We start from the raw sequence: 137,047 nt of genomic DNA, 5'->3' as shown, positions 1-137,047 counted from the left end.
GTCATTGTCCTTACCAGACAAAAATGGGGTTACCCAAGTTAGACTGCAGTTCTGTTTTCTCTGCTATCCCATCTTCAAGTGAGATAGAGGGAAGAGCAAAGCCTTCCAACTGTAAACTGTGGATCAGCTTTGCAGAGCTGCACAGAGTCATGGCAGTGAGACACAAAACTTTAAGTTTCATCACATTTTTTTCAGGAGTAAGCTCTGGAACAGACTCTTCTTGTGGTTACAGCACAGTAACACAGTGTACTGTCCCACAGATAATCTAAGCCATGCTGTCTGCTTGTGAGCCAAGGATCTTAATAAGTTCTGTGAAAATGCTGTGGTAAATTCCTTGCAAAGTGTTTCTTAATCATCCTCTACATAAATACACTTTGAGCCTTCTGTGGACACATCCATGTGATATGTCTAATATGTGGCTTTATGAGTCACCTCTTGCCCTGGAAGATGTGGCATGAACAGTAAATAACCATTGGTCAATTGAAATAAGTAATACCTTGAATAGTGATGGCACAGCAAAGAAAAGTGAGCCAGAGAGTATTACTGAGAGATAAAGAGTTGGTGGGAAGTTTTCCACTTGTGATGGTGCATTAGCTTTTGTTTGTTCTTTTAACCTTCCATTTTTTCCTCTTTTTTTTTTTCTTTTTCTTTTCTAGTTAAATCTATAGGAATGTATTAATTATATTTGCAGGTTCGTTTTTCTGGATCAAATAGCAAAAGTGTTTGTCCTCTCTTGAATGTGAGACAGAAGTGAAGACAAGCAAAGTTTTCCTTATGAGAGGATACAAACACGTAGATAAAAACAAATTAAATGCCGATACATTTTTCAAGGAACTCTTCAAAAATGAATTTTACTCTCACACAAATAACCAAAGAAACTCCATACTCAACTGCACGTCTAGAAAACACTTTTTATATACAGATACCATCACCCACATAACACAGATTTTGGAAACCCAGACCCTTCTAAGTTCTTTATTGAAATTAGGCGGGTGGGTAACTGCTGGAAAAAAATGACCCATGAGTTTAAGCAACCTGCTCGAAGTGTCCTTTACATCCTTCCAAATCCAGCTCTTTCTCCTCCTTACACTGAAATAAAGAAAAAACATCGTATACCTACTCCTTCTTCTGGAAGGTGGGAGGTGGACTTGAAATAAAACACTGAGTATGTAAACAGGGCACAATCTGGTAAAGTCGGTGTCTTGAAAACTAAACACTATTCCCCACATAACCATTTTGAGCTATTTTTACTATGTGTACTTGCAAGTCATGAATAGAAAAAAACCTTCATTTTTGTAGAGGAAGAACATGTTGCATTAGCACTAGGCCGGGGGAAAAGGAAGAGAACTGCTGGTTAGGCTGGCTGAGCTTGTTTTGGGATTGCGCTCAGCGGTTCTTCATGAAACTGTTTATAGGTATAAATGCTCTGCAAAATCAGCATGTCACTGCTCTATCAAATACTGTATTTGGCTGCCAGAATGGAAACAGGACCTGCCTGTTTGATTTTTGTGGTTGAGAGGGTCAAGGGGGAAATCAGTTTTAGAATATTATTTTTCCTTCTTTCCTAACTCAAGCATAGATTTCACAGGAAGGACTGACAGTTAGAGATCCCATATATATCCCACATACACTCTTACAGCCATTCATCTTAGGGAACCTGTGCACCTTCCTTGTGTTTTTAAGAAAAAACAAACACCCATATGCTTCCATTAACTAATTTCCATGGCTTAGTATATGAAAAACAACAGTGCAGAATGCCAATTTCACCGCTTCTACTCCAGCTCTTTGTTTCTATGTAGCACTCTGTGTGAAAAGCATCAGATGTACTTAGAAAACATGTTTTTCAGAACAGCAGTGCCTGAAAGGTAGACCACAATGTCATCATTACTAATGGGACATAAAACATAGTTCTCAGGCCTGAAAAGAGGAGAGGAAGCTAATTCTTGTGGTTGAGATGTCATTATGTCACTGAATCATAGAATCTTTCAAGTTGGAAAGGACTTTTAAAGTTTAACTAGTCCAACTCCTCTGCAATGCAGAGACACCTACAGCTAGACCAGGTTGCTCAGAGCCTTGTCCAGCCTGACTTGGAGAGTCTCCTGGGACAGGAGAAGTTTCTCTGCATGGCGTATATCTTTGCCAGAGATTAGTCAGGTCTGTTCTCAGGTCTCCAGAAATGTAGAAAGAAACACTATATAGCTTTACAAGAGTTGCAACATCGTGAAAATAAATGTAGGTATTAGGTACTTTTAGTATGTGTTATTACAAGACAAATATCTATCTCCCACACATTTCAGTGAGAAAGGAAACAATTACATGAATTGTGTCCACATATTTGACTCTACTGAGTTTTTTGCAGATGTCATAGTGAAGCAAAGATAGAAGAAAATTTGGCTGCCTATAACTATAGGGACTAAATGACTTCAGAGACCAGTGTAAATGCAATTGATTGTATATATCGATGTGGGCACACTGAACAAAATAAAATTGGATCCTGGGAGAAAGCCTGTTTCAGCTGTGGAAAAATTAGTTATCGGGAGCATTTCTGGATTAAAGACATTATTTTTCCTGTTAGGAATAATACATGTAAAATAGGCATGAATTGAGCTTAATCTGGATAAACTAAAATTTACCATGAGAAAAAATGCATACTATAAATTCTGTATAATTCTAAGTTATTATTAACTTATTTAATTTAGAAGAAGCTATGAGAAAGTTTTTAAATAGGCATTACAATTGCTTCATGGTTGTTTAATTAAAAAAAAAAAAAAAGTATCTGTATTTATGTATAGTTTGTAATAGATATACCTACATTTACTTTCTCAAGTTGTCTTTTTTTATTATTATTTTTCATTTGTTTTGTTCTTCATCTTTAAAACATTCCTCTGTGTATCTGAAAAGAGAATTTGTGAATGAACCTCATAACATTATACTTGCACTCTGCAAGTGTTGAATACTTCTATTCTTTCCAAGGTTTCTCAGGCTAACATTGAAAATCTATACCTTGTGCTTTAGAGTTGCAGCTGTTTTGTCTAATTTTTTTTATCACACTGTGTACAAAGAAAGCATATACATTTTTTGTTTATAAATCTGGTTCTGGAAAGTGTTCCCAAGGATATCACTGTCACACCACAACTCTGGGAGGATAATAAAGGATCCTACCAAAAGTGTTTTTTTGTTTGCCAAGTTCTAACGTTGCCTCAAAAGCTGCATGTTTCCCTCCATGTGTTTCTACATGGAGAGAAATGAGCAGACACTTAAAGAACAATTCTGTTGCTGTGAGCAACCTGTTCTAGAGGGAGGTTCCTGCCTATGTCGGGGGGTTGGAACTAGATGATCTTACAGGTCCCTTCCAACTCAAACCATGATTCTGTGACTGCATGATTCTGTGCTTCAGTAGAGCTTAATTCACACAGGCATGTCATGAAAGATATACAGATCTCTTGTCAAAGCATCATTTCCTTAGGCAAGAAAGGAGGTTGAGAGGCACTAATCTTTTTCTTTAACCAACATAAAGTGGGTATTTCACTATTCAGTACGCACTCTGCCTCAACTCTCCTTTAGTCCAGTCATGTTTATCGGCATCAGTTCAGCTGGAGGTGATCTCATAATACTTATTTCCCAGAGGAGATTTGTTACCTCAAGTGAAGTGCATTAATGAGAATGGGCACATGTGAACACTCTGACCTATACCAAATAAGCTTTCTAAGAAATTTACAGGACCTTGGGGCTTAACATGCACAGAGAGTCAATTAAGGCCTGTGCTAGAGACAATAATCTCATCTGGACCTGAGATGAAGAGTCAATATGGAATCTCAAGCAAACAAGGTGCATGAAAAATGTCTGTTCTCCCTTTTTGTCCGCACTCAGAGTGGTGTCTTCCTTGTGTGGGAAGCAGAGTGCTCCTGGAGCATCATGCATTTCAGAACGCATACCATTATCACTCCACAGACCCTTGTTTGAGGTATCCTGAGATTTTCATCCTGGTTGGTCTGGTTTTGTGTGCGTCCTTCTGGTCTACATGCTGCTGAGCCTCCTCCACAAGGGAGTTCTGGGGTGGTTCTGCAGCTCTCTCTGGACAACATGTAGTTCTGTGTGGAGCCAGCACTGTTTCAGCAAGGTTTATTAGTTCTGGATCCACTCCATGTGAAAGCAGACACACAATTTTAAAACCATATATAACACTGAACAGAAGAAAGTAGCACTGCTACGGTGCTGAATCTTCAGTAAACGGCCCTCCTGCACCCAGCCTTCCTCTTTTTCTCTGGCAGAAATCCACAGCTTGACATCAGTGATTGACACAGCAAAGGGCTGACTGAATGTTTCACATGATCTTTTTACATATAGCTGATTACAGAATTACAGGAGTAAAGAAACTGAATTCCAGAAAGCTATCCAGAATAGAGCTATCCAAGTGAATACGATTGTTTCTGGAGTCAATCAAGTAACTGGATAAAGCTCTTAATCATCTGATATCTCCCTGCACTGCTGTCTTCACAGCCAAGCAGAAAGTGGTGTGAGTTAAGCTGGCTTGGACTTTTGTCAAAAAATCAGAGGGAAGGAGGCAGATTCTGTAACTCTGACAAAGAGTACAGGAGGTGAGCCTAGGTCTCCTGTAACCCACTGGGTGCCCTATCCTAATAAACTGTTGCCTTGAATAGTGAGTTACCTTGCATTGCTTATTCTCTGGCTTGCTAGGTATGTGTTTTCAGAAGACCTTCAACTGGAGATGTGGTGGACGCTCAGTCTCAGGCAAAGCCATAATTCTACTAAAAGCTTTTTTTTTTTTTTTTTTTTTTTGCTTGGGTTGCATTACTGTCAGGTATTTAAACATATTTGAGCACTGGTTGTTCTAGATGCACACTCATTATGTACTTACCTGACTTGTGTTGGCTTCTGGGATTGGGAAAAGGATAATCTCATCTGTCTTCCTTGTATAAACACAGATCATTTGGGATTAATACAAGAAAATGATTGAATCTGAAATATTTTTAGAGAGAAATACCCTTTCTTCCTCAGCTATAACAGCAGTTCTTTGTTCCCATGCCTACCCAACATGGCCTACTTCATACAGGACAGTTTCTTGTACAGAATCTGCCTGCAACCTTACTTAAAAAAACAATTCTAGGTATTGATGAATTCCTTCTCTCCCTTCAAAGATACACCAGTGTTTGTTCAAATTATTTTTGTTTGGTTTGTTCCTTTAAAATATGTTTTCAGTGTCAATTACTTCCACGTTTTTAAGGATCTTTCATAAAGATTCACTGTCCAATTTCTCATGAACAAGTGATTGCCAGAGATTTAAGTGGCAAGATATATTCTTATGCTGAAAACACACACTGTGGAAAGGGTGCTCCGAAAGTAATGCCTCCTGTTTTATGATGTCCCACAGTGTCAGAGATCAAGGTTGGTGGAGTGACAGTAGAGACTGACCCTACCCACCAATATTCCATGACATTTTGTTGCTGCCTGAGAGATGGCAGCAGAGGTGCAGTCTGAGAGAATGGTGTCTGGCATGGAAGTGCAGATGAAGCAAAGGTGTGCCATTGAATTCCTCCACGTGGAACAAAAAGTAATGTGTCTTTTGGGTTGGGAAAGGGATGATTCTTCTGCATTTCCTGTAACCCAGATAAACCATCAACCATCTGACCACTCCATTGCAGCACTGTCCACGCAGAAGGATCCAGTTTCCAGAATCAGACTGAAGAAAAAGACAGCCTTTTTCTTCCAATACAATATCTACAGTTCTCATAGCAGTTTGAAGACCATGGAATATGTTGCTCGCCTTGGCTGGGGAGTCCTGCCACACCTACTCTATAGTCCAGATTTGGCACCTTCTAATTTCATCAGTTTGGGTTGATGAAAGATGCATCGCATGGCAACATTTTCACAGCAACAGCATTGTCGTTGTCATAGCAGCTGTGAAACAGTGGGTCACCTCTGATGGTGCAGATTGTTAACAGAGTGACATGCAGATTCTTGTTCATTGCTGGCAAAAATGTATAGCTAATGATGGTGACTATATTGAAAAACAGTGTTTTATAGCTGAGAATTTCCTCTATCGAAGAGTGTTATTTTGCTCTTAGTATATGTTGTGGTTTCCATGGAAATAAACCGGAGGCATTAATTTCTGTGCAACCTGTGTATCATCCAGGTTTCCTAACATGTCAGTCAAGAGCATCATCCTGTTTTCGTTTTAACAGTCTACTTTCATGGAAAGGCTTAGGACATGCGCGCTGGTGCCAAGCAATTCACTTGATGTTGCCTGCACAACGCCATACAGCTTGTAAGTTCTGAACACTTTGATTATGAGTCCCTGGCATAACACCAGTGCCACAGGTGGTGCATGAGTCTAGTCAGTCTTCTGTGCTCTTATATTTATTTCTCTTTACTGGGGGGCTTGAAGCATTGGAAAGATAAAAGCACAAACCACTAAAAAGACAATTGCAAGATGAAGGTGAAGAGAAAGTTCTCTAAATGCTTTTTTTTTTTTTTTTTTTTTTCTGTCTGAGCATTGTTTAGACTTAGAGCTGTCATAAATAAGTGTTTCTCTTATTGAATAGCTTTTTCAAAGCTCAGTGGAAGTTTTGTTTGTAGTGTTCAGTGATGTAAGCAAGTAAAGACTTTCTCTGCTTAATTCACCTGCATTTAGAGAAGACCTTACTGGAACAGCCACACATATGTAATAAGTAATATTTCGGCAATGATTTGCTGTGATTCAACTGAACACATCGTACTATAATCAAATACTTTGAAGAATCTAATTAAATGATTACAAGTCACATGCTGACAAAGATTAACCCACCCAGTGATTGTAAATTTTCATTGTTGTTGCGTATTGTAACAGATGTTAACATACCCTGATAAAAGCAGAATTGTATTTCCTTCCTGGTTACTCCAGGATCCTGTCTCAATATCCCATTGTAGTGACAGTTCACATTTGCAGTTCACATTTCAGGTACTATGTACCAATAACCACATATTGTATCTAGTGTTGTAGGGTCAGCTTTAAAGAAACATCCTTAGAAATAGTCTTCTCTTAAAGTCTTAGGTATGTATTTTCCATCTCAGAAGAAACCAGAAAAAATATAATGAAGAACTTTTAGAAAATAATATTTGCCAAAACAGGGCACCATTCATCTCTCTCAGAACAGCTCTTCTGCCGTCAGGGAAACAGCACTACAGCATCTGATAGTGAGGAGAAACAGTTCATCAGAGAGAAAACAGAGGCCCCCCCCACCCCCCCTTTCAAGCCCCTGCACTACTGCCCACATGGCATCCTCAATCTTACCGGTCTTTGAAGCCCTCCTCACAGAAGCAAAGCATTAACCATCAGCTGGCTACGCTGCATTTCTGGAGATATCACAGGACTGTTTGGGACCATGTAGCTGGAAGAATGCTGCATAGTGCATTTTACATGTGTGGCAAACACACATTTGCATAGCTTCTCTGCCTGACTCGGCCCACCTTCTGTGAGATAGCCCCTGCAAGGACTCTGAGTCCTTGAGGAAGGAAGGTGATAATGCATGATTCTTCCTCATGGGGTCTGGCAGAAATTGCCCTCGATGGATGTGTGGGGGCACACATATGAGAAATGACTTACTCTGGCCCTTGCCCTGCTGGCACGTGGCTGGGATGCTCATTCCCAGGCTGCCACAGCACTCCTTGTCTGGACGCAGTCCCATTCTGCTCCAACACAGGGTGCTACAGCTCCTGTTTGCACAGGTTACTCCTCCTCAGATCAAGAATGTGCTGGAGCAAACTGACTTTCCCACCAACGATTGAAGCTCTTAGTCACCAACTGAAACAAAAGGAAAGGCAGCAAACTGACATTTTAAGAGAAAACAGCAGGATAATCTTCGGATCAGAGAAATGGTCTTTCTTTCTTTCTTTTTTTCTTTTTTCTTTTTTTTTTTCTTTTTCTTTTTCTTTTCTTTTCTTTTCTTTTCTTTTCTTTTCTTTTCTTTTCTTTTCTTTTCTTTTCTTTTCTTTTCTTTTCTTTTCTTTTCTTTTCTTTTCTTTTCTTTTCTTTTCTTTTCTTTTCTTTTCTTTTCTTTTCTTTTCTTTTCTTTTCTTTTCTTTTCTTTTCTTTTCTTTTCTTTTCTTTTCTTTTCTTTTTCCCTGCACTTCAATTTGCTGTTGCTGCCTCAACCCTGCTCTTCCCTAGCCTTAAGAAAGAAGGCACTATTAAATTCAGCTTGATAAATAACAACAGAACTAGGACTAGCAGTTGGCTACCTCCTCTGTATTAGCCCTAGGAAAGAATGACTAGAGACTGGATGTCTTCCAAAATCTGGGAGATACTAGCTTATACCTGTTGCATGCACAGGTATACAGCACAGTCTGTTCAACTCTACTGTTTTCTGCGCTGTAAAATACCATACAATGGGCATTTAACTCATTATGGATTAAATTCAGTCCTTTTAAGATCTGCCTTTAACTTACAGAAACAAGCATGTTCAATTAAATTCAAAAAAGGTGTTATGATGTTAGAAGTGCTCCTAGCAGTTCCAGTTGTCCCTTCGTCTTGAAGGTTGCCCAAGCTTTAGCCAAAAAGTCACATCCATGACCCCTACATTTGCTTACTTCTTCCCATCTTTGAATATAATGCTCCATGCAAGCTGCTGCACATGAAGCATGTGTCTGCTTCTTCCTGTGCAAAGCTCAAATCTCTCCTTTCCAACAGTGATTGAGAGCTGCCATCAGAATGCCTTCTGCTTCTTTCAAGCTGACTTGTAGTTTATGCTCACATGTACTCACTCAGTTTAGGCTTAGTTCAGGCAGAAGTGTATCACAGGAAGGCTTACTAAATATGAAATCCAGTCTACGAGGTGAGAGCTGCCTACTTAGAGAGCAGTAGCAGGATTCATTTATGAAACTGTCCCTCCAAGTTTTCATCTACGGTGGGAGTCTGAGGGAGAATAAATCCTTAAACCAAAGAACAGGTACACCAGCTATTCACAGCAAGGCTTAAAAACTATTTGAGGTCCTCAGGGGAGAGCACAAAGAGACTTAAGAAGAATTTAGAATGTAAACACAAATAAGAAAGGTAGCTGAGAAAAAACTTTCTCAACTGAAGGCTGAAGTTTAACAAACAGGTGTCTCACCAGATAAATACACAGAAATGTGCAAGAGAATCCATTTTCAGCTATGCTAAATGCAGATGATCATGATCCAAATACCCCAAAAGAATGTATACAGGAAGGGGGTACAGCAAAAATCATGAGACTGTTATATTAGTTTACCCAAATCTGTATTTGTTCTGTTGGTGAAAGCAATGCTCAGCTGTATAAGAAATGATTTAAAACCATGTGTTTTGATAAATGTTTTCTGTATTTCACCATAAATTCACAAAGCCAAAGCTCTAAAATAAGGATATATACATATGTTTCTTTATGAGGCGCTTCAGGTCAAGAGCAGGACATTGTGTATTTTATGAAGAAGTTATAAAAAGAAAGCATTTGGTAGAAAAAATATAATTGACTGGCAGAAAGGTGAGAAAACAGTGTAACATAGAGCTTTTTGAATAATTTAAAGAATTCATTTATTTATTTAAAATTAGAAGGTAAAATGACACAGCTGTACCACAGAGAAATACAGGAAGTATATTATTTGATCCAGGGAAAATTTATTCTATAGAGCTGTGTGGCAAGTGAGTATGTATGAGTGCCATACAGCCTCTGTCAAAGCTGTGGCTGTGACCCTGAAGCCGGATCTGAGCAGGTCACCTATATTTCAGAGAGTCTCAGTAGGGTCAAACGCTGCTTGTTCAGAAGGCCCCAGCAAAACCAGTGCATGCCTGCTGTAGGTGTACAAGTCTGATTGCAGATTGCAAGGGCAGTAGTAGTGCTGAGGCTTCTCTCCAGAGAAAGAAGATGTGCCAATTCTGTAATGTGTGCTATCTATTCACTACATCTTGCAAAAGGTTATTACCCTGCCCTGCACTGTTTTGAAAGGGTTTCTGCAGGAAGACAAATCACAAAGACAGCACTCAAGCACCTTCTCCATGCTTTACATGCTGCTTTGTAGCATCTGTTATTACATGCCTGTGCTTTCCATGAAAACAATTTAACCAGTTATTCTGGAGTTTGGGCTTTTACAGCTGAAATAAACCAACAAACCTACTATTGGTTTTAGAAGTCACAATTTAAGAACAGATTTAAGCCATGAGAAAAAAATAACACACACTGCTTCTGCACCAAGTATTTATCACACTCTGAGAACTGCTTGGACAGCACCGTAAGAATAAGATTGTTCCACTTGACAGGCTCTCTAGAGCCTTAGTGAAATCCAAGACAGGCTACTGGTCAATTCTTACGCCCTTCCCCATCCAAAGAATGGAAATTCCACACAGGAGGAGTTAAAAACACCAGATTAAAATATATCAAAAAAGGGTAAAAGTGGGGATAGGTATCTAGGATGCTGGTTATGTGAAAACTGCAGGATGCCAAAGCCCTTCTCAGGAAAGACTTGGTGTAGCATCTTTCCTGAAGTATCTCCCACAGGGGCACAACAGGCTCTGCTATCACCATGAGGAGGGTACAACCTATCTCTCATGGACTCCCCATGGAGATGTAAGCTATAACTTTACTATTTTGTAGAAATTGAAAGGTGTATTTGATGAAATGCAATGTGGCTTGGGTTCAACTGCCTCTTAAGCTGCTATGACTCTAGAACCATAAGGCTGGAGGACTCATGTCGGTTTTTCACCTCCCAACTCCTACTTTTCAATCAGGCTGGTGTACAGGAAAAAATACAGAAGTCAGTTTATAAATAATGTATGATAAACTATGAAAAATAAGGTTTAGGTGGAGTTCACTGACATTAGCTCCATTTCATAATTTCTTATAATTCCTAAATGCTCACACAAGCAGAGCATGCAACAGATACATCAGTGAAATAACTCTTCTACTTGCTTTCACTGAGATGCTCTGTAGTGACAAACTTGCCCTTCCAAGAGTTGATACACCCAAGTGCCAGGAGTACCTTGCAGAAAAGAGATAGCAAACCACAGCCGTATGATGGAAGGCAAAATCATTTAAGAGCTCCAGGAAGGGGAATGACCTCAAGCAATTCTAGTTCACATAAACAAAATGCTTATATTCTCCCTTCTCCTCCCTAAGTGAATCAGGCTCCTTAGAGTCTAATGCTATCCCATGCAGTATAGCTAATGAAAACTCATAAAATTTAGGCTGCCATCTTGACTGTGACATAGATTTTTGCTCCATTATGACTTTGGGCATGTCCAGTGTTTTCTATTTCTTTTCTGCCACAGTTGTAGGTTTTCAGGACACATTCTTACAACAACATTGCATAACTTCTTCATAATTTCGCCCTGATTTTAGCACTAAGCTACACTTTAAAAAAAAAAAAAAAAACATAACTTTTTCTGCCAAAGTACAATTTTTTGCCTTCTTTCATGATTTAGCAATTTTCTGCCTTTCTTTCCTAAAAATCACTTGGGAAAAAAAACCAACCACCTGTTGAATCATAGGAGTAGTTTAAGATACTCAGAACAATTTATCTGCTTTGTCAGACAACAATTAATAATATTGATGATAAACATGATTTTTTATTAGATAAGCTCTCCAGAATACCGAATGCATTTTTAACACTAGGAAAATCACTTTATGGCCAGTAGAGGGCATCTGACTTCAAGACTTGGGGTTGTGGCTGTGGTCTCACACCATCTTGAATTAGAAAAGAAAACCATTCTACATTACTCAAAATTCATACCATTAGCCGTTATTTCTGTGCTGTAACAGATGTTTAAGCCTTTGAGTCAAAGTTCCCACTGAAGTCAGTGAAGGCCAATAAAATGACAATGAAACAAAGAGTTGTTGATTTATCCTTTCCAGAATTATCCACTTCTTACATTTTAGCATCAAGACAAGCAACAGTTTTCTCAGCCAGCATTCAAGAAGAAGGAGCAGGCAATACCGAACACCTATAGACTTTGAAGTTACAGGGTTTGTTGTCTGGGCTGATTCAGTTATTCCTTTTTTATTTTCACAGATGTTTCTTAAAATCTTTATATTGGTGAACATACAGGGCATAATTCTGATCTCAAATCTTGAGATGGGAGAAATTCATAATCTTGTACAAGGCTGTTATTGCTCTAAATCATAATGGTAATTAGTAACAAGCAGAAGACCCCAAACCTGTGAACATTGTACTCTGTGGTATTAACTGTGTGAAGAAGAAAAATGCAGCCTGCAGACAGTGTGCGCTCTTGAGAGCTTAATTCAAAGCAACCAGAAGGTACAGAGCAGAGGACATGCTATTCTTGACCTGAAGGAAAGGATGTGTGGACAAACTACAGAACTGGTTAAAATAGCTAATTAACAGAAATGCTGGAGCTGCCAGCACTTCATGATTTTTGATTACACTTTGACTTTCCTGAATGTTTAACATGTTGTTAGAAAACATCAAAACTCTCAGTGTTGATATTTTTATGGAAAAAATATATATATATTTGAAATGCCAATAGGTATCTGGATGTTCCAACCAGTTTGAAACATTGGTTTGAGTCCCATTGAGTCTGAATATTTCTGATTGTTTTTGAAATTTCAGCATACTCCTTTCCCACTATGAACTATGAATTTGAATTCTCCCAGATAAAACTGTTAGCAGTAAAGCAAAGAAATCTGTTTCCACTTCTCTTCATTACATTTTCTTGAAGTTTTTACAAACATTTATGTCTCAATTGTCACTGACCTCAGAAAAGCCTCTAATTTTGTACCATTCAAAGAAGAAATTCCGGCCTTGAATACAGCTAGAAGTGGCACTGTCATGCATGAGTAGAACAGATTCAGGTCCTCAGCAGCTCAAGCAGTGACAGTAAAACACAGCTTAAGCCAAGGAGAGACTCAAGAGAACAAGAGAGGGATTAGAAAGTTGTTTGTAACACAAAAGCGTAGTATTAGATTTCTTGCCAAGGTTTGTTTTCCAAATGGATTTAGAGAAAGGTGGTAACATTTGTAGGTGATATCTGAAAGAAAGTAGAGAAGGTATGATTTCAGCATTTTGTAAAAGTTCACACTTTTCTCTAGAAGTTCTCATATATGCACACATCTGCCTGTGAATGACAATAGAAATTAGATGTTAGACACGTGCTAACAGTGGAAGACAGGATAACAATACACTAGTCTACTAAAGAAGTTGACATTGTGGTTTCAGCATGACACAGAGAAGCCCCTAAAACTACAAAGCAAGTTTAGTGCAGCTGGGTAGATGGAACCAGCAATTGAAATAATTCAACATTATTTGTTGAATTATATTATTGTATAATGCTGAATTATTGTATAATTCAACTGTTCAACATGCAATATTACAAATGTGGAAACTCAGCCACAGGAGTTCATGACATCAGCATCCGCTAAGCTCTCCCTCACATAGTATTTTCAACTGCAACTGGTATGCCTTCCTGGGAAGAAAGTACTGGTTCAGTCATCAGTGGCCAGGGAATGAGGTGGAGTGACTTGGAAAAGCTTGAGTCTACAGTCTGCCTTTTCCAAGAAGATAAAATAGGGCCTGCTCCTGCCATTGATGCTGTTACAGCACACTTCCTCCCCAGAGCTGCATCATATGAAAACATTTGGTCCAGAAACTAATGATGTATCTTTGAATAACAGGAATGTCTACTCATAAGCAGATCAAAATGGAGTGTAACTTGCTGGGTTAGTCAGGATAAGTGAGATTCGTAAAGTACTTACTAAATAATTATATATTACTACTAATTTCCATGGATGCTGGGCAATAAACAGATTCCCTTTATGTACCACAGCACTGCCTCACCCTTTGGCCATCACTTTCATTAACATATGCAGCATGTGGGAATGCCCGGAAATTGTGGCTGAATTATATCCAGGCTGAGGAGGGTGATGAAAATCCTTAATCATCCATTTTACTTCTTTTAATGCATGGGTATGCTATGGAAAACCTACCACAAAACTACCAGAGGTATCAGCTGCATCTTCACATGCCTTAGTGGTTTTAATACCACAGTGAGGCATCAGTGCAACACTGTCATGCACCTCTATGATGGTAAATGCCTAAAATCCTAAAGTCCAAGATTTACAGCACTACATGTAGTAATTGTACAAAGGACTCTCCACTCTAAAATGACCATTATGCAGAAAAAGCACCATGTGGAAGAACTAGAAACAATACAAACACAGATAAAAGTCTCATAAAAGGTTTTAAATAGCAGAAAAAAAAAAAAAAAACCAAACACACTACCCTATGAATTCCTTATTGAAAAAGAGATAAATAAGAATAGATATGATAAAGGCATGGAAATTGTGTTACGGAAAAAGATCTCACCATCCAGATGCAGAAATTTTTCACACATATTTTATGGGAGCCTTAAATTAGACAAGTTTCTCAATACATTTCAAGTATCACCTCATTAGACCTAAAAGTCTCATTTTCATTTAATTTGATAGTGGACAATATCTCCTTAAAACACATTACTTTTGTGTGATGTTACAAAATTCGTGTCCATCTTCCTAAAAATACCCATTCAGTTCTGGAGGAGATATACTCACTTTCCCTCTGGATGAAGACCTGAAGTGCTGCAATTCTGTGCCACTACTGTATCAGTGGAGTGTGTAAATACCAGCGATGCTACAATTAGCACACCATCTGGAAAAAATGGCATCCACTGACATTCACTGACACTTGCTGAATGTTTATGGAGATCAAGCAGTGGATGGGAGCACAGTGAGGTAGTGCGTGGTGCGTTTTAGCAATGCATAGCTAGTGGTAGTGCTTATGTGGAAGAACAGTGTTTTGAGAATTTGCTCTAACAGATAGAGTTACCATACTCTTTGTAGCTGTTTCAATTTAAATGTAAATAAATAGGAGACATTATTTTTGAAGCAACTCATATTTGTTCTTTATGTTCAAAACTGGTAGAAGCAGAACCAGCCTCTCAAAAGCCCTAAGAGGTTTACCTCCTCAATCATGAAGCCTCCTGCTTCTTACTCGGTGAGTCAATGAATTTCAGCTGATGTCATCTGTCCAGCTGCCAATAAAGTATTACTGAAGTATTTAGTTGGAATCAGAGTGAAAATCCAAGCTGCAGTGAAGTTGAGGAAGAATCAATGTGTTAGCAATTGCATTCCACTTCTCTTCACCTAGGAAAACTATACTTAGATGCATTACATGGACTAAACAGGTGATTGGAAAGACTGTGGATGTTGCACAGCAATTTTGGAAGAGAAATGATGCATTCTCTCTTTCCATTGGGGAGTGCAATGTCTCCCTCAGGGAAGGGATACAGGCATGTGGTGGAGCCCTCTTCAAGGGAGGAGGGACCATGAAGCAAATGAATTAAAGTTTCCCAAATATACTGAGTGGTTGGTATACCCATCTCCAAATACTTGCAATTATGGTCATTCAATTCTACTACTATTTAAAGGAGAAAAGCAAAACACCAATCACATTCAGAACTATTTTTTTATGCTTTGACTACGGACATGACACTTTTTCAGAGCTTTTCCAGGCTTGCCTGTGGTGAAGCTAAACAGGCATGTAAGTTCTTCTGTAAGTAATTTCAGTCAATCTGGGAGCTCTGCAAATGTGAAAGGGGGGATAGGGAGTATTTTTACCATTTTCAGGACACACTGCAATTTTCAGCTTTGCTTAATGTATTTGATTCCATTGATTTATCTTTTCATTCCCTCCTAATAATTCAGCTACACATTACAGAATATTTATGTGTCTGTGCATTAATTTTTAATACTTAATGTAAATTCCCAACAGCTATGACTCAATCAAGGCTGTGTGCCTTGCAGTATAACCCATTTAACACGCAATAAATGCACAATTCTCTTAAAAAGCTGTGTTAATGATCATTCCAGTGTTCTGTTTTCTGCTGCTATTCTGCAGCTTCTAAAACATGACATTCTTGATACTCATGACTCAGAATTTTGTTCTGGGCAATAAATTATATGTATATATGTTTATATACGAGCTATAAGATTCAGTGAATTGATTCATCATTCAGTTCATGTGTCTACAAAGCCAGCTGCACAAGTTAATGAAAACTGAGTGGAATGATAAGATGCTTGCAAAAAGTCACTTTTTCTCCTTCTTGGCTGCACCTACAAAATTTGTGCAACTTTGCCATAAGCACACACATTTATCATTAAGAAATGTTGCAGCAAGACAAGTTTCCATCACAAACCATACTAACCAAACGGAACCAGTTTCTAGAAGTGTGGCTTTCCTGAGGACTTCGGTTACTTTCACTCCTAACTCAGAGGTAATGAGGCCAGTAGTCTCACAGAAGACATCCATGTACCAATGAAGATTAAAATGCAGGAAGCCTGTCAAAAGTTTACCATCTGGTTTGGCCTGGTTCTATGACTAGCGTGGTAGGGGAACCCATGGACCCATGCCCCGGGAAAAGGAAAAGGGGGAAAAGGGAAAGGGTAAGGAGATGGGCCTAAAAACAGAACAGCAGCAACAAGTCTGAGGAGAAACTAATTAATTTACTAAATAACAGAATGCAAGATAACACACTATAATAAAATATAATACTATTAAAATTGAAGATGATAAATCAAAATTGAATGAGAGAGTGTGTCCAAAAATCAAAGGCCTTACTGTAATGCTGAGGCGAGACGTCAAGCCGGGCCAAGCAGAAGAGAAAAGAGAGGGCATCTCGTGATATGTGAATAGTTTTATCTTTCCCTCTGAACGAAAAATGGAAACAGAGCAATGCAAAGTCCTTTGGGGTATGTGGTATGTAGTTCTTCTCTTCTGCGAACCAGGGTGCCTAGAACCATCCATGATCCATGGAACTGGAGTATTAATTCTTTAACTTCCAGTACACTACATGATATGATACATGTTATGATGTGGAATACCAATAACCAAAAATCATAAAACCACGACAAAGCCTGGCAACAGATTTTCAACCACAAGTTTAGAAAATTCAAACCTTTTTCACATCTCCACATGAAAAATTAAGTAATTAAAGTCATCATAGTGAAAAAACTGCTCAGAGAATCATAGAATCATAGAATGGCTTGGGTTTGATGGGACCCTAAGGATCATTAGATTCCAACCCTCCAGCCACAGGCAGGACCGCCAACTTGCAGATCTGGTACTAGATCAGTCTGCCCAGTGCCCCATCCAACCTGGTCTTGAACACCTCCAGGAACAGAGCGTCCACAGCCCCTCTATGCAGCCTGTTTTCCAACACCTCACCACTCTCTCTGTAAAGAACTTCCCCCTCACATCCAATGTAAGCCTTCCTTCCTTGAGCTTAAAACCATTCTCCCTTGTCCTATCACTGTCTACACTTGTAAATAGTTAATCCCCTTCCTGTTTATAATCCCCTTTTAAATACTGGAAGGCTGCAATGAGGTCTTCCTCACAGCCTTGTCTTCTCCAGGCCAAGCAAGCCCAGCTCCCTCAACCTGCCTTCATAGGGAGGTGCTCCAGACCTCTGATCATCTTCATGGCCCTCCTCTGGACTTTATCCAGCAGCTCCACATATTTTCTGTACTGGGGGCTCCAGACCTGGATGCAGTACTCCAGATGGGGCCTCACAAGGGCAGAGGAGAGAAGGACAATCACCTTCCTCTCCCTGCTGGCCACCCCTCTTCTGATGGCCCAGAATACCACTGGCCTTCTGAGCTGCAAGAGCACAGTGCTGGCTCCTGTTCCGTTTTTCATCCACCATGATCTCCAGGTCCTTCTCCACAGGGCTGCTCTTAAGTAGTTCTTCTCTCAGTCTGTACACATATCTGGGGTTCCTCCAACTGAAGTGCAAATCCTTGCACTATGCAAAGTTGTACTTCATTAGATTCCCATGTGCCCACCTTTTGAGTTTCTTGAGGTCCCTCTGGATGGCATCCCTTCCTTCTAATGCGTCAACACACACTCAGTTTGGTGTTATCAGCAATTTTGATGGGGATGCACTCAAGCCTGTCATTGATGTCACTGATGAAGATATTGAAGAGCACTGGTCCCAAGAGAGACCCCTGGGGGCATTGCTCATCACTGGCCTCCACCTGGACATAATACCATTGACCACACCCCTCTGTCTACAACCTTCCAACCAATTCTTTATCCACCGAATAGTCTGCCCCTCAAATCCATGTCTCTCCAGTGTAGGGATAAGGATGTGGTGGGGAACCATGTCAAAGGCCTTGCACAAATCCAGGTAGATGACATTAGTTGCCTTCCCTCTGTCCACTGAAGTTATCATTCCATCACAGAAGGCCATCAGATTGGTCAGTTACGACTTTTCCTTTGTAAAGCCATTCTTGCTGTCTCAAATAACCTGCTCAGACCTTATCTGCCTTCACATGTCTTCTACGAGGATCTGTTTCATGATCTTCCTAGGCAGAATGGAAGCTCATCGGCCTATAGTTCCCGGGTCCTCCTTCATCTCTTGGACATGAGAGTGGCATTTCCTTTTTTCCTGTCTCTGGTGACTTTGCCTGACAACCACATTTTTTTAAATACGCTCTTCTGTTTTCCCCTCTGCTTTTAATTTCCCATAACAAATATTAAAAAAAGAAAAAAGAAAAAAAAAAAGAATATCCCAAGTTATATCTATAGCTCCCAGTGGACCATGGGGCAATTATATCTTTTCCAGTGGGAATCACTTTATCTTTACAACCCCAAGCAAGATACCATGCTGCTCTTCTTTGAAAGCAGGGCTGAGGAGCTGAAGTTGCAAACTGAGGACTAACGTCACTCTGCTGCAGCATACAATTATGACATTTTTTAGCCAGATGTGGCTTTAGTGTTCAGCCAAACACTATGTCCTATGTCCATTTCAGAAATTAGACAGTGGTTACTACACTATTGTTTTCTACACAATAAATGCTAAAAAGCAAAGCAAAACCTAAAGATATTATACAACATATCAGTGATGATAGAAGACTTAGAATTTTGGATTGCAAAAGCAAAAAGTCCTTACTTGTATGCCTTGGTCAGTTTTAGAAACAAATTGAAAAGTTCTTATGTATACTTCACAGTGTAACCTTAATTGGAAAAAACGAAATTTTGAACAAATTACATCCCCTATATATTTGCAGTTGGAAATCAGTGATTTACCCTAGCTAAAATACTGGCTCACTATATCTTTCCATGCTTCCAAGCCATTTGTTAACTTTGCACACATTTAGAAGAATAGTTCAAACATGGCACAGCCTGCATTCGTGGATAATGCAAAGACTTGACATTGCTGGAATTTCAGAAAAATCTACTAACTCACTTTTCTCGTTACAGTCTCTCCAGGAACTAACACATGTAGAGCAATTTTAAAGTTGTAACACATTCTTAGGTAATCCTGTTGTATTATTTGGCTTAGTATCAGAAGTATTTTTAATCTCAAGAGTCTGTTTTGGACATTTGGAGTCAAAGACAGAGTTTTATTTTTTGAATTTATTTTTAACTGCTGGACTTCTGCTCTTGTCCTTTTCTAAGCCGTAGTGAGGCTCCTTTACCACATGCTATATTTAAAGAGTAGGACTGAAAAAAGTAGAATGTCTGAAGGAAAATTATAGACTGGTTGCTCACCACATCAGAGATGTTGAGGGTTAATTCTTATATTCAGTAGAGACGTGTCTCATGAATTTAAAAAAAAAGAAAAAACAGGAAAAAAAAACAAAACAAAAAAACAAATGAAATAACCAGAAGGACAGAAACACGTTGCAATCAATAATAATTTCCTTTAGCACAAATTTAAATTCTCACCTAAAAACTTAGTCAAACATCAGTCTTTTCTTGTGTCGGAGTTGTTTAGATGCATGATTAAAAAAGAAACAGGTTTAGATGTGCAGAATATGCTTCAGGGCACAGAATTGTCGGACAGATATGTGGGATGGATCTTCAGGGACTGAAATGAAAAATAGTAATAAGAATAGCAAGAAATCAAAAACCAATACCACTTCACTGCTTGCCTAAGCAATGCTGGAGAGGGGAAGAATCCATGCTTGGTTTCACTGAGCTGATGTGAGTTGTATTGCTCTTAAGGACATTTGTTACAGCCTCTGAAAACCTTTCAGTCTTTCGTGGCTTTTTTTTTGTTTTGGTTTGGTTTTCCCAAGGTAGGGAAGTGCCATTTCCCCAACCTAAATACTGAGACAGAGAGGAGACAAAACCTGCCTAGGGAGAACTAATCTTCCTTCTTCTTCTATTACCTGACATTTCCCAGTGCTTTCCTGTTCATTATATTTCTGCATCTCTTTTCCAGCAGAGAACGCCTGCACAGGAAAACAAGCACTTGCCATCTCAATTATCAGTTTTAAAAACACTCTGAGTTGCAAGTTTTATTACTGAAACACATAAAAATCCAACTCATTCTGACCTCTCATTGTCTGTGTCTGAGAGAAAAGAATGCGTCTATAAAAAACATTCTCTAGCTCTTTTTACACCATACCATCTTATTCTGCAGGAAGTCATACTCAGTCTTCACAATTTTGCTTTCTAAATATGGTCTAGACTTCAGTAAGAACAGTAGCAGTATGTGCTAAAATTAAGCACATGCTTAAACGTTTGGAACCACCACAAAGCATTTTTTTTGGTAAAAATTATCTATGGAAGAACGGTTATTGAGAAAGAGACAGAAATGTAGTGAAGATGGGGATAAATGAATGCACAGCCAATAAAGGAATGAGGTTCAAAAGAGCAAGAATTTATGTATCAGAGGAAAAGAGCTGATAGTATACGTGCATCCTGATGATGGCAAAGCTACATGAAAACAGTTATCAACCACCAATAATCTTGTGATGAATTGACTATTTTTCAATAAATAATAATGAAGCAAAACCTGAATCCCCAGTCAAGCAACACAAAGAAGCTACGTTTTTGTCAGTGTTGTTTTTCCTGGGCTTTGAGCACATCCTTGAGAGTGATGAGAGTAAATTGACAGTGACAATCTTCATTCGGTTGCCATCAGTATTGAAATAAGCTTGCTACCCAAAATTTAATGTGAATTATTTATTGGCTACCCCAGACATTCATCTTTTGGAAATTAATAACAGGATATGAAACTTGGTGCTTTGCTTGCTATGTCAGCCTTTGCTTTAATTTTGCAGTTTGCTGCAGTCAGAATCATCATCATACCTATTTCCTGCAAGATGGCAAGAGAATGATTACTGCTCCTTCTTATTTTATATCTGTAGTGTGTGAGAACACATTCTGGTACAAAGGTTTAGGTTAGAATGAGAAAACTATGATCCCTCATGGGTGTTCACTGCAGGTACGGAATATCCAGGGCATGCTCTTGTGCTTTGACAGCTACTTCTATTTTTAATGAAATAAAAATGTAAGTTATAAGGCCAGTAAGGAGAGTATGAAACAAAAATTCATCTAATCATAAATTTATACTTTCCATAAACAAATTTTTAGATTGATATGTTGAGATCATTGTTTTTTTTTTTACTTTTACTCTTTCTTCAAACAGGAAGATGTTCATGTTTGAGTTAATTATCTTCAAAACTTTGTTTACTTGTTCAATTGAAATCACAAGAGCTGAAATTCTTCTCCTATATTCAAACAGAAAGAACATCCACAGAGGAGTTAAGATCGACAAATACAAGGTAGGTTTATTAAAGTCCCCCCAAATTTTATGAAACTAGGGCTTTGCAGAATACGTGCTGCAATTATATAGTTTCTTGGACTCAAGTCAAGACTTCCATGCCTTGGAATGGAAACCCTTAGGACTCTGAGCAATTCAGCTGCACTGCCCAAGTCCATATGCTGCAGGAGCACGAGGCAGCAGTCTCCTGCTTCAGTGGTTCAACTAGGGCAAAGGACTCCTTCAAGCAGAGGCTGGAAAGACCCAGAAGCCCTGGAAGTGAATTTCTGTGCTCTGACGATGGGCTGCCTGAGGGGTGAGAGACTTGGAGACTCTTGTCCTTACCTGACTTTTCCCTACCATGGCTACAGCACAGTGTCAAGAACATGCACTGTAGTTGGTGCCAAGTTCTGGGAGAGAGCCCCTTCCTGCCTCACTGTGGCTTCACTGCATAACAGAGAGAACAGGCATGTAAGTGCTGAGCACCCAGTATTGCCTGCAGACCCCTCAGCACTGTCCTGACCTCCCTGCATATCAGTGCAGTCGCCCTTGGGGTGCAGAGACTTCGAGTTTGGAGTGCGTGTTTACAGAGCAGACTTCCAAACTTGAGCTGCAGCCAGTAACAGAGACTGTCTTTTGCCTTGGAGCTGCCTGAGGAATTTCTGAACACTCACCTCTTAATCTTTTTAACAGGAGCTTGTGATGCAAGAGCTGAGTTCTTCATGTACCAAAGCAGTGAAATTATAGGGTTAGTATCATATTTGAAGCTATGGTGACTTACTTGTGCTTCTACAGTACTTTCCACACTTTAGTTGTAGTATACATGTTAAGAGACAAAACATAATGTAAGGGCTATAACATCTCCATTGAACAGATACAGAAATACTGGCTGAATAATTGCATAATTTTACAAAGTCTCACCAGCACAGCAGTGCCACAGAAATAAAATATCATAAAGCCCTTTCACTAACACAATAAATTCTACAGTAACGCACTGCTATTGAACTGCAGGGATCAGAACTACAGTTGATCAAACAAGAAAAACAAATTAGTTCTTTTTTTAATTATTATTATTTTGCCCCCTCTCCCATTCTATTCTCCCCCACTCCATTCTCGTTCTCCACTCCCCCTACAAACCAACACGGTTTGAAACAAAGTGATCATTTTCATTGCATTTAAAATTCTTCACTGGGAAAAACAAGTATGGCCATAGCTGAGCTCCTGTTATGAAATATCTGGATTTCAGTTAATACATACCATTTGATTAGGAAAAGGATCCAAGAAGAAAACTGTAAAAACAGAAATGAATGACTTCTAAAGTTTTTCCAGTTAAAATGGTAAGAAAATCGTAAGAAAGAAGCACAAGAAAGCACTGGTTTGATATCTTAGAAACTTCAGACTTCACAGCTATTTTCATGACTATGAAATAAAAGATGTCTGCTGCTCATAGATGGCTTTTTTTTTTCTTTTTTCTTTTTTTATCTTAGGCTGTCTTTGTCTTGGTTCCTGAAATTAGCACGACAGTATTTTTATTTTTATTACCTTTCTGGTGGTGAAATTTCTCACAAAACTCATAAAATCCTCCCTGTCACTTCAAAAGAAAAAAAAAAAAGAATTCAGATAACTTTTTATGGATCAGATGTAGAAAGGAATATTTTAGGATATGTCATTCTTTAAAATCTTTAACATACTCATACAGAATCTGGGTCTTAATTCTAAAGGTTCATAGATGGTTTTACTTTAGAAGGTCTTAGAGTAACTTCAGTGAAAATTTTGTCATGGAACATCTAATAGTAACTTCTCAGAATTACTTTGGTAGAAGACAAGCCACTTGGATGCCCATAAGTGCTTTTGAGTTACTGTCCTCAGATTCTGCTGCTCTCCTGCTATAGCAGATGATGAACAATGGTTAGCAGTCTGGGTGAAGTAACTCCTCAAGTACGCGCCAGAAAAGGTCCACGGTATATGGCACACAGTTTCTGTTCCTTCTTGGGATTAATTAAGTGTTAAGACATAGTAGAAGAGTTGCCTTTCAGGTACTTGTCAAATTGTCATGGGGTTATCTAGCTCAATCTGTGCCTGGGACAGGGGGCAGCAGGCCTGAAGGACCACCAGCCCAAAAAAGAAAGGAAAGGGAAAAGAGGGAGGGTAGGGAGATGGCAGCTGGGCCCAAAGACACAACAGCAGCAGTGATCTAAGGAGGAAAGTTAATTTTACTAAATGTCATATCAGGATGCAAGATAGCACAATATAATACAATATAATTGGAATTGAGGCTAATAAATCAAATAAAATGAGAGAGTTCGCAAAACCGAAAGCCTTACTCTGAACTAAAGGCACGTGGCTGGGGAGCACACCTACACGCTGCCAGGTAGCAAGGGAGAGAGCGTCCTGTGACTTCCTCCCACGACGTAACTTCCCCTCTGAACACCAAGTGCTCTGGGTGTGTAGTTCTTCTCTTCTAAGAACCAGGTATCCAGAAAGTTGTCAGTCCACAGAACTGGAGTATTAACTTCTTATTTCCTCAAGCATTACATGATGTTCTGATGTGAAATGCCAATAACAAACTCATAAGGGGTGACATTCCACCCCTTATTCCATGTCACTACATCATGCTTAATATATATACATATATACAAAAAAACGGCATCTTTACCCCTAGGAACTGAATTTCCTGGGCACGTCCTTTCACTTTGCTTTGCTTAATAGTGAAACCAGCTTGCAAAAGAATTTGGATTACTCACTTTCCGTTTTTGAAAACAATTTCTGCTGTAGCACACAACAATGTCACTGATGTACTGAAGGTGCTCAGGAGCACTGCCCTGTTCCGGTGTTCCCTGTTTCCACTGTGGAAAGTGGTTAGGCTGTTGTTTTCCCCTAGGGCAAACAGTTCTAGGAATACTGAACACCCCTCCAGGTGAAAGCAAACTGCGGCCTGCATTCTGTGGCCAAAGGAATGGAAAAGAAGACATTACAATGTCAGTGGTAGCACTCGGACCACTTGGCTGCTTTTGACTTCAGTTCATACTGGAGTTCTAACATGTCCAGCACAGCAGCACTCAGTGGAGGTGTGACTTCATTCAGGCCATGGTAATCTACCATCAGCCTCCCTCTCAACTACTTTTACGCACTGGCCATATGGGGCTATTAAAGGCTTAGTGAATTTTGCTTATCACTCCCTGACTCTCTAGCTGACAAATAAACTTATGAATAGGGAGCAAGGAATCTCTTTTCGTGCAGTACTGTCATCTGTGCACCATTTTTGTGGCAATTGGTACCTGTTGCTCTTTTACTTGTAACAGCCCCACAACAGATTGATTTTCTGACAGGCCAGGAAAAACACACAGCTGCTTAATGTTGTCTGTGTCTACAGCAGCTATTCCAAAGTCCCACTGATAGCCCTTGGGATCCCTGAAATGCCCCCTTCTAGGTAATCGATACCAAATATACATAGAGCCCCTGGGGCAGTCACAATAGGATGCTTTTGCCAATCTTTACTAGTGAGGCTTATTTCAGCCTCCAACACAGTCAATTCTTGAGACCCCCCAGTCACTCCAGAAATATGAATTGATTCTGTCCCTTCATGACTTGAGGGCATCTGAGTGCATTGTGCACTGGTGTCCACCAGTGCCTTATATTCCTGTGGTTTTGATGTGCCAGGCCATTGAATCCACGCAGTTCAATAAACTATTATCTCTTCCCCCCTCCTGAGTGAGGGCAGGGCCCCTCTATTCATTACCTGTAGTAACTGAATCAACTGCACTGGTGATTGATCTGTTTTGTAGTTCTCTCACCCATGCTCCATGTAGTACAGGAGTGGTTTGATCATGCCACTTCTTCAAGTCTTCTACATGATCACATAGGTAACGCCACAGGGCAATACACGATGTAGTCTTATATTGTTATTTGCTTGAGCAGGAAGGTATTTCCTTTTAATAGCTGAGATTTTTGATGATACAGGTGAGAGGAGGGTTCATCACCTTTAATTAGTTTGATCAGCTTCTTCAGGAGACTCCTTTGATCATTCCAATCTTCAACAGGTGTTTCTGGTATGACTACAGGTTCATCATGATTCTAAGATTTTTCCTAAACCTCTCCATATTCCTTGCCAGTCAACATTCTCTGGTTTTGGAGAAGACTTCTTCTACATAATGTGAATGGAGAGAAATACATTCAGAGAGACTGACAACACGAACATAAGCATGATCACTAACTCAGCATTCCAGAAACGCATAAAGAACCAAGAAGAGAGCCCAGAAACTGGTTTGAACATCGTTTTGTTTGTAAAATTAGCTATTCCATCTGGGATGTAATTGTCAATAATCAAATCATACAACATTGCATATAGGTACCAGGCAGGTGTCTCCATCAGTGCCCTTACTTGGTTATACATGTACACAACTCCACAACAGAAAATGATTAACTTAATAAGAAACAAAAAAGTTCAAAAAAACATAATGGCCTTTAATCCTTAATACAGTGTTCCTAACATGAAGAACAGATTCATAGCTGGCAGTTGCTAAAAAGGATAAAACCACACAATCATATTTGTCTTTGCCAAAACATATTTTTCACTGAATCTAAAACTTCCTTTCAGAACTGTAGGGATAAACATTCATTCAAGCAATGGAGGTTGCAATCTAGATGGTCTGCCGCCCCTTGGACTGTCTCTTCCAATCATATTTAAAGAAAATGGAAAACACCATTGTCAGAGTAAGTCAGAAAAAAAAATAACCCCAGAAAAGTTACAATGAAATCAATGATTTGACTTTTAGTGTCTAAATTTAAAGTCCTACAGGGAATATGAACTTAAATCTCACCAAAAGATATTTCCTATTAAGCTTCCAAGTCACTTCCATATTTAAAAACTACCTTACATTTGAATAAGAAGTTTCCCATTTCTGTGGAAAATATGATTAACTCACTGTTTAACACACCAAACAGTAAGTATAATATAGTACAATGTTTAGGAGTCTAATGTATAATCTAGTACTTCATTCCTACGAAGTCTGTGCACATCATTTTTGCTTATGAGAGATTACTGCTTACATTCTGACTCAAGTTGCTCTTTAGATGATGCTGCGTTTGCTGCAACAGAGGATCTGCCTGTTTTTATAATCATTTATTTCACTTCACAATTAATGCTTATTACTACCTCAGAAGAGGTGCCATAATTTTACTGTGTAAACTCAAATTGCCTGTAGATCAACTAATTTGCCATAACATATAATTGCAACACAATTTTCAGCATCAAGTAGTGATTGATTTCCCATGGGTACAAGCATTGCAGATCACTAGATGGTGCTGTTCCTGGGTCAGAATTAAACTGAATTAAATCAGTTGAACTAGTAGCAAAGCTGCACAAAGTATTTCACTGCAACCTCAGGATAAATACAAGATAAGAACATAAAGCCTCTCTCTCTCTCTCTCTCTCTCTCTCTCTCTCTTGTGTAGATGGCTTTCACATAGCGGCACTCTTGTTAACAAATAAGCATAATTTATATGATCTATACATTTCCCAGCTATAAACAGAGCCACTTAGATCTGCACTTCTAACTAATTGTGAGTTCGTTTTAAGATTATCTTCCATTACTCCTTCATTTCAGGTAAATATGCATACTAGAAGCTCAGAGAGGTGAATGCATACAGATATTTGTAACTGAGGCCACATAGAGCTAATGTGATGAAAACAAAAATAATAATGCATCTAGGCATAAAGATACAGAAAATTTGGTGATATTTAGAATTGCCTTTCCTTTTCTCTCATCTAGGGAGAAGATTTAATTAAATTTTCATTTTCTGACCAAGTTTAACTTAAGGTTTCATATTTATATATACTAGGACAATATTTATCTATTCTTTTCATAAACCCGAACATTTCTAATGGGAAAGGGGCATGGCTGTTTTCTGAATAGGGAGCTATGCTACTACATGTACACTACATAGCATAGGAGCACAGAATCTGCAACGGAGGACAGGGGAGAAGAAAATTTGGCATCCCTCCACAAGCAGATCCATGATGGCCACATACTGATTTGAAGCTTACCTGGCTTTAAAAAAACCAGTAGCGAGGCAACAGCTAAGAGAGAATAGGACAGATTTTGAGACATGATCCTACAGCACACTGGATTCTGGTATTATCATGGGTAGAATAAACTCAAATGTCTGCTCCCTACCAAAGATAAATGTTCTTTGAGCTGTTCAGTTGGACCCCACTCTTCTCAATCCCAATTGGCAAAACCTCATCTTTCCATGTTGCTTTGTACTTTTTATGAATGTGCAGCAACAAAAAGCATTCTTTTAGCATCATACTAGTGCCTAATATTTCTCACCCTTTCCAAAGTTTCACCTAAGTCATAGGAGAGGAGCACCACCACAAGCAAATATAAAGTGGTCATTTTTTCCAAGATTGGCTCTGATACAGCCTAAAATAGAATGGCATGGTTTGGAAGGGACTTCAAAGATCATCTGCTTCCAACCCCCCTGCCATGGGCAGGGTTGCTTACCACTAGATCAGACTGCTCAGGAATCCATCAAGCCTGGCCTTGAACAGCTCCAGGGATGGGGCATCCACAGCTTCCCTGGACAGTCTGCTCCAGAATATACATGACAACATGCAGGTACAGATGAATTAAAGCCAAAGCAAAATTAACTTGTGGCCTGATGGCCAACGTAAACTGGAACAATGCTATTCTGTATATCCGTAAGTGTAGTCGATATTGTCTCAAGAAAAGCAAAATAAAATCAATAGACATCTTACAGCAATAATGTACAGCTTAAGTTCTCAAGCACAGCTTCCATTGTGTCTGTCATGCACTTACAGGCAGGGACATTCCCTGTGTGAAGAATGTTGTACAACAGAGCTGCTATTGGAGGTAAACACAAATGTGTTTGCTAGCATAAGAAGTTAACATTTTCAGTGTTATTACTTCTCAACATGAATGAAAGGACTAAAGATCAAAGGATATACTGGAAATGTGTTCCAGAACTCAACATCTTTCACAACATCTGAAAGATCCAATTATGGATCAGAAGTTTATTTCCTAACATATTACTGGATTCTAGGGTAAAATATGGGCCTGCCCATTTTTGCTGCTTCCCTGGACAACATGCTTAGTCACAGAAAATGGAAGGAAATATATCCACTGCATCATCTAACATATCCTACTTTCCCCAGGGAAGAGCTGTCTAAGGCAACTTTAGCACCTCTCTTGTACAATTTTCTTCACCAAAGGCTGGATCAAGGCATGAGGACAACAATAAACAGATAGCTGACCCATTGATCAGCTCCTGGAGTCATCTGACCATCTTTCAACTTAAAATTTTTAGTGGAATTATAAACAAAATTTCCTGCCTACACTGGTGAGAAAAAAAAAAAATGGTTTGACAGTGATATGAGGTGAGGAAGTAATGAATTCAACCTGAAACTTCATCATGAAATTCCTAATCCATCTTATTACGCATTCTCTGCCCCACATCTCAAATGAAGCATGGCCAGAGTGTTAGGACAATGGTTGGCACTATGCATCAGTTTGCTTTGTTTTTGTCCCTGTGATCTTGTTCTCCAGATTGCCTACCCATATATGCCTTTCCATCACTTTGAAGTTTCCTTGATTTTGAGATGCTGTGAGAACTTTAACTTGCAATGATATTTAACAAAAACAAAAAAGCCATACTTGAATCCCTAGGGAGAGATCAGCTGTAGAAATCAGTCTAATTGCACTAATTTAACCTCTACAGAGCATCTGGGCAATGGATTTAAATCAAGAGCATTGAGATACTGGCTTATTATAATACTGATTTTGTGAAACAGACAGAAAAGGCAGAATGGCTTTTGTTGGAGCTTTTGTAAATTACGCCCTCTGGATCCTCCTGTTTTCCATATTAAGTGATTTGGCTGGCTTCTTACCAAATCAGTGTTTATTTGCAGTAATCTAATATAATGTTAATTGCTTATTCATTGAAATCTAGTTGGCATTTTCCCCCCTGTAGGGATTTGGCAAGGCAGCACCCGCACGTCGCTCCATCTTCAGTCGTCTGTTTTTAATATGCCAGCTGCTTTCCTATCAGCCAATTCCCACCCACTCTGCATTCTTGCCTTTCTTTGCTCTCCCTCTCATTTTTTTAATTTAGGGATAATTGTGTAGTTGGGTAAGCTCAGAGGGCAATATATTGCCACATCCAAAGAAAAGGCAACAAGGGTGGTAGTTTTCGTTTATTGCCTATTCTAGAAGTGGCATAAAACAGCACACTACATAAAGCTAGCATGTTGTAGGGGAGGAAAGATATGGAGAAATATATGGCAAAATCTTCCATTGTTTGAACAAAGTATTTTGCAGAAAAAGAGCAGTGGAACTACCTGGGCCAGAACTGTTTGTATAAAAACTGTTTATAAAGTTACCTTAATTACAGTTGGACACATCTTACAGGAGATACATTAGAAAATGTTTAAAAACTTCATTTCTCAACACTTTGAATTCTTGAAAAGTAATGATGAAAAGCAATATATGTAAATATTACTATTAAGAACAATTTGCTTAGCACTTCACAGAACTAAGAAGCAAGGACTAGGATAAAGCCCAGTCCTGGTAGAACTTGATGAGCAGCAGTGCAATGCTAAAGCTATCAAGAGATCATGGAATGAACCCCTACCCTCAGTACACTGTGGGGAGTCGGTGACACAAAAACAAATTATCTGATTTCACAGAATCCCTACATTTTCTGTTAAGGACTGAAACAATCAGTAAGATGCTCCATCCTAAACAGTGTCAATTGTAGTCCCTCGAATACTGCAGTTCAGATGGAAAAGTGTGTCACTTTACTTTTTCTCAATCTTTTTAAGCTCTTGACAATGAATTTTCATTTGAGTAGAAGAAATTGATCTTCTTCTTAGAAGAATACTTCTTACCGCTTTCAGATTAGTCCACAGATTTATGAAGAAGAACAATCTAAATGAGGCGAAATGAAAATCCTTGGGAGAAGATTCATGAAACTAGTACTTGCAGATGAGGTTCCAAAAAATGATGATAACTGAAAGCTGAAGAAAAGATGGAGTTTCCTTTTATGGAATTCAGCACTTGCCTCTAAAAATCATGCCCTGAACTACTCAAAACTCATTATCTACTTCTGAAGATTTTGTCTTTTGTGAATTGCAGTGTATTTAAATATCCTTGAGTTAATTTCATTACTTAATTGAGACAATGTTTTCTGCATTAAAAACTTTACAATAAGAGATAGTAATTAGAAAAAAAGAATGCAAAACACCTTGTTCACATTTCCCTTCAGATTGAGCACTGATGATGACCATTTTATTTAGTTTCACAGCTCCAAAGAAACTGAGAACTGAAACTTTCAAATCTGCAAAATTTATTCTGAAAATCTCAGAAAATATCACAGATTAAAACTAAAAATACAAACATAAATTGATTTTAAAAGGGAATTTTGAAATGGAAAAGAGGTGATAATTACACCATATTTATCACTGGTAAAGACTCTACTGGAATCTCATGTATAGTTCTGGGTTCCACAATTTGAAAGGGATGTAAAGACACTTGAATGCGTGCAGAGGAGAATAACAAAGCTGGTAAAAGGGCTGGAAGGCATGTAACTATGTAGCTGAAGTAGCAGTAGATGAGGGCATTGTGTCTGTTAAGCCCGAGGAAAAGCAGATTGAGAAGGAAACTCATTGCTCTCTGTAACTGCCTGAGGAAGGTAAGTGGAGAGGAAGATGCTAATCTTCTCTCCCTGGTATCTAGTATCCAGTGACATGTGGCAGTGGCTTAAAGCTGAGTCAGAGAAGGTTCAGAGTAGATGCTGGAAAAGAATTCCTTACCAAGGGAGTAGTAAGATACTGGAACACAATTCCAAGAGGAGTGATTGATGCCCTGTGCCTGTGATTAAGAGGCATTCATTTGTATAATGCTTTTAATGATACACTTTTACTTTGGGCTACACCCAAGGTAGTTTGGCAGTTGGATTCAATGATCTGTCTAGATTCCTCCCAGGAAAAACTGTTCTGTTCTAGCTATTTACTCTGACAATCCTTCCTTCTTTCCACACACAACACTGCTGACTTCTTATTCCAGTGGAAGAGAAATAGGACTGAAAGGAGAGTCTTAAGCTCTCTCTAACTTCAGTTACAACTGCTGGCCCATTCAGAAACCATGTTGCTCATGCAGAGACATTTCCCAAAGATTACACAAGGATTACTTCCTGATGAATACTAAAGTATTGTGGTCACAAAGAATCTCAGAGGTTCGCAACTGTTTCAAACCCCAGCAATATAGTACTACCAAGAATAGAGTTAAGTTTCTTCTGGATGTGTCGAGTTTGTTTGTTTTTACATCTGTTCTAATTGTTCAGGTTTACCTGTTTAGCTCTCCAATGTTTCTTTGCATCAGTAGTAAGAATTAATCATTTTAACCCATTTTTGTTTTTTATTTAGAAGTCAGGCCAAATGGGAATTAGCCGAGCCTTTTGCATTTGTACAACAACAAACACAGTGGGATCCACACATATAACTATATGAAAGGTATCTGTAATTGGCCATGAAGGCTTTCAGAGCAGGCTCACTTTTCAGACTGGACGTTCTCATGCAACTTACGAATGCTGTATTTTTCCATTACTTCACTTAGTGTGCTGCAACTTAGCAATTAGTTTACAGCAGTCTATCTTTGTTCTCAGAAAGAAACTGTTCTCTTCAAAGTGTTGTTCTTGCCTGTGGCATGTGACAACAAGAAAACAGTACATGTAATAACCCTCTGGTAAACATCTTTCTCATGATAATTCCAAGATTATGCTGAAAAAAAGGAAAAGATAAATTAATATTGCACCTTCAAACATCTGAACTGATTAAATTCACAATGATTTTGATTTTAAATGTTAACTTAAACAGAGAGACTTGGATAAATGAGTATTTTCCAGCATTCTGAACTCTAACATCACCTCATCTATTTTAATTTCTACACAGTAGAGATCTTTTTCCCTATCAGTATAATATGAAGGGGCAGTGCATAAAATGTCCCAGGTTGGGCTAGCCTAAAGGAGAACATAAACCTATATCCCTCAGTGCAATGGATTGGACTGTAGCTTCAAAGAGAAAATGCTTCCCCTGAAGGGATAGAACAAAATTGGAGTTGGGTGAGGCTCAAAGGAATTGAAAGCTCACAAGCTATTGCTTATGTTTGGATTTGGAATTGAAACTGCTGCAGTTGCTCAGATCCTCACCACAGACTGTGAATGGCACCAGCTACAGAAAGAATGGCCTTTAGGAAAGAAGCCTAAAACAGGGAATCAAATTTTTGCAGAAATTTATGTGTGTGGTAATATGATTGTAATCTATTTACATTTAATTTGTTATTTATTTTTCTAATTAAAAAAAATCTCTTTCTTTACTTTTCATTTGTCCTCTTGAATTATCTTTTAGCTTCTTCTCATCATTCCCACACATCCCATTTTTTTTTTTTTTTTTAAATTTCACTTTAAATCAATTCCTACTTGGGAGGTCTCAGATCTCTGAAAGAATGGGAGGCTGCCCTAAGTCTTGAGTACTCCTTCTCTTCCAGGAACAGACTAGTGAGAGCAGAAGTTAAAAATTGTGTTTTCCATTATTGTTACACAGTCCCCTAAAGACATTACTCAAGCAGTGCAAGGCAGAAACAACAGGGGACAAGTTGTCTTCTGGCAAGAAAATCAGTCTCACTTATCTGACCCAATCTGGACATTTTTTCTGCATAGTGGTGGTCAGAGAATGTTTGAATTACAAGTGGTTTGTGAGCTCAAGTCCTGCATACCTGTCTGGACTACTTCTCTAAAAGTTGGTTATTAATTACTTCCCCCCTACTGCTCCACATCCCTCAAAAATGCGAAGATTCTCAGAGAGTATTCCATTTTCCCAACTGGAAAAATTTCTCCCTTTTTAACCTGAAATAATCTGTTCACTCAATGAAATGTAGGAAATCCTGTTCTTTCACTGCTGACTGAATAGAAACTGAAACACCATGCTACTAACCAGATGCATTTATCTTAGAAGCTGAATTAAACAAATATTTTCAAGAAATCTAGTAGTACAGATAAACCTAGCTGGGACAGCACATTCATTCCATGCCTCTTATAAGGTCATTTTTTGATTAACTATTCTAAAATTCAAGCAGCCCTTTGGAACAAGCCCTGCAGCCATGGCAATGCAAACAAGAACAGTACCTCTGAAAGGTTAACACAGTGTTAGCTGAACCCAAGCATTGAGTATATTCAGAGTTTACTGGTCTGTGTGTGCCACAGCTGAAACCAGTGGATATCTGTCCTGAACCCAATTAAAAAATTAGTAGCAAACACAGCAAAACATTTATGTTAGATCGTGGGGTAAGTGAACAGAAACTGTGAAACTTCATACACGTGAATACAACAACTGTAACTGAACACTGATTAACCTCTGTAAGAACAGCTTGTTTACATGGCATGTAAATGAAAAGAAATGTTTTCAAGCTCAGCCTGTTGCCAGCCTTGTTGCCTTTTTCACCTTCAATAGTCACCGAATAGGTATTGCAAAGTGTGGTTACATACTCAACTTAGGAATATTGTTAATACCACCAGTGTGAGCGCTCAGTGTACCTCAGTGCAGGCAAACTAATGAAAGCACTGTATAACCTCACAGTCAGGCATTTGGTCTCAGGGAGATGTAGCCTCTAGCTGTCAGGTGGTTACCTGCATTAATACAACCTTTCCCAAAGCTAACTTCATATCTGTGCCTGGGAAGATCATGGAGGAGATCCACCACATCTTTATCTCTAAATTCAATAATTATGGATTTGAAGACTGGATTGTTTGATGGATAAAGAGGTGGTTGGGTGTTTGCAGCCAGAGAGTTGTGATCAACAGCTCTACATCCAGGTGGGGGGCAATCACACATGGGGGTCCCTCCAGGAACCAGTGCTCTTCAACATCTTTATCAATGACATAGATAGAGTCATTGATTGTACCCTTACCAAGTTTGCTAATGACATCAAGCTGAGCCATGCAATTGACACATTAATAAAATGAAAGGATGTCATCCAGAGGGACCTGGAAGGCTTGAAAAATGAGCCCACTTAAACCTAATGAGTATCAACAACGCCAAGCACAAGGTGTTGCACTTAGGTCAGGACAAGCTGAGATAGGCATATGGTCTGGGAGAAGGGCTCAGAACTGCCCTGTGGAGAAGGACTTGGGGATTACTGGTGAAAAAGTATCAAGGAAAAAGGAGGTCTGCTTTCCATATGCTGCATGACTGTGTGGTAGGCTTTCTATCCTGAGCAGTGCACGAGGGCAGGACTACTGCAGGGATGTGGCATGCTCAGTCATCTAGTACACATAACACAAGAACTGCTGCCAATTTCAGGGAGCAGTGGCACTAGGGACAGCTGGGCTTCCAAGACTTTAAGTGGGAAAAGAAAAAAATAAATACCTGAAGTGTTAAATTTACTCTAGAGGATAAAATTCAAGCTTTTCTTGGAGAATCCTGTTGCTGAATGAACTCCTCCTTGGTCAACTAAAATAGTTCAGGAATGCATTGCTTTCTCAGTCTGAGTGGGCAGGAAATGCTAGTAATGTATGGATGTCCAATGACATTTCAAAAAATGGGCACTGACTTTTCAGGAATGCGCCTGTTGCCTGTTGAGCAATGATCCCTTCTGGCATGCCAGGACTAGCACTGTACTCTCTGTTATAAGAAGAGTGGTGTTTTCCTGCTTATTTTTAGGCCTTTGAGACTCAGAATAGACACCAAGCCTGGTGAGCTGTCTCACGGCAGTGGGGCTGGACTCTGCTGCACGGGGGGAGTCCAGGAGCTTTCCAGCCTCACAGGATGTGCGCCTAAGGGCCGTTTCTGTCAGCCGTGCAGACATTCTCTTCCAGTTTCTGCGGAAAAAAACGAGCTGTGTACTGTTGGCCACCAAAATATAGTATCTTGGGGAGTTTTCTTTTTAAAGGAAACAACATCAGAGTCACAAACGGGTCACTGTAGTGTTTGTAAAAAGAGACATTCTTGTGTTCTATGTGAATGGCAGTATCTGGCATTTCAAGTATTAAAGTATCAAGTCTGATAATATATTTCAGTGAACTGAGGAAATGTCAGTTCAGTCTGCATGCCCTGCATGTCTGGGGAGTTTGTTTGGAATAGTAGCTTGACACGAGAAGAGAATGAGGGCAAGAAAGAGAAATAGTGAGGATGTTGGGTAGTCTTCTGTGCAGAAACATCATATCTCTGGGTATTGATGTACTCCAGTGTTGTTTTTTTTAAAGCACCTTGAGGATGTGCGCTCCAGCCACATGCTTGATTTCCTTCTAAGAATGTATTCTTATCTTGTGGTAATTTCACCCTGACAGACAGCTGAACTAGCCCATACCACTCCCTCTCCCCCCTCCTCAAGGAACAGTGGGATAAAATATGATGGAAAAGGGCTCAAAGGTTGAGATAAGAACAGGGATCACTCACCAATCACTGTCACTGGCAAAACAGACTCACCATAGAGAGATAAATGTAATGCACTACTAACAGATCAGAGCAGTGAGAACTAAAAGCAAAGTAAACCCACCTCTCCACCTGCACTCTCCTGTGTTTTCAGGGGAACAGGTAATGGGAGCTGTAGTCAGTCCATAATACTTTGCCTCTGGCACTCTTCCATGGTCCCTCTCTGACTTCTGCTCTATGTGAGACCTTCTCATGGATGCTGTTCTTCCCCACAGACCCTGCATGGGTTTTCCATGTGCTGCAGCTCTCTTAGCACTGTGTCTCACTCCAATTTATACGAGGGAGAGGAGGTTCTTTGATATATGTATTCCCAGCATGAGATTAAGAAACAATGGTTCAAATGTTGGTCCTAAGAAACAACGGTTTAAATGTTGGTCCTAGTACAAATCCTAGTTGTTTAGGGAGATGGGAAAGGGGAGATGGGCGATAGAAAAGATAGGAAATAGAAGCAAGGAGTCTCTGTAGGAAGCAAAAGGGAGATAGTCACCACCATGGGTCCAGTGTGGTTGGTAGTTCAGTCATTGGTCTTCAGTGGTGGGTCCAGGCATTGTTGTTCTGTTGACAATGACGGTCACCATGGCAATAACGACAACGCTTTCCAATGGCAGTACAAACTTATAAGTCCAAAGTGGTTGACTCAGATCTTTTTGGAATGACAGCTTCTGGCTTTTGGACCTCAGGAGGAACTTCTTTTGTTCTCATCTTCCAGGCTTTGTCAGCAGATAAGAGGGAGCATGGAGGCGCCAACTTGTATCTTGCCTTCACAGGATACAGTGGTATCATCCCCCTATCTCCCATAGCAAGCTGGAATTATTTGGTTACAGGCCAGATCTTCTGTCAGTAACCAGTCCTGAGCACTCTCTTCCAAAGGCAAACAGTTCCAAAGAAATGCTTTCAAATATAAAATAGTCCACACAGTGATCTTGATTGCCATACAGCAACACCCACCTCTCATCTCCTAGATAAGTCAGAGTCTTATCACAAGAAGTGTCTCAGAGAGCAAGCTTTGAACCCAAATATGGGATTCATACACACTGCCACAAGACAGCTCTGTACCACAGGGCCCACCCTTCAGGCACTGCTCCACGCAGGTCCCCATGGGCAACATCTCCCTCCACACTCCAACCCCACCATAATCTCCTCCCTTGGGCTGCAGCTCTGGCCTGGGGCTGCTCTGTGGGGGTACCCATGGGCTATGCCTCCTCCAGGCCCCATCTGCTGCTGCACCACAGCATTCTTTATGGTGCTCATGGGCTGCAGGGGACAGCCTGCTCCTCCATGGGCTGCAGGGAGCTTCTGCTCCGTGCATGGAGCACCTACCATCCTCCTCCCACGTGAACCTCGGTGCCTGCAGGGCTGCTTTGCTTCCATTTCTCACCCCTCTCTCCCAGCTGCTGTTGTGCAGCAGTTTCTGTATCTATCTGCTCTTCCAGAGCACAGACATCATCACTCATGGCCCAGCTCAGGCAGTGGCGGGCCCCTGTTGGAGCAGCAGGATCTGTTCAGCTCTAACATCGGGCACTGCTGGGCTCTGTGAGCAAAAGTCATCCCTGAAGTCTCCCATCCACAAAACCTCATCATGTAAACTTAATACAGAACACATGCTGATTCCAGCATAAGGTTACTTACAGAGATTTTAAACTCTGTTTAATGCCACCAAGAAGATTCTTCTCTTTGCCGAACTCCTAGGCAAGGGAAATCAACAGCTTGACAGTTTCACTAGAATTCACCTATCTGAACTGGGAACAGCCCCTCAAGGATTTGAAAACTACTGTTGCTTACGAAGATGGATTTATCAGCTTGTATGGATAGAAGGTGGAATAAGATTCAGCTTTGATGCACAGCGGAGCCATTCTGCTCCTTCAAGGTCCTTTGCATGTGACTGCTCCCAAAGCAGTAGGCACACAGCCACACAGTTACAGAGATTAAGTCTTAAAGAATTTCTCCATGTTCTTACTCTATTACTAGAACAAAAAGAGAAACTGCATTTATAAGCAAAACTAAGAATAAATCTTTGCACAAAGCTTATTAAAGCCATATATTCATTTATTACCTTTTGGAGATCACCTATTTTCAGGTTTAATATTACTAGTAAGACTGCTAGTATTCTAGTTTAGGGTTATTAAGGATTTTCAAATACTTAATTTAGCTTGAGTTATATTTAAGATTTAAAGAATAAAAGCAATACACAGTATGAACAAACTATTCAAATTTTGAATAGTTTGAACAAATATTCAAATTTTGCCATCAATTCACATGGGATTAGTTTTTACATACATTTGTTGTAGACCTGAACACTCTAAATTTTAGTGGTGTGTTCTTTCTGAACCTCCTCCTTTCTGTTTCCAAATACCCCCCAAGCACACTAAATTAATTCAAACTTATTCAAAAGTCAGAGGACCAAAATCAACCCAAGATATATCCCCGGAGGTATTCAAGGCCAGGCTGGACGAGGCTGTAGTGGTTGGTGACCCTGCACATAGCAGGGGGGATGAAACTACATGATCATCGTGGTCCTGTTCAACCCAGGCCATTCTATGATTCTGATATGATTCTATGATATATACTATGTCCTGCTCCACTGTAAGGTTTTTAATGTCCTGAAGAAGTGGAAGCTGCCATAGAAAATTCTGCCATCCTATGAATTTTCCACAGAACATTCTAACAAATAATTACATATGTCTTTAATGTGTTGAAATTGTAGAGCAGAGAATTTATTTGCCACCAAATTTCCCAAAGAATGATGCACTGTGAGCAGGGATTGATTACAGGGAAAGATACGTGGCCCACTGAGAAAATAGCTTTTAGCCATGGATGATGGCTGCAGAGCTATTTTTTGACACATGAAATAGCAAGAGTGTTTTATGGTACTGCAATGTATATGCTGGATGCTTTCATATTTATTGCATGATTTGTTTGCCACAGAGGAAAAAGAAAGACATTTTTGCGGTCTTTAAGTAGTGCTTTTCTATTGCCATTAAAGAAAAAATCAGTAGATTCTTAAGAATTTGAGGGGATACTAACAGCTCAAATCCCAATTACATAGGACAAAACCACACACACAAAACAAACAAAAAAACTACTTTTACTGGGGTGTTCTAACTCTGCTACAGTAATTGGATGTGGAACCAATTTCTAACAGCTTCCTCTTTTTTAGAATAAGTTTGAATTCATTTGGTGTCCAAAAGCAGAGTTAAACAATAGTGCTTCTGAACAACAGTATTACAGTTTATTTCAGGAAATGCTACTTTTCTTAAAACTCCATACGTATGAGATTATATGGGGCACTAAAGGACATGCTGTTTTAGTAATGTGACTTGGTAGGTCAAATTTGTAGTTGGACTTGGTAATCTTGAAGGTCTTTTACAACCTAGATGATTGTATGATTCTTTATTGTAACTCTAGAGCTTTGAGGCGTAGCAATTACAGAATCATAAAATCATAGAATATCCCAAGCTGTAAGGGGTGGATGCGCAAAGATTTCTAAGTCCATCTCCCAGACTTTGCCTAGTAAAATAATTCTAAGATTTTTCTAGTTGTCTCAAAACTTGATTTACCGCTCAAAGCATACTCAACAGAAGGAAACTGAAATAAGATTAATAAGTTATAGTCAAGTCAGAAGCAACCTATTTCTTCTATCTGCTGTGTATTTTGTCTTTTTTCGGTAATAACATTGCAAGTTTAAAAGTTTCAGTTCCTTTACTATGTTGAAGAGCCTCCATTTTGCCTGATTCAATTATGATGAAATAACTGAAAACCTTGCCTTTGTTAGAATAAAAACAACGTCTGTTGAAAATTCCAAATTCAAGACTAAAAAGCTAGAAACTTAGCTAAGGTACATCCTTAGATACTTCATAGAGATGTCCTAAATACCACATGAAGGTGAATTTTCTCACTCTGAACTCCATCCTTCCTGCAACTACGCAGAATACAAATGTAGGTGATGCAGTTCCCCCATGCTTTGTGAACTGTGCAGATAGACCTTCTCAGGTCAAGCTCAGCAGAAAGCAAGAAAGAGGAAATAAATACTTTATGTCACATAGGCAGTATAGCAGTGAACAGTGACCTAGCCTGAAACTGAAACCTTCACAGACAGACTTAGAAGTGCTAAGGAACCAACTGGGAAACTCCAAAGTCAGCTTGTAAGAAACGTAAAAAAGCACCGTATTGGGCTACGTGGTTTCCAGTGAGTTATTTTACATCATTCTGCAGAGAAGGACCTGCATGTCCTGGTGGCCAAGAAGGCCAGTAGTACCCTGGGGTGCATTAAAAATGAGTGTGGCCAACAGGTCAAGGGAGGTGATCCTCCCACTCTACTCTATCCTACTGAGACTGCATCTGGGGGACTATGTCCAGTTTTGAGATCCCCCATTCAAGAAAGACATGGAACTTCCAGAGAGAGTCCAGAAGAGGGCCGCAAAGATGATTAGGGGCTTGGAGCATCTTCCCTCTCAGGAAAGGCTGAGAGACATGGGACTGTTCAGCCTGGAGAAGAGAAGACAGAGAAGGGATCTTAACAATGCTTATAAATATCTAAAGGGTGAGAGTAAATTGGATGGGTCCTGGCTTTTTTTCCAGTTGTGTCTGGTGACAAAATAAGGGGTAACGGGAACAACATGGGAGTACAGTAAGTTCCATCTGAACCTACAGAAAAAAAATAACTTTGAGAGTGACAGAGCCCTGGAACAAAACTGCTCAGATAGGTTGTGGAGTCTCTACCTCTGGAGATATTCAAAATCTGCCTGGACACTTTCCTATGCAATTTACTACAGAGAATCTGCTTTGGCAAGGGTTGGACTAGATGATCTTCAGAGGTCCCTTCCAACACCTAGAATTCTGTGATCTTGTCTGTCTCTTACAGTGTTTCTGAACTGTGGTGACTGTATTTTCATATTGGTGTAATGGAACAAGAGTTTCAACTTATTAAGTCATCTCAAATTGTCAGCCTAAAGACAAATGCACTAACTGGAGTAGTGGGTAGCTTATCCTTCTTCTTGGGTATCTTAGCTGCATGGTTAACTTTCATTGTTCAGAGAATGGATATCTTAACTCCTAGTGAGAAAGAGGCTTCTAAAGCAACAGTTTTAACTTCTGTGAGTTTATCACAGGTGTCTGCAGATTTGTTTGTTCTCTCTTGGGCCTCAGCTACTGGCTTAAGCCACACTACAAAAAAATTTCCATTTCAAAGTAGATGTAGCCCCCAGGAATGATACAAATTACCACTGCCACAAAGTCTCTGCAGGTAGCAATGAGGAGCTAATGAGATCCTAATGAGGAGCTCTTGTTCCCAGTCTCTCCAGTGCTGACTATATTTTAAACAACAAGGTTTGCATTCACTTTTGAAGCTTCACTTTTTTTTGTTATCATGGATTATCACAAGTCTTCTGCCTGGGATTTCATGAGTTTACCACGCAGTGCTGAAAGTTCAGGCCTAGTGGTTAGAGAACTGTGACCTCAGGCTACATCATCTAACATGACTATGAATTTTTGAAAGGCAGACACATTTATTTATATACTTTTTCTGAACTGATTATTCATTCAGCCTTTATCCACCAATCTGCATAGTTGGAAAGAATGTACAGAAGAACCCAATGAAAATGCAAACTACATGTCAACAGAGCCTTAAGCTCTTAATTACATCAAATAACTGAAGATTTCTTGGTCTTCTGTACTCTTCATGAGTAAATCTCAAAGTATTTCATTAGGGAGTTAAAAACAAGTTACTGAGGGCATTGTCCAAATGCGTCTTGGGCACTAACAGGCATGAGGCATCAAATGCCCTTCTAGGAATCCTGTCCCGGTAAATACAATTTTTCTAATGTCCAAGCTGTCCCTTCCCTGCTATAGCTTTGTGCTGTCCCCATGCATCCTATCATATGTGTCTGAGGAGAAGAGATAGGCACCTTCCTCTGCACTTCCTCTTCTCAGGAAGCTACAGAGAGCAATAAGGTAACCTCTTGGCCTCCTCTTCTCTAGACTGGACAAATGGAGTATCCTCTGCCTCTCCTAACAGAATGTGCCTTCCAGCCTTTTTACCTGCTTTGTGACCCTCCTCTGGACACTTTGCAGGACCTTTTGATATTCTGGAGACCAGAACTGCATACAATATTCAGTGTGATGCCACATTCTCCTAAACGTTCATTCTAAATGTAGCAGGAGAATCTCCTTTTTTGATTGTCTGGTTATGCTGTGCTTAATGCACTCTGAAATGCGATTTGCCCTCATGCCTGCCAGGGCACACTATTCACGTCAGCTAAGAAGACAAATTGGTTATAGCTCTCTGCATGTGAAAATTGTTAGGTATTCCTTAGAAGAGGAAACATCTTTTATGGATCTGCTCATGAAATGCTGAGATATTTTCTGGACAATTTGCTAAGAGGAACTATAATGTTTGCCTCCTCTAAATCAATTTTTTGTACAGAAATCATGAGAATAACTTAGAATTCTATGAATCTGGATGATTTTATGATCTTAGACACAATGTCAAAGAAGGGTTTATTATACTGAATTAGAGTTCTGGGCATTGCATATGTATTCCTATCTTAGATTCACCATGTACTACCTATGTTACCTTCAGTGATTAATTTGGCACCCTCTTGCTTTCACTCTCTTGCTGTTCTGCTTATGTGCGAAAGGTCCCTATGATCATGACTGTCTCATCCAGCCATGTAGAACCTATATCTCAAGTGGGACTTGGAGACTTTAGGAGACTTGTAAAATGAAATCTCCTGTATTGCAGGCAATCACAGATGAGGCACCTTGAGAATTCACAGTATGTATTTTTCTGTACAATAGTGGAAAATGATAAAAAACAAGACAGAGCATGAGAGCAAAGTTAGCATTTTCGCACAGATTTTGACATGTTAATGCACACATTGCTTTTAACTTTCAGAGATTTTTCTACATACAGTTTTTCCCTCCTTGTTGATAAACAAATTAGAAGGGCTGAAGAGTATTCAGAAATGTTCTTCCAGTGTACCCATTCAGTTATAGCAGCATGATCTCATTCTGAAGGCCAGAGGGTCCTGTATAGTCTGTGGTAAAATAAGGGATTATTTTTGGCTTGTCAATTCTCAGCATTTCAAGAGAAGTATCAACTCTTCAAGGATGGATGTGTCTTTCCATTGCCACTTCTTATGCTGATTGTAGCCACTAGCAGATGGAATTGGTTACAGGGGCTGCCTTTTCTTCTTAACCCGTCTCACATGGCTTCTTTGGAGAGGTGAAACCTGCAGTTCCTTCCAGCAATAGCTACTACTACTAGAGACAGATTGAAAACTGCTTTTTTAAAACCTGTCCTTACTTTTAATCAAAGACAGGGACATTCACAAGGCCAAGGACAAAGCTTTTACCAGGACCTTCTGACAGAGCTAAGAAAAAATATTCCTGAACTATACATTTAAATAAACTTTGGAATACCACAAGTCAGCTTTCCCCATGATGGAAAGTGAACGTGCCAATTTCTGAAAGAATCTGTGGGAGCACTCTGAATCTTCTGAAAATGTTCAGCTGGAAAAAACATTGAGCTTGAAACACGTGACTGAAAGCTCACCAGTGAAGGCACCCCTAACTTCACTTAGATCTTTCACTAGAATTTTGTAATTCATGTGACAGCTGCTTTTGCACAGTAGGAACAAGGAAGAACAACAGAATTCTGCTGATTTTCTCAACCTCATTGAAATTGATTATCACTTGGCAAATTGAAGGTTTTTTGTGCCAAGAATTTATGCCAAGTAGATGGCTTAAGCTGCCTCTAGAGTGAGTCTAGCATTATGAAATAAAACCTGAATTACATTTTCAGTTGCACAAATGCAGCCCAAAATGTTACTGGCAGTTATACTTGTCCAAGAGAAAAAAGAAACGACAAAAGAACATACATGTCTTTTAATGGCATACTGATGGATAGTAGTTTTTGGAAAGCCCTGGTTTAAGGCTTTACCTTTAAGAGTTTATTACAGTTTGAAAGACAGGGACAATGTAGATCTTCTTAAGAGAACCTCACAACCAGATGTTGACTAGTGGATTTGTTTCAGAGATAAGTTTTAAAGGGGCAGAAACAATGAAAAGAAGATGGAAATGTGAGTCTTATCAATTTCCAGTAGGTTTTTTAATTACTATTTTAAAGTTTTTGTTTGCTTTGCTAAGGTTTTTTAGACAGAGATAGAAAATCACTACCTAACTCTACCTCTCACAGTTTAGAAGCATTGGTCATGGCACAATGTGTTTAATGATAATATTATTGAGATCTGTCCCATTGTTTTGATTGAACTGAATATGTGGAATACATACAGGTCACTTTCTACACAGTTAATGAATCATAAATCTGAGATGATGTACATTACCTTATGGTTTGCTTTAACTTAATTATACAAAAAAATATACTATAGTCCATTTTCCCAGAAAGCTTGAAAACTAATGATTTGTCTCAACAGCGTATCTTGAAAGTCTTTCCTCAACTATAACAAACATGGAAAAAGTAACAGGCATTTGTAATTCTCTTGGTGCACAGGGACAGGATGCTCCTTTTATAATGAGACCTCTGCAAGCTTCTATGGACAGTTATCCTCTTCACTACTTCCTGGAAATACAGTAACATTAATGGTGCTGGTTCTTCTTTTTGGAAGAACTGGTGGCCAAAAGGGACAGAATTAAACTTTGAATCAAATATCTCCTGTTCACGGCACTTTTTGCATGAATTCACATGAATTTCGTTAGAATTGTTAGAAACAGGGTCTCCCACTGATTTTTTTCTGGTTCTTGATGTACCTGAATGAAACCCTAAATGCAAAACAAAAAAACCCGAGCAATCAAACAAACACTCAACATAAATAAACAAATCAAACCAAACCAAAACTCAGACAGAACCAAATAAATCAGAAAATAAGCTAGTACATGTGTGATGCAAATTAAGAAACTGTTTGAATCACAGAATCACAGAATCACAGAAACACCAAGGTTGGAAAAGACCTACAAGATCATCCAGTCCAACCATCCACCTATCACCAATAGTTCTCCCTCAACACAAAATCCAAACATTCCTTGAAGACCTCCAGGGTTGGTGACTCCACCACCGCCCTGGGCAGCCCATTCCAGTGCCTGACCACTCTTTCAGAGAAGCAGTATTTCCTAACATCCAGCTTGAATCCCCCCTGGCGCAGCTTGAAGCCGTTCCCTCTAGTCCTATCACCAGTTACATGAGAGAAGAGGCCAATCCCTAGCTCAGTACAACCTCCCTTCAGGTAGTTAAATAAACAGAGAGCAATAATGTCTCCCCTGAGCCTCCTCTTCTCCAGACTGAACAATCCCAGCTCCTTCAGCTGCTCCTCATAAGGCCTGTGCTCCAGACCCCTCACCAGCTTTGTCGCCCTTCTTTGAACCCACTTCAGGACCTCAATGTCTTTCTTGCAGGCCCAAAACTGGACAAATACTTGAGGTGAGGTCTCACCGGAGCTGAGTACAGAGGGACAATCACTTCCCTGTTCCTGCTGGCAACACCGTTTCTGATGAAAGCCAGGACGCCATTGGCCGTCTTCACCACCTGGGCACACTGCTGGCTCACGTTCAGCGAGCATCAATCCCAAGGTCCATTTCCTCTATACAGTCTTCCAGCCACTCCGCCCAAGCCTGTAGCGTTGCCTGGGATTGTTGTGGCCAAAGTGCAGGACCCAGCATTTTGCCCTGTTGAACCTCATCCCATTGGCTTCGGCCCAGCCATCCAGCCCGTCCAGATCCCTCTGTAGGGCCTCGCTTCCCCCAGGCAGATCGAAACTTCCAGCCAACTGGTGTCATCTGCAAACTTACGGAGGGTGCACTCTATGCCGTCATCCAGGTCATCAATAAAGATATTGAACAGGACAGGCCCCAGCACCGTCCCCTGGGGAACACCACTTCTGGCTGGTCACCAGCTGGATTTAGCTCCATTCACCACCATTCTCTGGACCCAGCCTTTCAGCCAGTTCCTTATCCAGCCAAGAGCATACCTGTCCAAGCCAAGGGCTACCAGCTTTTGCAGGAGAATACTGTGGGAGACAGTGTCAAAGGCTTTGTAGTCTAGGTAGACTACATCAATAGCCTTTCCTTTTGAAAATTAGGGTCTCAAGATTTCATTTGATAGTTGCTTGTTGCTGGTCTTCTGCATGAACAAAACGCTTTTTCTCAAGGTCAGAAAGCCTATCGTTGACAAAATACAAAAAGAGAATGGAATTCCTGAATTCCTTCAGTGAATGTACGGGATGTATTTTTTAAGTTGGTTTTCATTTATGTGGAGGTAGAAAAGTAGATGTTGTATACTTTGACTTCTGCAAGGTATCTGACACTATTTCCCATTAAATCCCTGTTATGAAACTTAGAAAGTGTGGGATAGATGAGTCGTTGATGAGGTGGATTGAGGACTGACTGGCAGAGCTCAGATGGTTGTCATCATAAGTACAGACTCTGGTTGGAGGCCTGTAGCTAGTGGTGTTCCCCAGGGATCAGTGCTGGGTCCGGTCTTCTTCAGCATCTTCATCAGTGACTTGTCTGAAGGGATAGAGTCTACTCCCAGAATGTTTGCTGATGATACAAAGTTCAACGTGGCTGACACATTGGAAGAATGTGCTGCCATTCAGCAAGACCTGGACAGATTGGAGAGTTGGGCAGGAAGGAACCTGATGAGGTTTAACAAAAGCAAATGTACAGTCTTGCACCTGGGGAGCAATTAACACATGTATCAGAACAGGTTAGGGAGAGGACCTCTGCAGAGTAGGCCTTGGGTAGTTCTGGTGGGCAAAAGCTTGGCCATGAGCCAGCGGTGTCCCTTTGTGGCCTGGGATGCCATGGGGTGCCATGGGGTACATTAAAATGAGCATGGCCAGCAGGTCAAGGGAGGTGATCCTCCCCTGGCGAAGCCACATACCAGAATTCTGTGTCCAGCTCTGGGCTTTCCAGTTCAAAAAATACAAGGATCTTCCAGGAGTCGAGTAGAGGGCCACAAAGATGATGAGGAGCCCGTAGCACCTCCTGCATGAGAAAAGGCTGAGTAACCTGTGTCTGTTCAACCTGGGGAAAAGAAGACTGAGCGGGGATCTGATACACGTTTATAAATATCTAAAGGGAAGTGGGAAGCAAATGGAAAAGGCCAGGCTTTCTTGGTGGTGCAAGGACAAGGAGAAATGATCTAAAATTGGAACATAGGAAGTTCCATACAAACATGCAAAAGAACTTCTTTATGGTAAGGATGATGGAGCACTGGAACTGGCTGCCCAGAGATGCTGTGGGGTCTCCTGTGGAGATATTCAAGTCAGGTCTGGACACATACCTATGCGACCTATCGTAGGGAACCTCCTTTAGCATGGAGTTGGACTTGATGATCTCTTGAGGTCCATTCCAACCCTTGTGATTCTGTGACTCTGTGATTCTGTGAAGATTTTAATGTGCTGAGGGATGCAGACCTGGGACTAGCTACAGAATAGTGCAGGGAGGGAGAGGACAGAAGAAGGGAACTATTTCTCAGAAGGCTTTATATAGAGCATTAAAATCCAGCTGTCTGCAGGAACTCGAGAACGGACTTGCTGGTTCTGGCCAGTCCTGCCACTTCTGTGTTTTTAATGTTTTCCAGATTATTTATGAGCATGCTGTTTCACTACTGCAAATACGTGCATTTTGTAAAACATACCAGGGCAGAACAAGGAAGCCACTGGTTTCAGTAACACACTATGATCTTCAGATCCTGCTGAGTTTGCCAATTTTTCTAAGGAAAACCAGTCCTACAGAATCTAGCCAGCTGCCCAGCAGATTTCACATAAACGTCTGAAGAAGACATTTACTTTCACACCACACCAAGTCTTTCATCCCTATTGTATATCTCCATATTTGAATTTTCAATTTTTTTTTTCATGATTTTCTAATGAGATGTAAAGATAAGTAATCCATAATACACATTGGTGGAAACTGACAATAACTAACAGCTTCACAAAGTGGGTAAACAGTCTCTCCTTCATTAACTTTGAGTTCAACGACAAAGAGTGGAATGGACAAAAATTAAACACTGGCCTGCCCATAAAAGTATAATTAAAAAATCATCAAAATCTCTTATTAGAGATATATTTTTTTAATACTTATATGTGTGACAGACTTTGACTATTTGCGGCTAGAGGTTCTCCACATCAGCAAGCTAAAATTTGGTGGATACCAAGAAAAACTTGTTATTGAACACTAATTCATGAATAAACAAATAATAGTAACCTAGTTTATAAGTAGGTCATCTGAAAACATGAAAATCTGTCCCAACCCAGGGACATGAAAAGTCAAAGAACCAGAGTTTATATATGTTCAGTAACATAAAAATATCTTTCATTATTTGTTTCTACTAATTTTGCAGATTTAGAAGGATCCTCCAAGATATCAGTATTAACAGTTAACTTGATTTTAATGTCTATATGAGATACAGTGAAGACAAGAAACAAAGATAGTCCCTCTGGCTCTGCCTTCAGCCTGCAGGAGGGCCTGTTAGACGCTGACTACGTAAGATGCTGACTGCCTGCCTCTCTATGTAGAGAAGGACCCGCAAACCCGCAGCGGGCCAGGTGGGCCAGGTGAATCTAATGAGGTTCAACACAGCAAAGTGCAAGGTTCTGCACTTGGGCTGGAAGAATCCCAAGCGTCCATACAGACTGGAAGGAGCAGTCCTTGAGAGCAGCCCTGCAGAGGAGGACCTGGGAGACCTGATGGATGAAAAGCTTAACATGAGCCAGCAGTGTGCTCTTGCAGCTCGGAAAGCAAATGATATCCTGGGCTCCATCAGAAAAGGGGTGGCTAGCAGGGACAGGAAGGTGATTGTCCCTCTCTTCTCTGCCCTTGTGAGGCCCCATCTGGAGTACTGTGTCCAGGTCTGGACCCCCCAGTACAAGAAAGACAGAGAACTCTTGAAGAGGGTCCAGAGAAGGGCCACAAAGATGATCAGTGCAGGTAGGATCCCCTACGAAAGCAGGCTTAGGGAGCTGGGTTTGTTCAGCCTGGAGAAAAGAAGCCTGTGGGGTGACCTCATTGCAGCCTTTCACTACCTAAAGGGAGCCTATAAACAGGAGGGGAATCAACTCTTTGAAAGGGTAGGTAATGGCAGGACAAGGGGAAATGGGATGTCAGGGGGAAAGTTCTTTTACTATGAGAGTGGTGAGGTGCTGGAACAGGCTGCCCAGAGAGGTTGTGGATGCCTCGTCCCTGGAGGTGTTCAAGGCCAGACTGGATGAGGCCCTGGGCAGCCTGGTCTAGTATTAAATGGGGAGGTCAGTGGTCCTGCCTGTGGCGCGGGGGGGTTGGAGATTCATGATCCAATCCTGGCCATTCTGTGATTCTGTGATATATTCAGCCTTGCAGTAACCTTTTAATTACAGCTAAAGTTCTTGCTAGGAGAAAGAGCTAAATAACTTCTGCAGGCTTATTTAGTTTACTTGTCTTTTCCCATACTGAAATATTTTTGCCGCTCCTGCAAACGATCACGTTAAAATCAAAATGGCAGCCACCATTTCAGGGCAAACCCCGAGCGGATCAGCCTCATAGCAGAACCCTTACGACGAAAGACCGTACTTAGACGGTCCTAATCGCTGCAAACAAGCCGCTTCTAAGAAGCTCCGAGAAGCTCTAAGAAGCTGATAGAGAGCGAGGCAGCGCCTCCCAGCCCCCGACAGCACGGCTGACGCGTGTGGGAGGACAGGAGTGTCGGCTGCAGTTTTAAAAGTGCATTTCAGGGCAAACCCGCAGCGGATCACCCTGGTAGCAGGGTTTTACAAAGGACCGTTTCTGAAGGTCCAAATCGCAGCAAAAAAGCGCATCTAAGAAGTTCCAAGAAGCTCTAAGAAGCTGAGGAAGAGCAAGACAGCGCTCTCCCTCCCGGCAGCTCGGCGGGCAGGCAGAGTGAGTAGGCAGGCAGGCAAAGTTAGGCACCTTGGTACATAGGAGGAGGCTTAACACAGCACTTAGCACATAGCTTATGAAGTCACTTAGGTCGCTGTTCTGTCGACTCACCGTGGTCCCCACCGTGGCAAGCTGCTGCTAAAAGGGACGTGGAGACTCTGAAAGTATGAATGTGTGCCGCGGTTCATGTCTCAGGCTGAAGAGAATGCCTGGCCCTGTCACTGCTACAGGAGGGCAGCTGGGGTACCACCTGTGTGTGGTGTGAGCAGGTGGACGATCTGCTCAGCCTGATGGTAGAGCTAGAGGAAGTAGAAAGGCTGAGGAGCATCCGGGCTTATGGGAAGGGGATTGACTGGTGGAGCCGCACTCTGCCGTCGCTGTAGGAAGGGGGTGGGGGAGATGCTCCTCAGGCAGTGGGGGATCATCTGCCCTTTCATAGTCAGGTGGGAAAGGGTGACCTGAGAGACAGCGAGGGACGGAAGCCAGTGTTTGTTGGGGGCAACAAGCAGACTGCCCCTCAGCCTGTCCCACCTTCCCAGCTGCCCTTACGTAACAGGTATGAGGCTCTGGAGCTGGAGAGACTGGGGGATGTGGATGTCAGTGAAAGTCAGTTCTTACAGGAGAGATTGCCCAAGGCTAGTCAGTCTGCTCCCTGTTGTGCTACAACATCGGTCAGGAAAAAAGAAGGGCTATCATCATAGGAGGCTCCCTTCTGAGGGGAACCGAGGGCCCGATATGCCGCTCAGTCCCGTCCCATAGCTGGAGCCCAGCTGAGAGATGTTGCTAGGAATATCCATTGCCTGGTTAAGCCATTACCATTATCCGTTCCTAGTTTTCTACACTGGAAATGAAAGGCAAAAGAATTCCTCGAATGTCAAAAGGGACTTCAGGGCTCTGGGAAGACTGCTGAAGGGATCAGGAGCGCAAGTTGTGTTCTCCTCTGTCTTCAGTTGGTGACTGGGATCCGCACAAAAGGAGGAGGACAGACATGCTGGTGAACGGTCTTGTGCTATGGTTTGGGATGCAGCCTTCAGAAAGGGGGAATGCTGACAGCAGACAGGAGGCGACTGACTAGAAGGGTTACAGATATTCTTGGGAGCAAGCTGGCTGGGCTGGTTAGCAGGACTTTAAACTAGATATGATGGGGGCGGGGGGTGTACTGGGTGACAGAGAAGCATGTGGGAATGTTGCTGCCTTGGAAGGCGGTAGTGGAAAACCTCAAACTTGTCCTGGATGTATTAGGGACAGCTCCTCCGAGAAGGCAGCGAGGCCAGTAGCTAAGCTGAAATGCCTCTATACCAATGTGTGCAGTATGGGAAATAAACAGAAGGAGCTAGAAAGCGTGGTGCAATTGGGAAAGTATGACCTAATTGCTATCACGGAAACATAGTGGGATGAATCCCATGCTTGGAATACCCTGATTGAGGACTACAGACTTTTCAGAAGAGAGGGATAAGGTAGGAGGGGTGGGGGAGTTGCTCTTTATGTTAGAAAGTGGATAGATTGTAAAAAGTGGTGTCTGAGGAAACGCATGATTAGGTGGAGGGCTTGTGGGTTAAAATCAAGAATTGGTCCTATAATATCTTCAGCAGTACATTTATACATCAGGCTCAGACTTTCACTTGCCTCGTCTGTTTTTTTAAAACGGTCTTGAGAAGGAAGAAAAAAAAAAAGTAAAATTAATAATTTACGTGATGTCTCAATTGCTGAGTTAAAATTTTTTAACTAGTTTATTTTTGGAAACATAACAGCTTCTGCCTTCTTTAATTTCAGCTACTTCTGATAAACTGCAGGGAAGTGCCTTCTTGGGATGCAATGTTACCAATTATCTGAAAGTATATTGTCATCTAATCAGAAATAAGGGCACAGGATTGTATCTTCTGTGTGAAACTCATTATTTACATTTTTATGATTCAGTAGTGAATGCCTAGGAACTCACAAGCCTGTGAGCTAAACAGCTGCTGAGCTGACGGCGAGTGTTTGTCTTCCTCCTCTGTCCTACTGTGCCTGTCTCTGGCCACACAAAAGCAAAAGCATGAAAGCCTGGGCAGCATGGCTGCTCTTGGGCCAACTTCCAAAGCTTTCTGGGTAAACATGCCCACGCGTCCCTCCTGCTGGGTGAATTTGGTCTATGCCATTTCAACCCCAGGGCCCTGAGCTAGCCACGCCCGGGCGGGGCAATGAGTCACAATTGGACCCCTTTGTGACCTGTCCCTGTGACACCCAGAGATAGCTGGACCTGACCTGGAGAACCTGCAGTGTCCGGCAGGACAGTGAGGTGACAGGGCAGCAGTGTGCGGGTCTGGCAAGGAGCCCCCGAGCGCAGCCCACATCGTTTCCTCAACCCCTGGCAGCCCCGTGTCTGCCCATTCCCCACCATCAGCCCTCATCCCACAGGATGGAGGAGAGACCCCCCAGCCGCCCGAGGGTGGCCTGGGCAGAGAGTGGGGCTCCCGAGGAGAGGCCTCCACCGGAGCCCTACGAGGTGACCGAGGTGCAGTCGCTGCATGGCGGTGAGTGAGGGTCCCCAGCAGGGTGGGCTGGGGTAGCAAGCGCCCTGTGTTCAGGCAGCCATGGGCAGACTGTGCCAGGCAAGCAGGCACAAGCCTGGAGAGGGCAGAGCTCCCTCCTCTGTTTGTGACTGTCTTCGATCCCTCTACAGCACTGCTCACTCTGCTTCTTCGTTAGATGCTGACAGCCTGTCTCTCTATGGAGAGGAGGAGAATGAAGAGACAGAGGAGAAGGAAGCCATAGATATCATAGAACACTTCCTCAGGAGTACAGAAAAGGTAACATCTCAGCTGTGCCTGCATCTCTGGATGGTCCCTGTGGCTCTGCCTTCAGGCTGCAGGAGGGCCACTGGCTGGACAGAGCTGCTGCCCTCCAGGCATCCCACACTGCTCCACACCCTGTAATGCTCCGGGGCTGCCGGACACAGCTCTCCCAGCTCACGCTCTCTCCTTGTCTCTCTGTGGTGGCCAGGAGGAGATGCTCAAGATGATGTTTCTGGAGAGCATCTGCAGCATCTGCAGAATCAGCAAAAAGAAGGGCTTGTGTGAGAGCCTGGCTATTTTCTGCCGTGAGAAGAACTTGGCAGAGAAAGTCAAGGTGAGGGGACAACATAAGGGGTTGTGGGAGAGGGCAGAGCTGTCCAGGGACTGGCAGCCTGTGAGGCAGGGGTGGGCAGGGGACTATGAGTGCTGCTGAGATCTCAGCAGTGGGATGCAGGGTGCCTTTGCATTCTGGTGCTGGGCTGGAGGCACTGGGGCTCCTCCGGCACTTGCTGACCGGCCGCCAAGTCTGCTGGTGCTGGGTGCTGGTGACTGCTAGGTCTCATCCTGGTTGTACTCTACAGGAGCTGCTGGAAAATGAGCCCACGGACCAGCTGTGCACAGCAGTGCGGTACCAAGCCATGCTTGCAATCGCCGCCTTGAGGTACCAGCCCAGCCCTGGTTTTTCCCACACATCCCCAGGGCACAGTCCTGCTGGCTCTGATCTTAGCTGGGAAGCATCCCCACGTGGGCAGGGTAGCCCTCAGCTCTGCCCTGCTATGGGCTTCAGCAGAGGTTGGAGGAAGCCGTGAAGCTCCCTGCACAGTCTTGGCTCTTGTCCCAAAGCAGGAGGCATCAGGACTGTCCTCCAGCCCAGGCCAGTCCCGTGGAGGAGGTGCCTCTCAGCAGGGCTCCACATCCCTTCTAGGGAGCCTTGCCCAGGGGGGGACCAACATCAAAGCGCTGCTCCCAACATCAAGGTCTCTCTATTTCCAGTGAAATGCAGGCAATTTCGGAGGAAGAAATAATACCTCTTTCACACGTGTGCTTCAAAGCCATCTTCTGCCTTCCTCCAAAAGAGGACCTGAACATCTGCCTTTACAATCATGTACGTACTGGGTGATCTACTGTAGTGCCCGTGCCTCTGGATTTTTCACGTGCAGAGATTACTAAAGATCCTTGCAGTCAGGGTCTTGGCCTCGCTTCCCCCACTGTTTCTCTCCCACTCTTGCCGCGGGCCTGGCAACATGCAGCATTCACAGCCTGGTCTGCACACAGCAGCTTTGCTGCCATGGGGCCTCTCTCAGGCTGTGCGTCAATCTGCGGATGTCCTTCCTTGGTAGTCAAAGGGACTCACAGCAGTTTCCTCGCGGTGAGAGGGCCCTTGGAAAGACTTTCACAACCTGCTGCTCTCTTTACAGACCGTGTGTGCTATGGAGAAAATGCTGCAGGTTCTGCTGGTCAACCATCGTACCTCCAATGGAGAGGAGCTGCAGAACATCTTGGAGGTCTGTATTGTGGAGGCTGTAGAAGGCCTGAGAAGGGCTGGGCTCTAGTTCAGGGGGGAAGCCCGGACAGATGCTGTGATTCCAGCCGGGAGCTCAGCAGAGCTGCTTCTGCTGGAGGCGGCATCCGCAGCTCCCAGGCAAACCAGCAGCTCCTCTCCCCACAGGTGCTGCTGCCCTTCACCCGCTCCCAGACAAAAACTGTGCGTGAGAGGGCCATGGAGCAGATCTGGAAGCTTTATGGTTTCTGTCAGGAGGTAAGGAGCCAGGAACTTTCCAGCCAGGCTATCTCCTGTTCTCTGCATCCCAGAGCAGCCTGCAGCTCAGGGGTACATGCAAGACAAGCTTGGGCACAGCTGGGAGCCCTCAGCATGTTTCTGCCCTGAAGCAAGGGTCTTCATCCTTCCTTTTGCTCGGGCCTTCCCCCTCCAGACCACAGTCTCTCACTCAATTTGACATGTCCTCCCTCTCTTTTTCCTTTCTACTGTAGCCATTTGGAAAACACCTCCAACCTTCTCAGAGAACAGACATCGTCCTCATGGCCCTTGAAAAGACCACTGAAGACTGCGCTGTTGAGGACGATGAGTGGTCCGAAATTATACTGGATATGGTTCTGAGTCAGCCTAGCAGCTGGCTGATGGATGTAAGCAGTCCAAGGCTAGATTACCGTGCCCTGCCCTGCCCTCTGTAGATTATGTGCATCTGAAGGCACTTCAAGCCAGCAAAAGCAGTGGGAAGGGCAGTAATGTCTTTGGCAGCGGGACAAATGGCTGCAGTACAGTGGCAGCAGCAATCTCCCTGTGTCCTCTGAACAGGTGCCGGTGATTATGAGCTTCATCCACAGGCACATGAAAAGCAGCAGCACATCAGTTCAACAGACACTCTTCTCAGTGCTGGAAATACTGGCCTACCAGTTTCCCAGGGATGTGCTGATGAGTGTGTTGATCTACCTTCCACCGAATGACAGGTACCAGCCCTGACAGCCCCCGCGGTCTTCTTCCTGTGAAGTGCAGGGCTCAGAGATGCTTTGGCTGCCAGAGCCACGCAGAGCTGCAGGGCATCCTTGACGAGCTTCCACTGTGCTTTCCAGCGCTGGTGGGCCAGTCAGGGCTGCAGCAGCCAATACCGACCAAGGCAGCCCGGGGCTTCCATCACGCTCCTGCCTCGCCCCTCTGGGAAGGCCATCTCAGCCCTTCCTGCTTGCCCAGGCTGGGCCCCCAGGCCTCCAAAAGCACGAGGAGCAGCAGGGCCAAGGCTACAGCACAGCCTGTGGCCTACCAGGACTTCCTGAGCCATGGTGCTGTGGCTGAGGCAGCCCTGCTGACAGAGTATTGCTCTTCGTTTGCAGCACTCTGCGTATCTGGAAGAACATGATTTACTGCCCAAAGTCATCAGAGAACGTTTTAGATGTGCTGTGCACTGTGCTCATGGAGGAAGAAATCTGCGGGATTCCCACAGGAGACTTGGGCCTCCTTCGCCTGACTGTGAGTTACCAAACAATGCACCGTGCTTTCCTTCAGGGCTCTTTTTCACCAGTTCCCTGCTTCCCATGCCTTGCCGCCCAGAATGGGAAGCTGGGAAAGGGTAGGGGTAGAGTCGGGGTCATGGATGGGGGACCAGGGTGAGCCATTGCCTCTGTACAGCCTGAGGAGGCCGCAGGACCTGAGAGGAGAAGTGCCTGTGGCCACACACATCTGGTGCCAATTTTGTGCCAGCTCCTGCAGGTCAATTGCTTTTCAGAGGCATGAGAGCAAGAGGCTGTGGCTGCTCAGAGGGGCAGGAGAAGCGGGCCTTGTCCCTACCAGCTTCGTTATTCTTAGTGATGTGAGGACCCTGTACTGGGAACTTGCTCGGGTTCTGTGCAGCAGAGCATCCATCTGCTGCCAAGGGTTACTTTCAGACGCTCCATGGCTCCCTTTGCTGCCAGCACCAGGTATTCTGCCCAGGTGCCACAGCAGGGAGGTGGAGGCTAAGCAGGCAGCGTGTGCCCCAGAGGCACTGCTGAGGGCCAGCCCTGTTTCCTCCTTGTCCCAGTGCCTGGGGAGCTCTGCTTTGACCATTAAGGGTGGCAGGGGAATACTCTGAGGCACAGACAGCCCGTGATTGACACTTGTTGCATTCCTTTGCATGAACACACAACACATCTGTGCAGAGTATGCCTCTGAAGCACCTCCCTTTGCATCAGCCATGCTAGTGACATGGCCTGCTCTCCACAGCTCTTGGGCATCTGAAGCCATTTTAAGCCAGCACAGAACAATGGGAGGGGCAGAAGTATCATTGGCAGCAGGGCAACTGGCTGTAGTACAGTTGCGGCAATATCCTTCCTGTGTTCTCCCAACAGGTGCGCGAGATTCTTCAGTCCATTCATAGAAACCTGAAAAAAAAGCCTCAATCATTTCAGCAGACTCTCTTGTTACTGCTGGATTTGATGGCCAGCCACTTTCCTAGAAATGCGCTGACGGCTGTGTTGCTCCACCTTCCACTGAATGACAGGTATCTGCCCTGATAGCCCCGTGGTCTTCTTCCTGTGAAGAGCAGGGTTCAAAGATGCTTTGGCTGCCAGAGCCACACAAAGCTGCAGGACATCCCTGAGGAGCAGGCCTTTAATTCCACAGTGCTCTCCAGCACTGGTGGGCCAGTCAGGGCTGCAGCAGCCAACTTCCAAGCAAGACAGCCCAGGGCTCCCATCAGTCTCCTGATAGAGCATTGCTCTTCATTTGCAGCACTACTCTGGATATGTGGAAGAGTATGCTTTCCTCCACATGGTCATCAGACAGAGTCATAGAAGTGCTAGATGTTGTGCTCGAGATGGACCTGTGCGGGATACCTGCAGCAGAGTTGGACCTCCTTCGCCTGACTGTGAGTTACCAAACAATGCACCGTGCTTTCCTTCAGGGCTCTTTTTCACCAGTTCCCTGCTTCCCATGCCTTGCCGCCCAGAATGGGAAGCTGGGAAAGGGTAGGGGTAGAGTCGGGGTCATGGATGGGGGACCAGGGTGAGCCATTGCCTCTGTACAGCCTGAGGAGGCCGCAGGACCTGAGAGGAGAAGTGCCTGTGGCCACACACATCTGGTGCCAATTTTGTGCCAGCTCCTGCAGGTCAATTGCTTTTCAGAGGCATGAGAGCAAGAGGCTGTGGCTGCTCAGAGGGGCAGGAGAAGCGGGCCTTGTCCCTACCAGCTTCGTTATTCTTAGTGATGTGAGGACCCTGTACTGGGAACTTGCTCGGGTTCTGTGCAGCAGAGCATCCATCTGCTGCCAAGGGTTACTTTCAGACGCTCCATGGCTCCCTTTGCTGCCAGCACCAGGTATTCTGCCCAGGTGCCACAGCAGGGAGGTGGAGGCTAAGCAGGCAGCGTGTGCCCCAGAGGCACTGCTGAGGGCCAGCCCTGTTTCCTCCTTGTCCCAGTGCCTGGGGAGCTCTGCTTTGACCATTAAGGGTGGCAGGGGAATACTCTGAGGCACAGACAGCCCGTGATTGACACTTGTTGCATTCCTTTGCATGAACACACAACACATCTGTGCAGAGTATGCCTCTGAAGCACCTCCCTTTGCATCAGCCATGCTAGTGACATGGCCTGCTCTCCACAGCTCTTGGGCATCTGAAGCCATTTTAAGCCAGCACAGAACAATGGGAGGGGCAGAAGTATCATTGGCAGCGGGGCAACTGGCTGTAGTACAGTTGTGGCAATACTCTTCCTGTGTTCTCCCAACAGGTGCCCGAGATTCTTCAGTCCATCCATAGAAACCTGAAAAGAAGGCTTGCGTCACTTCAGCAGACTCTCTTCTCATTGCTGAATATGCTGACCAACCTTTTTCCCAGAGATGTGCTGACGGCTGTGTTGCTCCATCTTCCACAGAATGACAGGTATCTGCCCTGATAGCCCCGTGGTCTTCTTCCTGTGAAGAGCAGGGTTCAGAGATGCTCTGGCTGCCAGCGCCACGCAAAGCTGCAGGACATCCTGGAGGAACAGGCCCTCCATTCCACTGTGCTTTCCAGTGCTGGTGGACCAGTCAGGGCTGCAGCAGTCAACGCCAACCAAGGCAGTGCGGAGCCCCCATCCAGAGGACGCAGGATGGCAGGGCCAGGGCTGCAGCACAGCCTGTGGGCTACCTGGGCTGCCTGAGTCATGGCGCTGGGGCTGAGGCAGCCCTGCTGATAGAGCATTGCTCTTTATTTGCAGCACTACTCTGGACATCTGGAAGAGAGTGCTAGCTCCAACAGTGACTTCAGGAATGCACTTGCAAGAACTGTGCCGTGTTTTTCAGGACCAACAGCTGTGCATGATCTTTAGCATCACCGCAGTGGATTTTGGCCTACTTTGCATGGCTGTGAGTTACTGGACAAGGCACCTTGCTCTCCTCCCACAGAAGCCAGAAGCTGCAGGGTGCAGGGGCTGGGTCCTGCTGGTTCTCACTGCTGTGTTGGTTTCAGGTGATGTGCCCCACTGAAGAGATCCTGCAAGAGTTATGTAACCCAGACCTCTTCCAGATGTTTCTGAAGATTGAAAGCTTGCCACTACTCTGGCTGGTGCTCAGAGGCCTTGTGCTTCTGTCAGAGAGACCTGAGACGGTGAGCAGGCCCTAGTCAAATGAAAACACTATTGGCAGCCTGGTGCTGGGGCGGTGGGCAGTACTGTGACTTGACCTTGCCCGAGACTCAAGAGTGCGAATGATGGCCATGGTGGGGCCTGGTGGCTACCCGGGGAGCTTTCCAGATGGGTTATTTGGGGGCCTGTTGTAAAAGGGGGTGGGACACAGAGACCATGCTCTCCGACTTTCCTTCTCCTGTCTCCCTATGTCCGTATCAGTGTGCCCATGGCCACCACCTGCCCAGAGTCTAATGCTGCCATTCCTGTGGCAGCTGCCAGAGAGCAAGGCGTGTGCTCTGAAATCAGGGCTCTTAGGCCAGGGTGGCCATTGCTCTCTCTTGATGAAAAGGAAATTGTGTGTTTTGTACAGGCAAGAGAAATACAGGCCCTGCTGCCAGACATCATGGAGACCCTGCAGTTTGGCAATGCGCACGTCACTCTTAATGCGCTGACTATCTTCAAAAACATCATGAATCATCTGGGGAAGATGGAGGCGCGTCCCATTGCTCTGGAGCTGGCTGGCAAGCTCCTGTATCTATTTAATCATGTAAGTCTGCTGTGGAAGGCTGAGCTCTGCAGATGGGTGCTTGGCTGGAATGCGTTCTTCTCTCTTTGCTCTTCTGGGCTCTCATGGGATGTCTTCTGGGCTCTGCAGCCCAGCAGGCCTCATCCCTGGCAGCTTGGTTGTTGTTGGCGATGCGAGGCCCCTGTGTTGTGGCCCAGTCCGACCACTGTGCAAAGCACCTGCTGCCAAGGGTTAGTGTCAGACTCTCCAGTTGCCCTTATACTACCAACACCGGGCATTCTCCCCAGGTGCCATAACAAAGAGGTGAAGGCTAAGCAGGCAGCGTGTGCCCTGGAGACAATGCCAAGGGGCATCCTTGTCTCCTCCTTGGCCAATGCTTGCCAAGCTCTTCTTTGTCGTGGTAGGGTAGCTGGGGGAGCACTCTGAGGCACAGGCACTGCGTGCTGGAACCCTGTTGCATTGATTTTCATGAATTCACAGCCTGTTCATGCAGAACGTGACTCTGAAGCATCTTGCTTTGCATCAGCCGCACCTGCTCTTGTGCTCACCATGGGCAACAAGAGAGAGTTGCTGAGGTTCTCCTGTACTCCTCCCTCAGGTGTCAGGTGAAGTACGAGAGTCTTCCATCCTCCTCTTCAAAGATGTGATAGAGGCTGTGGTGTGGTGGCAAAAGGGAGAAATGAAGAAGAAAGTACGCAGGGGCCTGCTTCCTTTGTTCTTTCGGAGCAGTGATGAGATCTCGAGTGTTGCACAGGTATGAATTTCAGACCTGGCCATTATAGAGGCAAGAGTGTGCTGACACCTCAAGGGCAGTCTGGGGTTGAGGGCAGCAAGTGTTGCAGCTCCTGGGGTCTGTTTCTGTGGTGCCATCTCCCAGCATCTGTTGCTCTGTAGGCTGCCAGGGAAGCCCTTACCGCTTGTGCAAGGTTCCTGAAGTGGCAGGAGCTCGAGCATCAGGCCGAGAAGAGGGATGTGCTGAAGATCACGGAGTGCTTGGTAAGGACAACTCCACAACCTCTGCCCCTTTGTTGAGGGAAGGAACACTGGTGGGGGGTCCGCAGCTGCAACTGGGAAGGCTCTGCAAGCCCCATGCCTTTGTGTTCTTGTACAGGTACAGCAGAGAAGGGAGAGGGTGGCTAAAAACATACAGCAGAGCCTGCTGTACCTGAAGGATCCTCAGGCTGCTATGCGACAAAATGCTCTCTTGTTCATTGGTGAGCCCAACCCTTGGGTCCCTCTTTGAGCCCTGCCCTGACAGCAAGGCACAGCCCTGCAGCCCCCAGGTACACTCTGCCCATGCCAGTAGTCCCGATGGGTGCCTCACTCAGGTCCTCCCTCAGGCACCGTCACTGCCTGGGGTGCAGGGCCAGAAGCAGGTGGGCTGGCTGGACTGCAGTCTGTGCTCCTGGGAGCGTGTTGAGGAGTGGGGATCTGATGGGAGCTCTCTACCTAGGCTTTGTGTGGAGCTACTGGAACCCAAGTGAGGGAAAGCGGAATAAAATCTACAATGGTGAGTGAGAACAGCGCTATGTGTGCTGGGGCTGGGGGCAGGGTCACAGCCTAAGTAGTGTGCAGCTGTGTCTTGGCCTGCTGCACACAAGGAAATGTTGCAGGGGCAGAGGAACATTGTTGGGGCAGATGGAGCAATCCTGAGCAGTAGCTTCCAGCTGAACCCTTAGTTTCACGTGCTTCTCCTGGCCTGGAAAAGTGATGGGGCTGGCATGGTCTGAAGGGGATTCTGGCGGTTCTCTGCGGGTTGGTGGGTTTCACCCCTGTTTTGTTTCCTTCTGTTGCAGTCCTCCATTTTATGGAACATGACAGTCATCCATTAGTCCGTCATCAGGCAACATTGACAATCCAGATTCTGAGAAAACCACAGCGGGAGAAAAAGAAAGGATGGCGCAGGCTTCTAGAACTGTGTTGCTGGCCCTGCCGTATTCTTTCATCATAAGTCTGACTGACTAGAACTTCAATTACAAAAGCCGTTCCTGTTGTTGTCCTCCTGTCCTGTACCTGAAGGATTCTCAGGCTTCTGTGTGACAAGAGACTCTCTTGTTCATTGGTGAGCCCAACCCCTGGGTCCCTCTTTGAGCCCTGCCCTGGCAGCAAGGCACAGCCCTGCAGCCCCCAGGTACACTCTGCTCATCCTGGCCTGGAAAAGTGATGGGTGCGGCTGGGGCTGGCATGGTCTGAAGTAGATGCTGGCGGGTCACTGCAGGTTGCTGGGTTTCACCCCTGGTTTGTTTCCTTCTGTTGCAGTCCTCCATTCTTTGGAACATGACAGTCATCCGCTAGTCCATTCTCCGGCAACACTGACAATCCAGATTCTGGGACGTTCACAGCAGCAGAGAAAATCAGGATGGGCTAGGCTTGTAGAACTGTGTTGCTGGCTCTGCAGTTCCCTATTTCATCATAAGTATGATTAATTAAAACTTCAATTACCAAGCTGTTCCCTTAGTGTCCTCCTGTGTTGAGCTTATGTGCAGGGTTTATGTAGCAGTGGACTGTATCTGGAACCACCATGAGGAGAGCCTGGGAGAAGAGCCTTCCCAAGCCAGCTCCAAATGGGAACTGTGGGAGGAGCCCACAAAGGAGCAGCTGGAGCAGGGCTGAAGGAGGCTGCATCCCATGAGAAGAACCATGGTGGTGTAGGCTGTTTCCCTGAGGTTCGTGGTGTCAAGAATAGATGGAAATCAGAGGACTGGTCTAATGCAAGAGTGCATCCTCAGCACGTTTGGTGGCCTTACTCCATGGGGAGTGCAATACTCCATGAGAAGTGCTACTGATTCTCTGGAGGGGTGATAGGCCTTTCATGGGGATACAGATCCATTGGAGGGCTGGACGATCAACAACAGCATGCAGTTCCACTAAAGAAAATAAAAAAAGTCTTTAAACTGGCATACACTCGTAAGTACCCCAAGGCTTATCTTCAAGGTCTATCAAGGGCACTATTCCCTCTGTGTACAAAGTAAGACTTGCTTCATGGTCTGCTCATTTTGCTGGGCCTTCGACAGATATGAAGTAAGAAAGTAATTGTTTTCCTAACTTCTTGCAAAGATGAAGTGCAGAGATGAAGCAAAGCTCCTGTTTGCTCAGTAGTGCTGTGTGCCTGGGCATGAGTTTGCCATGTGGAACAAGGCAAATGGGTTTTTATTTCAAGGGGAAAAAAACATCTCTTCTTATACCTTGGAGACCCTGAAATTCAGAGTGAAAGATCTTTGATTTTGGGTTTGCATTTCAAAATGGGACAGAATGATTCTCCGAATCTTCTCTGCTGACATTTAACTCGTACAGTGATCATAACATGAATAATGACAATGCCACAAAAATGCAGCAGAAACTCTCTTCTCCCTCAAGGTATGGGGAGAAGAGAGTCACCAGAGGAAATTTCTCGTACAGACTGAATTGGAACTGTGGTGGGAGGGTCCCTGCACACAAGAACAGAGGAAGGAGGGACTGAGTTAGAACGCTACAGCACTGGTAAAGGAGTACAAAGCAGGAGATGCTAGAGAACAAGGAATTGTAGATGGCACAATCCACCCACGTGACAAACACTCAGGCATTTACACACAGATGGCATTTGCTTGGCCATAAAGTATAAAGAGGATAAAGTTGCTCTGGCTGTAGCTGTGACTGCCAGAGCAAAGAAGACTGCCATCAGAAGTATATGGAGCTTCACAATGTACCAAACAAGCAAACACAGGACACGCTGCATTGGATGGGCAACATTTTGATGAATTCTCCTTTCCAGGTGGTAACAGAAGTCCTTGCTCTATGTCTTTGTGCTATAGTCCTTCCTACCACTCATCCTGATTTGTTCTTAGTGCACCACTCTGTAAAATCATTTGTTCTGTTTGGCACTCCTCCTATCTGCGCCCCCGAGCGCAGCCCACATCGTTTCCTCAACCCCTGGCAGCCCCGTGTCTGCCCATTCCCCACCATCAGCCCTCATCCCACAGGATGGAGGAGAGACCCCCCAGCCGCCCGAGGGTGGCCTGGGCAGAGAGTGGGGCTCCCGAGGAGAGGCCTCCACCGGAGCCCTACGAGGTGACCGAGGTGCAGTCGCTGCATGGCGGTGAGTGAGGGTCCCCAGCAGGGTGGGCTGGGGTAGCAAGCGCCCTGTGTTCAGGCAGCCATGGGCAGACTGTGCCAGGCAAGCAGGCACAAGCCTGGAGAGGGCAGAGCTCCCTCCTCTGTTTGTGACTGCCTTCGATCCCTCTACAGCACTGCTCACTCTGCTTCTTCGTTAGATGCTGACAGCCTGTCTCTCTATGGAGAGGAGGAGAATGAAGAGACAGAGGAGAAGGAAGCCATAGATATCATAGAACACTTCCTCAGGAGTACAGAAAAGGTAACATCTCAGCTGTGCCTGCATCTCTGGATGGTCCCTGTGGCTCTGCCTTCAGGCTGCAGGAGGGCCACTGGCTGGACAGAGCTGCTGCCCTCCAGGCATCCCACACTGCTCCACACCCTGTAATGCTCCGGGGCTGCCGGACACAGCTCTCCCAGCTCACGCTCTCTCCTTGTCTCTCTGTGGTGGCCAGGAGGAGATGCTCAAGATGATGTTTCTGGAGAGCATCTGCAGCATCTGCAGAATCAGCAAAAAGAAGGGCTTGTGTGAGAGCCTGGCTATTTTCTGCCGTGAGAAGAACTTGGCAGAGAAAGTCAAGGTGAGGGGACAACATAAGGGGTTGTGGGAGAGGGCAGAGCTGTCCAGGGACTGGCAGCCTGTGAGGCAGGGGTGGGCAGGGGACTATGAGTGCTGCTGAGATCTCAGCAGTGGGATGCAGGGTGCCTTTGCGTTCTGGTGCTGGGCTGGAGGCACTGGGGCTCCTCCGGCACTTGCTGACCGGCCGCCAAGTCTGCTGGTGCTGGGTGCTGGTGACTGCTAGGTCTCATCCTGGTTGTACTCTACAGGAGCTGCTGGAAAATGAGCCCACGGACCAGCTGTGCACAGCAGTGCGGTACCAAGCCATGCTTGCAATCGCCGCCTTGAGGTACCAGCCCAGCCCCGGTTTTTCCCACACATCCCCAGGGCACAGTCCTGCTGGCTCTGATCTTAGCTGGGAAGCATCCCCACGTGGGCAGGGTAGCCCTCAGCTCTGCCCTGCTATGGGCTTCAGCAGAGGTTGGAGGAAGCCGTGAAGCTCCCTGCACAGTCTTGGCTCTTGTCCCAAAGCAGGAGGCATCAGGACTGTCCTCCAGCCCAGGCCAGTCCCGTGGAGGAGGTGCCTCTCAGCAGGGCTCCACATCCCTTCTAGGGAGCCTTGCCCAGGGGGGGACCAACATCAAAGCGCTGCTCCCAACATCAAGGTCTCTCTATTTCCAGTGAAATGCAGGCAATTTCGGAGGAAGAAATAATACCTCTTTCACACGTGTGCTTCAAAGCCATCTTCTGCCTTCCTCCAAAAGAGGACCTGAACATCTGCCTTTACAATCATGTACGTACTGGGTGATCTACTGTAGTGCCCGTGCCTCTGGATTTTTCACGTGCAGAGATTACTAAAGATCCTTGCAGTCAGGGTCTTGGCCTCGCTTCCCCCACTGTTTCTCTCCCACTCTTGCCGCGGGCCTGGCAACATGCAGCATTCACAGCCTGGTCTGCACACAGCAGCTTTGCTGCCATGGGGCCTCTCTCAGGCTGTGCGTCAATCTGCGGATGTCCTTCCTTGGTAGTCAAAGGGACTCACAGCAGTTTCCTCGCGGTGAGAGGGCCCTTGGAAAGACTTTCACAACCTGCTGCTCTCTTTACAGACCGTGTGTGCTATGGAGAAAATGCTGCAGGTTCTGCTGGTCAACCATCGTACCTCCAATGGAGAGGAGCTGCAGAACATCTTGGAGGTCTGTATTGTGGAGGCTGTAGAAGGCCTGAGAAGGGCTGGGCTCTAGTTCAGGGGGGAAGCCCGGACAGATGCTGTGATTCCAGCCGGGAGCTCAGCAGAGCTGCTTCTGCTGGAGGCGGCATCCGCAGCTCCCAGGCAAACCAGCAGCTCCTCTCCCCACAGGTGCTGCTGCCCTTCACCCGCTCCCAGACAAAAACTGTGCGTGAGAGGGCCATGGAGCAGATCTGGAAGCTTTATGGTTTCTGTCAGGAGGTAAGGAGCCAGGAACTTTCCAGCCAGGCTATCTCCTGTTCTCTGCATCCCAGAGCAGCCTGCAGCTCAGGGGTACATGCAAGACAAGCTTGGGCACAGCTGGGAGCCCTCAGCATGTTTCTGCCCTGAAGCAAGGGTCTTCATCCTTCCTTTTGCTCGGGCCTTCCCCCTCCAGACCACAGTCTCTCACTCAATTTGACATGTCCTCCCTCTCTTTTTCCTTTCTACTGTAGCCATTTGGAAAACACCTCCAACCTTCTCAGAGAACAGACATCGTCCTCATGGCCCTTGAAAAGACCACTGAAGACTGCGCTGTTGAGGACGATGAGTGGTCCGAAATTATACTGGATATGGTTCTGAGTCAGCCTAGCAGCTGGCTGATGGATGTAAGCAGTCCAAGGCTAGATTACCGTGCCCTGCCCTGCCCTCTGTAGATTATGTGCATCTGAAGGCACTTCAAGCCAGCAAAAGCAGTGGGAAGGGCAGTAATGTCTTTGGCAGCGGGACAAATGGCTGCAGTACAGTGGCAGCAGCAATCTCCCTGTGTCCTCTGAACAGGTGCCGGTGATTATGAGCTTCATCCACAGGCACATGAAAAGCAGCAGCACATCAGTTCAACAGACACTCTTCTCAGTGCTGGAAATACTGGCCTACCAGTTTCCCAGGGATGTGCTGATGAGTGTGTTGATCTACCTTCCACCGAATGACAGGTACCAGCCCTGACAGCCCCCGCGGTCTTCTTCCTGTGAAGTGCAGGGCTCAGAGATGCTTTGGCTGCCAGAGCCACGCAGAGCTGCAGGGCATCCTTGACGAGCTTCCACTGTGCTTTCCAGCGCTGGTGGGCCAGTCAGGGCTGCAGCAGCCAATACCGACCAAGGCAGCCCGGGGCTTCCATCACGCTCCTGCCTCGCCCCTCTGGGAAGGCCATCTCAGCCCTTCCTGCTTGCCCAGGCTGGGCCCCCAGGCCTCCAAAAGCACGAGGAGCAGCAGGGCCAAGGCTACAGCACAGCCTGTGGCCTACCAGGACTTCCTGAGCCATGGTGCTGTGGCTGAGGCAGCCCTGCTGACAGAGTATTGCTCTTCGTTTGCAGCACTCTGCGTATCTGGAAGAACATGATTTACTGCCCAAAGTCATCAGAGAACGTTTTAGATGTGCTGTGCACTGTGCTCATGGAGGAAGAAATCTGCGGGATTCCCACAGGAGACTTGGGCCTCCTTCGCCTGACTGTGAGTTACCAAACAATGCACCGTGCTTTCCTTCAGGGCTCTTTTTCACCAGTTCCCTGCTTCCCATGCCTTGCCGCCCAGAATGGGAAGCTGGGAAAGGGTAGGGGTAGAGTCGGGGTCATGGATGGGGGACCAGGGTGAGCCATTGCCTCTGTACAGCCTGAGGAGGCCGCAGGACCTGAGAGGAGAAGTGCCTGTGGCCACACACATCTGGTGCCAATTTTGTGCCAGCTCCTGCAGGTCAATTGCTTTTCAGAGGCATGAGAGCAAGAGGCTGTGGCTGCTCAGAGGGGCAGGAGAAGCGGGCCTTGTCCCTACCAGCTTCGTTATTCTTAGTGATGTGAGGACCCTGTACTGGGAACTTGCTCGGGTTCTGTGCAGCAGAGCATCCATCTGCTGCCAAGGGTTACTTTCAGACGCTCCATGGCTCCCTTTGCTGCCAGCACCAGGTATTCTGCCCAGGTGCCACAGCAGGGAGGTGGAGGCTAAGCAGGCAGCGTGTGCCCCAGAGGCACTGCTGAGGGCCAGCCCTGTTTCCTCCTTGTCCCAGTGCCTGGGGAGCTCTGCTTTGACCATTAAGGGTGGCAGGGGAATACTCTGAGGCACAGACAGCCCGTGATTGACACTTGTTGCATTCCTTTGCATGAACACACAACACATCTGTGCAGAGTATGCCTCTGAAGCACCTCCCTTTGCATCAGCCATGCTAGTGACATGGCCTGCTCTCCACAGCTCTTGGGCATCTGAAGCCATTTTAAGCCAGCACAGAACAATGGGAGGGGCAGAAGTATCATTGGCAGCGGGGCAACTGGCTGTAGTACAGTTGTGGCAATACTCTTCCTGTGTTCTCCCAACAGGTGCCCGAGATTCTTCAGTCCATCCATAGAAACCTGAAAAGAAGGCTTGCGTCACTTCAGCAGACTCTCTTCTCATTGCTGAATATGCTGACCAACCTTTTTCCCAGAGATGTGCTGACGGCTGTGTTGCTCCATCTTCCACAGAATGACAGGTATCTGCCCTGATAGCCCCGTGGTCTTCTTCCTGTGAAGAGCAGGGTTCAGAGATGCTCTGGCTGCCAGCGCCACGCAAAGCTGCAGGACATCCTGGAGGAACAGGCCCTCCATTCCACTGTGCTTTCCAGTGCTGGTGGACCAGTCAGGGCTGCAGCAGTCAACGCCAACCAAGGCAGTGCGGAGCCCCCATCCAGAGGACGCAGGATGGCAGGGCCAGGGCTGCAGCACAGCCTGTGGGCTACCTGGGCTGCCTGAGTCATGGCGCTGGGGCTGAGGCAGCCCTGCTGATAGAGCATTGCTCTTTATTTGCAGCACTACTCTGGACATCTGGAAGAGAGTGCTAGCTCCAACAGTGACTTCAGGAATGCACTTGCAAGAACTGTGCCGTGTTTTTCAGGACCAACAGCTGTGCATGATCTTTAGCATCACCGCAGTGGATTTTGGCCTACTTTGCATGGCTGTGAGTTACTGGACAAGGCACCTCGCTCTCCTCCCACAGAAGCCAGAAGCTGCAGGGTGCAGGGGCTGGGTCCTGCTGGTTCTCACTGCTGTGTTGGTTTCAGGTGATGTGCCCCACTGAAGAGATCCTGCAAGAGTTATGTAACCCAGACCTCTTCCAGATGTTTCTGAAGATTGAAAGCTTGCCACTACTCTGGCTGGTGCTCAGAGGCCTTGTGCTTCTGTCAGAGAGACCTGAGACGGTGAGCAGGCCCTAGTCAAATGAAAACACTATTGGCAGCCTGGTGCTGGGGCGGTGGGCAGTACTGTGACTTGACCTTGCCCGAGACTCAAGAGTGCGAATGATGGCCATGGTGGGGCCTGGTGGCTACCCGGGGAGCTTTCCAGATGGGTTATTTGGGGGCCTGTTGTAAAAGGGGGTGGGACACAGAGACCATGCTCTCCGACTTTCCTTCTCCTGTCTCCCTATGTCCGTATCAGTGTGCCCATGGCCACCACCTGCCCAGAGTCTAATGCTGCCATTCCTGTGGCAGCTGCCAGAGAGCAAGGCGTGTGCTCTGAAATCAGGGCTCTTAGGCCAGGGTGGCCATTGCTCTCTCTTGATGAAAAGGAAATTGTGTGTTTTGTACAGGCAAGAGAAATACAGGCCCTGCTGCCAGACATCATGGAGACCCTGCAGTTTGGCAATGCGCACGTCACTCTTAATGCGCTGACTATCTTCAAAAACATCATGAATCATCTGGGGAAGATGGAGGCGCGTCCCATTGCTCTGGAGCTGGCTGGCAAGCTCCTGTATCTATTTAATCATGTAAGTCTGCTGTGGAAGGCTGAGCTCTGCAGATGGGTGCTTGGCTGGAATGCGTTCTTCTCTCTTTGCTCTTCTGGGCTCTCATGGGATGTCTTCTGGGCTCTGCAGCCCAGCAGGCCTCATCCCTGGCAGCTTGGTTGTTGTTGGCGATGCGAGGCCCCTGTGTTGTGGCCCAGTCCGACCACTGTGCAAAGCACCTGCTGCCAAGGGTTAGTGTCAGACTCTCCAGTTGCCCTTATACTACCAACACCGGGCATTCTCCCCAGGTGCCATAACAAAGAGGTGAAGGCTAAGCAGGCAGCGTGTGCCCTGGAGACAATGCCAAGGGGCATCCTTGTCTCCTCCTTGGCCAATGCTTGCCAAGCTCTTCTTTGTCGTGGTAGGGTAGCTGGGGGAGCACTCTGAGGCACAGGCACTGCGTGCTGGAACCCTGTTGCATTGATTTTCATGAATTCACAGCCTGTTCATGCAGAACGTGACTCTGAAGCATCTTGCTTTGCATCAGCCGCACCTGCTCTTGTGCTCACCATGGGCAACAAGAGAGAGTTGCTGAGGTTCTCCTGTACTCCTCCCTCAGGTGTCAGGTGAAGTACGAGAGTCTTCCATCCTCCTCTTCAAAGATGTGATAGAGGCTGTGGTGTGGTGGCAAAAGGGAGAAATGAAGAAGAAAGTACGCAGGGGCCTGCTTCCTTTGTTCTTTCGGAGCAGTGATGAGATCTCGAGTGTTGCACAGGTATGAATTTCAGACCTGGCCATTATAGAGGCAAGAGTGTGCTGACACCTCAAGGGCAGTCTGGGGTTGAGGGCAGCAAGTGTTGCAGCTCCTGGGGTCTGTTTCTGTGGTGCCATCTCCCAGCATCTGTTGCTCTGTAGGCTGCCAGGGAAGCCCTTACCGCTTGTGCAAGGTTCCTGAAGTGGCAGGAGCTCGAGCATCAGGCCGAGAAGAGGGATGTGCTGAAGATCACGGAGTGCTTGGTAAGGACAACTCCACAACCTCTGCCCCTTTGTTGAGGGAAGGAACACTGGTGGGGGGTCCGCAGCTGCAACTGGGAAGGCTCTGCAAGCCCCATGCCTTTGTGTTCTTGTACAGGTACAGCAGAGAAGGGAGAGGGTGGCTAAAAACATACAGCAGAGCCTGCTGTACCTGAAGGATCCTCAGGCTGCTATGCGACAAAATGCTCTCTTGTTCATTGGTGAGCCCAACCCTTGGGTCCCTCTTTGAGCCCTGCCCTGACAGCAAGGCACAGCCCTGCAGCCCCCAGGTACACTCTGCCCATGCCAGTAGTCCCGATGGGTGCCTCACTCAGGTCCTCCCTCAGGCACCGTCACTGCCTGGGGTGCAGGGCCAGAAGCAGGTGGGCTGGCTGGACTGCAGTCTGTGCTCCTGGGAGCGTGTTGAGGAGTGGGGATCTGATGGGAGCTCTCTACCTAGGCTTTGTGTGGAGCTACTGGAACCCAAGTGAGGGAAAGCGGAATAAAATCTACAATGGTGAGTGAGAACAGCGCTATGTGTGCTGGGGCTGGGGGCAGGGTCACAGCCTAAGTAGTGTGCAGCTGTGTCTTGGCCTGCTGCACACAAGGAAATGTTGCAGGGGCAGAGGAACATTGTTGGGGCAGATGGAGCAATCCTGAGCAGTAGCTTCCAGCTGAACCCTTAGTTTCACGTGCTTCTCCTGGCCTGGAAAAGTGATGGGGCTGGCATGGTCTGAAGGGGATTCTGGCGGTTCTCTGCGGGTTGGTGGGTTTCACCCCTGTTTTGTTTCCTTCTGTTGCAGTCCTCCATTTTTTGGAACATGACAGTCATCCATTAGTCCGTCATCAGGCAACATTGACAATCCAGATTCTGAGAAAACCACAGCGGGAGAAAAAGAAAGGATGGCGCAGGCTTCTAGAACTGTGTTGCTGGCCCTGCCGTATTCTTTCATCATAAGTCTGACTGACTAGAACTTCAATTACAAAAGCCGTTCCTGTTGTTGTCCTCCTGTCCTGTACCTGAAGGATTCTCAGGCTTCTGTGTGACAAGAGACTCTCTTGTTCATTGGTGAGCCCAACCCCTGGGTCCCTCTTTGAGCCCTGCCCTGGCAGCAAGGCACAGCCCTGCAGCCCCCAGGTACACTCTGCTCATCCTGGCCTGGAAAAGTGATGGGTGCGGCTGGGGCTGGCATGGTCTGAAGTAGATGCTGGCGGGTCACTGCAGGTTGCTGGGTTTCACCCCTGGTTTGTTTCCTTCTGTTGCAGTCCTCCATTCTTTGGAACATGACAGTCATCCGCTAGTCCATTCTCCGGCAACACTGACAATCCAGATTCTGGGACGTTCACAGCAGCAGAGAAAATCAGGATGGGCTAGGCTTGTAGAACTGTGTTGCTGGCTCTGCAGTTCCCTATTTCATCATAAGTATGATTAATTAAAACTTCAATTACCAAGCTGTTCCCTTAGTGTCCTCCTGTGTTGAGCTTATGTGCAGGGTTTATGTAGCAGTGGACTGTATCTGGAACCACCATGAGGAGAGCCTGGGAGAAGAGCCTTCCCAAGCCAGCTCCAAATGGGAACTGTGGGAGGAGCCCACAAAGGAGCAGCTGGAGCAGGGCTGAAGGAGGCTGCATCCCATGAGAAGAACCATGGTGGTGTAGGCTGTTTCCCTGAGGTTCGTGGTGTCAAGAATAGATGGAAATCAGAGGACTGGTCTAATGCAAGAGTGCATCCTCAGCACGTTTGGTGGCCTTACTCCATGGGGAGTGCAATACTCCATGAGAAGTGCTACTGATTCTCTGGAGGGGTGATAGGCCTTTCATGGGGATACAGATCCATTGGAGGGCTGGACGATCAACAACAGCATGCAGTTCCACTAAAGAAAATAAAAAAAGTCTTTAAACTGGCATACACTCGTAAGTACCCCAAGGCTTATCTTCAAGGTCTATCAAGGGCACTATTCCCTCTGTGTACAAAGTAAGACTTGCTTCATGGTCTGCTCATTTTGCTGGGCCTTCGACAGATATGAAGTAAGAAAGTAATTGTTTTCCTAACTTCTTGCAAAGATGAAGTGCAGAGATGAAGCAAAGCTCCTGTTTGCTCAGTAGTGCTGTGTGCCTGGGCATGAGTTTGCCATGTGGAACAAGGCAAATGGGTTTTTATTTCAAGGGGAAAAAAACATCTCTTCTTATACCTTGGAGACCCTGAAATTCAGAGTGAAAGATCTTTGATTTTGGGTTTGCATTTCAAAATGGGACAGAATGATTCTCCGAATCTTCTCTGCTGACATTTAACTCGTACAGTGATCATAACATGAATAATGACAATGCCACAAAAATGCAGCAGAAACTCTCTTCTCCCTCAAGGTATGGGGAGAAGAGAGTCACCAGAGGAAATTTCTCGTACAGACTGAATTGGAACTGTGGTGGGAGGGTCCCTGCACACAAGAACAGAGGAAGGAGGGACTGAGTTAGAACGCTACAGCACTGGTAAAGGAGTACAAAGCAGGAGATGCTAGAGAACAAGGAATTGTAGATGGCACAATCCACCCACGTGACAAACACTCAGGCATTTACACACAGATGGCATTTGCTTGGCCATAAAGTATAAAGAGGATAAAGTTGCTCTGGCTGTAGCTGTGACTGCCAGAGCAAAGAAGACTGCCATCAGAAGTATATGGAGCTTCACAATGTACCAAACAAGCAAACACAGGACACGCTGCATTGGATGGGCAACATTTTGATGAATTCTCCTTTCCAGGTGGTAACAGAAGTCCTTGCTCTATGTCTTTGTGCTATAGTCCTTCCTACCACTCATCCTGATTTGTTCTTAGTGCACCACTCTGTAAAATCATTTGTTCTGTTTGGCACTCCTCCTATCTGCGCCCCCGAGCGCAGCCCACATCGTTTCCTCAACCCCTGGCAGCCCCGTGTCTGCCCATTCCCCACCATCAGCCCTCATCCCACAGGATGGAGGAGAGACCCCCCAGCCGCCCGAGGGTGGCCTGGGCAGAGAGTGGGGCTCCCGAGGAGAGGCCTCCACCGGAGCCCTACGAGGTGACCGAGGTGCAGTCGCTGCATGGCGGTGAGTGAGGGTCCCCAGCAGGGTGGGCTGGGGTAGCAAGCGCCCTGTGTTCAGGCAGCCATGGGCAGACTGTGCCAGGCAAGCAGGCACAAGCCTGGAGAGGGCAGAGCTCCCTCCTCTGTTTGTGACTGCCTTCGATCCCTCTACAGCACTGCTCACTCTGCTTCTTCGTTAGATGCTGACAGCCTGTCTCTCTATGGAGAGGAGGAGAATGAAGAGACAGAGGAGAAGGAAGCCATAGATATCATAGAACACTTCCTCAGGAGTACAGAAAAGGTAACATCTCAGCTGTGCCTGCATCTCTGGATGGTCCCTGTGGCTCTGCCTTCAGGCTGCAGGAGGGCCACTGGCTGGACAGAGCTGCTGCCCTCCAGGCATCCCACACTGCTCCACACCCTGTAATGCTCCGGGGCTGCCGGACACAGCTCTCCCAGCTCACGCTCTCTCCTTGTCTCTCTGTGGTGGCCAGGAGGAGATGCTCAAGATGATGTTTCTGGAGAGCATCTGCAGCATCTGCAGAATCAGCAAAAAGAAGGGCTTGTGTGAGAGCCTGGCTATTTTCTGCCGTGAGAAGAACTTGGCAGAGAAAGTCAAGGTGAGGGGACAACATAAGGGGTTGTGGGAGAGGGCAGAGCTGTCCAGGGACTGGCAGCCTGTGAGGCAGGGGTGGGCAGGGGACTATGAGTGCTGCTGAGATCTCAGCAGTGGGATGCAGGGTGCCTTTGCGTTCTGGTGCTGGGCTGGAGGCACTGGGGCTCCTCCGGCACTTGCTGACCGGCCGCCAAGTCTGCTGGTGCTGGGTGCTGGTGACTGCTAGGTCTCATCCTGGTTGTACTCTACAGGAGCTGCTGGAAAATGAGCCCACGGACCAGCTGTGCACAGCAGTGCGGTACCAAGCCATGCTTGCAATCGCCGCCTTGAGGTACCAGCCCAGCCCCGGTTTTTCCCACACATCCCCAGGGCACAGTCCTGCTGGCTCTGATCTTAGCTGGGAAGCATCCCCACGTGGGCAGGGTAGCCCTCAGCTCTGCCCTGCTATGGGCTTCTGCAGAGGTTGGAGGAAGCCGTGAAGCTCCCTGCACAGTCTTGGCTCTTGTCCCAAAGCAGGAGGCATCAGGACTGCCCTCCAGCCCAGGCCAGTCCCGTGGAGGAGGTGCCTCTCAGCAGGGCTCCACATCCCTTCTAGGGAGCCTTGCCCAGGGGGGGACCAACATCAAAGCGCTGCTCCCAACATCAAGGTCTCTCTATTTCCAGTGAAATGCAGGCAATTTCGGAGGAAGAAATAATACCTCTTTCACACGTGTGCTTCAAAGCCATCTTCTGCCTTCCTCCAAAAGAGGACCTGAACATCTGCCTTTACAATCATGTACGTACTGGGTGATCTACTGTAGTGCCCGTGCCTCTGGATTTTTCACGTGCAGAGATTACTAAAGATCCTTGCAGTCAGGGTCTTGGCCTCGCTTCCCCCACTGTTTCTCTCCCACTCTTGCCGCGGGCCTGGCAACATGCAGCATTCACAGCCTGGTCTGCACACAGCAGCTTTGCTGCCATGGGGCCTCTCTCAGGCTGTGCGTCAATCTGCGGATGTCCTTCCTTGGTAGTCAAAGGGACTCACAGCAGTTTCCTCGCGGTGAGAGGGCCCTTGGAAAGACTTTCACAACCTGCTGCTCTCTTTACAGACCGTGTGTGCTATGGAGAAAATGCTGCAGGTTCTGCTGGTCAACCATCGTACCTCCAATGGAGAGGAGCTGCAGAACATCTTGGAGGTCTGTATTGTGGAGGCTGTAGAAGGCCTGAGAAGGGCTGGGCTCTAGTTCAGGGGGGAAGCCCGGACAGATGCTGTGATTCCAGCCGGGAGCTCAGCAGAGCTGCTTCTGCTGGAGGCGGCATCCGCAGCTCCCAGGCAAACCAGCAGCTCCTCTCCCCACAGGTGCTGCTGCCCTTCACCCGCTCCCAGACAAAAACTGTGCGTGAGAGGGCCATGGAGCAGATCTGGAAGCTTTATGGTTTCTGTCAGGAGGTAAGGAGCCAGGAACTTTCCAGCCAGGCTATCTCCTGTTCTCTGCATCCCAGAGCAGCCTGCAGCTCAGGGGTACATGCAAGACAAGCTTGGGCACAGCTGGGAGCCCTCAGCATGTTTCTGCCCTGAAGCAAGGGTCTTCATCCTTCCTTTTGCTCGGGCCTTCCCCCTCCAGACCACAGTCTCTCACTCAATTTGACATGTCCTCCCTCTCTTTTTCCTTTCTACTGTAGCCATTTGGAAAACACCTCCAACCTTCTCAGAGAACAGACATCGTCCTCATGGCCCTTGAAAAGACCACTGAAGACTGCGCTGTTGAGGACGATGAGTGGTCCGAAATTATACTGGATATGGTTCTGAGTCAGCCTAGCAGCTGGCTGATGGATGTAAGCAGTCCAAGGCTAGATTACCGTGCCCTGCCCTGCCCTCTGTAGATTATGTGCATCTGAAGGCACTTCAAGCCAGCAAAAGCAGTGGGAAGGGCAGTAATGTCTTTGGCAGCGGGACAAATGGCTGCAGTACAGTGGCAGCAGCAATCTCCCTGTGTCCTCTGAACAGGTGCCGGTGATTATGAGCTTCATCCACAGGCACATGAAAAGCAGCAGCACATCAGTTCAACAGACACTCTTCTCAGTGCTGGAAATACTGGCCTACCAGTTTCCCAGGGATGTGCTGATGAGTGTGTTGATCTACCTTCCACCGAATGACAGGTACCAGCCCTGACAGCCCCCGCGGTCTTCTTCCTGTGAAGTGCAGGGCTCAGAGATGCTTTGGCTGCCAGAGCCACGCAGAGCTGCAGGGCATCCTTGACGAGCTTCCACTGTGCTTTCCAGCGCTGGTGGGCCAGTCAGGGCTGCAGCAGCCAATACCGACCAAGGCAGCCCGGGGCTTCCATCACGCTCCTGCCTCGCCCCTCTGGGAAGGCCATCTCAGCCCTTCCTGCTTGCCCAGGCTGGGCCCCCAGGCCTCCAAAAGCACGAGGAGCAGCAGGGCCAAGGCTACAGCACAGCCTGTGGCCTACCAGGACTTCCTGAGCCATGGTGCTGTGGCTGAGGCAGCCCTGCTGACAGAGTATTGCTCTTCGTTTGCAGCACTCTGCGTATCTGGAAGAACATGATTTACTGCCCAAAGTCATCAGAGAACGTTTTAGATGTGCTGTGCACTGTGCTCATGGAGGAAGAAATCTGCGGGATTCCCACAGGAGACTTGGGCCTCCTTCGCCTGACTGTGAGTTACCAAACAATGCACCGTGCTTTCCTTCAGGGCTCTTTTTCACCAGTTCCCTGCTTCCCATGCCTTGCCGCCCAGAATGGGAAGCTGGGAAAGGGTAGGGGTAGAGTCGGGGTCATGGATGGGGGACCAGGGTGAGCCATTGCCTCTGTACAGCCTGAGGAGGCCGCAGGACCTGAGAGGAGAAGTGCCTGTGGCCACACACATCTGGTGCCAATTTTGTGCCAGCTCCTGCAGGTCAATTGCTTTTCAGAGGCATGAGAGCAAGAGGCTGTGGCTGCTCAGAGGGGCAGGAGAAGCGGGCCTTGTCCCTACCAGCTTCGTTATTCTTAGTGATGTGAGGACCCTGTACTGGGAACTTGCTCGGGTTCTGTGCAGCAGAGCATCCATCTGCTGCCAAGGGTTACTTTCAGACGCTCCATGGCTCCCTTTGCTGCCAGCACCAGGTATTCTGCCCAGGTGCCACAGCAGGGAGGTGGAGGCTAAGCAGGCAGCGTGTGCCCCAGAGGCACTGCTGAGGGCCAGCCCTGTTTCCTCCTTGTCCCAGTGCCTGGGGAGCTCTGCTTTGACCATTAAGGGTGGCAGGGGAATACTCTGAGGCACAGACAGCCCGTGATTGACACTTGTTGCATTCCTTTGCATGAACACACAACACATCTGTGCAGAGTATGCCTCTGAAGCACCTCCCTTTGCATCAGCCATGCTAGTGACATGGCCTGCTCTCCACAGCTCTTGGGCATCTGAAGCCATTTTAAGCCAGCACAGAACAATGGGAGGGGCAGAAGTATCATTGGCAGCGGGGCAACTGGCTGTAGTACAGTTGTGGCAATACTCTTCCTGTGTTCTCCCAACAGGTGCCCGAGATTCTTCAGTCCATCCATAGAAACCTGAAAAGAAGGCTTGCGTCACTTCAGCAGACTCTCTTCTCATTGCTGAATATGCTGACCAACCTTTTTCCCAGAGATGTGCTGACGGCTGTGTTGCTCCATCTTCCACAGAATGACAGGTATCTGCCCTGATAGCCCCGTGGTCTTCTTCCTGTGAAGAGCAGGGTTCAGAGATGCTCTGGCTGCCAGCGCCACGCAAAGCTGCAGGACATCCTGGAGGAACAGGCCCTCCATTCCACTGTGCTTTCCAGTGCTGGTGGACCAGTCAGGGCTGCAGCAGTCAACGCCAACCAAGGCAGTGCGGAGCCCCCATCCAGAGGACGCAGGATGGCAGGGCCAGGGCTGCAGCACAGCCTGTGGGCTACCTGGGCTGCCTGAGTCATGGCGCTGGGGCTGAGGCAGCCCTGCTGATAGAGCATTGCTCTTTATTTGCAGCACTACTCTGGACATCTGGAAGAGAGTGCTAGCTCCAACAGTGACTTCAGGAATGCACTTGCAAGAACTGTGCCGTGTTTTTCAGGACCAACAGCTGTGCATGATCTTTAGCATCACCGCAGTGGATTTTGGCCTACTTTGCATGGCTGTGAGTTACTGGACAAGGCACCTCGCTCTCCTCCCACAGAAGCCAGAAGCTGCAGGGTGCAGGGGCTGGGTCCTGCTGGTTCTCACTGCTGTGTTGGTTTCAGGTGATGTGCCCCACTGAAGAGATCCTGCAAGAGTTATGTAACCCAGACCTCTTCCAGATGTTTCTGAAGATTGAAAGCTTGCCACTACTCTGGCTGGTGCTCAGAGGCCTTGTGCTTCTGTCAGAGAGACCTGAGACGGTGAGCAGGCCCTAGTCAAATGAAAACACTATTGGCAGCCTGGTGCTGGGGCGGTGGGCAGTACTGTGACTTGACCTTGCCCGAGACTCAAGAGTGCGAATGATGGCCATGGTGGGGCCTGGTGGCTACCCGGGGAGCTTTCCAGATGGGTTATTTGGGGGCCTGTTGTAAAAGGGGGTGGGACACAGAGACCATGCTCTCCGACTTTCCTTCTCCTGTCTCCCTATGTCCGTATCAGTGTGCCCATGGCCACCACCTGCCCAGAGTCTAATGCTGCCATTCCTGTGGCAGCTGCCAGAGAGCAAGGCGTGTGCTCTGAAATCAGGGCTCTTAGGCCAGGGTGGCCATTGCTCTCTCTTGATGAAAAGGAAATTGTGTGTTTTGTACAGGCAAGAGAAATACAGGCCCTGCTGCCAGACATCATGGAGACCCTGCAGTTTGGCAATGCGCACGTCACTCTTAATGCGCTGACTATCTTCAAAAACATCATGAATCATCTGGGGAAGATGGAGGCGCGTCCCATTGCTCTGGAGCTGGCTGGCAAGCTCCTGTATCTATTTAATCATGTAAGTCTGCTGTGGAAGGCTGAGCTCTGCAGATGGGTGCTTGGCTGGAATGCGTTCTTCTCTCTTTGCTCTTCTGGGCTCTCATGGGATGTCTTCTGGGCTCTGCAGCCCAGCAGGCCTCATCCCTGGCAGCTTGGTTGTTGTTGGCGATGCGAGGCCCCTGTGTTGTGGCCCAGTCCGACCACTGTGCAAAGCACCTGCTGCCAAGGGTTAGTGTCAGACTCTCCAGTTGCCCTTATACTACCAACACCGGGCATTCTCCCCAGGTGCCATAACAAAGAGGTGAAGGCTAAGCAGGCAGCGTGTGCCCTGGAGACAATGCCAAGGGGCATCCTTGTCTCCTCCTTGGCCAATGCTTGCCAAGCTCTTCTTTGTCGTGGTAGGGTAGCTGGGGGAGCACTCTGAGGCACAGGCACTGCGTGCTGGAACCCTGTTGCATTGATTTTCATGAATTCACAGCCTGTTCATGCAGAACGTGACTCTGAAGCATCTTGCTTTGCATCAGCCGCACCTGCTCTTGTGCTCACCATGGGCAACAAGAGAGAGTTGCTGAGGTTCTCCTGTACTCCTCCCTCAGGTGTCAGGTGAAGTACGAGAGTCTTCCATCCTCCTCTTCAAAGATGTGATAGAGGCTGTGGTGTGGTGGCAAAAGGGAGAAATGAAGAAGAAAGTACGCAGGGGCCTGCTTCCTTTGTTCTTTCGGAGCAGTGATGAGATCTCGAGTGTTGCACAGGTATGAATTTCAGACCTGGCCATTATAGAGGCAAGAGTGTGCTGACACCTCAAGGGCAGTCTGGGGTTGAGGGCAGCAAGTGTTGCAGCTCCTGGGGTCTGTTTCTGTGGTGCCATCTCCCAGCATCTGTTGCTCTGTAGGCTGCCAGGGAAGCCCTTACCGCTTGTGCAAGGTTCCTGAAGTGGCAGGAGCTCGAGCATCAGGCCGAGAAGAGGGATGTGCTGAAGATCACGGAGTGCTTGGTAAGGACAACTCCACAACCTCTGCCCCTTTGTTGAGGGAAGGAACACTGGTGGGGGGTCCGCAGCTGCAACTGGGAAGGCTCTGCAAGCCCCATGCCTTTGTGTTCTTGTACAGGTACAGCAGAGAAGGGAGAGGGTGGCTAAAAACATACAGCAGAGCCTGCTGTACCTGAAGGATCCTCAGGCTGCTATGCGACAAAATGCTCTCTTGTTCATTGGTGAGCCCAACCCTTGGGTCCCTCTTTGAGCCCTGCCCTGACAGCAAGGCACAGCCCTGCAGCCCCCAGGTACACTCTGCCCATGCCAGTAGTCCCGATGGGTGCCTCACTCAGGTCCTCCCTCAGGCACCGTCACTGCCTGGGGTGCAGGGCCAGAAGCAGGTGGGCTGGCTGGACTGCAGTCTGTGCTCCTGGGAGCGTGTTGAGGAGTGGGGATCTGATGGGAGCTCTCTACCTAGGCTTTGTGTGGAGCTACTGGAACCCAAGTGAGGGAAAGCGGAATAAAATCTACAATGGTGAGTGAGAACAGCGCTATGTGTGCTGGGGCTGGGGGCAGGGTCACAGCCTAAGTAGTGTGCAGCTGTGTCTTGGCCTGCTGCACACAAGGAAATGTTGCAGGGGCAGAGGAACATTGTTGGGGCAGATGGAGCAATCCTGAGCAGTAGCTTCCAGCTGAACCCTTAGTTTCACGTGCTTCTCCTGGCCTGGAAAAGTGATGGGGCTGGCATGGTCTGAAGGGGATTCTGGCGGTTCTCTGCGGGTTGGTGGGTTTCACCCCTGTTTTGTTTCCTTCTGTTGCAGTCCTCCATTTTTTGGAACATGACAGTCATCCATTAGTCCGTCATCAGGCAACATTGACAATCCAGATTCTGAGAAAACCACAGCGGGAGAAAAAGAAAGGATGGCGCAGGCTTCTAGAACTGTGTTGCTGGCCCTGCCGTATTCTTTCATCATAAGTCTGACTGACTAGAACTTCAATTACAAAAGCCGTTCCTGTTGTTGTCCTCCTGTCCTGTACCTGAAGGATTCTCAGGCTTCTGTGTGACAAGAGACTCTCTTGTTCATTGGTGAGCCCAACCCCTGGGTCCCTCTTTGAGCCCTGCCCTGGCAGCAAGGCACAGCCCTGCAGCCCCCAGGTACACTCTGCTCATCCTGGCCTGGAAAAGTGATGGGTGCGGCTGGGGCTGGCATGGTCTGAAGTAGATGCTGGCGGGTCACTGCAGGTTGCTGGGTTTCACCCCTGGTTTGTTTCCTTCTGTTGCAGTCCTCCATTCTTTGGAACATGACAGTCATCCGCTAGTCCATTCTCCGGCAACACTGACAATCCAGATTCTGGGACGTTCACAGCAGCAGAGAAAATCAGGATGGGCTAGGCTTGTAGAACTGTGTTGCTGGCTCTGCAGTTCCCTATTTCATCATAAGTATGATTAATTAAAACTTCAATTACCAAGCTGTTCCCTTAGTGTCCTCCTGTGTTGAGCTTATGTGCAGGGTTTATGTAGCAGTGGACTGTATCTGGAACCACCATGAGGAGAGCCTGGGAGAAGAGCCTTCCCAAGCCAGCTCCAAATGGGAACTGTGGGAGGAGCCCACAAAGGAGCAGCTGGAGCAGGGCTGAAGGAGGCTGCATCCCATGAGAAGAACCATGGTGGTGTAGGCTGTTTCCCTGAGGTTCGTGGTGTCAAGAATAGATGGAAATCAGAGGACTGGTCTAATGCAAGAGTGCATCCTCAGCACGTTTGGTGGCCTTACTCCATGGGGAGTGCAATACTCCATGAGAAGTGCTACTGATTCTCTGGAGGGGTGATAGGCCTTTCATGGGGATACAGATCCATTGGAGGGCTGGACGATCAACAACAGCATGCAGTTCCACTAAAGAAAATAAAAAAAGTCTTTAAACTGGCATACACTCGTAAGTACCCCAAGGCTTATCTTCAAGGTCTATCAAGGGCACTATTCCCTCTGTGTACAAAGTAAGACTTGCTTCATGGTCTGCTCATTTTGCTGGGCCTTCGACAGATATGAAGTAAGAAAGTAATTGTTTTCCTAACTTCTTGCAAAGATGAAGTGCAGAGATGAAGCAAAGCTCCTGTTTGCTCAGTAGTGCTGTGTGCCTGGGCATGAGTTTGCCATGTGGAACAAGGCAAATGGGTTTTTATTTCAAGGGGAAAAAAACATCTCTTCTTATACCTTGGAGACCCTGAAATTCAGAGTGAAAGATCTTTGATTTTGGGTTTGCATTTCAAAATGGGACAGAATGATTCTCCGAATCTTCTCTGCTGACATTTAACTCGTACAGTGATCATAACATGAATAATGACAATGCCACAAAAATGCAGCAGAAACTCTCTTCTCCCTCAAGGTATGGGGAGAAGAGAGTCACCAGAGGAAATTTCTCGTACAGACTGAATTGGAACTGTGGTGGGAGGGTCCCTGCACACAAGAACAGAGGAAGGAGGGACTGAGTTAGAACGCTACAGCACTGGTAAAGGAGTACAAAGCAGGAGATGCTAGAGAACAAGGAATTGTAGATGGCACAATCCACCCACGTGACAAACACTCAGGCATTTACACACAGATGGCATTTGCTTGGCCATAAAGTATAAAGAGGATAAAGTTGCTCTGGCTGTAGCTGTGACTGCCAGAGCAAAGAAGACTGCCATCAGAAGTATATGGAGCTTCACAATGTACCAAACAAGCAAACACAGGACACGCTGCATTGGATGGGCAACATTTTGATGAATTCTCCTTTCCAGGTGGTAACAGAAGTCCTTGCTCTATGTCTTTGTGCTATAGTCCTTCCTACCACTCATCCTGATTTGTTCTTAGTGCACCACTCTGTAAAATCATTTGTTCTGTTTGGCACTCCTCCTATCTGCGCCCCCGAGCGCAGCCCACATCGTTTCCTCAACCCCTGGCAGCCCCGTGTCTGCCCATTCCCCACCATCAGCCCTCATCCCACAGGATGGAGGAGAGACCCCCCAGCCGCCCGAGGGTGGCCTGGGCAGAGAGTGGGGCTCCCGAGGAGAGGCCTCCACCGGAGCCCTACGAGGTGACCGAGGTGCAGTCGCTGCATGGCGGTGAGTGAGGGTCCCCAGCAGGGTGGGCTGGGGTAGCAAGCGCCCTGTGTTCAGGCAGCCATGGGCAGACTGTGCCAGGCAAGCAGGCACAAGCCTGGAGAGGGCAGAGCTCCCTCCTCTGTTTGTGACTGCCTTCGATCCCTCTACAGCACTGCTCACTCTGCTTCTTCGTTAGATGCTGACAGCCTGTCTCTCTATGGAGAGGAGGAGAATGAAGAGACAGAGGAGAAGGAAGCCATAGATATCATAGAACACTTCCTCAGGAGTACAGAAAAGGTAACATCTCAGCTGTGCCTGCATCTCTGGATGGTCCCTGTGGCTCTGCCTTCAGGCTGCAGGAGGGCCACTGGCTGGACAGAGCTGCTGCCCTCCAGGCATCCCACACTGCTCCACACCCTGTAATGCTCCGGGGCTGCCGGACACAGCTCTCCCAGCTCACGCTCTCTCCTTGTCTCTCTGTGGTGGCCAGGAGGAGATGCTCAAGATGATGTTTCTGGAGAGCATCTGCAGCATCTGCAGAATCAGCAAAAAGAAGGGCTTGTGTGAGAGCCTGGCTATTTTCTGCCGTGAGAAGAACTTGGCAGAGAAAGTCAAGGTGAGGGGACAACATAAGGGGTTGTGGGAGAGGGCAGAGCTGTCCAGGGACTGGCAGCCTGTGAGGCAGGGGTGGGCAGGGGACTATGAGTGCTGCTGAGATCTCAGCAGTGGGATGCAGGGTGCCTTTGCGTTCTGGTGCTGGGCTGGAGGCACTGGGGCTCCTCCGGCACTTGCTGACCGGCCGCCAAGTCTGCTGGTGCTGGGTGCTGGTGACTGCTAGGTCTCATCCTGGTTGTACTCTACAGGAGCTGCTGGAAAATGAGCCCACGGACCAGCTGTGCACAGCAGTGCGGTACCAAGCCATGCTTGCAATCGCCGCCTTGAGGTACCAGCCCAGCCCCGGTTTTTCCCACACATCCCCAGGGCACAGTCCTGCTGGCTCTGATCTTAGCTGGGAAGCATCCCCACGTGGGCAGGGTAGCCCTCAGCTCTGCCCTGCTATGGGCTTCTGCAGAGGTTGGAGGAAGCCGTGAAGCTCCCTGCACAGTCTTGGCTCTTGTCCCAAAGCAGGAGGCATCAGGACTGCCCTCCAGCCCAGGCCAGTCCCGTGGAGGAGGTGCCTCTCAGCAGGGCTCCACATCCCTTCTAGGGAGCCTTGCCCAGGGGGGGACCAACATCAAAGCGCTGCTCCCAACATCAAGGTCTCTCTATTTCCAGTGAAATGCAGGCAATTTCGGAGGAAGAAATAATACCTCTTTCACACGTGTGCTTCAAAGCCATCTTCTGCCTTCCTCCAAAAGAGGACCTGAACATCTGCCTTTACAATCATGTACGTACTGGGTGATCTACTGTAGTGCCCGTGCCTCTGGATTTTTCACGTGCAGAGATTACTAAAGATCCTTGCAGTCAGGGTCTTGGCCTCGCTTCCCCCACTGTTTCTCTCCCACTCTTGCCGCGGGCCTGGCAACATGCAGCATTCACAGCCTGGTCTGCACACAGCAGCTTTGCTGCCATGGGGCCTCTCTCAGGCTGTGCGTCAATCTGCGGATGTCCTTCCTTGGTAGTCAAAGGGACTCACAGCAGTTTCCTCGCGGTGAGAGGGCCCTTGGAAAGACTTTCACAACCTGCTGCTCTCTTTACAGACCGTGTGTGCTATGGAGAAAATGCTGCAGGTTCTGCTGGTCAACCATCGTACCTCCAATGGAGAGGAGCTGCAGAACATCTTGGAGGTCTGTATTGTGGAGGCTGTAGAAGGCCTGAGAAGGGCTGGGCTCTAGTTCAGGGGGGAAGCCCGGACAGATGCTGTGATTCCAGCCGGGAGCTCAGCAGAGCTGCTTCTGCTGGAGGCGGCATCCGCAGCTCCCAGGCAAACCAGCAGCTCCTCTCCCCACAGGTGCTGCTGCCCTTCACCCGCTCCCAGACAAAAACTGTGCGTGAGAGGGCCATGGAGCAGATCTGGAAGCTTTATGGTTTCTGTCAGGAGGTAAGGAGCCAGGAACTTTCCAGCCAGGCTATCTCCTGTTCTCTGCATCCCAGAGCAGCCTGCAGCTCAGGGGTACATGCAAGACAAGCTTGGGCACAGCTGGGAGCCCTCAGCATGTTTCTGCCCTGAAGCAAGGGTCTTCATCCTTCCTTTTGCTCGGGCCTTCCCCCTCCAGACCACAGTCTCTCACTCAATTTGACATGTCCTCCCTCTCTTTTTCCTTTCTACTGTAGCCATTTGGAAAACACCTCCAACCTTCTCAGAGAACAGACATCGTCCTCATGGCCCTTGAAAAGACCACTGAAGACTGCGCTGTTGAGGACGATGAGTGGTCCGAAATTATACTGGATATGGTTCTGAGTCAGCCTAGCAGCTGGCTGATGGATGTAAGCAGTCCAAGGCTAGATTACCGTGCCCTGCCCTGCCCTCTGTAGATTATGTGCATCTGAAGGCACTTCAAGCCAGCAAAAGCAGTGGGAAGGGCAGTAATGTCTTTGGCAGCGGGACAAATGGCTGCAGTACAGTGGCAGCAGCAATCTCCCTGTGTCCTCTGAACAGGTGCCGGTGATTATGAGCTTCATCCACAGGCACATGAAAAGCAGCAGCACATCAGTTCAACAGACACTCTTCTCAGTGCTGGAAATACTGGCCTACCAGTTTCCCAGGGATGTGCTGATGAGTGTGTTGATCTACCTTCCACCGAATGACAGGTACCAGCCCTGACAGCCCCCGCGGTCTTCTTCCTGTGAAGTGCAGGGCTCAGAGATGCTTTGGCTGCCAGAGCCACGCAGAGCTGCAGGGCATCCTTGACGAGCTTCCACTGTGCTTTCCAGCGCTGGTGGGCCAGTCAGGGCTGCAGCAGCCAATACCGACCAAGGCAGCCCGGGGCTTCCATCACGCTCCTGCCTCGCCCCTCTGGGAAGGCCATCTCAGCCCTTCCTGCTTGCCCAGGCTGGGCCCCCAGGCCTCCAAAAGCACGAGGAGCAGCAGGGCCAAGGCTACAGCACAGCCTGTGGCCTACCAGGACTTCCTGAGCCATGGTGCTGTGGCTGAGGCAGCCCTGCTGACAGAGTATTGCTCTTCGTTTGCAGCACTCTGCGTATCTGGAAGAACATGATTTACTGCCCAAAGTCATCAGAGAACGTTTTAGATGTGCTGTGCACTGTGCTCATGGAGGAAGAAATCTGCGGGATTCCCACAGGAGACTTGGGCCTCCTTCGCCTGACTGTGAGTTACCAAACAATGCACCGTGCTTTCCTTCAGGGCTCTTTTTCACCAGTTCCCTGCTTCCCATGCCTTGCCGCCCAGAATGGGAAGCTGGGAAAGGGTAGGGGTAGAGTCGGGGTCATGGATGGGGGACCAGGGTGAGCCATTGCCTCTGTACAGCCTGAGGAGGCCGCAGGACCTGAGAGGAGAAGTGCCTGTGGCCACACACATCTGGTGCCAATTTTGTGCCAGCTCCTGCAGGTCAATTGCTTTTCAGAGGCATGAGAGCAAGAGGCTGTGGCTGCTCAGAGGGGCAGGAGAAGCGGGCCTTGTCCCTACCAGCTTCGTTATTCTTAGTGATGTGAGGACCCTGTACTGGGAACTTGCTCGGGTTCTGTGCAGCAGAGCATCCATCTGCTGCCAAGGGTTACTTTCAGACGCTCCATGGCTCCCTTTGCTGCCAGCACCAGGTATTCTGCCCAGGTGCCACAGCAGGGAGGTGGAGGCTAAGCAGGCAGCGTGTGCCCCAGAGGCACTGCTGAGGGCCAGCCCTGTTTCCTCCTTGTCCCAGTGCCTGGGGAGCTCTGCTTTGACCATTAAGGGTGGCAGGGGAATACTCTGAGGCACAGACAGCCCGTGATTGACACTTGTTGCATTCCTTTGCATGAACACACAACACATCTGTGCAGAGTATGCCTCTGAAGCACCTCCCTTTGCATCAGCCATGCTAGTGACATGGCCTGCTCTCCACAGCTCTTGGGCATCTGAAGCCATTTTAAGCCAGCACAGAACAATGGGAGGGGCAGAAGTATCATTGGCAGCGGGGCAACTGGCTGTAGTACAGTTGTGGCAATACTCTTCCTGTGTTCTCCCAACAGGTGCCCGAGATTCTTCAGTCCATCCATAGAAACCTGAAAAGAAGGCTTGCGTCACTTCAGCAGACTCTCTTCTCATTGCTGAATATGCTGACCAACCTTTTTCCCAGAGATGTGCTGACGGCTGTGTTGCTCCATCTTCCACAGAATGACAGGTATCTGCCCTGATAGCCCCGTGGTCTTCTTCCTGTGAAGAGCAGGGTTCAGAGATGCTCTGGCTGCCAGCGCCACGCAAAGCTGCAGGACATCCTGGAGGAACAGGCCCTCCATTCCACTGTGCTTTCCAGTGCTGGTGGACCAGTCAGGGCTGCAGCAGTCAACGCCAACCAAGGCAGTGCGGAGCCCCCATCCAGAGGACGCAGGATGGCAGGGCCAGGGCTGCAGCACAGCCTGTGGGCTACCTGGGCTGCCTGAGTCATGGCGCTGGGGCTGAGGCAGCCCTGCTGATAGAGCATTGCTCTTTATTTGCAGCACTACTCTGGACATCTGGAAGAGAGTGCTAGCTCCAACAGTGACTTCAGGAATGCACTTGCAAGAACTGTGCCGTGTTTTTCAGGACCAACAGCTGTGCATGATCTTTAGCATCACCGCAGTGGATTTTGGCCTACTTTGCATGGCTGTGAGTTACTGGACAAGGCACCTCGCTCTCCTCCCACAGAAGCCAGAAGCTGCAGGGTGCAGGGGCTGGGTCCTGCTGGTTCTCACTGCTGTGTTGGTTTCAGGTGATGTGCCCCACTGAAGAGATCCTGCAAGAGTTATGTAACCCAGACCTCTTCCAGATGTTTCTGAAGATTGAAAGCTTGCCACTACTCTGGCTGGTGCTCAGAGGCCTTGTGCTTCTGTCAGAGAGACCTGAGACGGTGAGCAGGCCCTAGTCAAATGAAAACACTATTGGCAGCCTGGTGCTGGGGCGGTGGGCAGTACTGTGACTTGACCTTGCCCGAGACTCAAGAGTGCGAATGATGGCCATGGTGGGGCCTGGTGGCTACCCGGGGAGCTTTCCAGATGGGTTATTTGGGGGCCTGTTGTAAAAGGGGGTGGGACACAGAGACCATGCTCTCCGACTTTCCTTCTCCTGTCTCCCTATGTCCGTATCAGTGTGCCCATGGCCACCACCTGCCCAGAGTCTAATGCTGCCATTCCTGTGGCAGCTGCCAGAGAGCAAGGCGTGTGCTCTGAAATCAGGGCTCTTAGGCCAGGGTGGCCATTGCTCTCTCTTGATGAAAAGGAAATTGTGTGTTTTGTACAGGCAAGAGAAATACAGGCCCTGCTGCCAGACATCATGGAGACCCTGCAGTTTGGCAATGCGCACGTCACTCTTAATGCGCTGACTATCTTCAAAAACATCATGAATCATCTGGGGAAGATGGAGGCGCGTCCCATTGCTCTGGAGCTGGCTGGCAAGCTCCTGTATCTATTTAATCATGTAAGTCTGCTGTGGAAGGCTGAGCTCTGCAGATGGGTGCTTGGCTGGAATGCGTTCTTCTCTCTTTGCTCTTCTGGGCTCTCATGGGATGTCTTCTGGGCTCTGCAGCCCAGCAGGCCTCATCCCTGGCAGCTTGGTTGTTGTTGGCGATGCGAGGCCCCTGTGTTGTGGCCCAGTCCGACCACTGTGCAAAGCACCTGCTGCCAAGGGTTAGTGTCAGACTCTCCAGTTGCCCTTATACTACCAACACCGGGCATTCTCCCCAGGTGCCATAACAAAGAGGTGAAGGCTAAGCAGGCAGCGTGTGCCCTGGAGACAATGCCAAGGGGCATCCTTGTCTCCTCCTTGGCCAATGCTTGCCAAGCTCTTCTTTGTCGTGGTAGGGTAGCTGGGGGAGCACTCTGAGGCACAGGCACTGCGTGCTGGAACCCTGTTGCATTGATTTTCATGAATTCACAGCCTGTTCATGCAGAACGTGACTCTGAAGCATCTTGCTTTGCATCAGCCGCACCTGCTCTTGTGCTCACCATGGGCAACAAGAGAGAGTTGCTGAGGTTCTCCTGTACTCCTCCCTCAGGTGTCAGGTGAAGTACGAGAGTCTTCCATCCTCCTCTTCAAAGATGTGATAGAGGCTGTGGTGTGGTGGCAAAAGGGAGAAATGAAGAAGAAAGTACGCAGGGGCCTGCTTCCTTTGTTCTTTCGGAGCAGTGATGAGATCTCGAGTGTTGCACAGGTATGAATTTCAGACCTGGCCATTATAGAGGCAAGAGTGTGCTGACACCTCAAGGGCAGTCTGGGGTTGAGGGCAGCAAGTGTTGCAGCTCCTGGGGTCTGTTTCTGTGGTGCCATCTCCCAGCATCTGTTGCTCTGTAGGCTGCCAGGGAAGCCCTTACCGCTTGTGCAAGGTTCCTGAAGTGGCAGGAGCTCGAGCATCAGGCCGAGAAGAGGGATGTGCTGAAGATCACGGAGTGCTTGGTAAGGACAACTCCACAACCTCTGCCCCTTTGTTGAGGGAAGGAACACTGGTGGGGGGTCCGCAGCTGCAACTGGGAAGGCTCTGCAAGCCCCATGCCTTTGTGTTCTTGTACAGGTACAGCAGAGAAGGGAGAGGGTGGCTAAAAACATACAGCAGAGCCTGCTGTACCTGAAGGATCCTCAGGCTGCTATGCGACAAAATGCTCTCTTGTTCATTGGTGAGCCCAACCCTTGGGTCCCTCTTTGAGCCCTGCCCTGACAGCAAGGCACAGCCCTGCAGCCCCCAGGTACACTCTGCCCATGCCAGTAGTCCCGATGGGTGCCTCACTCAGGTCCTCCCTCAGGCACCGTCACTGCCTGGGGTGCAGGGCCAGAAGCAGGTGGGCTGGCTGGACTGCAGTCTGTGCTCCTGGGAGCGTGTTGAGGAGTGGGGATCTGATGGGAGCTCTCTACCTAGGCTTTGTGTGGAGCTACTGGAACCCAAGTGAGGGAAAGCGGAATAAAATCTACAATGGTGAGTGAGAACAGCGCTATGTGTGCTGGGGCTGGGGGCAGGGTCACAGCCTAAGTAGTGTGCAGCTGTGTCTTGGCCTGCTGCACACAAGGAAATGTTGCAGGGGCAGAGGAACATTGTTGGGGCAGATGGAGCAATCCTGAGCAGTAGCTTCCAGCTGAACCCTTAGTTTCACGTGCTTCTCCTGGCCTGGAAAAGTGATGGGGCTGGCATGGTCTGAAGGGGATTCTGGCGGTTCTCTGCGGGTTGGTGGGTTTCACCCCTGTTTTGTTTCCTTCTGTTGCAGTCCTCCATTTTATGGAACATGACAGTCATCCATTAGTCCGTCATCAGGCAACATTGACAATCCAGATTCTGAGAAAACCACAGCGGGAGAAAAAGAAAGGATGGCGCAGGCTTCTAGAACTGTGTTGCTGGCCCTGCCCTATTCTTTCATCATAAGTCTGACTGACTAGAACTTCAATTACAAAAGCCGTTCCTGTTGTTGTCCTCCTGTCCTGTACCTGAAGGATTCTCAGGCTTCTGTGTGACAAGAGACTCTCTTGTTCATTGGTGAGCCCAACCCCTGGGTCCCTCTTTGAGCCCTGCCCTGGCAGCAAGGCACAGCCCTGCAGCCCCCAGGTACACTCTGCCCATGCCAGTAGTCCCGATGGGTGCCTCACTCAGGTCCTCCCTCAGGCACCGTCACTGCCTGGGGTGCAGGGCCAGAAGCAGGTGGGCTGGCTGGACTGCAGTCTGTGCTCCTGGGAGCGTGTTGAGGAGTGGGGATCTGATGGGAGCTCTCTACCTAGGCTTTGTGTGGAGCTACTGGAACCCAAGTGAGGGAAAGCGGAATAAAATCTACAATGGTGAGTGAGAACAGCGCTATGTGTGCTGGGGCTGGGGGCAGGGTCACAGCCTAAGTAGTGTGCAGCTGTGTCTTGGCCTGCTGCACACAAGGAAATGTTGCAGGGGCAGAGGAACATTGTTGGGGCAGATGGAGCAATCCTGAGCAGTAGCTTCCAGCTGAACCCTTAGTTTCACGTGCTTCTCCTGGCCTGGAAAAGTGATGGGGCTGGCATGGTCTGAAGGGGATTCTGGCGGTTCTCTGCGGGTTGGTGGGTTTCACCCCTGTTTTGTTTCCTTCTGTTGCAGTCCTCCATTTTTTGGAACATGACAGTCATCCATTAGTCCGTCATCAGGCAACATTGACAATCCAGATTCTGAGAAAACCACAGCGGGAGAAAAAGAAAGGATGGCGCAGGCTTCTAGAACTGTGTTGCTGGCCCTGCCGTATTCTTTCATCATAAGTCTGACTGACTAGAACTTCAATTACAAAAGCCGTTCCTGTTGTTGTCCTCCTGTCCTGTACCTGAAGGATTCTCAGGCTTCTGTGTGACAAGAGACTCTCTTGTTCATTGGTGAGCCCAACCCCTGGGTCCCTCTTTGAGCCCTGCCCTGGCAGCAAGGCACAGCCCTGCAGCCCCCAGGTACACTCTGCTCATCCTGGCCTGGAAAAGTGATGGGTGCGGCTGGGGCTGGCATGGTCTGAAGTAGATGCTGGCGGGTCACTGCAGGTTGCTGGGTTTCACCCCTGGTTTGTTTCCTTCTGTTGCAGTCCTCCATTCTTTGGAACATGACAGTCATCCGCTAGTCCATTCTCCGGCAACACTGACAATCCAGATTCTGGGACGTTCACAGCAGCAGAGAAAATCAGGATGGGCTAGGCTTGTAGAACTGTGTTGCTGGCTCTGCAGTTCCCTATTTCATCATAAGTATGATTAATTAAAACTTCAATTACCAAGCTGTTCCCTTAGTGTCCTCCTGTGTTGAGCTTATGTGCAGGGTTTATGTAGCAGTGGACTGTATCTGGAACCACCATGAGGAGAGCCTGGGAGAAGAGCCTTCCCAAGCCAGCTCCAAATGGGAACTGTGGGAGGAGCCCACAAAGGAGCAGCTGGAGCAGGGCTGAAGGAGGCTGCATCCCATGAGAAGAACCATGGTGGTGTAGGCTGTTTCCCTGAGGTTCGTGGTGTCAAGAATAGATGGAAATCAGAGGACTGGTCTAATGCAAGAGTGCATCCTCAGCACGTTTGGTGGCCTTACTCCATGGGGAGTGCAATACTCCATGAGAAGTGCTACTGATTCTCTGGAGGGGTGATAGGCCTTTCATGGGGATACAGATCCATTGGAGGGCTGGACGATCAACAACAGCATGCAGTTCCACTAAAGAAAATAAAAAAAGTCTTTAAACTGGCATACACTCGTAAGTACCCCAAGGCTTATCTTCAAGGTCTATCAAGGGCACTATTCCCTCTGTGTACAAAGTAAGACTTGCTTCATGGTCTGCTCATTTTGCTGGGCCTTCGACAGATATGAAGTAAGAAAGTAATTGTTTTCCTAACTTCTTGCAAAGATGAAGTGCAGAGATGATGCAAAGCTCCTGTTTGCTCAGTAGTGCTGTGTGCCTGGGCATGAGTTTGCCATGTGGAACAAGGCAAATGGGTTTTTATTTCAAGGGGAAAAAAACATCTCTTCTTATACCTTGGAGACCCTGAAATTCAGAGTGAAAGATCTTTGATTTTGGGTTTGCATTTCAAAATGGGACAGAATGATTCTCCGAATCTTCTCTGCTGACATTTAACTCGTACAGTGATCATAACATGAATAATGACAATGCCACAAAAATGCAGCAGAAACTCTCTTCTCCCTCAAGGTATGGGGAGAAGAGAGTCACCAGAGGAAATTTCTCGTACAGACTGAATTGGAACTGTGGTGGGAGGGTCCCTGCACACAAGAACAGAGGAAGGAGGGACTGAGTTAGAACGCTACAGCACTGGTAAAGGAGTACAAAGCAGGAGATGCTAGAGAACAAGGAATTGTAGATGGCACAATCCACCCACGTGACAAACACTCAGGCATTTACACACAGATGGCATTTGCTTGGCCATAAAGTATAAAGAGGATAAAGTTGCTCTGGCTGTAGCTGTGACTGCCAGAGCAAAGAAGACTGCCATCAGAAGTATATGGAGCTTCACAATGTACCAAACAAGCAAACACAGGACACGCTGCATTGGATGGGCAACATTTTGATGAATTCTCCTTTCCAGGTGGTAACAGAAGTCCTTGCTCTATGTCTTTGTGCTATAGTCCTTCCTACCACTCATCCTGATTTGTTCTTAGTGCACCACTCTGTAAAATCATTTGTTCTGTTTGGCACTCCTCCTATCTGCGCCCCCGAGCGCAGCCCACATCGTTTCCTCAACCCCTGGCAGCCCCGTGTCTGCCCATTCCCCACCATCAGCCCTCATCCCACAGGATGGAGGAGAGACCCCCCAGCCGCCCGAGGGTGGCCTGGGCAGAGAGTGGGGCTCCCGAGGAGAGGCCTCCACCGGAGCCCTACGAGGTGACCGAGGTGCAGTCGCTGCATGGCGGTGAGTGAGGGTCCCCAGCAGGGTGGGCTGGGGTAGCAAGCGCCCTGTGTTCAGGCAGCCATGGGCAGACTGTGCCAGGCAAGCAGGCACAAGCCTGGAGAGGGCAGAGCTCCCTCCTCTGTTTGTGACTGCCTTCGATCCCTCTACAGCACTGCTCACTCTGCTTCTTCGTTAGATGCTGACAGCCTGTCTCTCTATGGAGAGGAGGAGAATGAAGAGACAGAGGAGAAGGAAGCCATAGATATCATAGAACACTTCCTCAGGAGTACAGAAAAGGTAACATCTCAGCTGTGCCTGCATCTCTGGATGGTCCCTGTGGCTCTGCCTTCAGGCTGCAGGAGGGCCACTGGCTGGACAGAGCTGCTGCCCTCCAGGCATCCCACACTGCTCCACACCCTGTAATGCTCCGGGGCTGCCGGACACAGCTCTCCCAGCTCACGCTCTCTCCTTGTCTCTCTGTGGTGGCCAGGAGGAGATGCTCAAGATGATGTTTCTGGAGAGCATCTGCAGCATCTGCAGAATCAGCAAAAAGAAGGGCTTGTGTGAGAGCCTGGCTATTTTCTGCCGTGAGAAGAACTTGGCAGAGAAAGTCAAGGTGAGGGGACAACATAAGGGGTTGTGGGAGAGGGCAGAGCTGTCCAGGGACTGGCAGCCTGTGAGGCAGGGGTGGGCAGGGGACTATGAGTGCTGCTGAGATCTCAGCAGTGGGATGCAGGGTGCCTTTGCGTTCTGGTGCTGGGCTGGAGGCACTGGGGCTCCTCCGGCACTTGCTGACCGGCCGCCAAGTCTGCTGGTGCTGGGTGCTGGTGACTGCTAGGTCTCATCCTGGTTGTACTCTACAGGAGCTGCTGGAAAATGAGCCCACGGACCAGCTGTGCACAGCAGTGCGGTACCAAGCCATGCTTGCAATCGCCGCCTTGAGGTACCAGCCCAGCCCCGGTTTTTCCCACACATCCCCAGGGCACAGTCCTGCTGGCTCTGATCTTAGCTGGGAAGCATCCCCACGTGGGCAGGGTAGCCCTCAGCTCTGCCCTGCTATGGGCTTCTGCAGAGGTTGGAGGAAGCCGTGAAGCTCCCTGCACAGTCTTGGCTCTTGTCCCAAAGCAGGAGGCATCAGGACTGCCCTCCAGCCCAGGCCAGTCCCGTGGAGGAGGTGCCTCTCAGCAGGGCTCCACATCCCTTCTAGGGAGCCTTGCCCAGGGGGGGACCAACATCAAAGCGCTGCTCCCAACATCAAGGTCTCTCTATTTCCAGTGAAATGCAGGCAATTTCGGAGGAAGAAATAATACCTCTTTCACACGTGTGCTTCAAAACCATCTTCTGCCTTCCTCCAAAAGAGGACCTGAACATCTGCCTTTACAATCATGTACGTACTGGGTGATCTACTGTAGTGCCCGTGCCTCTGGATTTTTCACGTGCAGAGATTACTAAAGATCCTTGCAGTCAGGGTCTTGGCCTCGCTTCCCCCACTGTTTCTCTCCCACTCTTGCCGCGGGCCTGGCAACATGCAGCATTCACAGCCTGGTCTGCACACAGCAGCTTTGCTGCCATGGGGCCTCTCTCAGGCTGTGCGTCAATCTGCGGATGTCCTTCCTTGGTAGTCAAAGGGACTCACAGCAGTTTCCTCGCGGTGAGAGGGCCCTTGGAAAGACTTTCACAACCTGCTGCTCTCTTTACAGACCGTGTGTGCTATGGAGAAAATGCTGCAGGTTCTGCTGGTCAACCATCGTACCTCCAATGGAGAGGAGCTGCAGAACATCTTGGAGGTCTGTATTGTGGAGGCTGTAGAAGGCCTGAGAAGGGCTGGGCTCTAGTTCAGGGGGGAAGCCCGGACAGATGCTGTGATTCCAGCCGGGAGCTCAGCAGAGCTGCTTCTGCTGGAGGCGGCATCCGCAGCTCCCAGGCAAACCAGCAGCTCCTCTCCCCACAGGTGCTGCTGCCCTTCACCCGCTCCCAGACAAAAACTGTGCGTGAGAGGGCCATGGAGCAGATCTGGAAGCTTTATGGTTTCTGTCAGGAGGTAAGGAGCCAGGAACTTTCCAGCCAGGCTATCTCCTGTTCTCTGCATCCCAGAGCAGCCTGCAGCTCAGGGGTACATGCAAGACAAGCTTGGGCACAGCTGGGAGCCCTCAGCATGTTTCTGCCCTGAAGCAAGGGTCTTCATCCTTCCTTTTGCTCGGGCCTTCCCCCTCCAGACCACAGTCTCTCACTCAATTTGACATGTCCTCCCTCTCTTTTTCCTTTCTACTGTAGCCATTTGGAAAACACCTCCAACCTTCTCAGAGAACAGACATCGTCCTCATGGCCCTTGAAAAGACCACTGAAGACTGCGCTGTTGAGGACGATGAGTGGTCCGAAATTATACTGGATATGGTTCTGAGTCAGCCTAGCAGCTGGCTGATGGATGTAAGCAGTCCAAGGCTAGATTACCGTGCCCTGCCCTGCCCTCTGTAGATTATGTGCATCTGAAGGCACTTCAAGCCAGCAAAAGCAGTGGGAAGGGCAGTAATGTCTTTGGCAGCGGGACAAATGGCTGCAGTACAGTGGCAGCAGCAATCTCCCTGTGTCCTCTGAACAGGTGCCGGTGATTATGAGCTTCATCCACAGGCACATGAAAAGCAGCAGCACATCAGTTCAACAGACACTCTTCTCAGTGCTGGAAATACTGGCCTACCAGTTTCCCAGGGATGTGCTGATGAGTGTGTTGATCTACCTTCCACCGAATGACAGGTACCAGCCCTGACAGCCCCCGCGGTCTTCTTCCTGTGAAGTGCAGGGCTCAGAGATGCTTTGGCTGCCAGAGCCACGCAGAGCTGCAGGGCATCCTTGACGAGCTTCCACTGTGCTTTCCAGCGCTGGTGGGCCAGTCAGGGCTGCAGCAGCCAATACCGACCAAGGCAGCCCGGGGCTTCCATCACGCTCCTGCCTCGCCCCTCTGGGAAGGCCATCTCAGCCCTTCCTGCTTGCCCAGGCTGGGCCCCCAGGCCTCCAAAAGCACGAGGAGCAGCAGGGCCAAGGCTACAGCACAGCCTGTGGCCTACCAGGACTTCCTGAGCCATGGTGCTGTGGCTGAGGCAGCCCTGCTGACAGAGTATTGCTCTTCGTTTGCAGCACTCTGCGTATCTGGAAGAACATGATTTACTGCCCAAAGTCATCAGAGAACGTTTTAGATGTGCTGTGCACTGTGCTCATGGAGGAAGAAATCTGCGGGATTCCCACAGGAGACTTGGGCCTCCTTCGCCTGACTGTGAGTTACCAAACAATGCACCGTGCTTTCCTTCAGGGCTCTTTTTCACCAGTTCCCTGCTTCCCATGCCTTGCCGCCCAGAATGGGAAGCTGGGAAAGGGTAGGGGTAGAGTCGGGGTCATGGATGGGGGACCAGGGTGAGCCATTGCCTCTGTACAGCCTGAGGAGGCCGCAGGACCTGAGAGGAGAAGTGCCTGTGGCCACACACATCTGGTGCCAATTTTGTGCCAGCTCCTGCAGGTCAATTGCTTTTCAGAGGCATGAGAGCAAGAGGCTGTGGCTGCTCAGAGGGGCAGGAGAAGCGGGCCTTGTCCCTACCAGCTTCGTTATTCTTAGTGATGTGAGGACCCTGTACTGGGAACTTGCTCGGGTTCTGTGCAGCAGAGCATCCATCTGCTGCCAAGGGTTACTTTCAGACGCTCCATGGCTCCCTTTGCTGCCAGCACCAGGTATTCTGCCCAGGTGCCACAGCAGGGAGGTGGAGGCTAAGCAGGCAGCGTGTGCCCCAGAGGCACTGCTGAGGGCCAGCCCTGTTTCCTCCTTGTCCCAGTGCCTGGGGAGCTCTGCTTTGACCATTAAGGGTGGCAGGGGAATACTCTGAGGCACAGACAGCCCGTGATTGACACTTGTTGCATTCCTTTGCATGAACACACAACACATCTGTGCAGAGTATGCCTCTGAAGCACCTCCCTTTGCATCAGCCATGCTAGTGACATGGCCTGCTCTCCACAGCTCTTGGGCATCTGAAGCCATTTTAAGCCAGCACAGAACAATGGGAGGGGCAGAAGTATCATTGGCAGCGGGGCAACTGGCTGTAGTACAGTTGTGGCAATACTCTTCCTGTGTTCTCCCAACAGGTGCCCGAGATTCTTCAGTCCATCCATAGAAACCTGAAAAGAAGGCTTGCGTCACTTCAGCAGACTCTCTTCTCATTGCTGAATATGCTGACCAACCTTTTTCCCAGAGATGTGCTGACGGCTGTGTTGCTCCATCTTCCACAGAATGACAGGTATCTGCCCTGATAGCCCCGTGGTCTTCTTCCTGTGAAGAGCAGGGTTCAGAGATGCTCTGGCTGCCAGCGCCACGCAAAGCTGCAGGACATCCTGGAGGAACAGGCCCTCCATTCCACTGTGCTTTCCAGTGCTGGTGGACCAGTCAGGGCTGCAGCAGTCAACGCCAACCAAGGCAGTGCGGAGCCCCCATCCAGAGGACGCAGGATGGCAGGGCCAGGGCTGCAGCACAGCCTGTGGGCTACCTGGGCTGCCTGAGTCATGGCGCTGGGGCTGAGGCAGCCCTGCTGATAGAGCATTGCTCTTTATTTGCAGCACTACTCTGGACATCTGGAAGAGAGTGCTAGCTCCAACAGTGACTTCAGGAATGCACTTGCAAGAACTGTGCCGTGTTTTTCAGGACCAACAGCTGTGCATGATCTTTAGCATCACCGCAGTGGATTTTGGCCTACTTTGCATGGCTGTGAGTTACTGGACAAGGCACCTTGCTCTCCTCCCACAGAAGCCAGAAGCTGCAGGGTGCAGGGGCTGGGTCCTGCTGGTTCTCACTGCTGTGTTGGTTTCAGGTGATGTGCCCCACTGAAGAGATCCTGCAAGAGTTATGTAACCCAGACCTCTTCCAGATGTTTCTGAAGATTGAAAGCTTGCCACTACTCTGGCTGGTGCTCAGAGGCCTTGTGCTTCTGTCAGAGAGACCTGAGACGGTGAGCAGGCCCTAGTCAAATGAAAACACTATTGGCAGCCTGGTGCTGGGGCGGTGGGCAGTACTGTGACTTGACCTTGCCCGAGACTCAAGAGTGCGAATGATGGCCATGGTGGGGCCTGGTGGCTACCCGGGGAGCTTTCCAGATGGGTTATTTGGGGGCCTGTTGTAAAAGGGGGTGGGACACAGAGACCATGCTCTCCGACTTTCCTTCTCCTGTCTCCCTATGTCCGTATCAGTGTGCCCATGGCCACCACCTGCCCAGAGTCTAATGCTGCCATTCCTGTGGCAGCTGCCAGAGAGCAAGGCGTGTGCTCTGAAATCAGGGCTCTTAGGCCAGGGTGGCCATTGCTCTCTCTTGATGAAAAGGAAATTGTGTGTTTTGTACAGGCAAGAGAAATACAGGCCCTGCTGCCAGACATCATGGAGACCCTGCAGTTTGGCAATGCGCACGTCACTCTTAATGCGCTGACTATCTTCAAAAACATCATGAATCATCTGGGGAAGATGGAGGCGCGTCCCATTGCTCTGGAGCTGGCTGGCAAGCTCCTGTATCTATTTAATCATGTAAGTCTGCTGTGGAAGGCTGAGCTCTGCAGATGGGTGCTTGGCTGGAATGCGTTCTTCTCTCTTTGCTCTTCTGGGCTCTCATGGGATGTCTTCTGGGCTCTGCAGCCCAGCAGGCCTCATCCCTGGCAGCTTGGTTGTTGTTGGCGATGCGAGGCCCCTGTGTTGTGGCCCAGTCCGACCACTGTGCAAAGCACCTGCTGCCAAGGGTTAGTGTCAGACTCTCCAGTTGCCCTTATACTACCAACACCGGGCATTCTCCCCAGGTGCCATAACAAAGAGGTGAAGGCTAAGCAGGCAGCGTGTGCCCTGGAGACAATGCCAAGGGGCATCCTTGTCTCCTCCTTGGCCAATGCTTGCCAAGCTCTTCTTTGTCGTGGTAGGGTAGCTGGGGGAGCACTCTGAGGCACAGGCACTGCGTGCTGGAACCCTGTTGCATTGATTTTCATGAATTCACAGCCTGTTCATGCAGAACGTGACTCTGAAGCATCTTGCTTTGCATCAGCCGCACCTGCTCTTGTGCTCACCATGGGCAACAAGAGAGAGTTGCTGAGGTTCTCCTGTACTCCTCCCTCAGGTGTCAGGTGAAGTACGAGAGTCTTCCATCCTCCTCTTCAAAGATGTGATAGAGGCTGTGGTGTGGTGGCAAAAGGGAGAAATGAAGAAGAAAGTACGCAGGGGCCTGCTTCCTTTGTTCTTTCGGAGCAGTGATGAGATCTCGAGTGTTGCACAGGTATGAATTTCAGACCTGGCCATTATAGAGGCAAGAGTGTGCTGACACCTCAAGGGCAGTCTGGGGTTGAGGGCAGCAAGTGTTGCAGCTCCTGGGGTCTGTTTCTGTGGTGCCATCTCCCAGCATCTGTTGCTCTGTAGGCTGCCAGGGAAGCCCTTACCGCTTGTGCAAGGTTCCTGAAGTGGCAGGAGCTCGAGCATCAGGCCGAGAAGAGGGATGTGCTGGGGATCACGGAGTGCTTGGTAAGGACAACTCCACAACCCCTGCCCCTTTGTTGAGGGAAGGAACACTGGTGGGGGGTCCGCAGCTGCAGCTGGGAAGGCTCTGCAAGCCCCATGCCTTTGTGTTCTTGTACAGGTACAGCAGAGAAGGGAGAGGGTGGCTAAAAACCTACAGCAGAGCCTGCTGTACCTGAAGGATCCTCAGGCTGCTATGCGACAAAATGCTCTCTTGTTCATTGGTGAGCCCAACCCTTGGGTCCCTCTTTGAGCCCTGCCCTGGCAGCAAGGCACAGCCCTGCAGCCCCCAGGTACACTCTGCCCATGCCAGTAGTCCCGATGGGTGCCTCACTCAGGTCCTCCCTCAGGCACCGTCACTGCCTGGGGTGCAGGGCCAGAAGCAGGTGGGCTGGCTGGACTGCAGTCTGTGCTCCTGGGAGCGTGTTGAGGAGTGGGGATCTGATGGGAGCTCTCTACCTAGGCTTTGTGTGGAGCTACTGGAACCCAAGTGAGGGAAAGCGGAATAAAATCTACAATGGTGAGTGAGAACAGTGCTATGTGTGCTGGGGCTGGGGGCAGGGTCAGAGCCTAAGTAGTGTGCAGCTGTGTCTTGGCCTGCTGCACACAAGGAAATGTTGCAGGGGCAGAGGAACATTGTTGGGGCAGATGGAGCAATCCTGAGCAGTAGCTTCCAGCTGAACCCTTAGTTTCACGTGCTTCTCCTGGCCTGGAAAAGTGATGGGGCTGGCATGGTCTGAAGGGGATTCTGGCGGTTCTCTGCGGGTTGGTGGGTTTCACCCCTGTTTTGTTTCCTTCTGTTGCAGTCCTCCATTTTTTGGAACATGACAGTCATCCATTAGTCCGTCATCAGGCAACATTGACAATCCAGATTCTGAGAAAACCACAGCGGGAGAAAAAGAAAGGATGGCGCAGGCTTCTAGAACTGTGTTGCTGGCCCTGCCGTATTCTTTCATCATAAGTCTGACTGACTAGAACTTCAATTACAAAAGCCGTTCCTGTTGTTGTCCTCCTGTCCTGTACCTGAAGGATTCTCAGGCTTCTGTGTGACAAGAGACTCTCTTGTTCATTGGTGAGCCCAACCCCTGGGTCCCTCTTTGAGCCCTGCCCTGGCAGCAAGGCACAGCCCTGCAGCCCCCAGGTACACTCTGCTCATCCTGGCCTGGAAAAGTGATGGGTGCGGCTGGGGCTGGCATGGTCTGAAGTAGATGCTGGCGGGTCACTGCAGGTTGCTGGGTTTCACCCCTGGTTTGTTTCCTTCTGTTGCAGTCCTCCATTCTTTGGAACATGACAGTCATCCGCTAGTCCATTCTCCGGCAACACTGACAATCCAGATTCTGGGACGTTCACAGCAGCAGAGAAAATCAGGATGGGCTAGGCTTGTAGAACTGTGTTGCTGGCTCTGCAGTTCCCTATTTCATCATAAGTATGATTAATTAAAACTTCAATTACCAAGCTGTTCCCTTAGTGTCCTCCTGTGTTGAGCTTATGTGCAGGGTTTATGTAGCAGTGGACTGTATCTGGAACCACCATGAGGAGAGCCTGGGAGAAGAGCCTTCCCAAGCCAGCTCCAAATGGGAACTGTGGGAGGAGCCCACAAAGGAGCAGCTGGAGCAGGGCTGAAGGAGGCTGCATCCCACGAGAAGAACCATGGTGGTGTAGGCTGTTTCCCTGAGGTTCGTGGTGTCAAGAATAGATGGAAATCAGAGGACTGGTCTAATGCAAGAGTGCATCCTCAGCACGTTTGGTGGCCTTACTCCATGGGGAGTGCAATACTCCATGAGAAGTGCTACTGATTCTCTGGAGGGGTGATAGGCCTTTCATGGGGATACAGATCCATTGGAGGGCTGGACGATCAACAACAGCATGCAGTTCCACTAAAGAAAATAAAAAAAGTCTTTAAACTGGCATACACTCGTAAGTACCCCAAGGCTTATCTTCAAGGTCTATCAAGGGCACTATTCCCTCTGTGTACAAAGTAAGACTTGCTTCATGGTCTGCTCATTTTGCTGGGCCTTCGACAGATATGAAGTAAGAAAGTAATTGTTTTCCTAACTTCTTGCAAAGATGAAGTGCAGAGATGAAGCAAAGCTCCTGTTTGCTCAGTAGTGCTGTGTGCCTGGGCATGAGTTTGCCATGTGGAACAAGGCAAATGGGTTTTTATTTCAAGGGGAAAAAACATCTCTTCTTATACCTTGGAGACCCTGAAATTCAGAGTGAAAGATCTTTGATTTTGGGTTTGCATTTCAAAATGGGACAGAATGATTCTCCGAATCTTCTCTGCTGACATTTAACTCGTACAGTGATCATAACATGAATAATGACAATGCCACAAAAATGCAGCAGAAACTCTCTTCTCCCTCAAGGTATGGGGAGAAGAGAGTCACCAGAGGAAATTTCTCGTACAGACTGAATTGGAACTGTGGTGGGAGGGTCCCTGCACACAAGAACAGAGGAAGGAGGGACTGAGTTAGAACGCTACAGCACTGGTAAAGGAGTACAAAGCAGGAGATGCTAGAGAACAAGGAATTGTAGATGGCACAATCCACCCACGTGACAAACACTCAGGCATTTACACACAGATGGCATTTGCTTGGCCATAAAGTATAAAGAGGATAAAGTTGCTCTGGCTGTAGCTGTGACTGCCAGAGCAAAGAAGACTGCCATCAGAAGTATATGGAGCTTCACAATGTACCAAACAAGCAAACACAGGACACGCTGCATTGGATGGGCAACATTTTGATGAATTCTCCTTTCCAGGTGGTAACAGAAGTCCTTGCTCTATGTCTTTGTGCTATAGTCCTTCCTACCACTCATCCTGATTTGTTCTTAGTGCACCACTCTGTAAAATCATTTGTTCTGTTTGGCACTCCTCCTATCTGCGCCCCCGAGCGCAGCCCACATCGTTTCCTCAACCCCTGGCAGCCCCGTGTCTGCCCATTCCCCACCATCAGCCCTCATCCCACAGGATGGCCTCGCTTCCCCCAGGCAGATCGAAACTTCCAGCCAACTGGTGTCATCTGCAAACTTACGGAGGGTGCTCTCTATGCCGTCATCCAGGTCATCAATAAAGATATTGAACAGGACAGGCCCCAGCACCGTCCCCTGGGGAACACCACTTCTGGCTGGTCACCAGCTGGATTTAGCTCCATTCACCACCATTCTCTGGACCCGGCCTTTCAGCCAGTTCCTTATCCAGCCAAGAGCATACCTGTCCAAGCCAAGGGCTACCAGCTTTTGCAGGAGAATACTGTGGGAGACAGTGTCAAAGGCTTTGTAGTCTAGGTAGACTACATCAATAGCCTTTCCTTTTGAAAATTAGGGTCTCAAGATTTCATTTGATAGTTGCTTGTTGCTGGTCTTCTGCATGAACAAAACGCTTTTTCTCAAGGTCAGAAAGCCTATCGTTGACAAAATACAAAAAGAGAATGGAATTCCTGAATTCCTTCAGTGAATGTACGGGATGTATTTTTTAAGTTGGTTTTCATTTATGTGGAGGTAGAAAAGTAGATGTTGTATACTTTGACTTCTGCAAGGTATTTGACACTATTTCCCATTAAATCCCTGTTATGAAACTTAGAAAGTGTGGGACAGATGAGTCGTTGATGAGGTGGATTGAGGACTGACTGGCAGAGCTCAGATGGTTGTCATCATAAGTACAGACTCTGGTTGGAGGCCTGTAGCTAGTGGTGTTCCCCAGGGATCAGTGCTGGGTCCGGTCTTCTTCAGCATCTTCATCAGTGACTTGTCTGAAGGGATAGAGTCTACTCCCAGAATGTTTGCTGATGATACAAAGTTCAACGTGGCTGACACATTGGAAGAATGTGCTGCCATTCAGCAAGACCTGGACAGATTGGAGAGTTGGGCAGGAAGGAACCTGATGAGGTTTAACAAAAGCAAATGTACAGTCTTGCACCTGGGGAGCAATTAACACATGTATCAGAACAGGTTAGGGAGAGGACCTCTGCAGAGTAGGCCTTGGGTAGTTCTGGTGGGCAAAAGCTTGGCCATGAGCCAGCGGTGTCCCTTTGTGGCCTGGGATGCCATGGGGTGCCATGGGGTACATTAAAATGAGCATGGCCAGCAGGTCAAGGGAGGTGATCCTCCCCTGGCGAAGCCACATACCAGAATTCTGTGTCCAGCTCTGGGCTTTCCAGTTCAAAAAATACAAGGATCTTCCAGGAGTCGAGTAGAGGGCCACAAAGATGATGAGGAGCCCGTAGCACCTCCTGCATGAGAAAAGGCTGAGTAACCTGTGTCTGTTCAACCTGGGGAAAAGAAGACTGAGCGGGGATCTGATACACGTTTATAAATATCTAAAGGGAAGTGGGAAGCAAATGGAAAAGGCCAGGCTTTCTTGGTGGTGCAAGGACAAGGAGAAATGATCTAAAATTGGAACATAGGAAGTTCCATACAAACATGCAAAAGAACTTCTTTATGGTAAGGATGATGGAGCACTGGAACTGGCTGCCCAGAGATGCTGTGGGGTCTCCTGTGGAGATATTCAAGTCAGGTCTGGACACATACCTATGCGACCTATCGTAGGGAACCTCCTTTAGCATGGAGTTGGACTTGATGATCTCTTGAGGTCCATTCCAACCCTTGTGATTCTGTGACTCTGTGATTCTGTGAAGATTTTAATGTGCTGAGGGATGCAGACCTGGGACTAGCTACAGAATAGTGCAGGGAGGGAGAGGACAGAAGAAGGGAACTATTTCTCAGAAGGCTTTATATAGAGCATTAAAATCCAGCTGTCTGCAGGAACTCGAGAACGGACTTGCTGGTTCTGGCCAGTCCTGCCATTTCTGTGTTTTTAATGTTTTCCAGATTATTTATGAGCATGCTGTTTCACTACTGCAAATACGTGCATTTTGTAAAACATACCAGGGCAGAACAAGGAAGCCACTGGTTTCAGTAACACACTATGATCTTCAGATCCTGCTGAGTTTGCCAATTTTTCTAAGGAAAACCAGTCCTACAGAATCTAGCCAGCTGCCCAGCAGATTTCACATAAACGTCTGAAGAAGACATTTACTTTCACACCACACCAAGTCTTTCATCCCTATTGTATATCTCCATATTTGAATTTTCAATTTTTTTTTTCATGATTTTCTAATGAGATGTAAAGATAAGTAATCCATAATACACATTGGTGGAAACTGACAATAACTAACAGCTTCACAAAGTGGGTAAACAGTCTCTCCTTCATTAACTTTGAGTTCAACGACAAAGAGTGGAATGGACAAAAATTAAACACTGGCCTGCCCATAAAAGTATAATTAAAAAATCATCAAAATCTCTTATTAGAGATATATTTTTTTAATACTTATATGTGTGACAGACTTTGACTATTTGCGGCTAGAGGTTCTCCACATCAGCAAGCTAAAATTTGGTGGATACCAAGAAAAACTTGTTATTGAACACTAATTCATGAATAAACAAATAATAGTAACCTAGTTTATAAGTAGGTCATCTGAAAACATGAAAATCTGTCCCAACCCAGGGACATGAAAAGTCAAAGAACCAGAGTTTATATATGTTCAGTAACATAAAAATATCTTTCATTATTTGTTTCTACTAATTTTGCAGATTTAGAAGGATCCTCCAAGATATCAGTATTAACAGTTAACTTGATTTTAATGTCTATATGAGATACAGTGAAGACAAGAAACAAAGATAGTCCCTCTGGCTCTGCCTTCAGCCTGCAGGAGGGCCTGTTAGACGCTGACTACGTAAGATGCTGACTGCCTGCCTCTCTATGTAGAGAAGGACCCGCAAACCCGCAGCGGGCCAGGTGGGCCAGGTGAATCTAATGAGGTTCAACACAGCAAAGTGCAAGGTTCTGCACTTGGGCTGGAAGAATCCCAAGCGTCCATACAGACTGGAAGGAGCAGTCCTTGAGAGCAGCCCTGCAGAGGAGGACCTGGGAGACCTGATGGATGAAAAGCTTAACATGAGCCAGCAGTGTGCTCTTGCAGCTCGGAAAGCAAATGATATCCTGGGCTCCATCAGAAAAGGGGTGGCTAGCAGGGACAGGAAGGTGATTGTCCCTCTCTTCTCTGCCCTTGTGAGGCCCCATCTGGAGTACTGTGTCCAGGTCTGGACCCCCCAGTACAAGAAAGACAGAGAACTCTTGAAGAGGGTCCAGAGAAGGGCCACAAAGATGATCAGTGCAGGTAGGATCCCCTACGAAAGCAGGCTTAGGGAGCTGGGTTTGTTCAGCCTGGAGAAAAGAAGCCTGTGGGGTGACCTCATTGCAGCCTTTCACTACCTAAAGGGAGCCTATAAACAGGAGGGGAATCAACTCTTTGAAAGGGTAGGTAATGGCAGGACAAGGGGAAATGGGATGTCAGGGGGAAAGTTCTTTTACTATGAGAGTGGTGAGGTGCTGGAACAGGCTGCCCAGAGAGGTTGTGGATGCCTCGTCCCTGGAGGTGTTCAAGGCCAGACTGGATGAGGCCCTGGGCAGCCTGGTCTAGTATTAAATGGGGAGGTCAGTGGTCCTGCCTGTGGCGCGGGGGGGTTGGAGATTCATGATCCAATCCTGGCCATTCTGTGATTCTGTGATATATTCAGCCTTGCAGTAACCTTTTAATTACAGCTAAAGTTCTTGCTAGGAGAAAGAGCTAAATAACTTCTGCAGGCTTATTTAGTTTACTTGTCTTTTCCCATACTGAAATATTTTTGCCGCTCCTGCAAACGATCACGTTAAAATCAAAATGGCAGCCACCATTTCAGGGCAAACCCCGAGCGGATCAGCCTCATAGCAGAACCCTTACGACGAAAGACCGTACTTAGACGGTCCTAATCGCTGCAAACAAGCCGCTTCTAAGAAGCTCCGAGAAGCTCTAAGAAGCTGATAGAGAGCGAGGCAGCGCCTCCCAGCCCCCGACAGCACGGCTGACGCGTGTGGGAGGACAGGAGTGTCGGCTGCAGTTTTAAAAGTGCATTTCAGGGCAAACCCGCAGCGGATCACCCTGGTAGCAGGGTTTTACAAAGGACCGTTTCTGAAGGTCCAAATCGCAGCAAAAAAGCGCATCTAAGAAGTTCCAAGAAGCTCTAAGAAGCTGAGGAAGAGCAAGACAGCGCTCTCCCTCCCGGCAGCTCGGCGGGCAGGCAGAGTGAGTAGGCAGGCAGGCAAAGTTAGGCACCTTGGTACATAGGAGGAGGCTTAACACAGCACTTAGCACATAGCTTATGAAGTCACTTAGGTCGCTGTTCTGTCAACTCACCGTGGTCCCCACCGTGGCAAGCTGCTGCTAAAAGGGACGTGGAGACTCTGAAAGTATGAATGTGTGCCGCGGTTCATGTCTCAGGCTGAAGAGAATGCCTGGCCCTGTCACTGCTACAGGAGGGCAGCTGGGGTACCACCTGTGTGTGGTGTGAGCAGGTGGACGATCTGCTCAGCCTGATGGTAGAGCTAGAGGAAGTAGAAAGGCTGAGGAGCATCCGGGCTTATGGGAAGGGGATTGACTGGTGGAGCCGCACTCTGCCGTCGCTGTAGGAAGGGGGTGGGGGAGATGCTCCTCAGGCAGTGGGGGATCATCTGCCCTTTCATAGTCAGGTGGGAAAGGGTGACCTGAGAGACAGCGAGGGACGGAAGCCAGTGTTTGTTGGGGGCAACAAGCAGACTGCCCCTCAGCCTGTCCCACCTTCCCAGCTGCCCTTACGTAACAGGTATGAGGCTCTGGAGCTGGAGAGACTAAGGAATGTGGATGTCAGTGAAAGTCAGTTCTTACAGGAGAGATTGCCCAAGGCTAGTCAGTCTGCTCCCTGTTGTGCTACAACATCGGTCAGGAAAAAAGAAGGGCTATCATCATAGGAGGCTCCCTTCTGAGGGGAACCGAGGGCCCGATATGCCGCTCAGTCCCGTCCCATAGCTGGAGCCCAGCTGAGAGATGTTGCTAGGAATATCCATTGCCTGGTTAAGCCATTACCATTATCCGTTCCTAGTTTTCTACACTGGAAATGAAAGGCAAAAGAATTCCTCGAATGTCAAAAGGGACTTCAGGGCTCTGGGAAGACTGCTGAAGGGATCAGGAGCGCAAGTTGTGTTCTCCTCTGTCTTCAGTTGGTGACTGGGATCCGCACAAAAGGAGGAGGACAGACATGCTGGTGAACGGTCTTGTGCTATGGTTTGGGATGCAGCCTTCAGAAAGGGGGAATGCTGACAGCAGACAGGAGGCGACTGACTAGAAGGGTTACAGATATTCTTGGGAGCAAGCTGGCTGGGCTGGTTAGCAGGACTTTAAACTAGATATGATGGGGGCGGGGGGTGTACTGGGTGACAGAGAAGCATGTGGGAATGTTGCTGCCTTGGAAGGCGGTAGTGGAAAACCCCAAACTTGTCCTGGATGTATTAGGGACAGCTCCTCCGAGAAGGCAGCGAGGCCAGTAGCTAAGCTGAAATGCCTCTATACCAATGTGTGCAGTATGGGAAATAAACAGAAGGAGCTAGAAAGCGTGGTGCAATTGGGAAAGTATGACCTAATTGCTATCACGGAAACATAGTGGGATGAATCCCATGCTTGGAATACCCTGATTGAGGACTACAGACTTTTCAGAAGAGAGGGATAAGGTAGGAGGGGTGGGGGAGTTGCTCTTTATGTTAGAAAGTGGATAGATTGTAAAAAGTGGTGTCTGAGGAAACGCATGATTAGGTGGAGGGCTTGTGGGTTAAAATCAAGAATTGGTCCTATAATATCTTCAGCAGTACATTTATACATCAGGCTCAGACTTTCACTTGCCTCGTCTGTTTTTTTAAAACGGTCTTGAGAAGGAAGAAAAAAAAAAGTAAAATTAATAATTTACGTGATGTCTCAATTGCTGAGTTAAAATTTTTTAACTAGTTTATTTTTGGAAACATAACAGCTTCTGCCTTCTTTAATTTCAGCTACTTCTGATAAACTGCAGGGAAGTGCCTTCTTGGGATGCAATGTTACCAATTATCTGAAAGTGTATTGTCATCTAATCAGAAATAAGGGCACAGGATTGTATCTTCTGTGTGAAACTCATTATTTACATTTTTATGATTCAGTAGTGAATGCCTAGGAACTCACAAGCCTGTGAGCTAAACAGCTGCTGAGCTGACGGCGAGTGTTTGTCTTCCTCCTCTGTCCTACTGTGCCTGTCTCTGGCCACACAAAAGCAAAAGCATGAAAGCCTGGGCAGCATGGCTGCTCTTGGGCCAACTTCCAAAGCTTTCTGGGTAAACATGCCCACGCGTCCCTCCTGCTGGGTGAATTTGGTCTATGCCATTTCAACCCCAGGGCCCTGAGCTAGCCACGCCTGGGCGGGGCAATGAGTCACAATTGGACCCCTTTGTGACCTGTCCCTGTGACACCCAGAGATAGCTGGACCTGACCTGGAGAACCTGCAGTGTCCGGCAGGACAGTGAGGTGACAGGGCAGCAGTGTGCGGGTCTGGCAAGGAGCCCCCGAGCGCAGCCCACATCGTTTCCTCAACCCCTGGCAGCCCCGTGTCTGCCCATTCCCCACCATCAGCCCTCATCCCACAGGATGGAGGAGAGACCCCCCAGCCGCCCGAGGGTGGCCTGGGCAGAGAGTGGGGCTCCCGAGGAGAGGCCTCCACCGGAGCCCTACGAGGTGACCGAGGTGCAGTCGCTGCATGGCGGTGAGTGAGGGTCCCCAGCAGGGTGGGCTGGGGTAGCAAGCGCCCTGTGTTCAGGCAGCCATGGGCAGACTGTGCCAGGCAAGCAGGCACAAGCCTGGAGAGGGCAGAGCTCCCTCCTCTGTTTGTGACTGTCTTCGATCCCTCTACAGCACTGCTCACTCTGCTTCTTCGTTAGATGCTGACAGCCTGTCTCTCTATGGAGAGGAGGAGAATGAAGAGACAGAGGAGAAGGAAGCCATAGATATCATAGAACACTTCCTCAGGAGTACAGAAAAGGTAACATCTCAGCTGTGCCTGCATCTCTGGATGGTCCCTGTGGCTCTGCCTTCAGGCTGCAGGAGGGCCACTGGCTGGACAGAGCTGCTGCCCTCCAGGCATCCCACACTGCTCCACACCCTGTAATGCTCCGGGGCTGCCGGACACAGCTCTCCCAGCTCACGCTCTCTCCTTGTCTCTCTGTGGTGGCCAGGAGGAGATGCTCAAGATGATGTTTCTGGAGAGCATCTGCAGCATCTGCAGAATCAGCAAAAAGAAGGGCTTGTGTGAGAGCCTGGCTATTTTCTGCCGTGAGAAGAACTTGGCAGAGAAAGTCAAGGTGAGGGGACAACATAAGGGGTTGTGGGAGAGGGCAGAGCTGTCCAGGGACTGGCAGCCTGTGAGGCAGGGGTGGGCAGGGGACTATGAGTGCTGCTGAGATCTCAGCAGTGGGATGCAGGGTGCCTTTGCGTTCTGGTGCTGGGCTGGAGGCACTGGGGCTCCTCCGGCACTTGCTGACCGGCCGCCAGGTCTGCTGGTGCTGGGTGCTGGTGACTGCTAGGTCTCATCCTGGTTGTACTCTACAGGAGCTGCTGGAAAATGAGCCCACGGACCAGCTGTGCACAGCAGTGCGGTACCAAGCCATGCTTGCAATCGCCGCCTTGAGGTACCAGCCCAGCCCCGGTTTTTCCCACACATCCCCAGGGCACAGTCCTGCTGGCTCTGATCTTAGCTGGGAAGCATCCCCACGTGGGCAGGGTAGCCCTCAGCTCTGCCCTGCTATGGGCTTCTGCAGAGGTTGGAGGAAGCCGTGAAGCTCCCTGCACAGTCTTGGCTCTTGTCCCAAAGCAGGAGGCATCAGGACTGTCCTCCAGCCCAGGCCAGTCCCGTGGAGGAGGTGCCTCTCAGCAGGGCTCCACATCCCTTCTAGGGAGCCTTGCCCAGGGGGGGACCAACATCAAAGCGCTGCTCCCAACATCAAGGTCTCTCTATTTCCAGTGAAATGCAGGCAATTTCGGAGGAAGAAATAATACCTCTTTCACACGTGTGCTTCAAAGCCATCTTCTGCCTTCCTCCAAAAGAGGACCTGAACATCTGCCTTTACAATCATGTACGTACTGGGTGATCTACTGTAGTGCCCGTGCCTCTGGATTTTTCACGTGCAGAGATTACTAAAGATCCTTGCAGTCAGGGTCTTGGCCTCGCTTCCCCCACTGTTTCTCTCCCACTCTTGCCGCGGGCCTGGCAATATGCAGCATTCACAGCCTGGTCTGCACACAGCAGCTTTGCTGCCATGGGGCCTCTCTCAGGCTGTGCGTCAATCTGCGGATGTCCTTCCTTGGTAGTCAAAGGGACTCACAGCAGTTTCCTCGCGGTGAGAGGGCCCTTGGAAAGACTTTCACAACCTGCTGCTCTCTTTACAGACCGTGTGTGCTATGGAGAAAATGCTGCAGGTTCTGCTGGTCAACCATCGTACCTCCAATGGAGAGGAGCTGCAGAACATCTTGGAGGTCTGTATTGTGGAGGCTGTAGAAGGCCTGAGAAGGGCTGGGCTCTAGTTCAGGGGGGAAGCCCGGACAGATGCTGTGATTCCAGCCGGGAGCTCAGCAGAGCTGCTTCTGCTGGAGGCGGCATCCGCAGCTCCCAGGCAAACCAGCAGCTCCTCTCCCCACAGGTGCTGCTGCCCTTCACCCGCTCCCAGACAAAAACTGTGCGTGAGAGGGCCATGGAGCAGATCTGGAAGCTTTATGGTTTCTGTCAGGAGGTAAGGAGCCAGGAACTTTCCAGCCAGGCTATCTCCTGTTCTCTGCATCCCAGAGCAGCCTGCAGCTCAGGGGTACATGCAAGACAAGCTTGGGCACAGCTGGGAGCCCTCAGCATGTTTCTGCCCTGAAGCAAGGGTCTTCATCCTTCCTTTTGCTCGGGCCTTCCCCCTCCAGACCACAGTCTCTCACTCAATTTGACATGTCCTCCCTCTCTTTTTCCTTTCTACTGTAGCCATTTGGAAAACACCTCCAACCTTCTCAGAGAACAGACATCGTCCTCATGGCCCTTGAAAAGACCACTGAAGACTGCGCTGTTGAGGACGATGAGTGGTCCGAAATTATACTGGATATGGTTCTGAGTCAGCCTAGCAGCTGGCTGATGGATGTAAGCAGTCCAAGGCTAGATTACCGTGCCCTGCCCTGCCCTCTGTAGATTATGTGCATCTGAAGGCACTTCAAGCCAGCAAAAGCAGTGGGAAGGGCAGTAATGTCTTTGGCAGCGGGACAAATGGCTGCAGTACAGTGGCAGCAGCAATCTCCCTGTGTCCTCTGAACAGGTGCCGGTGATTATGAGCTTCATCCACAGGCACATGAAAAGCAGCAGCACATCAGTTCAACAGACACTCTTCTCAGTGCTGGAAATACTGGCCTACCAGTTTCCCAGGGATGTGCTGATGAGTGTGTTGATCTACCTTCCACCGAATGACAGGTACCAGCCCTGACAGCCCCCGCGGTCTTCTTCCTGTGAAGTGCAGGGCTCAGAGATGCTTTGGCTGCCAGAGCCACGCAGAGCTGCAGGGCATCCTTGACGAGCTTCCACTGTGCTTTCCAGCGCTGGTGGGCCAGTCAGGGCTGCAGCAGCCAATACCGACCAAGGCAGCCCGGGGCTTCCATCACGCTCCTGCCTCGCCCCTCTGGGAAGGCCATCTCAGCCCTTCCTGCTTGCCCAGGCTGGGCCCCCAGGCCTCCAAAAGCACGAGGAGCAGCAGGGCCAAGGCTACAGCACAGCCTGTGGCCTACCAGGACTTCCTGAGCCATGGTGCTGTGGCTGAGGCAGCCCTGCTGACAGAGTATTGCTCTTCGTTTGCAGCACTCTGCGTATCTGGAAGAACATGATTTACTGCCCAAAGTCATCAGAGAACGTTTTAGATGTGCTGTGCACTGTGCTCATGGAGGAAGAAATCTGCGGGATTCCCACAGGAGACTTGGGCCTCCTTCGCCTGACTGTGAGTTACCAAACAATGCACCGTGCTTTCCTTCAGGGCTCTTTTTCACCAGTTCCCTGCTTCCCATGCCTTGCCGCCCAGAATGGGAAGCTGGGAAAGGGTAGGGGTAGAGTCGGGGTCATGGATGGGGGACCAGGGTGAGCCATTGCCTCTGTACAGCCTGAGGAGGCCGCAGGACCTGAGAGGAGAAGTGCCTGTGGCCACACACATCTGGTGCCAATTTTGTGCCAGCTCCTGCAGGTCAATTGCTTTTCAGAGGCATGAGAGCAAGAGGCTGTGGCTGCTCAGAGGGGCAGGAGAAGCGGGCCTTGTCCCTACCAGCTTCGTTATTCTTAGTGATGTGAGGACCCTGTACTGGGAACTTGCTCGGGTTCTGTGCAGCAGAGCATCCATCTGCTGCCAAGGCTTACTTTCAGACGCTCCATGGCTCCCTTTGCTGCCAGCACCAGGTATTCTGCCCAGGTGCCACAGCAGGGAGGTGGAGGCTAAGCAGGCAGCGTGTGCCCCAGAGGCACTGCTGAGGGCCAGCCCTGTTTCCTCCTTGTCCCAGTGCCTGGGGAGCTCTGCTTTGACCATTAAGGGTGGCAGGGGAATACTCTGAGGCACAGACAGCCCGTGATTGACACTTGTTGCATTCCTTTGCATGAACACACAACACATCTGTGCAGAGTATGCCTCTGAAGCACCTCCCTTTGCATCAGCCATGCTAGTGACATGGCCTGCTCTCCACAGCTCTTGGGCATCTGAAGCCATTTTAAGCCAGCACAGAACAATGGGAGGGGCAGAAGTATCATTGGCAGCAGGGCAACTGGCTGTAGTACAGTTGCGGCAATATCCTTCCTGTGTTCTCCCAACAGGTGCGCGAGATTCTTCAGTCCATTCATAGAAACCTGAAAAAAAAGCCTCAATCATTTCAGCAGACTCTCTTGTTACTGCTGGATTTGATGGCCAGCCACTTTCCTAGAAATGCGCTGACGGCTGTGTTGCTCCACCTTCCACTGAATGACAGGTATCTGCCCTGACAGTCCCGTGGTCTTCTTCCTGTGAAGAGCAGGGTTCAGAGATGCTTTGGCTGCCAGAGCCACACAAAGCTGCAGGACATCCCTGAGGAGCAGGCCTTTAATTCCACAGTGCTCTCCAGCACTGGTGGGCCAGTCAGGGCTGCAGCAGCCAACTTCCAAGCAAGACAGCCCAGGGCTCCCATCAGTCTCCTGATAGAGCATTGCTCTTCATTTGCAGCACTACTCTGGATATGTGGAAGAGTATGCTTTCCTCCACATGGTCATCAGACAGAGTCATAGAAGTGCTAGATGTTGTGCTCGAGATGGACCTGTGCGGGATACCTGCAGCAGAGTTGGACCTCCTTCGCCTGACTGTGAGTTACCAAACAATGCACCGTGCTTTCCTTCAGGGCTCTTTTTCACCAGTTCCCTGCTTCCCATGCCTTGCCGCCCAGAATGGGAAGCTGGGAAAGGGTAGGGGTAGAGTCGGGGTCATGGATGGGGGACCAGGGTGAGCCATTGCCTCTGTACAGCCTGAGGAGGCCGCAGGACCTGAGAGGAGAAGTGCCTGTGGCCACACACATCTGGTGCCAATTTTGTGCCAGCTCCTGCAGGTCAATTGCTTTTCAGAGGCATGAGAGCAAGAGGCTGTGGCTGCTCAGAGGGGCAGGAGAAGCGGGCCTTGTCCCTACCAGCTTCGTTATTCTTAGTGATGTGAGGACCCTGTACTGGGAACTTGCTCGGGTTCTGTGCAGCAGAGCATCCATCTGCTGCCAAGGCTTACTTTCAGACGCTCCATGGCTCCCTTTGCTGCCAGCACCAGGTATTCTGCCCAGGTGCCACAGCAGGGAGGTGGAGGCTAAGCAGGCAGCGTGTGCCCCAGAGGCACTGCTGAGGGCCAGCCCTGTTTCCTCCTTGTCCCAGTGCCTGGGGAGCTCTGCTTTGACCATTAAGGGTGGCAGGGGAATACTCTGAGGCACAGACAGCCCGTGATTGACACTTGTTGCATTCCTTTGCATGAACACACAACACATCTGTGCAGAGTATGCCTCTGAAGCACCTCCCTTTGCATCAGCCATGCTAGTGACATGGCCTGCTCTCCACAGCTCTTGGGCATCTGAAGCCATTTTAAGCCAGCACAGAACAATGGGAGGGGCAGAAGTATCATTGGCAGCGGGGCAACTGGCTGTAGTACAGTTGTGGCAATACTCTTCCTGTGTTCTCCCAACAGGTGCCCGAGATTCTTCAGTCCATCCATAGAAACCTGAAAAGAAGGCTTGCGTCACTTCAGCAGACTCTCTTCTCATTGCTGAATATGCTGACCAACCTTTTTCCCAGAGATGTGCTGACGGCTGTGTTGCTCCATCTTCCACAGAATGACAGGTATCTGCCCTGATAGCCCCGTGGTCTTCTTCCTGTGAAGAGCAGGGTTCAGAGATGCTCTGGCTGCCAGCGCCACGCAAAGCTGCAGGACATCCTGGAGGAACAGGCCCTCCATTCCACTGTGCTTTCCAGTGCTGGTGGACCAGTCAGGGCTGCAGCAGTCAACGCCAACCAAGGCAGTGCGGAGCCCCCATCCAGAGGACGCAGGATGGCAGGGCCAGGGCTGCAGCACAGCCTGTGGGCTACCTGGGCTGCCTGAGTCATGGCGCTGGGGCTGAGGCAGCCCTGCTGATAGAGCATTGCTCTTTATTTGCAGCACTACTCTGGACATCTGGAAGAGAGTGCTAGCTCCAACAGTGACTTCAGGAATGCACTTGCAAGAACTGTGCCGTGTTTTTCAGGACCAACAGCTGTGCGTGATCTTTAGCATCACCGCAGTGGATTTTGGCCTACTTTGCATGGCTGTGAGTTACTGGACAAGGCACCTTGCTCTCCTCCCACAGAAGCCAGAAGCTGCAGGGTGCAGGGGCAGGGTCCTGCTGGCTCTCACTGCTGTGTTGGTTTCAGGTGGTGTGCCCCACTGAAGAGATCCTGCAAGAGTTATGTAACCCAGACCTCTTCCAGATGTTTCTGAAGATTGAAAGCTTGCCACTACTCTGGCTGGTGCTCAGAGGCCTTGTGCTTCTGTCAGAGAGACCTGAGACGGTGAGCAGGCCCTAGTCAAATGAAAACACTATTGGCAGCCTGGTGCTGGGGCGGTGGGCAGTACTGTGACTTGACCTTGCCCGAGACTCAAGAGTGCGAATGATGGCCATGGTGGGGCCTGGTGGCTACCCGGGGAGCTTTCCAGATGGGTTATTTGGGGGCCTGTTGTAAAAGGGGGTGGGACACAGAGACCATGCTCTCCGACTTTCCTTCTCCTGTCTCCCTATGTCCGTATCAGTGTGCCCATGGCCACCACCTGCCCAGAGTCTAATGCTGCCATTCCTGTGGCAGCTGCCAGAGAGCAAGGCGTGTGCTCTGAAATCAGGGCTCTTAGGCCAGGGTGGCCATTGCTCTCTCTTGATGAAAAGGAAATTGTGTGTTTTGTACAGGCAAGAGAAATACAGGCCCTGCTGCCAGACATCATGGAGACCCTGCAGTTTGGCAATGCGCACGTCACTCTTAATGCGCTGACTATCTTCAAAAACATCATGAATCATCTGGGGAAGATGGAGGCGCGTCCCATTGCTCTGGAGCTGGCTGGCAAGCTCCTGTATCTATTTAATCATGTAAGTCTGCTGTGGAAGGCTGAGCTCTGCAGATGGGTGCTTGGCTGGAATGCGTTCTTCTCTCTTTGCTCTTCTGGGCTCTCATGGGATGTCTTCTGGGCTCTGCAGCCCAGCAGGCCTCATCCCTGGCAGCTTGGTTGTTGTTGGCGATGCGAGGCCCCTGTGTTGTGGCCCAGTCCGACCACTGTGCAAAGCACCTGCTGCCAAGGGTTAGTGTCAGACTCTCCAGTTGCCCTTATACTACCAACACCGGGCATTCTCCCCAGGTGCCATAACAAAGAGGTGAAGGCTAAGCAGGCAGCGTGTGCCCTGGAGACAATGCCAAGGGGCATCCTTGTCTCCTCCTTGGCCAATGCTTGCCAAGCTCTTCTTTGTCGTGGTAGGGTAGCTGGGGGAGCACTCTGAGGCACAGGCACTGCGTGCTGGAACCCTGTTGCATTGATTTTCATGAATTCACAGCCTGTTCATGCAGAACGTGACTCTGAAGCATCTTGCTTTGCATCAGCCGCACCTGCTCTTGTGCTCACCATGGGCAACAAGAGAGAGTTGCTGAGGTTCTCCTGTACTCCTCCCTCAGGTGTCAGGTGAAGTACGAGAGTCTTCCATCCTCCTCTTCAAAGATGTGATAGAGGCTGTGGTGTGGTGGCAAAAGGGAGAAATGAAGAAGAAAGTACGCAGGGGCCTGCTTCCTTTGTTCTTTCGGAGCAGTGATGAGATCTCGAGTGTTGCACAGGTATGAATTTCAGACCTGGCCATTATAGAGGCAAGAGTGTGCTGACACCTCAAGGGCAGTCTGGGGTTGAGGGCAGCAAGTGTTGCAGCTCCTGGGGTCTGTTTCTGTGGTGCCATCTCCCAGCATCTGTTGCTCTGTAGGCTGCCAGGGAAGCCCTTACCGCTTGTGCAAGGTTCCTGAAGTGGCAGGAGCTCGAGCATCAGGCCGAGAAGAGGGATGTGCTGGGGATCACGGAGTGCTTGGTAAGGACAACTCCACAACCCCTGCCCCTTTGTTGAGGGAAGGAACACTGGTGGGGGGTCCGCAGCTGCAGCTGGGAAGGCTCTGCAAGCCCCATGCCTTTGTGTTCTTGTACAGGTACAGCAGAGAAGGGAGAGGGTGGCTAAAAACCTACAGCAGAGCCTGCTGTACCTGAAGGATCCTCAGGCTGCTATGCGACAAAATGCTCTCTTGTTCATTGGTGAGCCCAACCCCTGGGTCCCTCTTTGAGCCCTGCCCTGACAGCAAGGCACAGCCCTGCAGCCCCCAGGTACACTCTGCCCATGCCAGTAGTCCCGATGGGTGCCTCACTCAGGTCCTGCCTCAGGCACCGTCACTGCCTGGGGTGCAGGGCCAGAAGCAGGTGGGCTGGCTGGACTGCAGTCTGTGCTCCTGGGAGCGTGTTGAGGAGTGGGGATCTGATGGGAGCTCTCTACCTAGGCTTTGTGTGGAGCTACTGGAACCCAAGTGAGGGAAAGCGGAATAAAATCTACAATGGTGAGTGAGAACAGCGCTATGTGTGCTGGGGCTGGGGGCAGGGTCACAGCCTAAGTAGTGTGCAGCTGTGTCTTGGCCTGCTGCACACAAGGAAATGTTGCAGGGGCAGAGGAACATTGTTGGGGCAGATGGAGCAATCCTGAGCAGTAGCTTCCAGCTGAACCCTTAGTTTCACGTGCTTCTCCTGGCCTGGAAAAGTGATGGGGCTGGCATGGTCTGAAGGGGATTCTGGCGGTTCTCTGCGGGTTGGTGGGTTTCACCCCTGTTTTGTTTCCTTCTGTTGCAGTCCTCCATTTTTTGGAACATGACAGTCATCCATTAGTCCGTCATCAGGCAACATTGACAATCCAGATTCTGAGAAAACCACAGCGGGAGAAAAAGAAAGGATGGCGCAGGCTTCTAGAACTGTGTTGCTGGCCCTGCCGTATTCTTTCATCATAAGTCTGACTGACTAGAACTTCAATTACAAAAGCCGTTCCTGTTGTTGTCCTCCTGTCCTGTACCTGAAGGATTCTCAGGCTTCTGTGTGACAAGAGACTCTCTTGTTCATTGGTGAGCCCAACCCCTGGGTCCCTCTTTGAACCCTGCCCTGGCAGCAAGGCACAGCCCTGCAGCCCCCAGGTACACTCTGCTCATCCTGGCCTGGAAAAGTGATGGGTGCGGCTGGGGCTGGCATGGTCTGAAGTAGATGCTGGCGGGTCACTGCAGGTTGCTGGGTTTCACCCCTGGTTTGTTTCCTTCTGTTGCAGTCCTCCATTCTTTGGAACATGACAGTCATCCGCTAGTCCATTCTCCGGCAACACTGACAATCCAGATTCTGGGACGTTCACAGCAGCAGAGAAAATCAGGATGGGCTAGGCTTGTAGAACTGTGTTGCTGGCTCTGCAGTTCCCTATTTCATCATAAGTATGATTAATTAAAACTTCAATTACCAAGCTGTTCCCTTAGTGTCCTCCTGTGTTGAGCTTATGTGCAGGGTTTATGTAGCAGTGGACTGTATCTGGAACCACCATGAGGAGAGCCTGGGAGAAGAGCCTTCCCAAGCCAGCTCCAAATGGGAACTGTGGGAGGAGCCCACAAAGGAGCAGCTGGAGCAGGGCTGAAGGAGGCTGCATCCCATGAGAAGAACCATGGTGGTGTAGGCTGTTTCCCTGAGGTTCGTGGTGTCAAGAATAGATGGAAATCAGAGGACTGGTCTAATGCAAGAGTGCATCCTCAGCACGTTTGGTGGCCTTACTCCATGGGGAGTGCAATACTCCATGAGAAGTGCTACTGATTCTCTGGAGGGGTGATAGGCCTTTCATGGGGATACAGATCCATTGGAGGGCTGGACGATCAACAACAGCATGCAGTTCCACTAAAGAAAATAAAAAAAGTCTTTAAACTGGCATACACTCGTAAGTACCCCAAGGCTTATCTTCAAGGTCTATCAAGGGCACTATTCCCTCTGTGTACAAAGTAAGACTTGCTTCATGGTCTGCTCATTTTGCTGGGCCTTCGACAGATATGAAGTAAGAAAGTAATTGTTTTCCTAACTTCTTGCAAAGATGAAGTGCAGAGATGAAGCAAAGCTCCTGTTTGCTCAGTAGTGCTGTGTGCCTGGGCATGAGTTTGCCATGTGGAACAAGGCAAATGGGTTTTTATTTCAAGGGGAAAAAAACATCTCTTCTTATACCTTGGAGACCCTGAAATTCAGAGTGAAAGATCTTTGATTTTGGGTTTGCATTTCAAAATGGGACAGAATGATTCTCCGAATCTTCTCTGCTGACATTTAACTCGTACAGTGATCATAACATGAATAATGACAATGCCACAAAAATGCAGCAGAAACTCTCTTCTCCCTCAAGGTATGGGGAGAAGAGAGTCACCAGAGGAAATTTCTCGTACAGACTGAATTGGAACTGTGGTGGGAGGGTCCCTGCACACAAGAACAGAGGAAGGAGGGACTGAGTTAGAACGCTACAGCACTGGTAAAGGAGTACAAAGCAGGAGATGCTAGAGAACAAGGAATTGTAGATGGCACAATCCACCCACGTGACAAACACTCAGGCATTTACACACAGATGGCATTTGCTTGGCCATAAAGTATAAAGAGGATAAAGTTGCTCTGGCTGTAGCTGTGACTGCCAGAGCAAAGAAGACTGCCATCAGAAGTATATGGAGCTTCACAATGTACCAAACAAGCAAACACAGGACACGCTGCATTGGATGGGCAACATTTTGATGAATTCTCCTTTCCAGGTGGTAACAGAAGTCCTTGCTCTATGTCTTTGTGCTATAGTCCTTCCTACCACTCATCCTGATTTGTTCTTAGTGCACCACTCTGTAAAATCATTTGTTCTGTTTGGCACTCCTCCTATCTGCGCCCCCGAGCGCAGCCCACATCGTTTCCTCAACCCCTGGCAGCCCCGTGTCTGCCCATTCCCCACCATCAGCCCTCATCCCACAGGATGGAGGAGAGACCCCCCAGCCGCCCGAGGGTGGCCTGGGCAGAGAGTGGGGCTCCCGAGGAGAGGCCTCCACCGGAGCCCTACGAGGTGACCGAGGTGCAGTCGCTGCATGGCGGTGAGTGAGGGTTCCCAGCAGGGTGGGCTGGGGTAGCAAGCGCCCTGTGTTCAGGCAGCCATGGGCAGACTGTGCCAGGCAAGCAGGCACAAGCCTGGAGAGGGCAGAGCTCCCTCCTCTGTTTGTGACTGCCTTCGATCCCTCTACAGCACTGCTCACTCTGCTTCTTCGTTAGATGCTGACAGCCTGTCTCTCTATGGAGAGGAGGAGAATGAAGAGACAGAGGAGAAGGAAGCCATAGATATCATAGAACACTTCCTCAGGAGTACAGAAAAGGTAACATCTCAGCTGTGCCTGCATCTCTGGATGGTCCCTGTGGCTCTGCCTTCAGGCTGCAGGAGGGCCACTGGCTGGACAGAGCTGCTGCCCTCCAGGCATCCCACACTGCTCCACACCCTGTAATGCTCCGGGGCTGCCGGACACAGCTCTCCCAGCTCACGCTCTCTCCTTGTCTCTCTGTGGTGGCCAGGAGGAGATGCTCAAGATGATGTTTCTGGAGAGCATCTGCAGCATCTGCAGAATCAGCAAAAAGAAGGGCTTGTGTGAGAGCCTGGCTATTTTCTGCCGTGAGAAGAACTTGGCAGAGAAAGTCAAGGTGAGGGGACAACATAAGGGGTTGTGGGAGAGGGCAGAGCTGTCCAGGGACTGGCAGCCTGTGAGGCAGGGGTGGGCAGGGGACTATGAGTGCTGCTGAGATCTCAGCAGTGGGATGCAGGGTGCCTTTGCGTTCTGGTGCTGGGCTGGAGGCACTGGGGCTCCTCCGGCACTTGCTGACCGGCCGCCAAGTCTGCTGGTGCTGGGTGCTGGTGACTGCTAGGTCTCATCCTGGTTGTACTCTACAGGAGCTGCTGGAAAATGAGCCCACGGACCAGCTGTGCACAGCAGTGCGGTACCAAGCCATGCTTGCAATCGCCGCCTTGAGGTACCAGCCCAGCCCCGGTTTTTCCCACACATCCCCAGGGCACAGTCCTGCTGGCTCTGATCTTAGCTGGGAAGCATCCCCACGTGGGCAGGGTAGCCCTCAGCTCTGCCCTGCTATGGGCTTCTGCAGAGGTTGGAGGAAGCCGTGAAGCTCCCTGCACAGTCTTGGCTCTTGTCCCAAAGCAGGAGGCATCAGGACTGCCCTCCAGCCCAGGCCAGTCCCGTGGAGGAGGTGCCTCTCAGCAGGGCTCCACATCCCTTCTAGGGAGCCTTGCCCAGGGGGGGACCAACATCAAAGCGCTGCTCCCAACATCAAGGTCTCTCTATTTCCAGTGAAATGCAGGCAATTTCGGAGGAAGAAATAATACCTCTTTCACACGTGTGCTTCAAAGCCATCTTCTGCCTTCCTCCAAAAGAGGACCTGAACATCTGCCTTTACAATCATGTACGTACTGGGTGATCTACTGTAGTGCCCGTGCCTCTGGATTTTTCACGTGCAGAGATTACTAAAGATCCTTGCAGTCAGGGTCTTGGCCTCGCTTCCCCCACTGTTTCTCTCCCACTCTTGCCGCGGGCCTGGCAACATGCAGCATTCACAGCCTGGTCTGCACACAGCAGCTTTGCTGCCATGGGGCCTCTCTCAGGCTGTGCGTCAATCTGCGGATGTCCTTCCTTGGTAGTCAAAGGGACTCACAGCAGTTTCCTCGCGGTGAGAGGGCCCTTGGAAAGACTTTCACAACCTGCTGCTCTCTTTACAGACCGTGTGTGCTATGGAGAAAATGCTGCAGGTTCTGCTGGTCAACCATCGTACCTCCAATGGAGAGGAGCTGCAGAACATCTTGGAGGTCTGTATTGTGGAGGCTGTAGAAGGCCTGAGAAGGGCTGGGCTCTAGTTCAGGGGGGAAGCCCGGACAGATGCTGTGATTCCAGCCGGGAGCTCAGCAGAGCTGCTTCTGCTGGAGGCGGCATCCGCAGCTCCCAGGCAAACCAGCAGCTCCTCTCCCCACAGGTGCTGCTGCCCTTCACCCGCTCCCAGACAAAAACTGTGCGTGAGAGGGCCATGGAGCAGATCTGGAAGCTTTATGGTTTCTGTCAGGAGGTAAGGAGCCAGGAACTTTCCAGCCAGGCTATCTCCTGTTCTCTGCATCCCAGAGCAGCCTGCAGCTCAGGGGTACATGCAAGACAAGCTTGGGCACAGCTGGGAGCCCTCAGCATGTTTCTGCCCTGAAGCAAGGGTCTTCATCCTTCCTTTTGCTCGGGCCTTCCCCCTCCAGACCACAGTCTCTCACTCAATTTGACATGTCCTCCCTCTCTTTTTCCTTTCTACTGTAGCCATTTGGAAAACACCTCCAACCTTCTCAGAGAACAGACATCGTCCTCATGGCCCTTGAAAAGACCACTGAAGACTGCGCTGTTGAGGACGATGAGTGGTCCGAAATTATACTGGATATGGTTCTGAGTCAGCCTAGCAGCTGGCTGATGGATGTAAGCAGTCCAAGGCTAGATTACCGTGCCCTGCCCTGCCCTCTGTAGATTATGTGCATCTGAAGGCACTTCAAGCCAGCAAAAGCAGTGGGAAGGGCAGTAATGTCTTTGGCAGCGGGACAAATGGCTGCAGTACAGTGGCAGCAGCAATCTCCCTGTGTCCTCTGAACAGGTGCCGGTGATTATGAGCTTCATCCACAGGCACATGAAAAGCAGCAGCACATCAGTTCAACAGACACTCTTCTCAGTGCTGGAAATACTGGCCTACCAGTTTCCCAGGGATGTGCTGATGAGTGTGTTGATCTACCTTCCACCGAATGACAGGTACCAGCCCTGACAGCCCCCGCGGTCTTCTTCCTGTGAAGTGCAGGGCTCAGAGATGCTTTGGCTGCCAGAGCCACGCAGAGCTGCAGGGCATCCTTGACGAGCTTCCACTGTGCTTTCCAGCGCTGGTGGGCCAGTCAGGGCTGCAGCAGCCAATACCGACCAAGGCAGCCCGGGGCTTCCATCACGCTCCTGCCTCGCCCCTCTGGGAAGGCCATCTCAGCCCTTCCTGCTTGCCCAGGCTGGGCCCCCAGGCCTCCAAAAGCACGAGGAGCAGCAGGGCCAAGGCTACAGCACAGCCTGTGGCCTACCAGGACTTCCTGAGCCATGGTGCTGTGGCTGAGGCAGCCCTGCTGACAGAGTATTGCTCTTCGTTTGCAGCACTCTGCGTATCTGGAAGAACATGATTTACTGCCCAAAGTCATCAGAGAACGTTTTAGATGTGCTGTGCACTGTGCTCATGGAGGAAGAAATCTGCGGGATTCCCACAGGAGACTTGGGCCTCCTTCGCCTGACTGTGAGTTACCAAACAATGCACCGTGCTTTCCTTCAGGGCTCTTTTTCACCAGTTCCCTGCTTCCCATGCCTTGCCGCCCAGAATGGGAAGCTGGGAAAGGGTAGGGGTAGAGTCGGGGTCATGGATGGGGGACCAGGGTGAGCCATTGCCTCTGTACAGCCTGAGGAGGCCGCAGGACCTGAGAGGAGAAGTGCCTGTGGCCACACACATCTGGTGCCAATTTTGTGCCAGCTCCTGCAGGTCAATTGCTTTTCAGAGGCATGAGAGCAAGAGGCTGTGGCTGCTCAGAGGGGCAGGAGAAGCGGGCCTTGTCCCTACCAGCTTCGTTATTCTTAGTGATGTGAGGACCCTGTACTGGGAACTTGCTCGGGTTCTGTGCAGCAGAGCATCCATCTGCTGCCAAGGGTTACTTTCAGACGCTCCATGGCTCCCTTTGCTGCCAGCACCAGGTATTCTGCCCAGGTGCCACAGCAGGGAGGTGGAGGCTAAGCAGGCAGCGTGTGCCCCAGAGGCACTGCTGAGGGCCAGCCCTGTTTCCTCCTTGTCCCAGTGCCTGGGGAGCTCTGCTTTGACCATTAAGGGTGGCAGGGGAATACTCTGAGGCACAGACAGCCCGTGATTGACACTTGTTGCATTCCTTTGCATGAACACACAACACATCTGTGCAGAGTATGCCTCTGAAGCACCTCCCTTTGCATCAGCCATGCTAGTGACATGGCCTGCTCTCCACAGCTCTTGGGCATCTGAAGCCATTTTAAGCCAGCACAGAACAATGGGAGGGGCAGAAGTATCATTGGCAGCGGGGCAACTGGCTGTAGTACAGTTGTGGCAATACTCTTCCTGTGTTCTCCCAACAGGTGCCCGAGATTCTTCAGTCCATCCATAGAAACCTGAAAAGAAGGCTTGCGTCACTTCAGCAGACTCTCTTCTCATTGCTGAATATGCTGACCAACCTTTTTCCCAGAGATGTGCTGACGGCTGTGTTGCTCCATCTTCCACAGAATGACAGGTATCTGCCCTGATAGCCCCATGGTCTTCTTCCTGTGAAGAGCAGGGTTCAGAGATGCTCTGGCTGCCAGCGCCACGCAAAGCTGCAGGACATCCTGGAGGAACAGGCCCTCCATTCCACTGTGCTTTCCAGTGCTGGTGGACCAGTCAGGGCTGCAGCAGTCAACGCCAACCAAGGCAGTGCGGAGCCCCCATCCAGAGGACGCAGGATGGCAGGGCCAGGGCTGCAGCACAGCCTGTGGGCTACCTGGGCTGCCTGAGTCATGGCGCTGGGGCTGAGGCAGCCCTGCTGATAGAGCATTGCTCTTTATTTGCAGCACTACTCTGGACATCTGGAAGAGAGTGCTAGCTCCAACAGTGACTTCAGGAATGCACTTGCAAGAACTGTGCCGTGTTTTTCAGGACCAACAGCTGTGCATGATCTTTAGCATCACCGCAGTGGATTTTGGCCTACTTTGCATGGCTGTGAGTTACTGGACAAGGCACCTTGCTCTCCTCCCACAGAAGCCAGAAGCTGCAGGGTGCAGGGGCTGGGTCCTGCTGGTTCTCACTGCTGTGTTGGTTTCAGGTGATGTGCCCCACTGAAGAGATCCTGCAAGAGTTATGTAACCCAGACCTCTTCCAGATGTTTCTGAAGATTGAAAGCTTGCCACTACTCTGGCTGGTGCTCAGAGGCCTTGTGCTTCTGTCAGAGAGACCTGAGACGGTGAGCAGGCCCTAGTCAAATGAAAACACTATTGGCAGCCTGGTGCTGGGGCGGTGGGCAGTACTGTGACTTGACCTTGCCCGAGACTCAAGAGTGCGAATGATGGCCATGGTGGGGCCTGGTGGCTACCCGGGGAGCTTTCCAGATGGGTTATTTGGGGGCCTGTTGTAAAAGGGGGTGGGACACAGAGACCATGCTCTCCGACTTTCCTTCTCCTGTCTCCCTATGTCCGTATCAGTGTGCCCATGGCCACCACCTGCCCAGAGTCTAATGCTGCCATTCCTGTGGCAGCTGCCAGAGAGCAAGGCGTGTGCTCTGAAATCAGGGCTCTTAGGCCAGGGTGGCCATTGCTCTCTCTTGATGAAAAGGAAATTGTGTGTTTTGTACAGGCAAGAGAAATACAGGCCCTGCTGCCAGACATCATGGAGACCCTGCAGTTTGGCAATGCGCACGTCACTCTTAATGCGCTGACTATCTTCAAAAACATCATGAATCATCTGGGGAAGATGGAGGCGCGTCCCATTGCTCTGGAGCTGGCTGGCAAGCTCCTGTATCTATTTAATCATGTAAGTCTGCTGTGGAAGGCTGAGCTCTGCAGATGGGTGCTTGGCTGGAATGCGTTCTTCTCTCTTTGCTCTTCTGGGCTCTCATGGGATGTCTTCTGGGCTCTGCAGCCCAGCAGGCCTCATCCCTGGCAGCTTGGTTGTTGTTGGCGATGCGAGGCCCCTGTGTTGTGGCCCAGTCCGACCACTGTGCAAAGCACCTGCTGCCAAGGGTTAGTGTCAGACTCTCCAGTTGCCCTTATACTACCAACACCGGGCATTCTCCCCAGGTGCCATAACAAAGAGGTGAAGGCTAAGCAGGCAGCGTGTGCCCTGGAGACAATGCCAAGGGGCATCCTTGTCTCCTCCTTGGCCAATGCTTGCCAAGCTCTTCTTTGTCGTGGTAGGGTAGCTGGGGGAGCACTCTGAGGCACAGGCACTGCGTGCTGGAACCCTGTTGCATTGATTTTCATGAATTCACAGCCTGTTCATGCAGAACGTGACTCTGAAGCATCTTGCTTTGCATCAGCCGCACCTGCTCTTGTGCTCACCATGGGCAACAAGAGAGAGTTGCTGAGGTTCTCCTGTACTCCTCCCTCAGGTGTCAGGTGAAGTACGAGAGTCTTCCATCCTCCTCTTCAAAGATGTGATAGAGGCTGTGGTGTGGTGGCAAAAGGGAGAAATGAAGAAGAAAGTACGCAGGGGCCTGCTTCCTTTGTTCTTTCGGAGCAGTGATGAGATCTCGAGTGTTGCACAGGTATGAATTTCAGACCTGGCCATTATAGAGGCAAGAGTGTGCTGACACCTCAAGGGCAGTCTGGGGTTGAGGGCAGCAAGTGTTGCAGCTCCTGGGGTCTGTTTCTGTGGTGCCATCTCCCAGCATCTGTTGCTCTGTAGGCTGCCAGGGAAGCCCTTACCGCTTGTGCAAGGTTCCTGAAGTGGCAGGAGCTCGAGCATCAGGCCGAGAAGAGGGATGTGCTGGGGATCACGGAGTGCTTGGTAAGGACAACTCCACAACCCCTGCCCCTTTGTTGAGGGAAGGAACACTGGTGGGGGGTCCGCAGCTGCAGCTGGGAAGGCTCTGCAAGCCCCATGCCTTTGTGTTCTTGTACAGGTACAGCAGAGAAGGGAGAGGGTGGCTAAAAACCTACAGCAGAGCCTGCTGTACCTGAAGGATCCTCAGGCTGCTATGCGACAAAATGCTCTCTTGTTCATTGGTGAGCCCAACCCCTGGGTCCCTCTTTGAGCCCTGCCCTGGCAGCAAGGCACAGCCCTGCAGCCCCCAGGTACACTCTGCCCATGCCAGTAGTCCCGATGGGTGCCTCACTCAGGTCCTCCCTCAGGCACCGTCACTGCCTGGGGTGCAGGGCCAGAAGCAGGTGGGCTGGCTGGACTGCAGTCTGTGCTCCTGGGAGCGTGTTGAGGAGTGGGGATCTGATGGGAGCTCTCTATCTAGGCTTTGTGTGGAGCTACTGGAACCCAAGTGAGGGAAAGCGGAATAAAATCTACAATGGTGAGTGAGAACAGTGCTATGTGTGCTGGGGCTGGGGGCAGGGTCACAGCCTAAGTAGTGTGCAGCTGTGTCTTGGCCTGCTGCACACAAGGAAATGTTGCAGGGGCAGAGGAACATTGTTGGGGCAGATGGAGCAATCCTGAGCAGTAGCTTCCAGCTGAACCCTTAGTTTCACGTGCTTCTCCTGGCCTGGAAAAGTGATGGGGCTGGCATGGTCTGAAGGGGATTCTGGCGGTTCTCTGCGGGTTGGTGGGTTTCACCCCTGTTTTGTTTCCTTCTGTTGCAGTCCTCCATTTTTTGGAACATGACAGTCATCCATTAGTCCGTCATCAGGCAACATTGACAATCCAGATTCTGAGAAAACCACAGCGGGAGAAAAAGAAAGGATGGCGCAGGCTTCTAGAACTGTGTTGCTGGCCCTGCCCTATTCTTTCATCATAAGTCTGACTGACTAGAACTTCAATTACAAAAGCCGTTCCTGTTGTTGTCCTCCTGTCCTGTACCTGAAGGATTCTCAGGCTTCTGTGTGACAAGAGACTCTCTTGTTCATTGGTGAGCCCAACCCCTGGGTCCCTCTTTGAGCCCTGCCCTGGCAGCAAGGCACAGCCCTGCAGCCCCCAGGTACACTCTGCTCATCCTGGCCTGGAAAAGTGATGGGTGCGGCTGGGGCTGGCATGGTCTGAAGTAGATGCTGGCGGGTCACTGCAGGTTGCTGGGTTTCACCCCTGGTTTGTTTCCTTCTGTTGCAGTCCTCCATTCTTTGGAACATGACAGTCATCCGCTAGTCCATTCTCCGGCAACACTGACAATCCAGATTCTGGGACGTTCACAGCAGCAGAGAAAATCAGGATGGGCTAGGCTTGTAGAACTGTGTTGCTGGCTCTGCAGTTCCCTATTTCATCATAAGTATGATTAATTAAAACTTCAATTACCAAGCTGTTCCCTTAGTGTCCTCCTGTGTTGAGCTTATGTGCAGGGTTTATGTAGCAGTGGACTGTATCTGGAACCACCATGAGGAGAGCCTGGGAGAAGAGCCTTCCCAAGCCAGCTCCAAATGGGAACTGTGGGAGGAGCCCACAAAGGAGCAGCTGGAGCAGGGCTGAAGGAGGCTGCATCCCACGAGAAGAACCATGGTGGTGTAGGCTGTTTCCCTGAGGTTCGTGGTGTCAAGAATAGATGGAAATCAGAGGACTGGTCTAATGCAAGAGTGCATCCTCAGCACGTTTGGTGGCCTTACTCCATGGGGAGTGCAATACTCCATGAGAAGTGCTACTGATTCTCTGGAGGGGTGATAGGCCTTTCATGGGGATACAGATCCATTGGAGGGCTGGACGATCAACAACAGCATGCAGTTCCACTAAAGAAAATAAAAAAAGTCTTTAAACTGGCATACACTCGTAAGTACCCCAAGGCTTATCTTCAAGGTCTATCAAGGGCACTATTCCCTCTGTGTACAAAGTAAGACTTGCTTCATGGTCTGCTCATTTTGCTGGGCCTTCGACAGATATGAAGTAAGAAAGTAATTGTTTTCCTAACTTCTTGCAAAGATGAAGTGCAGAGATGAAGCAAAGCTCCTGTTTGCTCAGTAGTGCTGTGTGCCTGGGCATGAGTTTGCCATGTGGAACAAGGCAAATGGGTTTTTATTTCAAGGGGAAAAAACATCTCTTCTTATACCTTGGAGACCCTGAAATTCAGAGTGAAAGATCTTTGATTTTGGGTTTGCATTTCAAAATGGGACAGAATGATTCTCCGAATCTTCTCTGCTGACATTTAACTCGTACAGTGATCATAACATGAATAATGACAATGCCACAAAAATGCAGCAGAAACTCTCTTCTCCCTCAAGGTATGGGGAGAAGAGAGTCACCAGAGGAAATTTCTCGTACAGACTGAATTGGAACTGTGGTGGGAGGGTCCCTGCACACAAGAACAGAGGAAGGAGGGACTGAGTTAGAACGCTACAGCACTGGTAAAGGAGTACAAAGCAGGAGATGCTAGAGAACAAGGAATTGTAGATGGCACAATCCACCCACGTGACAAACACTCAGGCATTTACACACAGATGGCATTTGCTTGGCCATAAAGTATAAAGAGGATAAAGTTGCTCTGGCTGTAGCTGTGACTGCCAGAGCAAAGAAGACTGCCATCAGAAGTATATGGAGCTTCACAATGTACCAAACAAGCAAACACAGGACACGCTGCATTGGATGGGCAACATTTTGATGAATTCTCCTTTCCAGGTGGTAACAGAAGTCCTTGCTCTATGTCTTTGTGCTATAGTCCTTCCTACCACTCATCCTGATTTGTTCTTAGTGCACCACTCTGTAAAATCATTTGTTCTGTTTGGCACTCCTCCTATCTGCGCCCCCGAGCGCAGCCCACATCGTTTCCTCAACCCCTGGCAGCCCCGTGTCTGCCCATTCCCCACCATCAGCCCTCATCCCACAGGATGGCCTCGCTTCCCCCAGGCAGATCGAAACTTCCAGCCAACTGGTGTCATCTGCAAACTTACGGAGGGTGCTCTCTATGCCGTCATCCAGGTCATCAATAAAGATATTGAACAGGACAGGCCCCAGCACCGTCCCCTGGGGAACACCACTTCTGGCTGGTCACCAGCTGGATTTAGCTCCATTCACCACCATTCTCTGGACCCGGCCTTTCAGCCAGTTCCTTATCCAGCCAAGAGCATACCTGTCCAAGCCAAGGGCTACCAGCTTTTGCAGGAGAATACTGTGGGAGACAGTGTCAAAGGCTTTGTAGTCTAGGTAGACTACATCAATAGCCTTTCCTTTTGAAAATCAGGGTCTCAAGATTTCATTTGATAGTTGCTTGTTGCTGGTCTTCTGCATGAACAAAACGCTTTTTCTCAAGGTCAGAAAGCCTATCGTTGACAAAATACAAAAAGAGAATGGAATTCCTGAATTCCTTCAGTGAATGTATGGGATGTATTTTTTAAGTTGGTTTTCATTTATGTGGAGGTAGAAAAGTAGATGTTGTATACTTTGACTTCTGCAAGGTATCTGACACTATTTCCCATTAAATCCCTGTTATGAAACTTAGAAAGTGTGGGATAGATGAGTCGTTGATGAGGTGGATTGAGGACTGACTGGCAGAGCTCAGATGGTTGTCATCATAAGTACAGACTCTGGTTGGAGGCCTGTAGCTAGTGGTGTTCCCCAGGGATCAGTGCTGGGTCCGGTCTTCTTCAGCATCTTCATCAGTGACTTGTCTGAAGGGATAGAGTCTACTCCCAGAATGTTTGCTGATGATACAAAGTTCAACGTGGCTGACACATTGGAAGAATGTGCTGCCATTCAGCAAGACCTGGACAGATTGGAGAGTTGGGCAGGAAGGAACCTGATGAGGTTTAACAAAAGCAAATGTACAGTCTTGCACCTGGGGAGCAATTAACACATGTATCAGAACAGGTTAGGGAGAGGACCTCTGCAGAGTAGGCCTTGGGTAGTTCTGGTGGGCAAAAGCTTGGCCATGAGCCAGCGGTGTCCCTTTGTGGCCTGGGATGCCATGGGGTGCCATGGGGTACATTAAAATGAGCATGGCCAGCAGGTCAAGGGAGGTGATCCTCCCCTGGCGAAGCCACATACCAGAATTCTGTGTCCAGCTCTGGGCTTTCCAGTTCAAAAAATACAAGGATCTTCCAGGAGTCGAGTAGAGGGCCACAAAGATGATGAGGAGCCCGTAGCACCTCCTGCATGAGAAAAGGCTGAGTAACCTGTGTCTGTTCAACCTGGGGAAAAGAAGACTGAGCGGGGATCTGATACACGTTTATAAATATCTAAAGGGAAGTGGGAAGCAAATGGAAAAGGCCAGGCTTTCTTGGTGGTGCAAGGACAAGGAGAAATGATCTAAAATTGGAACATAGGAAGTTCCATACAAACATGCAAAAGAACTTCTTTATGGTAAGGATGATGGAGCACTGGAACTGGCTGCCCAGAGATGCTGTGGGGTCTCCTGTGGAGATATTCAAGTCAGGTCTGGACACATACCTATGCGACCTATCGTAGGGAACCTCCTTTAGCATGGAGTTGGACTTGATGATCTCTTGAGGTCCATTCCAACCCTTGTGATTCTGTGACTCTGTGATTCTGTGAAGATTTTAATGTGCTGAGGGATGCAGACCTGGGACTAGCTACAGAATAGTGCAGGGAGGGAGAGGACAGAAGAAGGGAACTATTTCTCAGAAGGCTTTATATAGAGCATTAAAATCCAGCTGTCTGCAGGAACTCGAGAACGGACTTGCTGGTTCTGGCCAGTCCTGCCATTTCTGTGTTTTTAATGTTTTCCAGATTATTTATGAGCATGCTGTTTCACTACTGCAAATACGTGCATTTTGTAAAACATACCAGGGCAGAACAAGGAAGCCACTGGTTTCAGTAACACACTATGATCTTCAGATCCTGCTGAGTTTGCCAATTTTTCTAAGGAAAACCAGTCCTACAGAATCTAGCCAGCTGCCCAGCAGATTTCACATAAACGTCTGAAGAAGACATTTACTTTCACACCACACCAAGTCTTTCATCCCTATTGTATATCTCCATATTTGAATTTTCAATTTTTTTTTTCATGATTTTCTAATGAGATGTAAAGATAAGTAATCCATAATACACATTGGTGGAAACTGACAATAACTAACAGCTTCACAAAGTGGGTAAACAGTCTCTCCTTCATTAACTTTGAGTTCAACGACAAAGAGTGGAATGGACAAAAATTAAACACTGGCCTGCCCATAAAAGTATAATTAAAAAATCATCAAAATCTCTTATTAGAGATATATTTTTTTAATACTTATATGTGTGACAGACTTTGACTATTTGCGGCTAGAGGTTCTCCACATCAGCAAGCTAAAATTTGGTGGATACCAAGAAAAACTTGTTATTGAACACTAATTCATGAATAAACAAATAATAGTAACCTAGTTTATAAGTAGGTCATCTGAAAACATGAAAATCTGTCCCAACCCAGGGACATGAAAAGTCAAAGAACCAGAGTTTATATATGTTCAGTAACATAAAAATATCTTTCATTATTTGTTTCTACTAATTTTGCAGATTTAGAAGGATCCTCCAAGATATCAGTATTAACAGTTAACTTGATTTTAATGTCTATATGAGATACAGTGAAGACAAGAAACAAAGATAGTCCCTCTGGCTCTGCCTTCAGCCTGCAGGAGGGCCTGTTAGACGCTGACTACGTAAGATGCTGACTGCCTGCCTCTCTATGTAGAGAAGGACCCGCAAACCCGCAGCGGGCCAGGTGGGCCAGGTGAATCTAATGAGGTTCAACACAGCAAAGTGCAAGGTTCTGCACTTGGGCTGGAAGAATCCCAAGCGTCCATACAGACTGGAAGGAGCAGTCCTTGAGAGCAGCCCTGCAGAGGAGGACCTGGGAGACCTGATGGATGAAAAGCTTAACATGAGCCAGCAGTGTGCTCTTGCAGCTCGGAAAGCAAATGATATCCTGGGCTCCATCAGAAAAGGGGTGGCTAGCAGGGACAGGAAGGTGATTGTCCCTCTCTTCTCTGCCCTTGTGAGGCCCCATCTGGAGTACTGTGTCCAGGTCTGGACCCCCCAGTACAAGAAAGACAGAGAACTCTTGAAGAGGGTCCAGAGAAGGGCCACAAAGATGATCAGTGCAGGTAGGATCCCCTACGAAAGCAGGCTTAGGGAGCTGGGTTTGTTCAGCCTGGAGAAAAGAAGCCTGTGGGGTGACCTCATTGCAGCCTTTCACTACCTAAAGGGAGCCTATAAACAGGAGGGGAATCAACTCTTTGAAAGGGTAGGTAATGGCAGGACAAGGGGAAATGGGATGTCAGGGGGAAAGTTCTTTTACTATGAGAGTGGTGAGGTGCTGGAACAGGCTGCCCAGAGAGGTTGTGGATGCCTCGTCCCTGGAGGTGTTCAAGGCCAGACTGGATGAGGCCCTGGGCAGCCTGGTCTAGTATTAAATGGGGAGGTCAGTGGTCCTGCCTGTGGCGCGGGGGGGTTGGAGATTCATGATCCAATCCTGGCCATTCTGTGATTCTGTGATATATTCAGCCTTGCAGTAACCTTTTAATTACAGCTAAAGTTCTTGCTAGGAGAAAGAGCTAAATAACTTCTGCAGGCTTATTTAGTTTACTTGTCTTTTCCCATACTGAAATATTTTTGCCGCTCCTGCAAACGATCACGTTAAAATCAAAATGGCAGCCACCATTTCAGGGCAAACCCCGAGCGGATCAGCCTCATAGCAGAACCCTTACGACGAAAGACCGTACTTAGACGGTCCTAATCGCTGCAAACAAGCCGCTTCTAAGAAGCTCCGAGAAGCTCTAAGAAGCTGATAGAGAGCGAGGCAGCGCCTCCCAGCCCCCGACAGCACGGCTGACGCGTGTGGGAGGACAGGAGTGTCGGCTGCAGTTTTAAAAGTGCATTTCAGGGCAAACCCGCAGCGGATCACCCTGGTAGCAGGGTTTTACAAAGGACCGTTTCTGAAGGTCCAAATCGCAGCAAAAAAGCGCATCTAAGAAGTTCCAAGAAGCTCTAAGAAGCTGAGGAAGAGCAAGACAGCGCTCTCCCTCCCGGCAGCTCGGCGGGCAGGCAGAGTGAGTAGGCAGGCAGGCAAAGTTAGGCACCTTGGTACATAGGAGGAGGCTTAACACAGCACTTAGCACATAGCTTATGAAGTCACTTAGGTCGCTGTTCTGTCAACTCACCGTGGTCCCCACCGTGGCAAGCTGCTGCTAAAAGGGACGTGGAGACTCTGAAAGTATGAATGTGTGCCGCGGTTCATGTCTCAGGCTGAAGAGAATGCCTGGCCCTGTCACTGCTACAGGAGGGCAGCTGGGGTACCACCTGTGTGTGGTGTGAGCAGGTGGACGATCTGCTCAGCCTGATGGTAGAGCTAGAGGAAGTAGAAAGGCTGAGGAGCATCCGGGCTTATGGGAAGGGGATTGACTGGTGGAGCCGCACTCTGCCGTCGCTGTAGGAAGGGGGTGGGGGAGATGCTCCTCAGGCAGTGGGGGATCATCTGCCCTTTCATAGTCAGGTGGGAAAGGGTGACCTGAGAGACAGCGAGGGACGGAAGCCAGTGTTTGTTGGGGGCAACAAGCAGACTGCCCCTCAGCCTGTCCCACCTTCCCAGCTGCCCTTACGTAACAGGTATGAGGCTCTGGAGCTGGAGAGACTAAGGAATGTGGATGTCAGTGAAAGTCAGTTCTTACAGGAGAGATTGCCCAAGGCTAGTCAGTCTGCTCCCTGTTGTGCTACAACATCGGTCAGGAAAAAAGAAGGGCTATCATCATAGGAGGCTCCCTTCTGAGGGGAACCGAGGGCCCGATATGCCGCTCAGTCCCGTCCCATAGCTGGAGCCCAGCTGAGAGATGTTGCTAGGAATATCCATTGCCTGGTTAAGCCATTACCATTATCCGTTCCTAGTTTTCTACACTGGAAATGAAAGGCAAAAGAATTCCTCGAATGTCAAAAGGGACTTCAGGGCTCTGGGAAGACTGCTGAAGGGATCAGGAGCGCAAGTTGTGTTCTCCTCTGTCTTCAGTTGGTGACTGGGATCCGCACAAAAGGAGGAGGACAGACATGCTGGTGAACGGTCTTGTGCTATGGTTTGGGATGCAGCCTTCAGAAAGGGGGAATGCTGACAGCAGACAGGAGGCGACTGACTAGAAGGGTTACAGATATTCTTGGGAGCAAGCTGGCTGGGCTGGTTAGCAGGACTTTAAACTAGATATGATGGGGGCGGGGGGTGTACTGGGTGACAGAGAAGCATGTGGGAATGTTGCTGCCTTGGAAGGCGGTAGTGGAAAACCCCAAACTTGTCCTGGATGTATTAGGGACAGCTCCTCCGAGAAGGCAGCGAGGCCAGTAGCTAAGCTGAAATGCCTCTATACCAATGTGTGCAGTATGGGAAATAAACAGAAGGAGCTAGAAAGCGTGGTGCAATTGGGAAAGTATGACCTAATTGCTATCACGGAAACATAGTGGGATGAATCCCATGCTTGGAATACCCTGATTGAGGACTACAGACTTTTCAGAAGAGAGGGATAAGGTAGGAGGGGTGGGGGAGTTGCTCTTTATGTTAGAAAGTGGATAGATTGTAAAAAGTGGTGTCTGAGGAAACGCATGATTAGGTGGAGGGCTTGTGGGTTAAAATCAAGAATTGGTCCTATAATATCTTCAGCAGTACATTTATACATCAGGCTCAGACTTTCACTTGCCTCGTCTGTTTTTTTAAAACGGTCTTGAGAAGGAAGAAAAAAAAAAAGTAAAATTAATAATTTACGTGATGTCTCAATTGCTGAGTTAAAATTTTTTAACTAGTTTATTTTTGGAAACATAACAGCTTCTGCCTTCTTTAATTTCAGCTACTTCTGATAAACTGCAGGGAAGTGCCTTCTTGGGATGCAATGTTACCAATTATCTGAAAGTGTATTGTCATCTAATCAGAAATAAGGGCACAGGATTGTATCTTCTGTGTGAAACTCATTATTTACATTTTTATGATTCAGTAGTGAATGCCTAGGAACTCACAAGCCTGTGAGCTAAACAGCTGCTGAGCTGACGGCGAGTGTTTGTCTTCCTCCTCTGTCCTACTGTGCCTGTCTCTGGCCACACAAAAGCAAAAGCATGAAAGCCTGGGCAGCATGGCTGCTCTTGGGCCAACTTCCAAAGCTTTCTGGGTAAACATGCCCACGCGTCCCTCCTGCTGGGTGAATTTGGTCTATGCCATTTCAACCCCAGGGCCCTGAGCTAGCCACGCCTGGGCGGGGCAATGAGTCACAATTGGACCCCTTTGTGACCTGTCCCTGTGACACCCAGAGATAGCTGGACCTGACCTGGAGAACCTGCAGTGTCCGGCAGGACAGTGAGGTGACAGGGCAGCAGTGTGCGGGTCTGGCAAGGAGCCCCCGAGCGCAGCCCACATCGTTTCCTCAACCCCTGGCAGCCCCGTGTCTGCCCATTCCCCACCATCAGCCCTCATCCCACAGGATGGAGGAGAGACCCCCCAGCCGCCCGAGGGTGGCCTGGGCAGAGAGTGGGGCTCCCGAGGAGAGGCCTCCACCGGAGCCCTACGAGGTGACCGAGGTGCAGTCGCTGCATGGCGGTGAGTGAGGGTCCCCAGCAGGGTGGGCTGGGGTAGCAAGCGCCCTGTGTTCAGGCAGCCATGGGCAGACTGTGCCAGGCAAGCAGGCACAAGCCTGGAGAGGGCAGAGCTCCCTCCTCTGTTTGTGACTGTCTTCGATCCCTCTACAGCACTGCTCACTCTGCTTCTTCGTTAGATGCTGACAGCCTGTCTCTCTATGGAGAGGAGGAGAATGAAGAGACAGAGGAGAAGGAAGCCATAGATATCATAGAACACTTCCTCAGGAGTACAGAAAAGGTAACATCTCAGCTGTGCCTGCATCTCTGGATGGTCCCTGTGGCTCTGCCTTCAGGCTGCAGGAGGGCCACTGGCTGGACAGAGCTGCTGCCCTCCAGGCATCCCACACTGCTCCACACCCTGTAATGCTCCGGGGCTGCCGGACACAGCTCTCCCAGCTCACGCTCTCTCCTTGTCTCTCTGTGGTGGCCAGGAGGAGATGCTCAAGATGATGTTTCTGGAGAGCATCTGCAGCATCTGCAGAATCAGCAAAAAGAAGGGCTTGTGTGAGAGCCTGGCTATTTTCTGCCGTGAGAAGAACTTGGCAGAGAAAGTCAAGGTGAGGGGACAACATAAGGGGTTGTGGGAGAGGGCAGAGCTGTCCAGGGACTGGCAGCCTGTGAGGCAGGGGTGGGCAGGGGACTATGAGTGCTGCTGAGATCTCAGCAGTGGGATGCAGGGTGCCTTTGCGTTCTGGTGCTGGGCTGGAGGCACTGGGGCTCCTCCGGCACTTGCTGACCGGCCGCCAGGTCTGCTGGTGCTGGGTGCTGGTGACTGCTAGGTCTCATCC

At 48.4% G+C, this 137,047-nt stretch overlaps 8 protein-coding genes and 1 long non-coding RNA gene across 12 annotated transcripts in view; 8 read left to right on the top strand and 1 right to left on the bottom strand.

Annotated features, from left to right (window-relative positions):
* Positions 1–31,883: 31,883 nt before the first annotated feature.
* Positions 31,884–36,605, bottom strand: LOC149912763 (uncharacterized). Its single transcript, XR_016462259.1, has 3 exons — positions 36,544–36,605; positions 36,121–36,405; positions 31,884–32,348 (listed from the first exon to the last, which is right to left on the bottom strand). It is a non-coding gene; the product is annotated as an uncharacterized LOC149912763 (long non-coding RNA).
* A 15,563-nt stretch (positions 36,606–52,168) lies between these two features.
* Positions 52,169–61,789, top strand: LOC116238195 (maestro heat-like repeat-containing protein family member 7). The gene is made up of 22 exons (XM_090132640.1): positions 52,169–52,459; positions 52,635–52,735; positions 52,929–53,054; positions 53,302–53,381; positions 53,714–53,825; positions 54,139–54,225; positions 54,390–54,479; positions 54,713–54,865; positions 55,038–55,189; positions 55,571–55,706; positions 56,564–56,715; positions 56,946–57,081; positions 57,939–58,090; positions 58,407–58,554; positions 58,658–58,795; positions 59,185–59,361; positions 59,939–60,094; positions 60,235–60,336; positions 60,452–60,554; positions 60,794–60,850; positions 61,137–61,402; positions 61,600–61,789. The coding sequence occupies exons 1-21, from the start codon at positions 52,345–52,347 to the stop codon at positions 61,289–61,291; spliced, it is 2,628 nt and encodes an 875-aa protein (XP_089988766.1). The 5' UTR covers positions 52,169–52,344; the 3' UTR covers positions 61,292–61,402; positions 61,600–61,789.
* On the top strand, positions 61,774–70,810 carry LOC149912762 (maestro heat-like repeat-containing protein family member 7). Of its 2 annotated transcripts, none has more exons than XR_016462310.1 (18): positions 61,774–63,415; positions 63,591–63,691; positions 63,885–64,010; positions 64,258–64,337; positions 64,670–64,781; positions 65,095–65,181; positions 65,346–65,435; positions 65,669–65,821; positions 65,994–66,145; positions 66,527–66,662; positions 67,520–67,671; positions 67,988–68,135; positions 68,239–68,376; positions 68,766–68,942; positions 69,520–69,675; positions 69,816–69,917; positions 70,033–70,431; positions 70,718–70,752. XR_016462310.1 is itself a non-coding variant. In XM_090132642.1 (18 exons), the coding sequence occupies exons 1-18, from the start codon at positions 63,301–63,303 to the stop codon at positions 70,437–70,439; spliced, it is 2,193 nt and encodes a 730-aa protein (XP_089988768.1). In that variant the 5' UTR covers positions 61,774–63,300; the 3' UTR covers positions 70,440–70,810. The 2 variants fall into 2 exon arrangements, 1 of the variants encoding a protein (XP_089988768.1); XM_090132642.1 differs by having other exon boundaries at positions 70,033–70,135; positions 70,375–70,810.
* Positions 70,811–70,883: 73 nt separating this feature from the next.
* On the top strand, positions 70,884–79,191 carry LOC149912761 (uncharacterized). Its single transcript, XM_090132643.1, has 15 exons — positions 70,884–70,983; positions 71,181–72,996; positions 73,172–73,272; positions 73,466–73,591; positions 73,839–73,918; positions 74,251–74,362; positions 74,676–74,762; positions 74,927–75,016; positions 75,250–75,402; positions 75,575–75,726; positions 76,108–76,243; positions 77,101–77,252; positions 77,569–77,716; positions 77,820–77,957; positions 78,347–79,191. Exons 2-15 carry the CDS (start codon positions 72,882–72,884, stop codon positions 78,926–78,928), a joined length of 2,172 nt encoding a protein of 723 aa, XP_089988769.1. The 5' UTR covers positions 70,884–70,983; positions 71,181–72,881; the 3' UTR covers positions 78,929–79,191.
* A 1,273-nt stretch (positions 79,192–80,464) lies between these two features.
* On the top strand, positions 80,465–88,517 carry LOC149912760 (uncharacterized). Its single transcript, XM_090132644.1, has 15 exons — positions 80,465–80,564; positions 80,762–82,577; positions 82,753–82,853; positions 83,047–83,172; positions 83,420–83,499; positions 83,832–83,943; positions 84,257–84,343; positions 84,508–84,597; positions 84,831–84,983; positions 85,156–85,307; positions 85,689–85,824; positions 86,682–86,833; positions 87,150–87,297; positions 87,401–87,538; positions 87,928–88,517. The coding sequence occupies exons 2-15, from the start codon at positions 82,463–82,465 to the stop codon at positions 88,507–88,509; spliced, it is 2,172 nt and encodes a 723-aa protein (XP_089988770.1). The 5' UTR covers positions 80,465–80,564; positions 80,762–82,462; the 3' UTR covers positions 88,510–88,517.
* Positions 88,518–92,021: 3,504 nt separating this feature from the next.
* Positions 92,022–100,961, top strand: LOC149912759 (maestro heat-like repeat-containing protein family member 7). The gene is made up of 20 exons (XM_090132641.1): positions 92,022–93,006; positions 93,182–93,282; positions 93,476–93,601; positions 93,849–93,928; positions 94,261–94,372; positions 94,686–94,772; positions 94,937–95,026; positions 95,260–95,412; positions 95,585–95,736; positions 96,118–96,253; positions 97,111–97,262; positions 97,579–97,726; positions 97,830–97,967; positions 98,357–98,533; positions 99,111–99,266; positions 99,407–99,508; positions 99,624–99,726; positions 99,966–100,022; positions 100,309–100,574; positions 100,772–100,961. The coding sequence occupies exons 1-19, from the start codon at positions 92,892–92,894 to the stop codon at positions 100,461–100,463; spliced, it is 2,340 nt and encodes a 779-aa protein (XP_089988767.1). The 5' UTR covers positions 92,022–92,891; the 3' UTR covers positions 100,464–100,574; positions 100,772–100,961.
* Positions 100,962–108,357: 7,396 nt separating this feature from the next.
* LOC149912758 (maestro heat-like repeat-containing protein family member 7) lies at positions 108,358–118,465 on the top strand. Its single transcript, XM_090131176.1, has 22 exons — positions 108,358–109,135; positions 109,311–109,411; positions 109,605–109,730; positions 109,978–110,057; positions 110,390–110,501; positions 110,815–110,901; positions 111,066–111,155; positions 111,389–111,541; positions 111,714–111,865; positions 112,247–112,382; positions 113,240–113,391; positions 113,622–113,757; positions 114,615–114,766; positions 115,083–115,230; positions 115,334–115,471; positions 115,861–116,037; positions 116,615–116,770; positions 116,911–117,012; positions 117,128–117,230; positions 117,470–117,526; positions 117,813–118,078; positions 118,276–118,465. Exons 1-21 carry the CDS (start codon positions 109,021–109,023, stop codon positions 117,965–117,967), a joined length of 2,628 nt encoding a protein of 875 aa, XP_089987302.1. The 5' UTR covers positions 108,358–109,020; the 3' UTR covers positions 117,968–118,078; positions 118,276–118,465.
* Positions 118,450–128,046, top strand: LOC149912757 (maestro heat-like repeat-containing protein family member 7). 3 transcript variants are annotated; one of them, XM_090131178.1, is made up of 21 exons: positions 118,450–118,923; positions 119,416–120,091; positions 120,267–120,367; positions 120,561–120,686; positions 120,934–121,013; positions 121,346–121,457; positions 121,771–121,857; positions 122,022–122,111; positions 122,345–122,497; positions 122,670–122,821; positions 123,203–123,338; positions 124,196–124,347; positions 124,664–124,811; positions 124,915–125,052; positions 125,442–125,618; positions 126,196–126,351; positions 126,492–126,593; positions 126,709–126,811; positions 127,051–127,107; positions 127,394–127,659; positions 127,857–128,046. In XM_090131178.1, exons 2-20 carry the CDS (start codon positions 119,977–119,979, stop codon positions 127,546–127,548), a joined length of 2,340 nt encoding a protein of 779 aa, XP_089987304.1. In that variant the 5' UTR covers positions 118,450–118,923; positions 119,416–119,976; the 3' UTR covers positions 127,549–127,659; positions 127,857–128,046. The 3 variants fall into 3 exon arrangements, with proteins under 3 accessions (XP_089987304.1, XP_089987305.1, XP_089987303.1); XM_090131179.1 differs by having other exon boundaries at positions 118,450–119,496; positions 119,590–120,091; XM_090131177.1 differs by having other exon boundaries at positions 118,450–120,091.
* A 7,393-nt stretch (positions 128,047–135,439) lies between these two features.
* Positions 135,440–137,047, top strand: part of LOC149912756 (maestro heat-like repeat-containing protein family member 7) — a 10,112-nt gene continuing 8,504 nt past the window's right edge. Inside the window, exons 1-3 of the mRNA XM_090131530.1 lie at positions 135,440–136,221; positions 136,397–136,497; positions 136,691–136,816. Of these exons, the coding sequence (XP_089987656.1) occupies positions 136,107–136,221; positions 136,397–136,497; positions 136,691–136,816 (342 nt within the window). The 5' untranslated portion in view covers positions 135,440–136,106. The remainder of the gene's footprint in view (positions 136,222–136,396; positions 136,498–136,690; positions 136,817–137,047) is intronic.

The sequence above is a fragment of the Phasianus colchicus genome, chromosome Z (genome assembly GCF_987193195.1).
Source record: "Phasianus colchicus chromosome Z, bPhaCol1.hap1.1, whole genome shotgun sequence".
Taxonomy (NCBI): Eukaryota; Metazoa; Chordata; class Aves; order Galliformes; family Phasianidae; genus Phasianus; species Phasianus colchicus.
Note: the sequence above shows the minus strand (reverse complement) of the source record. Positions and strands in the feature narration are given on the sequence as shown.

Coding starts and splice junctions, on each gene's coding strand:
- LOC116238195 (XM_090132640.1), top strand. CDS start 52,345: ATGGAGGAGAGACCCCCCAGCCGCCCGAGGGTGGCCTGGGCAGAGAGT. Junction 54,480..54,712: donor TTTATGGTTTCTGTCAGGAG/GTAAGGAGCCAG, acceptor TTTCTACTGTAG/CCATTTGGAAAACACCTCCA. Junction 60,095..60,234: donor AGATCTCGAGTGTTGCACAG/GTATGAATTTCA, acceptor GTTGCTCTGTAG/GCTGCCAGGGAAGCCCTTAC.
- LOC149912762 (XM_090132642.1), top strand. CDS start 63,301: ATGGAGGAGAGACCCCCCAGCCGCCCGAGGGTGGCCTGGGCAGAGAGT. Junction 66,146..66,526: donor TACCTTCCACCGAATGACAG/GTACCAGCCCTG, acceptor CTTCGTTTGCAG/CACTCTGCGTATCTGGAAGA. Junction 67,672..67,987: donor CATCTTCCACAGAATGACAG/GTATCTGCCCTG, acceptor CTTTATTTGCAG/CACTACTCTGGACATCTGGA.
- LOC149912761 (XM_090132643.1), top strand. CDS start 72,882: ATGGAGGAGAGACCCCCCAGCCGCCCGAGGGTGGCCTGGGCAGAGAGT. Junction 73,919..74,250: donor CTTGCAATCGCCGCCTTGAG/GTACCAGCCCAG, acceptor CTCTATTTCCAG/TGAAATGCAGGCAATTTCGG. Junction 74,763..74,926: donor AGCTGCAGAACATCTTGGAG/GTCTGTATTGTG, acceptor CTCTCCCCACAG/GTGCTGCTGCCCTTCACCCG.
- LOC149912760 (XM_090132644.1), top strand. CDS start 82,463: ATGGAGGAGAGACCCCCCAGCCGCCCGAGGGTGGCCTGGGCAGAGAGT. Junction 84,984..85,155: donor CTAGCAGCTGGCTGATGGAT/GTAAGCAGTCCA, acceptor TCCTCTGAACAG/GTGCCGGTGATTATGAGCTT. Junction 87,298..87,400: donor TTGGCCTACTTTGCATGGCT/GTGAGTTACTGG, acceptor TGTTGGTTTCAG/GTGATGTGCCCCACTGAAGA.
- LOC149912759 (XM_090132641.1), top strand. CDS start 92,892: ATGGAGGAGAGACCCCCCAGCCGCCCGAGGGTGGCCTGGGCAGAGAGT. Junction 97,968..98,356: donor TGTCAGAGAGACCTGAGACG/GTGAGCAGGCCC, acceptor TGTTTTGTACAG/GCAAGAGAAATACAGGCCCT. Junction 99,727..99,965: donor AAATGCTCTCTTGTTCATTG/GTGAGCCCAACC, acceptor CTCTCTACCTAG/GCTTTGTGTGGAGCTACTGG.
- LOC149912758 (XM_090131176.1), top strand. CDS start 109,021: ATGGAGGAGAGACCCCCCAGCCGCCCGAGGGTGGCCTGGGCAGAGAGT. Junction 112,383..113,239: donor TGGGCCTCCTTCGCCTGACT/GTGAGTTACCAA, acceptor TTCTCCCAACAG/GTGCGCGAGATTCTTCAGTC. Junction 116,771..116,910: donor AGATCTCGAGTGTTGCACAG/GTATGAATTTCA, acceptor GTTGCTCTGTAG/GCTGCCAGGGAAGCCCTTAC.
- LOC149912757 (XM_090131178.1), top strand. CDS start 119,977: ATGGAGGAGAGACCCCCCAGCCGCCCGAGGGTGGCCTGGGCAGAGAGT. Junction 120,092..120,266: donor GGTGCAGTCGCTGCATGGCG/GTGAGTGAGGGT, acceptor CTTCTTCGTTAG/ATGCTGACAGCCTGTCTCTC. Junction 120,687..120,933: donor ACTTGGCAGAGAAAGTCAAG/GTGAGGGGACAA, acceptor TGTACTCTACAG/GAGCTGCTGGAAAATGAGCC.